The sequence below is a fragment of the Salmo salar genome, chromosome 22 (assembly GCF_965601325.2).
Source record: "Salmo salar chromosome 22, fSalSal1, whole genome shotgun sequence".
Classification (NCBI taxonomy): Eukaryota; Metazoa; Chordata; class Actinopteri; order Salmoniformes; family Salmonidae; genus Salmo; species Salmo salar.
Genome location: NC_138312.1, coordinates 28,775,083 through 28,899,429, shown reverse-complemented (window position 1 = coordinate 28,899,429; position 124,347 = coordinate 28,775,083). Strand labels below are relative to the sequence as shown.

The window sequence follows — 124,347 nt, the reverse complement described above, 5'->3', positions numbered from 1 at the left end:
CTCAGAGCAAGAATAGACTGACGAGTTTCAGAAGAAAGTGCCTTGTTTCTGGCCTTTTTGAGCCTGTAATCGAATCCACAAATGTTGATGCTCCAGACACTCAACTAGTCTAAAGAAGGCCAGTTTTATTGCTTCTTTAATCGTAACAACAGTTTTCAGCTGTGCTAACATAATTGCAAAAGGGTTTTCTAATGATCAATTAGCATTTTAAAATAATAAACTTGGATAAGCTAACACAATGTGCCATTGGAACACAGGAGTGATGGTTGCTGATAATGGGCCTATGTACGCCTATGTAGATATTCCATAAAAAATCTGCCGTTTCCAGCTACAATAGTCATTTACAACATTAACAATGTCTACACTGTATTTCTGATCAATTTGATATTTTAATGGACAAAAAATTTTGTTTTTCTTTAAAACACAAGGACATTTCTAAGTGACCCCAAACTTTTGATTGGTAGTGTACATACAGATTTGGTTAAAATAAAGTGAACTTCTCCTTTAAAGCGGATTTCAGGCCTTTAGGCTAAATCGCATCCTGCTCAGCCCCCCGCCATACATATACACACACACCTCGTTACCCTGAGCAGATGACAAATTTGTGACAGGCAGTTGCTAACTGTATAACACTGTTTTAAATGTAATTTAATTGTGTTTAAAACCCTATTCTGTCACACATTCTATTCTACATATTTTATTGTTCTGTGAATCTGCTTCATGAGTTACTCTCTCTTCAAAACAGTTTTAGAGGACAATGCACCGTAAATAACCCAGCACATTCTAGCCTGTAATCTGTGCTATTAGCCCAGATGAAAGTACTGTGTTGATATGTGAGTTTAGAGATTCTCTCAGAGAACAGGTGATGAGTCTAAATCTCTTACATATCCCCTCTTGCTCCCCACGGTGCTAAACCTCTGTCCCAATCACATCCCTACCTGACCCTACAAGGGCCAATACAGTACTTTTACCACCGCTTCCATGACCTCGTGCCTCCTCCCACTCCACAAAAGACCTCGGGGCTGCAGACTGGTGTCTGTTGGTTTTCACCATGGTACTTCACTGTTCCATTATGTAATAACTGGTTTGTTAAGAGTCCACTCGCACCCACCTGGTTTCCCAGGTTTGCATCAGATGCTGATTGAAGGGTAAGAGTGACTGAGTGAAAACCAGCAGAAATCACAGCCCTCCTGGTCCATGCTCTTAAATGACTGGAATGAGTTTAAAAATATATATTGCCAAACCATAAGTCCTATTTGACTTTTCAGTCACCTTTTTGTGCTAACTGCTCACACATTGTATGATGTAGAACCTATAAGCTATTTTACTTTATTTCTATGTCTTTAAAATCAATGTTGAAATGACAAAAGTGACTCGGCGAAAGCTAGTTGTGTATACTGTATTTGTACATTGGCTTTACAATGCAAAGTAACCAATTTTGTAAGGAACTGCTTAGTCATTTACAGTAGTAGAGGTTAGTATGTTAGGCCAGCAAGCAAAGCTAATCACTTACAGTATAGTAGCCTACTGTACCTGAAAAGAGCAGCTGATCTTTGTCCAATCTGTATCCGTCAAATATCACATTTACATGTACAGAACATGTAGGATCCTCCTATCCTGAGACAACCCCCCCCCAGTCAGTATATTAAGCTATCCAGGGGTGTCTGTGCTTGATTCTCTCATGTAGCGTATCTTGGTGAACCTGTAGAATGTTATTGAGGGGTTATCAGGTCAGCCAGACAATAATTAATTATGAGACCCACTAACATTAATGCGTTATCACATCCCATCAAGATGAGCCCTTTGTTCTCAAGTGCACTTACTGTATGTTAGCAGGAGGTGCAGCAAGAGGGGGTTTAGCGTGGAGAAATGCTATGCCAAGCACTGGAGGGCTCTGTTATGGGTATGTAAGCTGTATCTATGGGTTTGAGTTTAAAATTGTAAAAGGTGCTTTTTCAACAGGCTACTGCATTTAGGAAATCATATAGAGAACTATGGACTTTTCAGGGTGGCAGTCTTGGCCAACATCCCTTGAGTGAACTGTACTCACATTTGCCACCCATCACAGTGGTTCAGAACTTCTGGTTAAAACGCACGTTGTGTTGCCTGTGTTGCCTTTGGATGGGTCAACTCAGAATTGAGCACTCCGACATACCACCGCCCTTCATCAACAGCATCACTGGTAATCATCACCATCACATGGCCTCTTAAACAGTTTGTTGTTCTTTGAGTATGACTAGTTCAAATAGATCACAACCACACAATCCCACTCAGAAGTCTGACCCAACTGTGTGTCCATGGCTGGTCTAGTCCCTCTGATTCAGTCCTGTTGTGTGTTCCCCTTCCTGCCTTACCTTTAACCATGGGTTTCTCTCTCCCAATAACTATATCATCCAAAGTATACACACACTCAACTGTACTGTGTGTTTGCTGAAATACAGGTTCTATTTTTTCAAATACCAGAAAAGCTATTTTCCTATGTATGATAATAAAGGATAAGAAAATTGAAGCATCATCCTCGTCGTTATTTGAGTCATCATGGCTTATGTTTTGTGGATTTCAAGACACAAAATGATCCATGCTTTCGTTGGAAAGATCCAAAGATTGTAAAAGTGTTTATTTTTCTTTTCTCCAAACAATGGTGAGGATTGTGGCAGTGGGTAGGTGGTGGCACAGCAACCACAGCGGTAGGCCGTTCCTACAAGACTCTGCCTGGGAAGAGAATGCCGTAGGCTCCAGTACTGTGAATGATGGCATATTTCTACCATTGATTCCGCTGTTACAGGGTGAAGGAATGTGATGTGTTCAATGCTAGAGAGAGAGAGAGGAATTCTCCCTGGGCGCTTCAGAAGCCAGCCTGCCTGTAAAACTGGAATGTCTGGCTCTGTGTGGAGCTGAGTTGTTCTGGGAATGTCTAGAAGAAGTCTGGGTTGCATTTCATTTTTTAAATTTAAATAGCATCCCCTGCCCTTTTTCATTCCCCTTTACAAACCTGAGATATCTGGGTAGCTGTAAGCCTCCATCACTCACCCTAGGGCTTTTCTCAATTGGTTTTACTTAACTCATGCGTCCTCTCTCCATCCTCTCTGGCCTCTTTTTGGAAAAAGGTCAAAAAGTCAAGGAGAGGGAAAGTATGTGAAAATGCGCTTGAATGAAATGAGACTCCTCCAACCGCATGTCATTAGCCAAATGATGTTTACAGGGTGGAATCCCAAATTGATGGTTATCAAAACAAATGCAGCTAATTGTGCAATTTTGTTTTGATATTAGGATAAGTAGCATATCATTTTTAAATGTAGCATGTTTTTCTACTTCGAGAAAACAATAGTTGATTGAAAAGTGGGTCAGAGAGGAAGAGGTGAAGCGAGAGTCCCAACTCTGCCAAAAGTCTGTATTTTCCAGCAGGTACCATTTCTTTTCTTTTGCTGACCAAGCGAGGAGTTTTTGTATAGCGGTCAATAAGTGTTGAATTTGGTCAACAAGAAATGTAATGGCTTATTTGCTCGAATATAAGTTTCGTAATGCTTAGGTTGTTAGGAGTGTACTGATATAAGTAGAACATGTGGCCAGGGGCAAAACTTTGGTTGTAAAAGTTGGGGGGGGGGCATAACCTGGCAGGGAGTTTGGGGTGTCCTCGCTCAGACTTTCCTTGGGCATCTAAAGCTAATTTCCTGCATTTCTACACAACCTAATATGACCCTTTTTGGGTAATTTTTGTTGTAACTTATACATAAATGTGGATGCTACCATGATTACAGTGCCTTCGGAAAGTATTCAGACAACTTTACTTTTTCCACATTTTGTTATGTTACAGCCTTATTCTAAAATCATTTTTTTTTAAAACATCCTCAATAATATACACACAATACCCCATAATGACAAAGCGAAAAAAGGTTGTTCGAAATTTTGGCTAATTTATGACAGCAATACCTTATTTACAAACACAACTGTTCAAAAGTTTGGGGCCACTTAGAAATGTCCTTGTTTTTGAAAGAAAAGCTATTTTTTTGTCCATTAAAATAACATGAAATTGATCAGAAATACAGTGTAGACATTGTTAATGTTGTAAATTACTGTTGTAGCTGGAAATGGCAGATTTTTAAAGGAATACCATCACACTGTGTTCCAATGGCACGTTGTGATAGCTAATCCAAGTTTATCATTTTAAAAGGCTAATTGATCATTAGAAAACCCTTTTGCAATTGTGTTAGCTAATCCAAGTTTATCATTTTAAAAGGCTAATTTATCATTAGAAAACCCTTTTGCAATTATGTTAGCACAGCTGAAAACTGTTGTTCTGATAAAAGAAGCAATAAACCTGGCCTTTAGACTAGTTGAGTATCTGGAGCATCAGCATTTGTGGGTTCGATTACAGGCTCAAAAAGGCCAGAAACAAATACCTTTCTTCTGAAACTTGTCAGTCTATTCTTGTTCTGAGAAATGAAGGCTATTCCATGTGAGAAATGGCCAAGAAACTGAAGATCTCGTACAACGCTGTGTACTACTCCCTTCACAGAACAGCGCAAACTGTATAGAAAGAGGAGTGGGATGCCCCGGTGCACAAATGAGCAAGAGGACAAGTACATTAGAGTGTCTAGTTTGAGAAACAGACCCCTCACAAGTCCTCAACTGTCAGCTTCGTTAAATTGTACCCGCAAAACACCCTCTCAACTAATCAACTAAGCTAATCCAAGTTTATAATTTTAAAAGGCTAATTGATCAACAGTGAAGAGGCGACTCCGGGATGCTGGTCTTCTAGGCAGAATTGCAAAGAAAAAGCCACATCTCAGACTGGCACAATAAAAATAAAAGATTAAGACGGGCAAAAGAGGAACTCTGCCTAGAAGGCCAGCATCCTGGAGTCGCCTATTCACTGTTGATCAGTTAGCCTTTTAAAATTATAAACTTGGATTAGCTAGCACAACATGCCATTGGAACACAGAAGTGATGGTTGCTGATAATGGGCCTCTGTACGCCTATGTAGATATTCCATCAAAAATCTGCCATTTCCAGCTACAATAGTAATTTACAACATTAACAATGTCTACACTGTATTTCTGATCAATTTGATGTCATTTTAATGGACAAGGAAAGTGCTTTTCTTTCAACAACAAGGACATTTCTAAGTGACCCCAAACTTTTGAACTGTAGTGTAAGTATGCAGATCCTTTGCTATGAGACTCGAAATTTAGCTCAGGTGCATCCTGTTTCCATTGCTCATCCTTGAGATGCTTCTACAACTTTGTTGGAGTCCACCTGTGGAAATTCAATCGATTGGACATGATTTGGAAAGGCACACACCTGTCTATATAAGGTCCCACAGTTGACAGTGTATGTCAGAGCAAAAACCAAGCCATGAGGTCGAAAGAATTGTCCGTGGAGCTCCGAGACAGGATTGTGTCGAGGCACAGGTCTGGGGAAGGGTACCAAAAAATGTCTGCAGCATTGAAGGTCCCCAAGAGCACAGTGCCTCCATCATTCTTAAATGGAAGAAGTTTGGAACCACCAAGTCTCTTCCTAGAGCTGGCTAAATCTGAGCAATCGGGGGAGAAGGGCCTCGGTCAGGGAGGTGACCAAGAACCCAATGGTCAGTCTGACAGAGCTCTGGAGTTCCTCTGTGGAGATGGAAGAACCTTCCAGAAGGACAACCATCTCTGCAGCACTCCACCAATCAGGTCTTTATGGTAGAGTGGCCAGACAGAAGCTACTGCTCAGTAAAAGGCACATGACAGCCTATTTGGAGTTTGCCAAAAAGCACCTAAAGACTCTCAGACCATGAGAAACAAGATTCTCTGGTCTGATGAAAACAAGATTTGGCCTGAATGCCAAGCGACACGTCTGGAGGAAACCTGCCATCATCCCTACGGTGAAGCATGGTGGTGGCAACATCATGCTGTGGAGATGTTTTTCAGCTGCAGGTACTAGGAGACTAGTCAGGATCGAGGCAAAGATGAACATAGCAAAGTATAGAGAGATCCTTGATGAAAACCTGCTCCAGAGCGCTCAAGACCTCAGACCTAACCCGATCTACCATCTCTGGAGAGACCTGAAAATATGTGCAGGAACGCTCCACATCCAACTTGACAGAGCTTGAGAGGATCTGCAGAGAAGAATGGAAGAAACTCCCCAAATTCAGGTGTTCAAAGCTTGTAGTGTCATACCCAAGAAGACTCTCTGTGTTCTCTAAAGACACAGGAGACAATAATACAAGAAACAACACTTCTGTAGCTTGTCAACTATGCGTCTGTCTATCCCTGTTCTCTCCTCTCTGCACAGGCCATACAAACGCTTCACACCGCGTGGCCGCTGCCACTCTAACCTGGTGGTCCCAGCGCGCACGACCCACGTGGAGTTCCAGGTCTCCGGCAGCCTCTGGAACTGCCGGTCTGCGGCCAACAAGGCTGAGTTCATCTCAGCCTATGCTACCCTCCAGTCCCTAGACTTCCTGGCGCTGACGGAAACATGGATTACCACAGATAACACTGCTACTCCTACTGCTCTCTCTTCGTCTGCCCACGTGTTCTCGCATACCCCTAGAGCATCGAGCCAGGGGGGGGGATGGCCTCATCTCTCCCAAGTGGACATTCTCTCTTTCTCCCCTGACCCATCTGTCTATCTCCTCATTTGAATTCCATGCTGTCACAGTTACCAGCCCTTTCAAGCTTAACATCCTTATCATTTATCGCCCTCCAGGTTCCCTTGGAGAGTTCATCAATGAGCTTGACGCCTTGATAAGTTCCTTTCCTGAGGATAGCTCACCTCTCACAGTTCTGGGTGACTTTAACCTCCCCACGTCTACCTTTGACTCATTCCTCTCTGCCTCCTTCTTTCCACTCCTCTCCTCTTTTGACCTCACCCTCTCACCTTCCCCCCCTACTCACAAGGCAGGCAATACGCTTGACCTCATCTTTACTAGATGCTGTTCTTCCACTAATCTCATTGCAACTCCCCTCCAAATCTCCGACCACTACCTTGTATCCTTTTCCCTCTTGCTCTCATCCAACACTTCTCACTCTGCCCCTACTCGGATGGTATTGCGCCGTCCCAACCTTCGCTCTCTCTCTCCCGCTACTCTCTCCTCTTCCATCCTATCATCTCTTCCCTCTGCTCAAACCTTCTCCAACCTATCTCCTGATTCTGCCTCCTCAACCCTCCTCTCCTCCCTTTCTGCATCCTTTGATTTTCTCTGTCCCCTATCCTCCAGGCCGGCTCGGTCCTCCCCTCCTGCTCCGTGGCTCGACGACTCACTACGAGCTCACAGAACAGGGCTCCGGGCAGCCGAGCGGAAATGGAGGAAAACTCGCCTCCCTGCGGACCTGGCATCCTTTCACTCACTCCTCTCTACATTCTCCTCTTCTGTCTCTGCTGCTAAAGCCACTTTCTACCACTCTAAATTCCAAGCATCTGCCTCTAACCCTAGGAAGGTCTTTGCTACCTTCTCCTCCCTCCTGAATCCTCCTCCCCCTCCCCCCCCCTCCTCCCTCTCTGCGGATGACTTCGTCAACCATTTTGAAAAGAAGGTTGACGATATCCGATCCTCGTTTGCTAAGTCAAACGAGCACCGCTGGTCCTGCTCACACTGCCCTACCCTGTGCTTTGACCTCTTTCTCCCCTCTCTCTCCAGATGAAATCTCGCGTCTTGTGACGGCCGGCCGCCCAACAACCTGCCCACTTGACCCTATCCCCTCCTCTCTTCTCCAGACCATTTCCGGAGACCTTCTCCCCTTCCTCACCTCGCTCATCAACTCATCCTTGACCGCTGGCTACGTCCCTTCCGTCTTCAAGAGAGCGAGAGTTGCACCCCTTCTGAAAAAACCTACACTCGATCCCTCCGATGTCAACAACTACAGACCAGTATCCCTTCTTTCTTTTCTCTCCAAAACTCTTGAACGTGCCGTCCTTGGCCAGCTCTCCTGCTATCTCTCTCAGAATGACCTTCTTGATCCTAATCAGTCAGGTTTCAAGACTGGGCATTCAACTGAAACTGCTCTTCTCTGTGTCACGGAGGCTCTCCGCACTGCTAAAGCTAAATCTCTCTCCTCTGCTCTCATCCTTCTAGACCTATCTGCTGCCTTTGATACTGTGAACCATCAGATCCTCCTCTCCACCCTCTCCGAGTTGGGCATCTTCGGCGCGGCCCACGCTTGGATTGCGTCCTACCTGACAGGTCGCTCCTACCAGGTGGCGTGGTGAGAATCTGTCTCAGCACCATGCGCTCTCACCACTGGTGTCCCCCAGGGCTCTGTTCTAGGCCCTCTCCTATTCTCGCTATACACCAAGTCACTTGGCTCTGTCATATCCTCACATGGTCTCTCCTATCATTGCTATGCAGACGACACACAATTAATCTTCTCCTTTCCCCCTTCTGATAACCAGGCGGCGAATTGCATCTCTGCATGTCTGTCAGACATATCAGTGTGGATGACGGATCACCAGCTCAAGCTGAACCTCGGCAAGACGGAGCTGCTCTTCCTCCCGGGGAAGGACTGCCCGTTCCATGATCTCACCATCACGGTTGACAACTCCCTTGTGTCCTCCTCCCAGAGTGCTAAGAACCTTGGCGTGATCCTTGACAACACCCTGTCGTTCTCCACTAACATCAAGGCGGTGACCCGATCCTGTAGGTTCATGCTCTACAACATTCGCAGAGTACGACCCTGCCTCACACAGGAAGCGGCGCAGGTCCTAATCCAGGCACTTGTCATCTCCCGTCTGGATTACTGCAACTCGCTGTTGGCTGGGCTCCCTGCCTGTGCCATTAAACCCCTACAACTCATCCAGAACGCCGCAGCCCGTCTGGTGTTCAACCTTCCCAAGTTCTCTCACGTCACCCCGCTCCTCCGCTCTCTCCACTGGCTTCCAGTTGAAGCTCGCATCCGCTACAAGACCATGGTGATTGCCTACGGAGCTGTGAAGGGAACGGCACCTCCATACCTTCAGGCTCTGATCAGGCCCTACACCTAAACAAGGGCACTGCGTTCATCCACCACTGGCCTGCTGGCCCCCCTACCTCTGAGGAAGCACAGTTCCCGCTCAGCCCAGTCAAAACTGTTCGCTGCTCTGGCACCCCAATGGTGGAACAAGCTCCCTCACGACGCCAGGACAGCGGAGTCAATCACCACCTTCCGGAGACACCTGAAACCCCACCTCTTTAAGGAATACCTAGGATAGGATAAAGTAATCCTTCTAACCCCCCCCCCCCCCCTTCAAATATTTAGATGCACTATTGTAAAGTGGTTGTTCCACTGGATATCATAAGGTGAATGCACCATTTTGTAAGTCGCTCTGGATAAGAGCGTCTGCTAAATGACTTAAATGTAAATGTAAATGTAAGACTCAATGCTCTAATCGCTGGCAAAGGTGTTTCAACAAATTACTGAGTAAAGGGTCTGAATACTTATGTTAATGTGTTAACCTGTTTTTGCTTTGTCTTTATGGGGTGTTGTGTGTAGATTGATGAGGAAAAATAATATTGAATCAATTTTAGAATAAGGCTGTAACGTAACAATATGTGGAAAAAGTCAAGGGGTCTGAATACTTTCCGAAGGCACTGTATAGACAATCCTGAATAAATCATGATGAGTGAGAAAGTTATAGACGCACAAATGTCATACCGCATCAAAAATGCTATCCTCCCCTGTTATTGTAATGGTGATAGGTTAGCATGTCTTGGGGGTATGATATTTGTGCGTGTAACTTTCTCACTGATTATCATTCTCAATTCATTCAGGATTATCCATAATCATGGTAGCATCCACATTAATGTAGAAGTGTTTAGAAAAATATGATATTCTTATTTACAATAAATGTGACTCCAAAATGACAATATATTATTTACCATTCATTTCTTCTGGGCACAAAATAATCTGAAACAACCAAAAACAAACAGCAAATGCATCCAACAAATGTGTGGAGTCACAAGCTTGATGTAGTCATTGTGTGCTATGAATGTGGGACCAAATACTTAATTTTTTACTACCTTTAATACACATACAAGTGAATTTGGCCCAATACTTTTGATCCCCTAAAATGGGCGGGGGACTATTTACAAAAGTGCTCTAATTTCTAAACGGTTCACCCAATTTGGATAAAAATACTCCCTCAAATTAAGCTGACAGTCTGCACTTAAACTTCATTGTCATTGTTTGATTTCAAATCTAAACTTGGACTATCGAGCCAAAAGAATAAAAAAAATCCTTCAGTGTCCCAATAATTATGGAGGGCACTGTAATTCATATAGGCCTAATAGGTCTGTAGAGCTGTTTTTACTTGCGCACACTATAGCTGGATTGCCCTGTCCTGCCCCTAGGGATCCACCACCCTGCAGCGCCCCAACTCAGCACACCCCACTCAGCTTTAGGATCTTAGTGAAATATTCATTACTGGATTCAGGTGTATTAGGCCAAGGCCAGAGTGACAACAAACAGTATGGCAGACTCCCAAGGCCAGGACCGAGTAGCCCAGCAGCTAGGGATTGCCTAAATAGGCATCACCCCTGATGTGGGCATGTTTTCAAAACAGACTCCTTTTGTTGTACAGTATTCCATATAAGGCATCCAGACCAGTGGAGGCTGCTGAGGGGAGAACGGCTCATAAAAATGCCTGGAATGGAGTAAATGGAATGGCATCAAGCACATGGAAACCATGTATTTAATACTGTTCCACCTATTTCACTCCAGCCATTACCAAGAGCCCGTCCTCCCCAAATAAGGTGCCACCAACCTCCTGTAAATGCTAGGTTACACAGTTTCTTCTGATAAGTCTCCAGCATCAACATTTCCAAGCAAACACAAATAGGAAGAAGGGAGAATCTGTAGACATGCTGCGATAAAATAACATATAACATGTGTAACATACTCTACCAGAATTCAGCCAGCCTTCAAAAGAGCATAACATATGCAAATATGTCCCCTTTTGTGTTTTACACCTCCTGCAGAGGAATTACATTTCTGAGTCCATAATATTCATATCTTCTACGGATGGTCTTAAACTGCAGTAATTTATGTCTGAGATTATATGAACATAACTGGGCATTCAAACATATCTGTATCCATTCATTATCATCAATAGTCTCCCAGGTCTTCATCACATTTTTGTTTTACATGTTTTGTGTCATTGGGAAAAGCCTCTATCAACCCTTGATACAGTTTGGAAATCAACTTTTGTCAGACTGCCTTAAAACAGTTTCAATCTTTGAAGCTTCTGGCTTGTCCAGTGTTTTCTGCACAGAGAGAATAAAGTGTTGCTCCTGCAAAAGTTCACCTCAGCGTCGTCACAGACTGGTCTTTCCTGGTTGCCTGGCCCTGCTGTGATCTCTATCACCATCTGATCCTGCTCAGATGAGGCATGACAAAGAATTTCCTTGGTGTACATTTATACTAGCTAACGTTATCCAACTTTTGGCTAGCTCTAATGGTACATCAACAGGCTAAAATTAGTCAAGTTCATTTACTTCTGTTGAAACAGGACAAAACATTTCCATACACACAGTTGTTAGATACTGCTACCTGACATATAGCTAGAGGCTAGAGCTAAACTGGCTGTGGTAGCTACTAGCTAGCAAACTAGTTAATTCACTTCAGACAGAACTTCAGTCGAGAGGGTGTAAAACATGTAACGCATTAGCTAATGCTACATGTCAGTTACACTACTAACTCAGCACTGGGAATATTTTTTTTTCTTCTGTTATGTCAAACAGCAGTTACCTTGCCAGCTACATCAGTCAAATAAAAGTAGCCAGTTTTTGTTCTGCTTGCTTTTGCAAGTCAGAGAAAAGCACAACACACACAGACAACAGCTGCCATCCGCATGGTCTGCACAACGCATCACCGGGGGCAAACTACCTGCCCTCCAGGACACCTACAACACCCGATGTCACAGGAAGGCCAAAAAGATCATCAAGGACAACAACCACCCGAACCACTACCTGTTCACTCCGCTACCATCCAGAAGGTGAGGTCAGTACAGGTGCATCAAAGCTGGGACCGAGAGAGCGAAAAACAGATTCTATCTCAAGGCCATCAAATCAAATCAAATTCAATTAGTCACATTTCTTGTTACTTTTATTTCTTATTCTTATCCGTATTTATTTTAACTGCTTGTTGGTTAGGTAAGGATTTCACTGTAAGGACTACACCTGTTGTATTCGGCGCATGTGACTAATACAGCAGCGCCAAATACAACCTTACAGTGAAATGCTTACTTACCAGCCCCTAACCAATAAATGCAGTTTAAAAGAATACGGATAAGAATAAGAAATAAAAGTAACAGGTAATTTAAGAGAATCAGACTGTTAAACAGCCATCACTAGTGTAACCGATGTGAAATGGCTAGTTAGTTAGCGGTGGTGCACGCTAGTAGCATTTCAATCGGTGACGTCACTCGCTCTGAGACTTGAAGTAGGGTTTCCCCTTGCATCGCAAGGGCCGTGGCTTTTGTGGCGCGATGGGTAACGATGCTTCGTGGGTGTCAGTTGTTGATGTGTGCAAGGGTCCCTGGTTCGAGCCCAGGTTGGGGCGAAGAGAGGGACGGAACCTACACCGTTACACTAGCACAGAGAGGCTGCTGTCTACATACAAACTTGAAATCATTGGCCACTTTAATACTGCCCTACCAAGCAAAAAGGCAGTAACTGCTCATTTGGTCAAAAATGAATACATGCTTGATCATGTGGACAAGTATCCTGCCTCTATTGTATTGTGTTTTGGAGAAAATGGGGGTCATGTTAGCAGTAACTGCATAAAGTTAGTGTGAAACTAAGGTAAATAAAATACATTTTTCTCAGTTCCACACTATGAGCAGTTACTGCCTTTTTGCTTGGTAGGGCAGAATAAATGGAACACTAGTCACTTTAATAATGACTCTTTAATAATGTTTACATGTATTGCATTACTCATCTCATACGTATATACTGTATTCTATACTATCTATTGCATCTTAGCTTATGCCGCTCTGTCATTGCTCATCCATATATTTATATTTATATATTCTTATTCCATTCCATTCCTTATTCCATTAGGTATTTGTTGTGGAATTGTTAGATATTACTTGTTAGATATTGCTGCACTGTCGGAACTAGAAGCACAAGCATTTCGCTACACTCGCAATAACATCTGCTAACCATGTGTATGTTACCAATAAAATTTGATTTGATTTTGATTTGAATAAATACTTTTTTTCTGTTAAATCAAACAGCAGTTATCTTGCCAGATACATCAGTCAAATAATGAGTAGCCAGTTTTTTCACTGCTTGCTTTTACAAATCAGAGAAAAGCACAACACATACAGACAATAGCTGCCTCTGACCGTGTGGTCCAAGATCCAGCCGGCTGATACCGCCAAACAGCCTACCCGACTGCTCTGAGGTGGCGCATGGTCCTAAAGCACACAGATGCCGCTTTTTTTTATCACAGTGAAGTGATAAAACTGGGTGGTGGAACAAAATACAATTTCAGAATGTGGTGGGGTCATGTCCCCCTTGTCCCCAGTGAAGTTGTGCCCCTGCACATGACAGCTTTGTGAAAAAGCACTTTATATCAGAGTTGTCTTGAGATGACTATGCATATTTATGACATGAGGCTAGTAGTAAGCATCTCTCTCCATCGAACGCAAGTGGTTGACGTCAACAACCACATCAAATATTTGAAATTGTATTACAATAATTAGAGGTAGCCTATCGACCATTCCAAAGAGAAAAATAGGTAGGAGCTTGACAGCCCACCGTGCTGCTTTGTGGACAACGGCTCCCATTGTTAGGGCGGAGAGACAAGTATCTTGTCAATATACCTATGATCTTTGAGGGGGTGTGGCAAATTTCAAAACTCTTCCCCGAAAGACCGCTTAACTGTGGAGGAGGATGAAACCAAGATTTGGAGGGGGCGGAGGATGGACTTTTGTCTAAAATTGAGAAAATGCCCTAGTTCCCGGCGTATTGCTCTCACCTATCCAGTCTTTTCAGATCTGTGAAGGGAAGTGAACAAGAGTCATTCCAGTTACCAAAAACCCGCACATCTTTAAAGGCCCAGTGCCGTCAAAAACGTGATTTTCCTGTGGTTTATATATATTTCCACTATGAGGTTGGTATAATAGTGTGAAATTGTGAAAATGATGATAATGGAGCATCTATTAGCAACATGGTGACATTCAACCATACATGTTTCAACCGGAATATAGCGAAGAGGATTCAAAACAAAGAGATTTAGCTAACATTAGAAGCTCAGCTACAGCTGCTGCCAGCACCAAGAGGGCAGATGACAAATATGTCATGAATGGAGTTGGGTAGTTAGTTAGCCTGGCACCTGCTAACTTGTTCGCAAACATGTGCAACATCAGCAACTGTAACTAATTTTACTAGCTAGCTATTCAACATAATTGACGAGGGCTGACATTGATTATGACCGTGGACGAATTTCAATCTCACTCAATTATAGGCATGACGCAAGATAGGATTCCCAACAGATGTAAACAACAAGTATGGCATACCTTTTTTTGCCATAAAGTAATCCAACAATATGTGCACCGCCATCGTGTCTATTTCAAGTCTTCTCACTCATTGATTGAGACAGGTCTCTGTCATCATGACATGCAGCACTTTGGGGTGGACACCCACCTGTCTCGATCAATGAGAGAAGACTTGAAATAGACAAGATGTCAGCAAAGATCTTTGGGTAAATCAAATGATCTGGTGTAACAATCAGTACCTACAGTTCTCTGCACTTGTGTGTCTCTACACCTGAGACACAATCGGACACACTGAACTACACTTTTCACATTACACTAAACAAAAATATAAACTCAACATGTAAAGTGTTGGTCCCATGTTTCATGAGCTGAAATAAAAGAACTCAGAAATGTTCCTTATGTTCAAAAAGCTAATTTCTCTCAAATTTGGTTTACATTACTGTTAGTGAACATTTCTCCTTTGCGATGATAATCCATCCACCGGACAGGTGTGGCATATCAAGATGCAGATTAAACAGCATGATCATTACACAGGTGCACCTTTTGGGGACAATAAAAGTCCACTCTAAAATGTGCAGTTTTGTCATACAACACAACGCCACAGATGTCTTAAGTTTTGAGGGAGTGTGCAATTTGCATGCGAACTGCAGGAATGTCCACCAGAGCTGTTGCCAGAGAATGTAACATTAATTTCTCTACCAATAGCCGCCTCCAACGTCGTTTTAGAGAATTTGGCAGTACGTCCAACTGGCCTCACAACCGCAGACCATGTGTATGGCGTTGTGTGAGCGTACGGTTTGCTTATGTCAACGTTGTGGAAAGAGTGCCCTATGTTGGCGGTGGGGTTATGGTATGGGCAGGCATACGCTACGGACAATGAACACAATTGTATTTTATCGGTGGCAATTTGAATGCACAGAAATACTGTGACGAGATCCTGAGACCCATTGCGAGGCCCATTTTTTTAAAGATATCTGTGACTAACAGATGCCTATCTGTATACTCAGTCATGTGAAATCCATAGATTAGGGCCATGTTGAATACCCAGTTCTCTTGAGTTAACATTAAATAATGTACACTTCCCTGTATTTTAGAATTTGATAAACAAACATTCCTTGGATATCAGAATGTATAGCATCTGTTTGATGCTACAGAACCCTGTACAGCTTACATAAATATATTCTGTGAATAGTGTAGACAAATGTTTAAGATTGACATAAAAGATCCATATTTATTTTATGGTGGTCCTAAATCATGGCTATCCAATCCTGTTCCTGGAGAGCTACCGTCCTGTAGGTTTTCACTCCAACCCAAAGCTAGCACACCAGATTCTAATTATTAGCAAGTTAGTTACAACTGGCGTTGGAGTGAAAACCCACAGGAGGGTAGCTCTCCGGGAACAGGATTGGAGAGCCCTGTTCTACAACAGGAGGTTGATGGCACCTTAATTGGGGAGGACGGGCTCATGGTAATGGCTGGAGCGGAATTTGTGGAATTGTATCTAATACATCAAAAACATTGTTTCCATGTGTTTGATTCCATTCCATTCGCTCCGGACATTATTATGAGCCGTTCTCCAGTTAGCCGCCTCCTGTGTGCTCTACATGGTCTTATGCTAAGCCATACTGGCTGCGTTTACACAGGCAGCCCAATTCTGATATTTTTTCAACTAATTGGTCTTAATAGTCAAATCAAATTTTATTAGTCACATGCGCCGAATACAACAGGTGTAGACCTTACAGTGAAATGCTTACTTACGAGCCTCTAACCAACTGCAGTTAAAAAAATATGGATAAGAATAAGAGATAAAAGTAACAAGTAATTAAAGAGCAGCAGTAAAAAATAATACATACAGTGGGCTGCCGGTACAGAGTCAATGTGCGGGAGCACCGGTTAGTTGAGGTAGTATGTACATGTAGGTAGACTTATTAAAGTGACTATGCATAGATGACAACATAGAGTGGCAGTGGTGTGGAGGGGAGGGGCAATGCAAATAGTCTGGGTAGCCATTTGACTAGATGTTCAAGAGTCTTATGGCTTGGTGGTAGAAGCTGTTCAGAAGCATCTTGGATCTAGACTTGGCGCTCCGGTACCGCTTGCCATGCGGCAGCAGAGAGAACAGTCTATGACTAGGGTGGCTGGAGTCTTTGACAATTTTTAGGGCCTTCCTCTGACACCGCCTGGTATAGAGGTCCTGGATGGCAGGAAGCTTGGCCCCAGTGAAGTACTGGGCTGTACGCACTACCCTCTGTAGTGCCTTGCGGTCGGAGGCCGAGCAGTTGCCATACCAGGCAGTGATGCAACCAGTCAGGATGCTCTTGATGGTGCAGCTGTAGAACTTTTTGAGGATCTGAGGACCCATGCCATATCTTTTCAGTCTCCTGAGGGGGGATAGGTTTTGTCGTGCCCGCTTCACTACTGTCTTGGTGTGCTTTGACCATGTTAGTTTGTTGGTGATGTGGACACCAAGGAATCTGAAGCTCTTAACCTGCTCCACTGCAGCCCCGTTGATGAGAATGGAGGCGTGCTTGGTCCTCTTTTTCCTGTAGTCCACAATCATCTCCTTTGTCTTGATCACGTTGAGGGAGAGGTTGTTGTCCTGGCACCACACGGCCAGGTCTCTGACCTCCTCCCTATAGGCTGTCTCGTTGTTGTCGGTGATCAGGCCTACCACTGTTGTGTCAACGGCAAATTGAATGATGGTGTTGGAGTCGTGCCTGGCCGTGCAGTCATGAGTGAACAGGGAGTACAGGAGGGGGCTGAGCACGTTCCCCTGAGGGACCCCTGTGTTGAGGATCAGCGTGGCGGATGTGTTGTTTCCTACCCTTACCACCTGGGGGTGGCCCGTCAGGAAGTCCCGGATCCAGTTGCAGAGGGAGGTGTTTAGTCCCAGGGTCCTTAGCTTATTGATAAGCTTTGAGGACACTATGGTGTTGAACTCTGAGCTGCAGTCAATTAATAGCATTCTCACATAGGTTTTTCCTTTTGTCCAGGTGGGAAAGGGCAGTATGGAGTGCAATAGAGACTGCATCAATTATGGATCTGTTTGGGCGGTATGCAAATTGGAGTGGGTCTAGGGTTTCTGGGATGATGGTGTTGATGTGAACCATGACCAGCCTTTCAAGTACTTCATGGCTACAGATGTGAGTGCTATGGGTCGCTAGTCATTTAGGCAGGTTACCTTAGTGTTCTTGGTTACAGGCACTATGGTGGTCGGCTTAAAACATGTTGGTATTACAGACTCGGACAGGGAGAGGTTGAAAATGTCAGTGAAGACACTTACTAGTTGGTCAGCGCATGCTCGCAGTACATGTCCTGGTAATCCGCCTGGTCCTGCGGCCTTGTGAATGTTGACCTGTCTAAAGGTCTTACTCAAATCGGCTGCGGAGAGCGTGATCACAGTCTTCCAGTACAGCTGGTGCTCTCATGCATGTTTCAGTGTTATTTGCCTCGGAGCGAGCATAGAAGTAGTTTAGCTCGTCTGGTAGGCTCGTGTCACTGAGCAGCTCTCGGCTGTGCTTCCCTTTGTAGTCTGTAGTGGTTTGCAAGCCCTGCCACATCCGACGAGCGTCGAGGACATCTACAGTATTAGGCAATTAGTATTAGGCAATACTGCCTTCTCCTCTTGTGCACCAGAGGCGTGGAATAGCCTACAATCCATGCTTCATCTAGATATGTTAAGTGCCACTGAATGAATTAAACATTTTGATGGGAGACTGTTACAGAGGAGTGTAAATGTTTTTTTTTATGTTGTTGTATTGTATTTGTTATGTATTTATATTCTAGTTTTGTGCCTTTAGGGCACCTGTAACCCCCCCTTGCTTACCTACGTTGAAATGCTTGGAATGTTCTTCCTGTGAAACGCATTAAACAATGCCCACATTAATTTCTACTCCCGTCTCATGTCCTGTCCTTATATTAGTTGTATAAGTAATACAGTGTGCTATACAACAGTATTGTTGTATGCTTTAATTCTGATCACTCCCAGACAGTCTTAGCTAAATTCTTGCTTGAGAAAAGGCTCTCTGCTAAGAAGCTATTTGTTTCGTTTTTACCATTTGAATCGAAAACATTCACAGTTAGGTACTTACTTAATTCTTACCCAGAAATAATTTGATATTGAGATAAAAATGGCTGCATGGACCTTTAAGCGAAGCATACCACCCTGCGTCCCACTGCTAGCTTGCCTCTGAATCTAAGTAGGTTTGGTCCTGGATGGGAGACCAGATGCTGCTGGAAGTGGTGTTGGAGGACCCGTTCTGTCTAAAAAAAATATCATAATGCCCCAGGGCAGTGATTAGGGACATTGCCATGGGTAGGGTGCCATCTTTCGGATGGTGCGTTAAATGGGTACCCTGACTCTCTGTGGTCACTAAAGAGCCCAAGGCACTTATCGTAAGAGTTTGGGTGCCCTGGCTAAATTCCCAATCTGGCCTTCATAACATTATGGACACTTAATAATCCTCAGCTTCCAATGGCTCATTCCTCTCCCCTCCTCTCTCCTGTAACTATTCCCCAGGTCGTTGCAGTAAATGTGTTCTCAGTCAACTTACCTGGTAAAATAAATAAAAAATAAATAATAAGATATTTTAAAATGTTCTATTCCTGATGAGGGAGGATAATGAAAGTTCACAGAATTAACAAGTAAAGGTAGACCTACCAATTAGTTAAAATGTTTTCACTGATATCAATTTGGTTCATGGATTATTAAGTGATTTAAACTTGTAATGCTGTTTTCAAATCTAATCTACACTATACAGTATATACAAAAGTATGTGGACACCTCTTCAAATTAGTGGATTCAGTTATTTCAGCCACACCGTTGCTGACAGGTGTATAAAATCGAGCACACCGCCATGCAATCTCCATAGACAAACATTTGCTGTAGAATGGCCTTACTGAAGAGCTCTGTGACTTTCAATGTGGCACCGTCATAGGATTCCACCTGTCCAACAAGTTTCTTCTTTGCCCTGCTAGAGCTGCCCCGGTCAACTGTAACTGCTGTTATTGTAAAGTGGAAACGTCTAGGTGCAACAACGGCTCAGCTGTGAAGTGGTAGGCCACACAAGCTCACCGAACAGGACCTCCGAGTGCTGAAGCGCGTGTCCTCGGTTGCAACACTCACTACCGAGTTCCGAACTGCCTCTGGAAGCAATGTCAGCACAATCACTGTTCGTCAGGAGCTTCATGAAATGGGTTTCGATGGCTGAAGAGCACACACAAGCATAAGATCACCATGCGCAATGCCAAGCGTCGGCTGGAGTGGTGTGAAGCTCGCCGCCATTGGACTCTGGAACAGTGGAAACGCATTCCCTGGAGTGATGAATCATGCTTCACGATCTGGCAGTTCGACGGCCGAATCTGGGTTTGGCGGATGCCAGGAGAACGCCACCTGCCACAATGCATAGTGCCAACCGTAAGGTTTGGTGGAGGACGGATAATGGTCTGGGGCTGTTGTTCATGGTTCGGGCTAGGCCCCTTAGTTCCAGTGAAGGGAAATCTTAACTCTAAAGCATACAGTGACGTTCTAGACGATTATGTGCTTCTAACATTGTGGCAACAGTTTAGGGAAAGCCCTTTCCTGTTTCAGCATGACAATGCCCCGTGCACAAAGCGAGGCCCAGACAGAAATGGTTTGGGATTAATTGGAACACCGAATGCGAGCAAGGCCTAATCACCCAACATCAGTGCCCAACCTCACTAATGCTCTTGTGGCTGAATGGAAGTAAGTCCCAGCAGCAATGGTACAACATCTAGTGGATAGACTTCCCAGAAGAGTGGAGGCTGTTATAGCAGCAAAAGGGGGACCAACTCCATATTATTGCCCATGATTTTGGAATGATATGAATGAAATGTGATGAGATGAGATGTTCGACGAGCAGTGTCCACATACACTACATGACCAAAAGTATCTGGAACAGAATTACTGCAATTGAATTGGGTACAACGGAAAAACATAGTAGTCACAAACCACAGTACTGGGTCACCTGTTACTGTCCTCCTTTCCACTGGCATACAGTACAGTTATGTTCAGTTTATAACTGTTTACTTTCTCTTTCTTCTGTGGTCTGGTGGTCAAAGTAAAAGTGTGAAAGCAGTCTGGACAACCCCTCTCTCTCTTTCCTTCTCTCTCTTTGCCCCTCTCTCACTCTCTTCTCTCTGTCCAGTTAATGTCACCTCTCCCGGCTCTTACTGACACTTCTCCATGATCCCTCTCTTCCCATGTACTATAACCAGCATCCTCACCCACTGAGCACCAACGTCCATGATTATTGAAAAGTATTTACATTTTGGTCAGTCCGCCCTGGCCGTGATTTCGACGTCCACAGACGTTCATTTTGGTCCGGTTCAGACTGGCCTTGATTTGGCCCTAACATAGATGTCCAGAACCAAATCTGAACCAATCATAGACATCTATGTTTCACAGGTTTGGACAGCACAGTACAGTGGAGGATAGTTAATTCAGAGCAAATATATAACCAAGCTTTTGGAAAACGTCACGTGGTTGGATAAAAAACGAAGGGAGATTTTACTGTAATTCTGATACCAAACTTTGCATCTGCACAGTTCTTCAAGTAAATGCGTTTTTGTTAAAATAATATATATTTGAAATTGTTGTAAGCATAATTCCTTTCCATGGAATTGCCCTGTAGTTCAAGAATAAAGATTCACAATTATTGGACCTGTGGCTGTAGGTCAGGGTGTTGCACACATTCCATTGAGAGCCATAGATGACATCGGAACAACTAGAAGTGGCTTACTCTCCTTGTCTCCTCTTCTTTTTCTGCATAAGATAGATAAAAAGCAACATGGTGGACTCTGATTGGTTAGAGACGATCCAATCGCTGATGACTTTGTTTTTTACAACACCCCTCATTTTGACGTCCCCTCAAACGACTTCAAAAGATGGCAGTCTCAGAGTGAAGTATGTAGTGAATGATACAGTGGCGAAAGTATTCACCCCCTTGGCCTTTTTCCTACTTTGTTGCCTTACAACCTGGAATTAAAATAGTTTTTTGGTGGTTTGTATTATTTGATTTACATAACATGCCTACCACTTTGAAGATGCAAAATATTTTTTATTGTGAAACAAGACAAAAAAACTGAAAACTTGAGCGTGCATAACTATTCACCCCCTCAATGTCAATACTTTGTAGAGCCACCTTTTGCAGCAATTACAGCTGCAGGTCTCTTGGGGTATGTCTCTATAAGCTTGGCACATCTAGCCACTGGAATTTTTGCCCATTCTTCTTCAAGGCAAAACTGCTCCAGCTCCTTCAAGTTGGATTGGTTCCGCTGGTGTAAAGCAATCTTCAAGTCATACCACAGATTCTCGATTGGATTGAGGTCTGGGCTTTGACTAGGCCATTCCAAGACATTTAAATGTTTCCCCTTAAACCACTCGGGTGTTGCTTTAGCAGTACGCTTAGGGTCATTGTCCTGCTGGAAAGTGAACCACCGTCCCAGTCCCAAATCTCTGGAAGACAAACAGGTTTCCCTCAAGAATTTCCCTGTATTTAGCACCATCCATCATTCCTTCAATTCTGACCAGTTTCCCAGTCCCTACTGATGAAAAACATCCCCACAGCATGATGCTGCCACCACCATGCTTCACTGTGAGGATGGTGTTCTCGGGGTGTTGAGAGGTGTTGGGTTTGCGCCAGACATAGCGCTTTCCTTGATGGCCAAAAAGCTCAATTTTAGTCTCATCTGACCAGAGTACCTTCTTCCACATGTTTGTGGAGTCTCCCACATGCCTTTTTGCGAACACCAAACGTGTTTGCTTATTTTGTTATTTAAGAAATGGCTTTTTTCTTGCCACTCTTCCGTAAAGCCCAGCTCTGTGGAGTGTATGGCTTAAGGTGGTCCTATGGACAGATACTCCAATCTCCGCTGTGGAGCTTTGCAACTCCTTCAGGGTTGTCTTTGGTCTCTTTGTTGCCTCTCTGATTAATGCCCTCCTTGGCTGGTTCGTGAGTTTTGGTGGGCAGGCCTGTCTTGGCAGGTTTGTTGTGGTGCCATATTCTTTCAATTTTTTAATAATGGATTTAATGGTGCTCCGTGGGATGTTCAAAGTTTCGGATATTGTTTTATAACCTAACACTGATCTGTACTTCTCCACAACTTTGTCCCTGACCTGTTTGGAGAGCTCCTTGGTCTTCATAGTGCCGGTTGCTTAGTGGTGCCGGTTGCTTAGTGGTGCCGGTTGCTTAGTGGTGTTGCAGACTCTGGGGCCTTTCAGAGCAGGTGTATATATACTGAGATCATGTGACAGATCATGTTACACTTAGATTGCACACAGGTGGACTTTATTTATCTAATTATGTGACTTCTGAAGGTAATTGGTTGCACCAGATCTTATTTAGGGGCTTCATAGCAAAGGGGGTGAATACATATGCACGCACCACTTTTACATTAAAAAAAAAATGTTATTATTTGAAACAAGTTTTTTTTTTTTATTTCACTTCACCAATTTGGACTATTTTGTGTATGTCCATTACATGAAATCCAAATAAAAATCTATTTAAATGACAGGTTGTAATGCAACAAAATAGGAAAAACGCCAAGGGGGATGAATACTTTTGCAAGGCACTGTAGAGCAGCGGGTGAAATAATTCAGTTTAAGTCGTCAGGCAAGCTGAATGAACGTAGTCTATGGTATCTTTTCATTTATGTTGTGGTGGTGTTCTTCAGATTGTCCTGGATTTCACATGAAGTTTGCAATGGAGAAGGGTTACTACCGGATGCTGGTCTATGAATGGTAAAATACAGTATATGTATATATAAAATATCTCATCACACTGTTGTTTGCAGCCACAGGTGACTTCATGCTTCATTTCACAGGTTAGTGTTTCCCCCTGTAATGGTTGAGGTTTAGATTGGGGAGGGAGGGTAGCCCAACTGATCCTAGATCTGTACCTAACAGCTATTTCTACTCTGTGTGAGTTCTAGACCCATCTTAGTAAAAAGATACAGTCCATCTATAGCTCTCCACAACCCTCTCAGAATTTGAAAAGGTGAATAATTTGTCAACAAATTTGATATACTCCAAACAGTGATTCAATGTTTTGACCAATCTTAGCATTTGTTCACTCTAGTCTGTGTTTTCTGTCCAGTGCCTGAACCAGTGTCATGTGTGTAGCCTGTATTTTATCTTTCATTGAAAACCTCTGTCTACTCTCCTAGTGCCCTCAATATGGTGAACTGTACCGGTAAAACACACTCGCAGACGTACACTAACCATAACATGACTACAGTATCACATTACTTACACAGGTTGGTATTACATTACTACTAGCCTGTGTGTCTCATACAAGTTTCCTTTATTTACATTATGCTTGGTATGAGCTGACAATATACTTTGTTTGGGGCTTAGATCATTGTAATCATGAAAAATATCCACTGTATGGAAATAGCTGAATTTCAGTTCACCACTGCCACTGAAGCATCTGATCAATAGAGGTATGACACTCCAATACCACACACCAGATGCCTTCACTGTACAGAAAAGGCTGTTCTTTCATAAGGATAAGGAAAGGAGATCCATAGGTTCATAAGATCCATAGGTTCCTGAGCATGATCTATAGGGGCAACCTACAATCCATCTCGACAGTAGACACTGGTTACTCTGTCTCTGGACATGCTTTGCCCTTTGAAGACCTGATCAAACAAATGTACATTTTGTGCAAGGCTGCCACAGAGTGGTCAGATGGGGTATTTGTTGAGCAGGTTGTCCCGATTTTATTTTGACCCATCTCTGCTCTGAACAGTAGTGTCAAAAGTAGAATGTGACATAACGCACATTTACACCTGGAAAAAACATATTGGCAGACAACACATTCTAGAAGCACTAAATGTGTTTCCAGTTGTTTTAGAATAGCCGTCAGCGGTGGGTGGTTGTCGCAACATTTCTCACTCCACGTCTCCCACGCACTAATGCTTCCTGCGAGACGAGCATCAGAACCATGACAATAGAGAGTCGCTTATTTCTTAGCAAACTTGCCTTTTAAATTGTAACTTGCGAAATTACATTATAGGCCTACACAATATGATTTTGGGTCAATAGCGAACTTATTTTAACTTGCAGCATCGTTTAATATATATGATTTTTGTCAAGACAGGAAGACAAATGTAACTAGCTGAAAGTAAAATTGGTTGGCGCGACGACACTTCAAACCACAGTAGCAGTCGGCGGTGACAAAAAACAATGCGCATATGGAACGCAAACAAAAAAAGGAAGTGATCTCAGCATGGTTTTAATTTCCTGTTCTTAAATATTTGCATTGTGTTTTTATCGACAAAAACGTATACGGCAATATATAGTTTTCACTTAAATGACGTAGTTACATATTTGCTTCTCGGCTTGCTGAAAATAGCAAGCTCATTTTCTGTCATGTTTTGGGACTTTTATCGACACTTCTGGACGGCTCATATTTTAAGCGAGCTATACTAGCAAGGTAAGCTACCGACGTACCGTAACTAACGCTAGCGTAGTTCGCTAGTTACAATACTGTAAACCAGCTAGCTTGGTGACAAAGGGTATGACAAATGCTAGCTAGCTAATTGCAATATGGGTAAATGCATTGTTACATCCAATCTCAGCGTTAGGCTAGCTAACAAGTGGTGGTTTTCGTGCAGCTAGCTAAATCAGCATTGGTTAACTACTAACGTTAGCGAAATGGCCATGTTGTAGCCAACAGCTAGCTGTCTGAATTAAGCTAGTTAATCTAGTAACTAAAAAAAGCTATGTCAACTATCACATTAACACCATATTTTAGTGATTTGTTATACGGTATATTGTTTTGGTGGACAAACTAAAACACCACTAACATATTGCAAGTGACATCTCACTCTTTGCTCTGTGGGTCCTAGCTGTGTCGTTACATAGTCTGATAAACCCTATTTATATATATATATATATATATATGAATCTTGGCGGCCGCACTGAGTTTTGACCCCTTTTACACGGTCAGATTGTGAGTAGGGGGTGTGTCCCAGCTGGGCTGGATGAGTCAAGGCAGATTTACTTTTCTAAGCCTCTTAGATGCACAAGCATTAGGCAGGGTTGTGTACAGAACACTGCCTATCAGGCCTTCTTGCCCCATAAACCTATTTTTCCTATGCAGAGAGCAAGCAGTCAGTACCACATCAAAAATTCGGTTTATATTTTTTTTATTTAACTAGGCAAGTCAGTTAAGAACAAATTCTTATTTTCAATGACAGCCTAAGAACTGTGGGTTAACAGTGGGTTAACTGCCTTGTTCAGGGACAGAACGACATTTTTACCTTGTCAGCTCGGGGATTTGATCTTGCAACCTTTCGGTTACTAGTCCAACGCTCTAACCACTAGGCTATGCTGCCGCTGGTAGATACTGATTTCTAATCATCAATAACTTATGCAAAGAATGCCATTATGATAATGATACAGTGCATTCGGAAAGTATTCAGACCCCATGACTTACTCCACATTGTTACGTTAGGCTTATTCTAAAATTGATTCCCCTCAATCTACAAACACAATAGCCCATAATGACAAAGCGAACACAGGTTGACATTTTTGCAAATGTATTTAAAATAAACTGAAATCACATTTACATAAGTATTCAGAACCTTTACTCAGTACTTTATTCAAGCACCTTTGGCAGTGATTACAGCCTTGAGTATGATGCTACAAGCTTGGCACACCTGTATTTGGGGAGTTTCCCCCCCCCCCATTCTTCTCTCCAGCTCCTCGAGCTCTGTCAAGTTGGATGGGGAGCGTCGGTGCACAGCTATATTCAGGTCTCTCGATGTTCTATCCACCCTCTAGCTGGGCCACTGAAGGACATTGAGACTTGTCCTGAAGCCACTCCTGCATTGTGTTGGCTGTATGCTTAGGGTTGTCATCTTGTTGGAAGGTGAACCTCGACCCAGTCTGAGGTCTTGAGCAGGTTTTCATCAGTACTCCGTTAATCTTTCCCTTGATCCTGACTAGTCTCCCAGTCACTGCCGCTGAAAAACATCCCAATAACATGTTGCTGCCACCATGCTTCACCGTAGGGATGGTGCCATGTTTCCTCCAGATGTGACGCTTGGCATTCAGGCCAAATAGTTCAATCCTGGTTTCATCAGACCAGAGAACCATGTTTCTCATGCTCTGAGAGTCCTTTAAGTGCCTTTTGGCAAACTCCAAGCTGGCTGTCGTGCCTTTTACTGAGGAGTGGCTTCCATCTGGCCACTCTAGTGTAATTGGTGGAGTGTAGCAGAGGTGGTTGTCCTTCTGGAAGATTCTCCTATCGCCACAGAGTAACTCTGTCAGAGTGACCATCGGGTTCTTGGTCCCCTCCCTTCTTCCCCGATTGCTCAGTTTGGTTGGGTGGACAGCTCTAGGAAGAGTCTTGGTGGTTCCAAAATTCATCCATTTAAGAACGATCGAGGCATTGTGTTCCTGGGGGACCTTCAATGCTGCAGACATTTTTTGGGTACCCTTCCCCAGATCTGTCTCGACACAATCCTGTCTCAGAGCTCTATGGACAATTCCTTCGACCTCATGGCTTGGTTTTTTCTTTGACATGCACTGTCAACTGTGGGACCTTATATAGACAGGTGTGTGTGCCTTTCAAAATCATGTCCAATCAATAGAATTTACCATAGGTGGACTCCAATCAGGTTGTAGAAACATGTTAAGGATGATCAATGGAAACAGGATGCACCTGAGCTCAATTTCAAGTCTCATAGCAAAGGGTCTGAATAGTTATGTAAACAAGGTATTTTTGTTATTTTTTTTTTAATACATTTGCAAACATTTCTAAAAACCTTTTTTCACTTTGTCGTTAGGGGGTATTGTTTGTAGATTGATGGAAAAATGTATATATTTAATCAATTTTAGAATAAGGCTGTAATGTACCAAAATGTGTGTAAAGGGAAGGGGTCTGAATGCACTGTATATTCTGAATTGGGGGAGGATGGACAAAAATCCACGTTTTTTTTTGCGGGGGGAATGTTTTGTTTTTTATAATTTATTTTCTACTGGCTTTCAATTTTCAGTAGCTCTTACACAAAGTGACTGAAAATGATATTTTCTGAATTGGGGGAGGATGGACAAATATCCACAGGTTTTTTTATTTGATTAATTTTCTTTTAGAATTTTTTTGAAAGCACCCAATCTTCAGTAACTCTTAGACAAAGCGTGCCATGACTATTGAAGTTCTCAATCGGGGAGGATGGACAAATATCCACAGGTTTTTTTTTGTTTATTTGTAGGATTTTGGTGCTTTCAATCTTCAATAGCTTTTACACAAAGCGTGCCATGACTACAGAATGAGCCCCAAAACATGCTTTATTTATTGATTTTTGATTATATAACTGACATTTTTACAATACATTTGTCATGCCTACTAAATGGAATTCAAGCAATTTAACCGACGTCGGTCAATTAGTTGTTTAATAATCGAGGGATAAAAAAAAATCTTCTGTGTAATTGCTCAGCTCTAACAGCAGCTCATCTCTGTAATGCACCACCCCTATTACACTCTCCTTTCATGCAAAATTTCAGCAGGTGTAGTTCACTCCACCCAAAAATTATCAATAACAATAAACCTTAAAGGGATGGTCTAGGCTACTTTCATGTTAAGGTAAGAAATGATCTTACCCAAGGTTGTCCTCATAGGCCAGTTGTGACACCTCCCATTGTCAGCTTGGAGAGATGCGTGTGCAGGTTGTTTTACGGACGTGACGTCACGCATTGATACTGACCCAAATATATTTGATTTCAGTATGGAGTGTGTTTCAGATATCCATTTAGAATGAATTAGATTTTTTAAAATTGTATTATTTAAATTATATAAACTATTGAAGATTAAAAGCCACAAAAAAAAAAAAAGGAATGTGTATTTTTGTCCATCCTCCCCTGATTCAAAATATATCATTTTCATATTCATGGCATGCTTTGTATAAGAGCTATTGAAGATTGAATGCCAGAAAATACAAAAATCTAAGGCATGCAGACAGGCAGTAGCCTTATTTAAATTGAGATTTTAAAATGGTGTCAGGCCCAATCTCAGTATAATATTCTTTAGGGGAAGGAGCACATATGTAGGGCTTAATAGCTTTGATGTTTAGGTTGTTTATGATTCATTTAGTGTAATTGTCTTGTTTAGCATTCATAATCAACCAACTGAAATCCGTTTTTAGCTTTACTAGCCTATTCACCTTTTTGTAATTTTAAAAACGAATGCTGTTCCTCAGTTTGAAAACAACCCACATCCTGTTTATGGCCCTATCCTTGTGGTATTTAAATGTCTGAAGGGACAGAATAGGTGTGGGCTCCACCTAGCCATTTAATGGGCCTGGACTGGAGTAGAATCCTCCTTATTTCCTCCATACGCCAGGCTCATACAGTAGAGCTCTCCTCTGAGCTCCTCTGTGTGTGTTCTCTCACTGCCGAGTTATACAGCACGAAGCTCCCTGCTCCTTTGTTGTTGTCCATGAAGTGGTGCGTGATGGGGTTATTCAGAGTTGTATGAAAGGCTGCTTTCCCGCTGCACCCCCTCTAGTTCCCCTTTAGAGAAGTCCAAACAACACCAATGTCCCCTGCAGCTTTACAATTCAGAAATATAATGTTTCTGTCTCTCTCAAAGCCTTATGAATGAATGTACAGCATTTCTAGAGAACAGGTGAAAAGGTGTTTAAAACATGTTTTCTTCATGACTGATTAAATTCAAAAACACTGTTTTTAGGACATTCAAGATGATATGCCTGACCAAGGAGCTGGGCTGTGCAGAATCACTGATTATCAAATCACCTTGAATTCCAAACAGTAACTCATTATTAGGTGATCAAGATTAGCAAATGCTGCAGCTGACATTAACATCTGATAGCCTTGGAGCCAGACTTTTTGTTGTTGCTTTTGCGTTGTTGAGTGCAGAAAAGGGCAGACACTCTAGGCTTGTTGACTGAGGCTGTAGATTCTGAATGGGGGACTTCACAAGGCTATGAGTAGGAGCAGTTCACCAGTTTGATGCAGGTGATTCAAGCGTTATGGACATAACAATTGCATGCAAAATCACAACTTTAATGTCTCACAGAATGAACAAACAAAATATAGGCAAAATGAAACTGACATTAACGTATGTGTGTCTATGGTATCCTGTGGGGGGAGTGTGTACCCCAAAATGCAGACTTTTTTTCAATGGTGGCATGTTGAAGAAATAAAGAAAATAAGAAGCGTTATGGATGTTTCATGACATTAACAAGCTTTTTGTGGAGATTGAACATATAAGCAAAAGTCTGAGGTGTACAGTGCATTCGGAAAATATTCAGACCCCTTGACTTGTTTCACATTTTGTTGCGTTACAGTCTTATTCTAAAATTGATTAAATTGTGTTTTCCCCTCATCAATCTACACACAATACCCCATAATAACAAAGCAAACACTGGTTTTCAGAAATGTTGTAAATATTACATTTACGTAAGCATTCAGACCCTTTACTAAGTACCTTGTGAAGCACCTTTGGCAGCGATTACGGCCTTGATTCTTCTTGGGTATGACGCTGCAAGCTTTTTAAAAACAAAATTAAAATCCATTTTAGAATAAGGCTGTAACGTAACAAAATGTGGAAAAAGTCAAGGGGTCTGAATTTTTTCGAATGCACTGTAAGTCTCTTATCAAAACATAGCTATCTATTTAGAAGGAAATGCTTGGCTAAGCACAAAAACATATCTTTTGATATTGTAATTTCCATTTTTACTTTAGAGAGGTACAACGGCTGTTATGGATGTTAGTCTGAAATAGACATTCAAATCTTAAAGATTTCTTGATCAAAATCTGTCAACACATTTGTTAGCATTTGGAATGTTTTAAAAATGTCAGCAAAAGGCATAGTGTTTTAGGATTGCGTAATTACCTGAATAGGGGTTGCAGGTAGCCTGGTGGTTAGAGCGTTGGACTCGTAACCGAAAGGTTGCAAGATCAAATCCCTGAGCTGACAAGGTAAAACTCTGTCGTTCTGCCCCTGAACAAGGCAGTTAACCCACTGTTCCTAGGCCGTCATTGAAAATAAGAATTTGTTCTTAAACTGACTTGCCTAGTTAAATAAAGGTTAAATAACAAAATTCTATACAAGGCCAGGTACCACACCCTAAAATGTATTTTTCTCTCTCGCTCTTCATAAATATCAGCCCCTACCAGTTGAATGTAGTCACAAAAATATCATATTTTGGGGTAATTACAATTTTTCTGAAATATTGTAACAAAATATGCAAATGAGACCATATGCATGTGCCTATACTGCCAATCTACTGTTCTGGACACTAGATGAAGTAAGTATATTTTGGAGGGCTTTCATTTGAAAGTATTCACATATATTATCTAAACAGTACTGCCATGTATGAGAAATGCATTTCAGCATATATTTTCCAAGATATTCTTAGCTTGAACCCAATTTTCAAGATATCAACAATTGCTTCAGTAAAAGTCTGAGGGATATATCTCGGAACAAGCACACAAAATCTGGTGAATGCACAAGTCTGTGAAGCTACGATTTGATAAATCAATATACATCACATTCACAACTTATCAATGTTACTGATATCATCATGCTGAAAAAGGGTATTGACAATGAAAAGAAAGGACCCATTTGTTGACCATATAAAATCCATATAAAATCTTAATGAAAGTTAGCTTTACAGACAAAGTTTAAATAATCCAATGTAAGGTCTTCCCTGTGGCTCAGTTGGTAGGGCATGGTGTTTGCAACGCCAGCATGGTGTGTGCAACGCCAGGGTTGTGGGTTCGATTCCCACGGGGGCCAGTACAACAAAAAAAAAATGTATGAAATGTATGTATTCACTACTGTAAGTCGCTCTGGATAAGAGCGTCTGCTTAATGTAAAAAATGTGTATGTTTTTTGTTGTTGTAAAAAACATTATGGATTATACATTGCCTGTCCCAGTCACTCCCCCTATATTTACAAGACTGTAGAACATGCAAACAAAACTCAAGACACTCAATTTGCTCTGTATTGCTTCATTAACATCTCATCTTCCTCATTAACATTGGGGGACAGATGTGAGTGGAAAAACAAGCTCTGTGAGCCCTTTCTAATAGCAATGAAATATCAATGACTAAAAGCCTTTATTTGAGAGTTGGCCTCCTACACTGTAATATATTTAAAAAAATCATGCAATTCCTGCTTTAACTGGTCGAATAAAACCTGAACTCCAACATATAGATATGAATAATAATTTGGAATGTGGTTTCATTTGGAAATGTAACTTTATTTTTACATGCTCAGGTTGACTTTTCCATGGAATCACCAATAACTGTCTTTTGGTGACACTGCATGTCTGGTCTGTCATCTTCATCCCCTTTCTCTCTCTCTGTAGCAGGGAGCATGGACAGCTCCGTGACCCTGTGGCAGTTCCTTCTCCAGCTCCTATTGGACCCCACCAATGATCAGCTGATCTGCTGGACCAATGAGGAGGGCGAGTTCAAGCTGCTGCAGGCGGAGGAGGTGGCCAAGCTGTGGGGCACCCGGAAGAACAAACCCAGCATGAACTACGACAAGCTCAGCAGAGCCCTAAGATACTACTACGACAAGGTACACACACACGCATGCATAGGCCCCTATAAGATCTCAATTTTTTTGGCCTAATTCCATTTGTTGTTTTTTTACAAATTCTGTTTTCTCCTTTTTTGTTTTTCAAGGTTTCTGGTTTGTCCAAAATGTTTTCAGGTTTTTGCTCTCAAGATCAGTTTTTAGTAGAAAAAATGTAACGTGATGTTCTAAGTCCACAACAATGCTTAAACCACATCAGCAGACCACTTTTGAGGTCTGGGAAAAATCAAAGATGCAAGTGCACAAAGTGTCCTTGGCTCACTTGGTAGAGCATGGTGCTTGCAACGCCAGGGTTGTGAGTTTGATTCCCATGGGGGACCAGTATGAAAATGTATGAACTCACTACAGTAAATTGCTCTGGATAAGAGTGTCTGCTAAATGACAAAAATGTAAGACCCTTGTTTGGTTAGCGCTGTTTTATGTAGTGCACATGTGATTGCAGAGTTTGCTAAACAAATACCCTCTGGAATGATGAAAATAATCATGATATCATTCTGCCAGGTAGGCATAGGCTACTTTGTAGTTAACATTTAGTTGCAAAGGTTTTTTGGAAAGCCTTCCCATCTACCAGAATACACAAACGAGCACACACGACGTGGATTCACACGTTGCCTCTTCAGAAAGTTGAAGGAAAATAAGTCACTGATGCATTTTGTTCATGTCCTATGATAATCTTGTTCATGTCCTATGATAATCTTGGGCAAGTCAATACATTTTCAAATAAGTTCATTTTTTTACATTGTTGAATCCTGTTTTAATGTCTGGATTCCATGATCTCGTCCGCGTTCTCCGCATCAGATTTTAGAGGGCCACACACACACACACAGAGACATACACGCAGCATGAATTACAACAAACTCAGCAGAATACTGAGATACTATGACAAGGTACACACACTCGAACTTACACTCCCACACAATGCATTAACTTTGACAAGGGGCCCCTTGATGAGACCTGTTGAAAATGAGTGCAGGGTTTAGTTTAATGCTGGGCTGGGTAGAGCTATGGGCAGGGAAGTTTCTGTTTTGCCATCCTGTGATGTCACCCAGAGTACTGCTGGGTTCATGTGTCGCTGTGTGTCTCGTCCACTCTGCCTGTGGTTTGGCCTAAAGACAGCCTGCCTCTGTCAGTGGGTGGGGTGGTGAGCTGTATTTAGCTTGGTACAGACAGGAAGAATGGAACAGTCCCACACAGCGGTTACTCTGTGGGTTGTTTTTGGGGGAGGAAAGAGAGAGTAGAGTGTCTGTCTTGTGTACATCTTTTTCCACATAGCGTAACATTTCTCGCTCTCCCCTACTCTCTCTTCTAGAACATCATTAAGAAGGTGAACGGGCAGAAGTTTGTGTACCGTTTCGTCTCCTACCCAGACATCCTGAAAGGGGATGCCTCTGCTCGGCCGGAAGGGGAGGGGTGTGCAGGTGGTATCCTGCCCCTGTCCGAGAGGGGGGACAACAACTCCCGAGATGGTGAAGGTGGGGACAGGGCTGGAGGTATGACAGCGACACAGGGGTCCAGTACTAAGCCGTCCAACCGTAATGACTACATCCACTCTGGCCTGTACACCTCCTTCACCCTCACCTCGCTGCAAAATGGACGCCAGCTCTTCAAGTCCATTAAGATGGAGAACCCTGCAGACAAGATGGCCGACAGGAAGTCCAATACCCAGGCTCAAGACCCACTCTCTCAGCAGCCAATGCTGTCGCCGTCAGTTATCAAGTTCGGGACCACCCCTCCCAAGAGAAGCCCTCCGGTTACAATAGAAACACCTAATCCGCCATTGTGCCCTTCCATGGGCGATGTCGTGATGACACACTCTGTCCTCCTGCCTCAGGCTGTGTGTGCGTTTGAGCAAGCCAAGCCCATGGAATCCTCGAGTCTTCGAATCCTGAATAGTTTCAGCCTATCAGAGTTGCCCACTCGGGGCCCCTCCCCCAGCATGGTGCCTGACTCCACCCAGGAGCTGGTGATTGACAGCGACATCGAGTCCATCTCCTCCCAGCCCACAGAGACGCAGATACAGGTAGTAAGGAAAACACACACGTGCACACAACCTACTGCGACATGGAGACCATCTCCGTCCAGTCCACAGAGTCGCAGATTACTAAACATGAAGATGGATTTAGCATTCATGTTTTTGCTTTCTGTGATTCAACTGCTTCCCCCCCATCTTTCAGGTGCAGAGTTTTGGCCAAGTGTCAGGTGGTGAGGTGTGTGTAGAGAACAGGGACAAGGGAGGGAATAGGGAGATGAGTTTGTCTCCGTTGTGTGTGAGTGGCCATATCACAGGGGGCAAGGCCCGCAAGCCTCCTAAAGTCCTGGAGCTGTCCACTCCTACACTGGTGGTCACCACCTCTGACCTCTCACCTATGAACCTCTACAGCCCCTCCCTTCCCACCGCATCTCTCACACCTGCATTGCTACAGGTGAGACACACACACACACATTCATTTTTACGCAATCTTATACACTCCACACTCACTCAGAATTATTGTTTAAGATGTGTTCTTGATTAGGAGAAGACACATTTACAATTAGGGACAAGGCTAAGTGAAATGTAAACACATTTCATTGCTAGTTTTCCCCCAGCAGATGGCAGCAATTTTGTAGTTTTATTGAACACCCATTCTACCAGTCTGAACAGAGTTACCATGACAATAAGATGTTGACCGTTCGACCACGTGTTCCTGTTGTGATCGTAAGATTAGATCAGCAAGACTTGACAATGGTCTCATTATTCTCTCAGATTCTTCCTCTATGGTTTAACATCTATGTTAATGTGGTCATGAGACAGCGCTGTTTGAGCCAGCCCCAGGCCAGCTTCTCTGGGTTGACTTTTCCTTGGGCTGCTGGGAAACCATCAAAGCCATTATGGATACAGAAGAGCACATCTTTTCTCTTCTGGTCTTTATCAAGTCTGCACAACTACTTGTACTTAAAGCTGGAATTCTAGTTTTGAGAACAATTTTGTGGCATAATTTGAGATATTCCCAAATGAATACTTATGTGTCCAAATCTATTGCTGACTAGCGCCTTGTTTTTGTGTGTGTGTGTGTGTGTGTGTGTGTGTGTGTGTGTGTGTGTGTGTGTGTGTGTGTATTTACAGACACCCACTCTGTTGCTGACCCCCAGTCCCCTTCTGTCTAACATCCACTTCTGGAGCACGCTCAGCCCGGTGGCTCCCCTCAGCCCGGCCACCCGGCGCCAGCAGGGCGCACACACCCTGTTCCAGGTCAGAACACACCCCCACTCTCATCACTCTATCCTCACTCATCCCTCTCAGGGAACCCTCCAATCTCCACTGCACTTCAGTCTTTCTCTTTTCCCTCTTTCTGTCCTTGTCCTCTCTGTCAGTTCAATATGTATACTAGTGTGCTCCGAGCATGGAACGGTAATCAGAGTACGAGTCCAAATCAAAGTATATGAAACGGAGCACGGATGGTTGTTCGCAGATGCATACTTCGTTTGTACACATTTCTCAGTATTAATCGACTCAAGCTTCAATTGAAATATTCGTAGGATTGTTGGTGTAATATGACGAGCCAAGTAAAAAAACTACTCAACATTTCTTGAAAACAATGTCTGCTGGTTTTGAGCTGAAGTGAGAGAAAATTAACTCAGACTTTGGAATGAAAAGTTGCCCAATCACATCTCGTGTTGCCTTGATACGTTAAAAATAAATACATACTGTGTTAATTATGAAATGTTTAACTGCCTAGAATAGCCACTGTGGTGTGCATAGACCGCAGGCTAACTGGTAGCTAACGTTGGCCATCTACATTACCTTTTCATTACATTCGTTTTAGGTAGATTTTTACATGTAAAACTAGCTGGCTGGCTAGATTAATACTTTTTACATATAGGTGGCTGATAATTATGAAGTTACATGCTTGCATTTACTTTATGTAGTTGTTTTGTCTGTATTGGTCAAAGGTAATGCAGTAGCAGGGGAATGCTTCTCAAAATGTACATTTTTATGCATTCTCCACACTCTAGCGTCCTCGGAGAACGAACTCTGAGCATGAGTGTGGAGCACGGTAGTATGCATATTGAGAAACACCCTGTGTTTCTACTCCTTACTGTGTCGTCTGTTTCTGTCCTCTATTCTATGGACCCAAATTCTGTTCTTTATGACCCATTTGAAGCAGTTCTGTGTTCTCATGTGTTCTCTTATGTGTTCTCTTCCAGTTCCCCTCGGTGCTCACCCCTCATTTCCATATCCCCACACACAACCTGGATGGGACCAACACCCCTGGACCCCTCACCCCAGACCCTCATAAGACATAAGAGACCTTATCATTGGAACCTGTGGAGCCCCCAGACACTGAGGCCCTACTTCAGCTCCTTCCACACCTCCCAAACAGACACAAGACACGGTGGTTCACAACTCCCCTAAAGAGGGCTTAGCCAGACTTTTTAGGAATTGCCATAGTAACGGGTGCTGCAAAGTTCACGGATTGGATGCTGAGCAGTCACAAATGTGCATCTCTACCTGGAACAGGCAATTGTGTCTCCGTTCTTGAGACCAATGGTATTACAGAGATTTTTTTTTTATATGTGAACATTCATATTATTTCCTTCTTCTATTCTGTTTGATGCTGTGTTGTCAATTCCAACTCAGTTTTTAGATGTTTTCATTGATAATGTTCCTGCTATTTGTTGTATGTTTTAAACCGGTCAATCACGAGATACCAGTAACTCGTAGACCACCTATGAGTAGCTCGCAAAACAATTCTGAAAGTACATGCAATTTTCACGTGTTTCACTGCAAACTGTCATAAACAAATCTCACAAGTATCGGACACCGCAAGCCCCCAGCTACTATCAAACCAACGCAACATTGACATTATCCCACCCCTGGTTAGCCACTATTGACTTAAAAAGCCAAACCTAACACAATATCTGCCAATGAATTTCCAGCAATATTGCCCCTTTCTGTCTGTGTAATGCGGGCGTTTGTCTTACTCCGTGTGTAGCCACTAGTGATGGGTCGTTCGCGAACCCATCACTTCATTTGGCTCCCTGATTTGCATACTTTTACTATTGCTTTTGAGCTCCAGACATCGATTATCTGAAGATAAATTATAAAAACATTCTCTGAAGATGCTAATTCTTCAGTGCAGGAACAATATAGTGAGGAGAGAGCGTCATTAAGTCCATGTAATAATTTTGTCACAGTCTGACATAATAATAGGCAACGTTTTAGGATTTAAATTAGAGATTGACTTTTCTTTCATGGTTTTAGGTCAATTTCTAAGCATTACAGAGCAAAGAGCCGTTTGGGAGCCAAATTAACGGCTATTTCTGGTGAACGGCGCTAAATGATCTGGCTCACAGAAAAGACTCGGAATGACTAGTAGGCAGTTCATGTGATAACTGTCTTGTGGGTTGACAGATACTTTCCCCAAGACCTTCTCAATTAAATGCTAACTGCAAAATGGGCTTACCTGGCAGAAGTATATCATGAGTAAGTATGTCATTTGTATCGATTATTTATTATTTGCAAACTGCGTGAAATGAGCACCATCGCTAGACCGGTACATTAGACGGCACACTGGAAGCGCATTTAAATATAAAAAATGGGAATTTCACTCAAATCTAAATGTTCGTTCTTTTTAAGTATTGACATTGATTCAGAACATCCAGTTTGGTTGTTTCTCTGTGAACAATTGTAATTTTTGAGAGCGATAAACAAAAAAATCTAAAACCAGGAAAAATAAAACGGAGAAAACAGAATTTGGGAAAATATTAAACCAAATTTGGGTATTTTTATTTTATTTTTATAGGGCCCTCCTTAGTTTTTTAAAAACCATTATTTTACATGGAATATTGACAGAAAACAGTGCACTACTTTCTCTTGTACACTAAGGATCCGTAGAGGAGAGGAGAATAATGTATATATTTGAAAGCTAGAAAATAGTTTGTAGCTCGTGACATGTTTAATTTGTTAAAAGTTGGAGACCACCTCAGATGGGAAATGCTTCAACTGGCCTCTGCTTGCCAACACCAGCTCTACCCTTACCATAACCCTCATCTGAAACTTTACCCTCACATCAATCCCAAACCTCAATCCCCTCTTCTACATGCTATTATATATGAAGCAGTGTGAGGTCTGTCAGAAACATGCCCCTGCTCTCGGAAGTGTGTAACTGTTGCCATAACAGATGAAGTCCTTACTGTAACGCCCTCACTTAGGCCAGTAGGGAGGCCACATCAGAACAAAACCAAAACACCTCACACCCACCATTTATACCAGAGACAAATGGGCATATGTGACCTATGGGTTGATAATGCTTGAATTTGTGTGAAAAAGCCCCTATCCCTCTGTGGGTCCATTTATGAGAAGCCATAACCCTTACCTTTATCCCAACCTTAAACCTAGCCTTAACCATATTCCTAACATACAAAGGAAATCTAAACCAACCTGTGGCCTCAGGTAGTACAATGGACCATTATTATCACCTCCTTTGACAAATAGCCACTAACCTTGTGGAGATTGAGCAAATAATGATCCTCACCCTAAACTAACCCTAAGGCTATGCACTTCTGTTGATATAAAGCCATAAGAAAAACATTAAATGTGTGAAGCAAAATCACATCCTGACTCCGAATATAGAATTGAAGTGAGGAGTACTTTCGCTGGTGCTAGTGTTGGATGGCATATTGTCACTCTAACCTGCAGCATTGCTCCATAAGACTCAGCCATTCTAATGTGGTGCCTTAACCCCCAAGCCAAACATGAAGAGGAGGAACAACCATCCCTCCTCTCCACCCTATCCTATTCCCTCTGCCCTGGTCTCCAGTGCCTATACGCTCTCCCTGGGAGCAAACCTCAGCTTCTACAGAGCACTAACAGTATTTGGTTTATAACGTGAATTGATAAAGTAATAGACTACATAATGTAAGTATTATAGATTTCTACTGGTCCTTTACTCGTCTGTAAAGTCGGCTCTCCTATGTGTTTTTTTTCCCAGGTGTGGGTAAAATGACCCTTGTGTGTAAAACGACCCTTGCCATGACATGGCCAGTGAATAGCCTGGGGGGTGCCAGTCTGTTTCTGCGTTGCAAACATGTCACCTTGTCAAGGCTGTTTAGAAAGGGCAATGATGTGACACGGTTGAAGGCAGAAGCAGGCTGCTGTCAGAATACCCACACAGGGTGTTCACAAAGCCTGTCACAATAGCGTTTTTTACGTATTCTCATGACGTTGTAATGTGACATTTACATTTTGCTTTGTATGGTTCATGTTTTAGAACAGGTTTGCATAGGTATTGGGATTTGAATGACAGTCATCTTAAGTATGGCATATCGTCACCCACATTTGCAAGTCCTGTGAATGAGGAACATGAGCTTTTAATGTACCACAAATCATTTTTAGGGAGATTCTGCTCAACTCGATTTTGCACGAGCTAAAACATGTACAGTACACATGTATATGATTTATCAGTACACCATCAAACCTGTCTTAATCCCTCTCTTCTTTCCCTCTCTTTGTGTCTGTTATCTGCTTATGAGGTGTCAGATACAATCATATGACAGAGAAAATAGTGATGTGAACTTCAGCTGACATGTATTTTCAATGAATTCTGTCTACCCCTCCCCATCACCCTAACAATCTGAATTGTAATCTGTGGTTTTGTTACATGACCAGATGCGAGGCTCCATGCTGTTCTATAGTCTGTTTTTAATGGTGATGTCTTTGGTTTTTACACGGTTTTCTATACTCATTGGACTAATGGCATTGACTATTTGAGCATCGAAGCCTTAAGGAGTGAAACTTAAATCCATGTCTTTGTTAAGTATTTTGATATTGTTAATATTGTCTGTGTAGGTGTGTGTCTTAATGTTGGCATTTAGAACAATGGGGTGCCTGTAGTATGAGATTTTACAGCATCGCTTTTCTGTGTTTCAAATTAGACTTTTTCCCCAGTGTTCTTTCAAAAAGCTATATTGATCTAATTATAGCTGTAAATGAATATTGTGTACATTTCTATTTCCAAATCAACAGCAAAACTATGCACAAACTACTTTATAATGCAAATCTAAGGATTAAATCTTAAATATTTATATTCTAAGGAAGTGTGTCTAAGAGGCATGACTTTAAATAAAACAGAGTCCCTATGTTTAGTTTGGCCTTATAATAGATGTGTATTTCCTCTAAACTAAAGAGTTAGATTTATTAACATGATACAGTAGTCATAAACAGAATTCTATATACATACTATAGTTCTGATAAAGACAACCTCTGAATACGAAGCCATATTAAGGATTTTGATTCATGTTGCACAAAACATTACACCTAGTACATATTTCAGAAAAATTTGTATTTTACATTAAACCCTCTAGGGTCGATTGATGCACCTGTTCGTCAATCTAAGTTACATAACAAAAAAATCCCCATCAAAATCTGTCAAGCTAGAGAGAGGTTTTTTTGTTGTTGCATTGGACACGTCTCAATCCACCGCATCCGCCAGTGTGACACTTCTACATCTGAGGTGAAAGGTGGCAGAGCTAGACCGGTGTTTGTCAGATCATGAGACATCCCAAAAATCGGTCTTCACATAAACGTCTATCGTCTGAAGGGTTTGACCTACATTGTGGAAAGGGAAGATTCTCACGAACACGATGGTGTTCTCCGTTTTGCTCTAGGACCCCCACAAGTGTTACGTCTAAACGTAACCCATACCTGTAAAAAAAAAAAATGTATGAAGGTAGTTTTGTGCCTACCCCAAAAAGGGGTTAAATAAAGAAAAATATATATTTCCTGAGTTTTTAAAATATTTTCTAGATTTAAGATGGACACTTCAAAGCCTTGTTTCTTGTAATGTATTTTTTGACTGTCCCTTTTGCCATTTATGAATGTGTTATTCAATGTGTTTCTATGGGCTTTAGTAGTAATGGCCGAAATCAATATTTAATATATTTTTTTGATACCTAAAGTGGTCCTAAAATTAAAAATCTAATAGGAAAATGATCCATAGTATGACCATTTTAAAACAATGCCATATGACAGCTTAGCACCCCCCTCCTAAAGAATTAAACCACGTTTTTCCTTGAATCACAATTCAATTATGAAACCGGTACTTTTGCAGTTTAAAATCATTGTCTATTGGCGCACCTGTAACATATTTAAAAAAATCCCCATCAAAATCTGTCAGTTTAAGCTAAAGATATATTTTTTTTGTTGCATGAGCTGCGTCTCAATCCACCTCCTCCGCCTATGTCGGGCATCTGGAAGGTGTTTGTCAGACGAAAATGTATGTTGTGTCTGAACGGTTTGGCCTACACACTGTTGACAACTCTATGGAAAGGGGAGACTCACGAATACGATTGTGTTCTGCTCTAGGACCCCCCACAAGTGTCATGAGAATCTGGAATCTGAAAACAAATGGAAGTATGGAGGTATTGTGCCAACAAAGTAAGGAGTTAAATGTGTGTAAAAATATATATATATTTCCTGACCTTATATCTCCTAGATATAGGACAGACACGTCAAAACCTTATTATCTATGACAGATTTTTTTTTTTTTCTTTTTTTGTCATTGCGTATGGGAAATGAAAAAAATAAGAGGGAGTGAAAAAGTAGTAGAGAAAAATGTTGTAACCAATACTGCGCTCATTACGTATGCACACACACACGCTCTCTTACTTTGGGCTGCCTCCTGTCCTGTGATAAATAGTGTGTGCCCTCCGCCCTGCTTGGCCACCGTTGAAATTGTTGCATGTTGAGTTTATATTTTCGTTCAGTATGGCCACCCCAGAGATGAGTAGTGCTAGGATCCGCCCCGATCCTAAAGGAGAAGCACCTGGCAGGGATACACACAGTAAACAGTATTATTGTCCCCCATGATGAAATCGGGGAAGGGACTGTGGATCGGTCTCCGTCTGTCTGTCTGTACCTCCTTGGTGGGTGACATGTTTACTGTTTCTTGTCAAATACAAAAATTAGGCTATCAACCAAATGTACCATTTTCTTGTGCTTGTGGGCTGACTGAATTAAAATGCATAACTACAGGAAGAATCTTCAAGGGGTGAAAAAACCCTAACCTACATATTACATAACTCCCACACTGCTGCCCACAAACAGGTTGGGGAGGTTTACTTAAGTTGGGTTTTACACTGAATCTTCTGAGCCAAAAAGACCAGTGGTTATACTTCCCAGACAGGTGCAATGGCTTCTGCAACAAAAATTATATTAAAACCAGTTAGTCTAATTCTTTCAGGTGGGAGGTAACAGAGCTAGCTATGGGAGCCCTGCCCTAGAAAAAAATGATTGGGGAAACAGTGCTTCTTGCAGGTGGGCCCATCTGTGAGAGTCGGCATTCTTCTTCACCAGATCCAGGACTTCCTTGGTGTTCCCCACCTCACTGTCAGTGAACAAGTAGAGCTGAGGATGACAGCGAGGGTATGTTCATCAGGGGTCAAAGTTAAATAATGTATGTGCAACCCTGAAGTATTCCTCAGTAATCTGTCCCAGTAAGCAAGGTGTGGTACTATACATACCACACACTCAAAATACACTATTTGGTTGGGTGTAATTGTAACTAAACATGCAATTGGTTGGGTGTAACTGAACGTACCATTGGTTGGGTGTAACTGTCTAAACATGCCATTGGTTGGGTGTAACTGTCTAAATATGCCATTGGTTAGGTGTAACTAAACATGCCATTGGTTGCATGTAACTGTAACTAAACATGCCATTGGTTGGGTGTAACTCTGTGTAACTAAACATGTAATTGTAGCGAACATGTTGTACATGTGATTGAAGTCATGGAATGGTCTGAGGAGTTTGAGTTGTTTCAGGTGGAACCTGTGTGAATTACAGTGTGTGTGTTTGTTTGTTTGTTTGTGTATAAGCCGTATGAGTAAGCTGTGTTAGCTACCTGTCTAGGCTGGTCGGGAAGGCAGGGATGGCTGTAGATATTCCTTAAAAGCTGAACGATCTTTGTACATCCTAGGTCAGCCCTCATTCCCTTCTGCAGTCTCATCCATTGTCTTCTGGCTGTAATCCACAACCTTACTGATGTCCAGAAAGACACAAGCACAAGGTCAATCGTCATCATCACCACAACATATTACATATTGTTTAGGGGGTAGATCAGGTTTAATATTTCAGATAGATTGTAGCTTCCATCAATGTAATCATTTCCAATCCCCCCCCCCCCCCCCCCCCGTAAATATATATATTATATATATACTGAACAAAAATATAAATTCAACATGTAACAATTTCAACGATTTTACTAAGTTACAGTTCATATAAGGAAATCAGTGAATTTAATCAAATTAATTAGTCCCTAATCTAAGGATTTCACATGACTGGGCAGGGGGGTGTTCTATTGGATTTGCCCTTTGTATTCAAGACAGAAAGTGAAATGCTTTGGCACATTTTTTGCAGTATTACTTTAGTGTCTTGTAGCAAACAGGATGCATGTTTTGGAATATTTTTATTCTGCACAGGCTTCCTTCTTTTCACTCTGTCAAATAGGCTAGTATTGTGGAATAACTACAATGTTGTTGATCCTTCCTCAGTTTTGTCCTATCACAGCCATTAAACTCTGTAACTGGTTTAAAGTCACCATTGGCCCCATGGTGAAATCCCTTAGCTGTTTCCTTTCTCTCCGGCAACTGAGTTAGTATTTTATTTTTTATTTAACCTTTATTTAACTAGGCAAGTCAGTTAAGAACAAATTCTTATTTACAATGATGGCCTATCGGGGAACAGGGGGTTAACTGCCTTGTTCAGGGGCAGAACGACACATTTTTACCTTGTCAGCCCAACGCTCTAACCCCTAGGCTACCTGCCGCCCCCTTGGCTACCTGTCACCCCCTAGTAAGGACACCTGTATCTTTGTAGTGACTGGGTGTATTGATACACCATCCAAAGTATAATTTATAACTTCACCATGCTCAAAGGGTTATTCAATGTCTGCTTCTTTTTATTTCATCTACCAATAGGTGCCCTTCTTTGCGAAACATTGGAAAACCTCCCTGGTCTTTGTGGTTGAATATGTGTTTGAAATTCACTGCTTGACTGAAAGACCTTACAGATAATTGTAAGTGTGGGGTAAAGAGATAAGGTAGTCATTCAAAAGTCATGTTAAACACAACTATTGCACACAGAGTGAGTCCATGCAACTTATAGAGTATCACAGTATGAGTCATAACCATAAAACCTAGCGGTCAAACAGGAAAATGGTTCCAATCGTTTTTCCACCTTTCATTTTTCTCATAGGGCATTTCAGAAACACTTAAAGGGCTGTGTTTCATGATGTTTCCGTGGCGTGACATTTTGATTACCATGTAAATCTCTCTAGGACAAGGTGACTTTTATGAATATATTTGCCTGTATTTACCCCCCCCCCCCCCATTGTTTTATTAATGAAATGCTAATTAGCTGCTAATGTAGCTATCATAAAGAACTAAAAATGCCATGATGATCTGGACGAGACTGCCGAATCGGGGAAAAGGTAAGAATCTCTGGATTAACTCTCTAATGTTAGTTAAATGTAGTAATTAATACATTGCATACATTTCTTTAAATGGACCATTCTGTGAACTGTCTTGTGCAAGTTTTAAATTGACACAATACCTGTTAGCAAAGATGTCAACTAGAGATGACATGTAGGAGCTTGCAGGAACTTACAGCCTTATTCTAAAATTGATTAAATTGTTGTTTTTCGTCATCTACACACAATACCTAATAACGACTAAGTAAAAACAGGTTTTTAGAAATGTTTGCAAGTTTATTAAAATAAAAACAGATCACATTTACATAACTATTCACACCCTTTACTCAGTACTTTGTTGAAGAACCTTTGGCAGCAATTACAGCCTCGAGTCTTCTTGGGTATGACGCTACAAGCTTGGCACACCTGTATTTGAGGAGTTTCTCACATTCTTCTCTGCAGATCCTCTCAAGCTTTGTCAGGTTGGATGGGGAGCGTTGCTGCACAGCTATTTTCAGGTCTCTCCAAAGCTGTTAGATAGGGTTCAAGTCTGGGCTCTGGCTGGACCTCTCAAGAACATTTAACCACTCCTGCGTTGTCTTGGCTGTGTGCTGTGTGCTTAGGGTTGTTGTTCTGTTGGAAAGTGAACCGTCACCCTAATCTGAGATCCTGAGCACTCTGGAGCAGGTTTTCATCAAGGATCTCTGTACTTTGCTCTGTTCATCTTTGCCTCGATCCTGACTAGTCTCCCAGTCCCTGCCTCTGAAAAACATCCCCACAGCATGATGCTGCCATCACCATAGTTCACCGTAGGGATGGTGCCAGGTTTCCTCCAGACATGACACTTGGCATTCAGGCCAAAGAGTTCAGTCTTGGATTCATCAGACCAGAGAATCTTGTTTCACACGGTCTGAGAATCTTTAGGTGCCTTTTGGCTAAATCCAAGCTAGTTGTCATCTGCCTTTTACTGACGAATGTCTTCCGTCTGGCCACTCTACCATAAAGGCCTGATTGGTGGAGTGCTACAGAGATGCTTGTCCTTCTGGAAGGTTCTCCCATCTCTACAGAGGAAATATAGAGCTCTGTCAGAGTGACCATTGGGTTCTTGGTCAACTCCCTGACCAAGGCCCTTCTCCCCCGATTGCTCAGTTTGGCCGGGCGGCCAGCTCTAGGAAGAGTCTTTGTAGTTCCAAACTTCTTCCATTTCAGAATGATGGAGGCTACTGTGTTCTTGGGGACCTTAAATGCTGCAGACATTTTTTGGTACCCTTCCCCAGATCTGTGCCTCGACACAATGCTGTCTTGGAGCTCTACAGACCATTCCTTCGACCTCATGGCTTGGTTTTTGCTCTGCCATGCACTGTCAACTGTAGGACCTTATATAGACAGATGTGTACCTTTCCAAATCATGTCCAATCAATTGAATTTACCACAGGTGGACTCCAATCAAATTGTAGAAACATCTCAAGGATGATCAATGGAAACAGGATGCACATGAGCTCAATTTTGAGTCTCATAGCAAAGGGTCCGTAATAAGGTATTTCTGTTCTTTATTTTTCATAAATTTGCAAACATTTTAAAAACCTATTTTCGCTTTGTCATTATGGGATATTGTGTGTAAATTGCAGAGTTTTTATTTTATTTAATCCATTTTAAAATAAGTATTGTAACAAAATGTGGAAAAGGTCAATGGGTCTGAATACTTTCCAAAGGCACTTTATATGGATATCACAACATCATGCCAGAGTAAGCCTACTTGCATGCCAGAGTAAGCCTAGTAAGCCTATTTCTGAGTTTCTAAAATCCCCTATGGGAAAAAAATTATGTTGGAACCATTTTCCTGTTTGACTGCTAGGTTTTATGGCTATTATGACACCTCTTCTGTGGGGCTCTATTATGTGACTTGTTAAGCAAATCTTTACTCCTGAACTTATTGTCAGAACAAGGGGGTTGAATACTTATTTCAGCTTTTCAGTTTTAATTCATTTGTAAATAGTTCAAAAAACAGTGTGTGTAGGCCAGTGACAACAAATCTCAGTTTAATCAATTTTAAATTCAGGCTGTAACACAACAAAATGTGGGAGAAGGGTGACGTGTCTAAGCTGGGTTATCACTAGACCAGGGGCTCTGCATGACTTGCATTAATTAATATTAAGTATATGTTTTGGAACTAGCTGGCCGGACCTATTTTGCTGGCCGGACCTACCTGGCCGGTCAGTTAGTAGGTCAGGCCGGCAAGATAGATCCAGCGAGTTGGCCAGCTAGTTCCAGCCAGCCGGCCAGGTAGGTCTGCCAGATAAGTCCGGCCAGGTAGGTCCGGCTGGCCAGCCAGCGAGCTAGGTAGGTTAGATAGGTTGGTCGGGCCAATGTTTGCATAATATAGGATACTGGCAATGTTACCAGAGCCACATTCAGTTGCAAAACGTTCTTGAATGTTGCAGATAGAAATTCATGAATAGAGCCAACTTTATTCCTTATTCAACATGTCTATGTTCCACATAGAATATTTCAATCTGAACGTTCCAAAACATTGCGTCCTGCTGAATGCACCCCAGGTTGTTAGCTGTAGCTAGCTAATGAGGTAACATGACTGAACAAGGTGGTTAACGGTGCGGTCTGCAAGTAGCCTGGTTATGCTTTGTGAATGTAAAATGCGACCCACCAATGCACGATAGAAAGAAAAAAAGTAGCACCGGTATTATGGGTCATATCTTTTGAACGGTAATGGCTAAAATCACACCGTTTCCTCAAGGGAAAAAGAGGGAGACTTGGCTGGTTCATTGGTTACAGAACCTGGCTATGACAAGCAGTGGGGAAAGTGCAAGGGTTGATAGAGACTACACATTTTTAAATGTTTCTACACTCAAGGGACAGAAGTATAGCTAGACTGTTGTTTTACTCTTAAACTTAATGCTGCTATTGTTTTTAATTTCGTAAAACAGCTTGTGTTTCTTAACCAGGCTGCTGGTGACTGGTTAGCTACAGGTGAAGCAAGAGAGTTGCCTAAGTGATGTGTATAATAGGAGGCGGAGCCTGTCTGCACACGCTCATCGCTTGCTCCCCAGCAGCTCACAAGCTGATATAGGCTAGGCTGTGTGTGCCGCGTCCTTCCCACTGCTGAACGGAACTGTGTTGCGCATCTGTGCTGCAAATAATAATTGTGCTTATCACTGGAAAGCTCTCAATCTCGCCAAAAACTATTGTCCTGTCCACTCAGTAGTTAGATTTTAGTCACAGATAATTTAGTCTCCTCCTGTTTTAGTCAAATGAAAGGTTTTTCTGGGTTTATTTAGTCAGTTATAGTCTCCTCAATTACTGCTGAAAAATAGGTGTTTGACAAATGTTTTTGTCACTATTATGTTTACAAAATGAACACTGCCCATAGACCTGGGCATAGTCATATGACACGCCATCATCCTGGGCATGGGGCTGCCACACAACACTGTGAGAAAGAAGGGAAAAAAACATTTGTTACAAAAAAAAGGTACATAACTGTCACGTCCTGACCAGCAGATGGAGCTGCTGTAGTAGTTTTGGGGTCAGGACGTGGCAGTCTTGTGTGTGTGTGTGTGTGATTGTTCTGTGTTGGTCTTGTGACTCCTGATCAGGAACAGCTGGGGATCGTTGTTCCTGATTGGGAGTCATATATGTAGGAGTATGTTTGTCACTTGGTTTTGTGGGTAGTTGTTTTTGCACTGCGTTGGTGAGCCTGCAAAACTGTTTAGTGTTGTGGGTATCATTTATTGTTTTGTCAAGTGGATGCTTTACTCTTTTTTTGTTAATTGAAATATGAGTATCCACAACTCCGCTGCATTTTGGTCTTCCCTGCAACACAACGAAGGATTTTGTGACAGAACTACCCACCACCAAAGGACCAAGCAGCGGAGAAGAGGACAGAGGCAAGTGAGGGAGGAATGTTGGAAGCAGCGCGCTCGGGAGGTGATGGATTCCTGGTCGCTGGAGGTGTTGACAGAGAGGATTGACTGGACATGGGAGCAGTTGCGGGTCCACTGTGACAACCTGCCTGGGAGGCAGGTAGAACCCGAGAGGCAGCCCCAATAATTTTTTAGGGGGGGGCACAAGGGCTATTTGGCGAGGCGAGATTACAGCCCCAGGCCAGCTCCCCGTACCCTTGTAGGGCAGACTGGACAGGTCCCGTGCTTTGGGGTTGGGGCTGTGGTGAGGCCTGGGATTTTCAGGCCGGTAGGCAAGGTACCAGCGCCCCGCATGTGCCAGGGCGAAGTAGGCATCGAGCCGGAAGGGGTGATGCCAACCCTGCGCTCAAGACCGCCAGTGCGCCCTTTCGGTCCGGTGTTTCCCGCTAGACGCACTAGCATGGAGGTGCGTGTCTCCAGGCTGGCACATCCAGTACCAGCCCCACGCATCAGGAGTCTAGTGCGTCAGCCCAGCCTCGCCAGTCAACAGTCGCCAGAGCTGACCGCCAGTCAACAGTCGCCAGAGCTGACTGCCAGTCAACAGTCGCCGGAGCTGCCCGCCAGTCAACAGTCGCCGGAGCTGCCCGCCAGTCAACAGTCGCCGGAGCTGCCCGCCAGTCAACAGTCGTCGGAGCTGCCCGCCAGTCAACAGTCGTCGGAGCTGCCCGCCAGTCAACAGTCGTCGGAGCTGCCCGCCAGTCAACAGTCGTCGGAGCTGCCCGCCAGTCAACAGTCGTCGGAGTGGCTTGACTGCCCTGAACTGCCGGAGTGGCCAGACTGCCCTCCGGCCCAGCCGGAGTGGCCCTCCTGTCCTCCGGCCCAGCCCGAGGGGCCCTCCTGTCCTCCGGCCCAGCCCGAGGGGCCTGTCTGCCTGGCGCAGCTATCGGCGCCACCGACGTGGGCGACGCCGAGGGTGGAGCAAGGTCCACGTCCTGCACCTGAGCCACCTCCAGGATAGGTGGGTTGGGGAGGGAGGGTGTAGCACAGTGCCGTCGTTGACGGCAGCCACCCTCCCTTCCCTCCCTTATTGTTTAGGGGTTATTGTTTATGGGTTTTGTTGGGGATTTTGTTTGTTGGTGTTTTTTTGTTCAATCAAATGTATTTATAAATCCCTTTTTACATCAGCTGATGTCACAAAGTGCTATACAGAAACCCAGCCTAAAACCCCAAACAGCAAGCAATGCATATGTAGAAGCACGGTGGCTAGGAAAAACTCCCTGGAAAGGCAGGAACCCAGGAAGAAACCTAGAGAGGAACCAGGCTCTAAGGGGTGGCCAGTCCTCTTCTGGCTGTGCCGGGTAGAAATTATAACAGTACATGGCCAAGATGTTCAAATGTTCATAGATGACCAGCAGGGTCAAATAATAATAATCACAGTCATTGTAGAGGGTGCAACAGGTCAGCACCTCAGGAGTAAATGTCAGTTGGCTTTTCATAGCCGATCATTCAGAGTTTGAGACTGCAGGTGCGGTAGAGAAAGGACCGGGACAAGGTAGCAGGTCCTGTGAACAGGTCAGGGATCCATAGTCGCAGGCAGAACAGTTGAAACTGGAGCAGCAGCATGACCAGGTGGACTGGGGACAGCAAGGAGTCATCAGGCCAGGTAGTCCTGAGGCATGGTCCTAGGGCTAAGATCCTCCGAGATAAGGGAAAGAGAGAGAGAGGCGCCAACCCGGACAGGAAGATCACGTCAGAGACTCAACCCACTCAAGTGACGCACCCCTCCTAGGGACGGAATGGAAGAGCAACAGTAAGCCAGTGACTCAGCCCCCGTAATAGGGTTAGAGGCAGAGAATCCCAGTGGAGAGAGGGGAACCGGCCAGGCAGAGACAGCAAGGATGGTTCGTCGCGCCAGTGCCTTTCCGTTCACCTTCACACCCCTAGGCCAGACTACACTCAATCATAGGACCTACTGAAGAGATAAGTCTTCAATAAAGACTTAAAGGTCGAGACAGAGTCTGCGTCTCTCACATGGATAGGCAGACCATTCCATAAAAATGGAGCTCTATAGGAGAAAGCCCTGCCTCCAGCTGTTTGCTTAGAAATTCTAGGGACAATAAGGAAGCCTGCGTCGTGACCATAGCGTACGTGTAGGTATGTACGGCAGGACCAAATTGGAAAGATAGATAGGAGCAAGCCCATATCATGTTTTGTAGGTTAGCAGTAAAACCTTGATATCAGCCCTAGCCTTAACAGGAAGCTAGCACTGGAGAAATATGATCACATTTTTGGGTTCTAGTCAAGATTCTAGCAGCCGTGTTTAGCACTAACTGAAGTTTATTTTGGGCTTTATCCGGGTAGTCAGAATGTAGAGCATTGCAGTAGTCTAATCTAGAAGTGACAAAAGCATGGTATTATTTTTTCTGCATCATTTTTAGACAGAAAGTTACTCATTTTTGCAATGTTATGTAGATGGAAAAAAGCTGTCCTTGAAACAGTCTTGACGTGTTCGTCAAAAGAGAGATCAGGGTCCAGAGTAACGCTATGTTCCTTTACAGTTTTATTTGAGACGACTGTACAACCATCAAGATTAATTGTCAGATCCAGATCCAACCGGTGGTTGTCTTGCAAATAGGTTAGGCCTTAATAGTGTCCTTTGGGGCACTCTTTTTAGAACATTGGGGCAGCAGCGTAGCCTGGTGGTTAGAGCGTTGGACTAGTAACCAAAAGGTTGCAAGATCGAATCCCTGAGCTGACAAGGTACAGAATCTGTCGTTCTGCCCCTGAACAAGGCAGTTAACCCACTGTTCCTAGGCTGTCATTGAAAATAAGAATTTTTTCTTAACTGACTTGCCTAGGTAAAACGGAACAAAAAACTGATGACATGCTGTATGTCAACAATATTAACGCTGGAGGGGATAGCTGTCATTTTACAGGCTCCTGACTAAGTGTGGTATTTTGTGTTTTTTCACATTGATTTTAACTCTTTTTGTACATAATGTTTTCTGCCATTGTTGCCTATGACCAAAAATATCTTCTGGACATCAGAACAGCAAGTACTCACCTCAATCTGGACAAGGATTTTTTCTTCAATGAGTCAGATGCAAAGAACATACTGCTCTTCCCGGACCAGGCCCAAATCCCCATCATTAGTAAGAAGAGGCCGGCGAGCGGGATACCTGACGAGTGGATAATCTGACTTTCTCTAATATTAGGGAAGTCTCAAGGTTTTGCTCGCTTGAGCTAGAGTACCTCATTAAAGGCAGTAGACAACACTATTTCCCAAGAGAGTTTTCATCTATATTTTTTGTAACTGTCTATTTACCAACACATACCGATGCTGGCACTAAGACTGCACACAACGAGCTGTATATGGCCATAAGCAAATAATAAAAGGGATGTTAATGCAGGAAAACTGAAATCTGTTTGACCTCATTTCTACCAGTGTGCAACTAGAGGGAAAAAAACTCTAAATCCACTTTACACAGAGACGCATTTGTAGAATAATAGTGAAGACATCAAAACTATGAAATAACACATATGGAATCATGTAGTAACCCAAAAAGTGGTAAGCAAATAAAAATATTTTATATTTAAGATTCTTCAAAGTAGCCACGCTTTGCCTTGATGACAGCTTTGCACACTCTTCGCATTCTCTCAACCAGCTTCATGAGGTAGTCACCTGGAATGCTTTTCCAACAGTCTTGAAGGATTTCCCACATATACTGAGCACTTGTTGGCTGCTTTTCTTTCACTCTACAGTCCAACTCATGCAAAACCATCTCAATTGGGTTGAGGTCGGGGGATTGTGGACGCCGGGTCATCTGATGCAGCACTCCATCACTCTCCCTCTTGGTCAAATAGCCCTTACACAGCCTGGAGGTGTGTTTTGGGTCATTGTCCCTCCCCTTCCTTTTATAGGTTAAATGACAAACTGACCGTTTGCTTCTACACTTTTGTTCTTGTTTTGTTCACTTCTGTAAATTGTTTTAGTTCAACATGCTTTTTACAGGTTTACATGCTACTTATCTTGGAGTGGTGCAGCCGTGTGTGTATGTTTGAGAAGTAGGAAGCGTTTATAATGTGAGACAATAAAATAAAACAAATATCTCTAGTCGCCTTGTCTGTGTTTCCTTAGCCCTGGAAAACTAAGCTTCTCACAAGTCAACACGGGCTGGGTCCGTGACACAAGTGTTTGAGGTAACAGGGCCTGCCCTAGCCTTTTGGGGGCCCTAAGCAAGATTTGGTTGGTTAATTGAGTGACTGACATAAGAGAAAACGCTGATGCACAACTATATTTCAAAATTGCACCTTGTGTATTCATTTTACTAATCTAACTCAACAGTAAATTGAGACCCTGACGGAGTTCAGCCAAAAAATTCACTTTTTATCTAGCGATGAGGAATAACCCCCACACCTTGCTCACAGAGCAACACCATCTGTCCTCATGTCATTGCTCCACCTGAGTCACACAGGTCATTGTCTACATTAAAGCTCTTTATAAGACACTGGGAGCAGTCAAGGATCCAGCAGGATACCAGCTGACGTGAGTTTATAGAAGCAGCATGTCAATGGAGGAGGCTTTGGTCTCAGCATGTTCATGGCTTTACACTGTGTCATGGTCAGACAGCATTTAGAAAGACAAAGACATGAACAAGCACTGATTTGTCAATACACAAACAAGCAAAGTTAACATCTACTCTCCAACTCCTAGTTTATGAATGCCACAGTCATTCAGACAGCTACTGTCAAACATTTCCCAGTTCTAACATACAAAAATAAATGTTAAATTCATAATTCCAAACAGCTGATTTCTGGGTGCATAGACTATTGTAAGTATCTAAAGCCAGCTAAATCTGAATCAACCGTCTGAGTTTGTGTTTGATCTGAGGGTGGATACTGGGTAAGAAGGGATTGTCTTTGGGTTGAACTTGACTGTCTCTGGGTGTTGACGAGAGGAGGAGAAAGTCTGGATCAATTCCAGTGGTTGCTGCCTGTCCTCCAGGCATTTTAAAAAGTTGGGTCATTGCTGTGTTTCCCTTTACTCTGTCTTTTAAAAATACAATTATCAGTCTTCATCTCTCTGTCCCTTGTTTCATCCTCACGGCCTCCATCACTCGCTTGAAGGCTTCTCTGTCATGGCGATTTCCTTACTAGCACCTTTGGCTGTAGAGAGAAATACATGAGACCGTTTTAGTTTACAAAAATAATTTCCTCATAACCTGTGTGTGTGTGTGTGTGTGTGTACCTGCTAGTAGGCCGAGGAACACAGTGAATCCGATGCAGGATGAGATCATACTAACCAACAGGAAACTATGACTGCCTTTACTGTGGATCAACTGAAGAGAGAAACACATTACAACTACAGTGTACACCAGGGTTCCCCAACTAGCGGCCCGCGGGCCAAATTTGGCCTGCATGTGGTTGTATTTGGCCCCCAAGATTTCAATTATTATTGAACATAAAAGACTAAAACCAACAGGAAATCAGCTCTGAGTGATTTTAATTTTGGAAACCTGTTCCTAAGTATTCCCACACCTAATAGAGAAACAAGTGATTGTATTCAAAATGTAAGAAACGTTTGAAAATATTGTTTTAGTAAAATATTATATCTGTTTGGGCTTCTTGCGGTCAATTTGCAATCTACAAATTATTTGTCATTATGTTCTGGCCCCCCGACCATCCGCTCAATAAAGAATCATCCCGTGACGGAATCTAGTCGATGATCCCTGGTATACACAGTCTATTCATAAAAAGCAGTCACACACACACCCTCCTGTGTTCCTTACCTGTCCTGTGAGAAGCTGCAGAACCATCTCTCCTGTACCAGCACTGGTCACCAGGACTGTATTGACACAACCTGAGGCAGGGAGAGGAGACTATCTATATAATCTCAAATACAAACATTCTTACTGTGTGTGTACCTTTATAGTTGACCATATCTTCTGTGAGGGCCACCATGCAGGGGAACACACTGCTGATGAAGAGGCCTAACACACACATCCCCATAAAGATGAACACATGGCTGGAGTACAGGATCAACAGCAGACACTGCACCACTATCACCCCCACTTGAAATAGAGGGAAGGGCAGGAGAGAGGTACGGATATTTACTTTGGTTATCATATGTTCATGCCCTTCTCTCTAAATACAGTTGTAAGGAGGACATCAGAATATTTACCATGTGTAATCTACCTCTAAATGCTTGTTTTTGCTGTAGCATACCTGGACTTTGAATAACATTCTACTGCATTTATTTATGACTTTATTTGAATTCAAACTGGGTTTCGTGCTCTTCACATTGTATGTGTGTGTGTTGTACGTGTGTGCAATAAAAACCTCTATGTAACCACCTGACTGTTTTAAAATATACACCAATCTCAAATATCTGATCATCTCTCCAATAATGTCTTTCTCAGACGCATCATATAAAGCCGTTTCACTTCTCACTTCAACACTCACACACTACTAGTTTACAAAAACAGAAGTGTGTCTGTACCAGGCTGACATTGATTAGTCATTGTTGTGTTTATCTGTATGACAGATATATAGATGCCAGTCTGCCCGCGGTGACAGATGCCCAGAACACACTGGTCAAATAGCCAGCCATCTTGTGTGGCAGAGAGAGGGGAGGAGGCTGCGTAGGTATAAATGAATCCTGTGTAGAAACCCTGGGTTAAACAAACATGAATTAGTAGTTTGACAGTGAGCAGTCGTGTGTGTGTGTGGCAAAGTTCAGTCTCACAATGATGCGGTCGGTGATGAAGAGCACGGCTCCACCCAGAATGTAGAGGAAGTAAGAGGCGGGGCAATCCTTCATATTATCATAGTTATAGCAGCCAAGCAAACCCCCGTGACCTGGATTTATAGTACAGAATGACATGTTTAGTTCAGGGTTCTTCAACCTCAGGCCTGGACAGCTACAGAGTGTTCAGGCTTTTATTCCAGCCCAGCACTAGCCATGTTTTAGTTGGTGAGACATTTGGAGTTGGGGCTGTAGTGTCTATGGGGTTCTACCCTGGTAGCTGTTGTGGATATTTAAGGGGGGGGGGGGGTCTTACATTGGGTTGGGTGAATGTGTGAGGTGTCTTACCCTGTGGTGGTGTGAGGGGAGTATTGTTAGACTTACCCCTGGGTTGGGTGAGGGAGTATTGTTAGACTTACCCCTGGGTTGGGTGAGGGGAGTATTGTTAGACTTACCCCTGGGTTGGGTGAAGGGAGTATTGTTAGACTTACCCCTGGGTTGGGTGAGGGGAGTATTGTTAGACTTACCCCTGGGTTGGGTGAGGGGAGTATTGTTAGACTTACCCCTGGGTTGGGTGAGGGGAGTATTGTTAGACTTACCCCTGGGTTGGGTGAAGGGAGTATTGTTAGACTTACCCCTGGGTTGGGTGAAGGGAGTATTGTTAGACTTACCCCTGGGTTGGGTGAGGGGAGTATTGTTAGACTTACCCCTGGGTTGGGTGAGGGAAGTATTGTTAGACTTACCCCTGGGTTGGGTGAGAGGTGTCTTACCCTGGATGTTGTGGTCCTGTTGGTTCTTCTCCTTGTCCAGCAGACGAGGGCTTTGGTTGGAGCAGGGAAACAGCCGCTCACGGTACATCAACAAATACACTGCTACAGCTACAGGCAGCTAGAGAAAGAACATACACAATTGAAAATATTAAATAAAAAAAGCTCTGTGACTCGCTGGTTATTGTCTATTTAAAAGAGCCATCTATCGCAGTGATCTATAGGAAGCTTTCCCCGCGGTACAATCTCCCTTTGTTTTGTTATTCAAATCAACCAGCCACTACTGCTAACCTGCAGCTACTGTATCAACCACAGCTACAACAACATTCTAACTGCTAACAAAGTGCTTATACACTTACATCAATAAAAAGACATGATCCAGAATGCGTAGGAGATGTTGGTGGTGATGATGATGCCCTGTGTGTGGAGATGGTAGTGGTGGGATACATTGTGCAGTGGGGTTGTCCCTTTGCCTGCCAGGGAGCTGCGAAGGTGATGGAGGTCAGTGGAGGAGTTGGCTGTCATGTTTCCCCCCCCAGAACACAACTCCCTTCAGACAGGAAAGGGTCTGCTACCAGGGGACTCACCAACACACCCAGCCCTATGAAGAATTGTAGGACCTGAGGAGGAGATAGGAGGGGAGAATCATTATGGTGCAATTTGTGATTAAAATACCCCCTCCCCCTCTCACTTTCTCCTCCCCTCCATCCCCCCTCCCCCTCTCTGACCTGTAGGAACACTGCTGAATCTTTCTGGTAGAGTTTCACCAGCTGCTGGTTGGCAATGGTGTCAATCACCCCCATCGCCATGCCAGATATTGCCATGGCAACGGCAAGCATCAGCACATGGTGGCATAGTGGGATTATGGCAAAAACCACAGAGATGACAAGACTAGAGATGAAGAGAGCAGAGAGGGCGCAGCGGAGCCTGGGAAGAGGAGGTCGAGAAGGGGAGAGAGATATTAGAGCACTCTTTTGGGTAACAGGGTAACAGTGGCTTTGGGAAAGAGAAATTAAAACAGTTAATAATTTATAGCTCCCTCTGTTTAAGTTTGTCATGACTGTCCTGTGAGGATCAGACTGGGCCAGATCAGCTTGGCAATGGCTGACAGTAACCAGACCTTCTCTTACCCACAGGAGAAGGGAGGAGGGAACTGGTGTGGGGGTTTTGACACCTCACGCCCTGTTGTAAGTTTAAGTAGAAGAGGATTCTCTTTTCCCCTCCAGTATTGGTGAAAGGAATGTCCTTTGTTAACCTGTTAGGGCTAGGGGGCAGTATTGACACGGCTGGATAAAAAACATACCCGATTTAATCTGGTTTCCACTCCTACCCAGTAACTAGAATATGCATATACTTATTACATATGGATAGAAAACACCCTAAATGTTCTAAAACTGTTTGAATGGTGTCTGTGAGTATAACAGAACTCAAATGGCAGGTCAAAACCTGAGAGATTCCTTTACAGGAAGTGGCCTGTCTGACCATTTGTTGAACTTCTTTTCCATCTCTATCATTTACTAAGGATCTCTGCTCTAACGTGACACTTCCCACGTCGTCCATAGGCGCTCAGAGCCCGGGAAAAAACAGAATGTCGTCATTCCAGCCCCAGGCTGAAACACATTATCGCCTTTCTCAAGTGGTCGATCAAGGGACACTGGCTTATGCGCGTGACCCCGACCGCCCCCGCCTTTGGGATTTTTTCCTCTGTTTGCCGAAAAGGAGATTCCCTGTCGGAATATTATCGCTTTTCTACGAGAAAAATGTCGTAAAAATTGATTTTAAACAGCGGTTGACATGCTTCGAAGTACGGTAATGGAATACTTAGAATTTTATTGTCACGAATTGCGCCATGCGCGTGACACTTCTTTACTATTTCGGATAGTGTCTGGAACGCACAAACAAAACGCCGCTATTCGGATATAACGATGGATTATTTTGGACCAAACCAACATTTGTTATTGAAGTAGCAGTCCTGGGTGTGTATTCTGACGAAGACAACAAAAGGTAATGAAACTTTTATAATAGTAAATATGATTATGGTGAGTGCTAAACTTGCCGGGTGTCTAAATAGCGAGCCCGTGATGCCTGGGCTATGTACTTAGAATATTGCAAAATGTGCTTTCACCAAAAAGCTATTTTAAAATCGGACATATCGAGTGCATAGAGGAGGTCTGTATCTATAATTCTTAAAATAATTGTTATGCTTTTTGTGAACGTTTATCGTGAGTAATTTAGTCAAATGTTAGCGAATTCCCCGGAAGTTTGCTAGTTCTGAACGTCACATGCTAATGTAAAAAGCTGGTTTTTGATATAAATATGAACTTGATTGAACAAAACATGCATGTATTGTATAACATAATGTCCTAGGGTTGTCATCTGATGAAGATCATCAAAGGTGAGTGCTGCATTTAGCTGTCTTCTGGGTTTTGGTGACATTATATGCTGGCTTGAAAAATGGGTGTCTGATTATTTCTGGCTTGGTACTCTGCTGACATAATCTAATGTTTTGCTTTCGTTGTAAAGCCTTTTTGAAATCGGACAGTGTGGTTAGATTAACGAGAGTCTTGTCTTTAAATGGCTGTAAAATAGTCATATGTTTGAGAAATTGAAGTAATAGGATTTTTAAGGTTTTGAAAATCGCGCCACAGGATAGCAGTGGCTGTTACGTAGGTGGGACGAATTCGTCCCGCCTAGCCTAGAGAGGTTAACAGACTGTTTCCCGCCAAAACTCTAACACGTTCAAAAAAGTGAATGGTCAGTGGGGAACTATTGACTGTTTTATAGCTGTTATAGGTAAAGACCTTATAGAATTTAATTCGGGAGATGGTAACTCTTTAAACAACCTCTTCCGTGGTGCCCCAAATTCCTAATGAGTTAATTGTTACATCATTAATAAAAATGTTTAAAAAATAATAATAAAAAATTAAAATTAAAAAAAGAATTGGGTAACAATTAAACATAGTTAGTGGATTAAATAAATAAACAGTCATCAGATTAATGAAAGTAAAGTTCCGACAAGGTAATTGAGCCCCCTTGCTGGCCCTCTCTCTCTCCACTTCTAGTCACATCTGGTCTCCCATCCAGGAAGTGACTGTGCCCAGGCCTGCTTAGCTCTCCCTCTCTGGCCTTAACCCAGGGCTAGAGGTAGGGTAGCTGAGTGGCTGTTTCTCCAGCTCTACTAGCGTGGGCAGTACTGTAGCAGGAATATCACCTTTACCCAATCCCCACTGATAAATGCTACGCTCGTATTTACCCTGTTTGTCAGAGTTTCAGACCCCCTGAGGCACCTAGTGTACAGCAAGCCCCGCCTTATCTCCACCTCTGCCCTGCCAACTTTCCACTCTCTCGCTCTGTGAGCTGGTTTGAGAACTAACATTCCATTAGACTGGGTCCCTAATAAACACAGCAAGTTGCAGTTAACACCAGAATATGTACATCTCTCTTTTTCCTCTCTCCCTCCCCAACACCAGAATATGTTACATCTCTTTTTCTCTCTCTCACTACCTCTCAATCGCTCTCTTCCCATCGCTCACTCTCTCTCCCTTCCTGTTTCTCTCTACTCCCCTTCTCCCTCACTCCCTCTGTTTTTATGTTTTCTCTTCAGTGCTCAGCTCTGATACAGGTGTATGTGTAATTAAACCCCAGTCATGTGGCAGTGGCACTAACTCAGAAAACGTATTAGAGCAGAACGATTGGACTGGAGATCTGTGAATGTCACACAAGGATAGACAGACAGATTTGGTTCAAACAAACTTTATTGGTATGGGAACAATATTGGCAGTTCTTAGAGTGCAGTCATTTGTTATGTTCTGGGGTGGTGACAGAAGCAAAATACTCAGCTTCCCAATTCATGAGCATCACAGAGACAAATTCACACTCAGCCTCCACAAGGCATTGTTAGCATCTTGGCAACCCCTCCCATATCCTGAACACTAAATACACCCCAATGCCATCCAGTCAGCGCTTTCCCTAATGCAAGAACCAACAGAGCACTCAATTTGTGCCAAGGACTATCACACTTTTAAACAAAAGCAAAGCACTTTAAGCCTTGGCTGGTCTATCAAGTCTGTGGTATAATTGTAAATTCTTGACTTGGGCAATTCCAAGCCAGCAGAATTTTTGGGGGCATCTCAGATTGCTCTGGTAATTCTCATATAGGAACGTCATTGGTAGGAAAGAGTTTAAACAACTTCCACTGCATTTCAGCCCTGCCACAAAAGGACCAGCTGACATCATGTCAGTGATTCTCTCGTTAACACAGGTGTGAGTGTTGACGAGGACAAGGCTGGAGATCACTCTGTCATGCTGATTGAGTTCAAATAACAGACTGGAAGCCTCAAAAGGAGGGTGGTGCTTGGAGTCTCTTTTCTCTGATGAATCCCCTTTCCGATTGTTTGGGGCATCCGGAAAAAAGCTTGTCCAGAGAAAACAAGGTGAGCGCTACCATCAGTCCTGTGTCATGCCAACAGTAAAGCATCCTGAGACCATTCATGTGTGGGGTTGCTTCTCAGCCAAGGCAGTGGGCTCACTCACAATTTTGCCTAAGAACACAGCCATGAATAAAGAATGGTACCAACACATCCTCCGAGAGCAACTTCTCCCAACCATCCAGGAACAGTTTGGTGATGAACAATGCCTTTTCCAACACCTTGCCATTAGGCAAAAGTGATAACCAAGTGGCTCGGGGAACAAAACATCGATATTTTGGGTTCATGGCCAGGAAACTCCCCAGACCTTAATTTTACATTTACATTTAAGTCATTTAGCAGACGCTCTTATCCAGAGCGACTTAATCCCATTGAGAACTTGTGGTCAATCCTCAAGAGGCGGGTGGACAAACAAAAACCCACAAATTCTGACAAACTCCACGCATTGATTATGCAAGAATGGGCTGCCATCAGTCAGGATGTGGCCCAGAAGTTAATTGACAGCATGCCAGGGTGGATTGCAGAGGTCTTGAAAAAGAAGGGTCAATACTGCAAATATTGTCTCTTTGCATCAACTTCATGTAATTGTCAATAAAAGCCTTTGACACTTATGAAATGCTTGTAATTATACTTCATTATCCATATTAACATCTGACAAAAATATCTAAAGACACTGAAGCAGCAAACTTAGTGAAAATTAATATTTGTGTCATTCTCAAAACTTTTGGCCACAACTGTACATGACATGTTGGTGTCATTATACTCCTTATAGTGTTCTCTCAAATATGGAGTATGCCTAGATTCTGAAAAATACATTTTCACAGTCATTTATTCAACATAAAACAATTCAACATATTTATATGCACATTTTTCTGTGGTGTGTTTCCACCATACTGACTTGTTGCGGATAAAAATCAGTGAGTGATGGCATAGTGGACACAAAATGTACATTTTCGCTTAAGTTGTGTTTCCATCGCATTTTTAACTCTACCGATAGTTGTCACAAATAAATAGAAAATGTGCCTTCTCTGGTCTTGGAAAGTGCGCTCTAGCCAACAGCTTGCAGATACAGTGCGGGTAGGCTAGTCAATATGATGATTATTGTGGATAAGAGCCAGAATATTTGTATTTGTCAAACGGCAGTCAGGCATCGACAATCATGTCACCAGAATAAGACCCTTGATATTTATTGGAAAGGAGCGTCAAGATCACCATCCTGTTTAGTTCATCATAACTTATTTCATCTGTAGCCTAATAAACTTCATGGTTTCCCGAGTCGTAGAGGGAGGACCACACACCATATTATGACTCCAAGTCTATTTCGATATGATGGATATTATATCAATATTTGCGCATAAAGGAGTTTTCATGATGATTTCTTGCATAATTCATAATACAGAAACAAAAAAATCCCAGGACCTTGTCTAGTGTATTTTGTTTTGTCGACATTTGGAAAGTTTACAGAAAAAGTCACTGTTTCCATCAGGCCTGTCATGACATTTCTTTTTATCAGACTTGTGGTTGGTTGCACAACCTGTTCCCCGAGCATTTCGTATTATTCGGTACTTATATCTGAGACACTCCATTTCGTATGCTGCGTATTAATTTGTGGCTGTCCATCACCCATTTCATATGATATGTTATGAATTACAATTAGTTTTATATGTTACGAATATGCGAAACATACAATATGTTACGAATTTGCAAAATGTATGATTTATTATGAATTCTAGCCAGGTGGCTAATGTTAGCTAGGCTAGCGGTTAGGAGTTAGGTTTAGGTTAGGGGAAAGGTTAGGTAAAAGGGTTGAGGTTAGCGTTAGGTGAAGGGTTAGCTAAAGGGTGAAGGTTCGGGTTAGGAAATGGGTTAGCTAACATGCTAAGTAGATGTAAAGTAGCAAGTAGTTGGAAAGTTGCGAATTAGCTAAAATGATCCGTGGTGAGATTAGAACTCGCTACCTTTGGGTTGCTAGACCTTCATGTTATACACCTACCCAACCACCCTACTTTAGATTTTACCTTAAGTAACCATCTGTTTTATGTAACGATACCAAACGTAAGATAATGTATCATACTAAATGGAGTGTCTCGATTCACGTACAGAATAACATGAAATGCTCTGAGACCAGGTAGGTACTTTACACTCATAGAAATGTTGGATGGAAACCAAGAGTTTAGCACAACTGTCTTACCCTATATCATAAACCACAATATAAAAAGTGTTGCCAATCCCTCTGCTGCACACCAAAACTAGTGGAGGGACTGCTGTTAATTGCTGTTGCTGAAAAACAAATCCCAGGTTATAGTTTCAAAATCACTTGAAACTAAATTTACTCCAACCCTGGCTGGTACACATTGGCCACACCAGTAGCCAGACATCTGACACTCACGTCTTCTTGAAGAGTCCTTCCAGGGCGCTCCCCAGCAAGAGGGAGAGCTGTTGGGCGAAGAAGACCCAGGTGATCTCCTGCAGAGTGGACTGGGTCTGACACCTCAGGTCCAGGATCGTCGGCCCCAGGAACGCAATACACAGCCCGAAACTAAAGAACACACTCCAGTAGGTCAGGGTGTGCTGCCAGTGGCGCTTGAACAAAGCCCAGACCAGATCATCTACTAACATCTCGTTGTTGCTGTGACGAGCACTGGAGCTGTTAAAGAGAGGGAAACCATCTAATTGAATTGAGACGAAGGTTATAAGGAGACCTTGACGTGCGCCATCAACAAAACCCCTGAAGTTATTTAAATTTGGCTGGCGAAGTTGGGATGCCTGCACATCATTAGTAAATTGAGTTAATAAACTGTTGTTTGTCTTCCAGTTACGTCACACTTCTAGACCTGTCAAACTCGCAGTGCCCTCCCCTGGCGACTGATGTCCATCACTGAACTCAACTGTGCTGCTCGGTAGGAGAGAAGGGCATCTTCCACGCTAGATTTGACTGTTTAGCAATAATCCATGTTATGTGAAGTGCCATTGTCGTTATTTTCCGTGTAATGCATTTTTATGGAATAGTTTTACGCTTGCTGGGTCTGTCTTTTGACTAGTGGTCTGTGTTGCGCCTCCTGTCGGTCTTCCTCAATCGCATTATTATCACGAGATTCATGATCTTACAGTTTTTCTCAATTGTTTACACACAAATACTGGTACTTGAGACACAATGACCACAACATGTAACTCATGCACCAACCCCCTGAACCAATTCTGCTAAACTACAAGCACAATTCCTGCTTTACACTGAAATTGCAGTTCTAAAACACACTTTTTTCAAAACACTACACACAATTCTTTGCATTTGGCACAATTTTCATGCAGAAAATCTCTTGTTTTCACAATGAACACACTGCCATTCAAATATGCACACTGACTCATCACATGGGCAAACACTCGTCACACAGTGTTACAATTAGCAATCAGACCTTTAGCATAAAAGGGCAACAGGTGAGCTCTTCTGTTTTGGAGCAATGGATGCCAATATTGGAAACAGAGGCAGAGCCAGAGGAATGAGAGTAAGAGGAGGACGGGGAGGACGAGGAAGGCCAAGGACTGTAATCTCTGATGAGATCCGAGCCACTTTGGTTGATCATGTGGTCAACCATGGTCTAACAATGAGGGAGGCTGGGCAAAGAGTACAGCTACATTTGAGCCGGTACACTGTAGCATCCATCATCCGGACATTCCGAAATGAGAATAGGTAAGACATCTACTCTCACTAGAAAATTGCAGTACTGCATATCAATACAGTACTCAATGAGTACAGTAGTACAGTATTGCCTGTGGACTGTTCTGTAGGACTGTAAAAATAAAGTATGTTTCAAGTATTTGGGAAATGTATTCCTACTTTGTATTTACAGTATTTGACTATTTGTTTGGCAGAACTGAAAGATTACCAACACAAGGTGGTCAGGAACGTGTTCTGTCTCCTGAACAGGAAACTGAAATCATGAACATGGTCCTAGAAAATAACGCCATAACATTACGGCAAATACAAAGAAAAACAATAGAAAACAATGAGATATTTCAAAATATTGATAGGGTAAGCTTATCAACACTGGATCGTGTCTTGCGCAGAAATAATCTCAGGATGAAGCAGGTCTACAGGGTGCCATTTGAATGCAATTCAGAGAGTCAAAGAATTGCGATATAACTATGTGCAAGTGAGTCTTATACAATCCCACAATTGATGCATACTCTCAACACTGTATAAATTATACATATTTCAGTATTGTAATCATAATGATTGTGCTTCACAATAGTGACCACTCCATGTCTATTTTTGATATTGTCATGTGTGTTTCAGAGAGTCCTTGAGTTAGAGGTGGCTGCAGTGGAGCACCAGTTCATCTTCATTGATGAGGTTGGATTCAACCTCAGAAAAAGACGAAAGAGGGGAAGGAATATCATCGGCCAGCGTGCCATTGTTCAAGTCCCTGGCCAGCGTGGAGGGAACATCACAATGTGTGCAGCGATTACCCACCACGGCGTCATCCATCACCTTGGCCCATACAACACCGCCCATCTGATCACATTCCTGGACACCCTACACAACACATTCATTCCACCAGATCTGGTAGATGGCCCAGAGGAGCTCAGGTACGTTGTCATTTGGGACAAGGTAAGTTTCCACAGGGCTGCTCTGGTTCGTAACTGGTTCACTGCCCACCCACGCTTTTGAGTTGTTTATCCTCTCTAGGGTAGGTGGCACCAAATCGTCCCACCTACGTAACAGCCAGTGTAATCCCGTGGCGCGTTATTCAAAAACCTCAAAAATGCAAAAACTTCAATTTTTCAAACATATGACTATTTTACACCATTTTAAAGACAAGACTCTCGTTAATCTAACCACACTGTCCGATTTCAAAAAGGCTTTACCACGAAAGCAAAACATTAGATTATGTCAGCAGAGTACCCAGCCAGAAATAATCAGACACCCATTTTTCAAGCTAGCATATAATGTCACATAAACCCAAACCACAGCTAAATGCAGCACTAACCTTTGATGATCTTCATCAGATGACAACCCTAGGACATTATGTTATACAATACATGCATGTTTTGTTCAATCAAGTTCATATTTATATCAAAAAACATCTTTTTACATTAGCATGTGACTAGCATGTGACTAGCATTCCCACCGAACACTGCCGGTGAATTTACTAAATTACTCACGATAAACGTTCACAAAAAGCATAACAATTATTTTAAGAATTATAGATACAGAACTCCTCTATGCACTCGATATGTCCGATTTTAAAATAGCTTTTCGGTGAAAGCACATTTTGCAATATTCTCAGTAGATAGCCCGGCATCACAGGGCTAGCTATTTAGACACCCAGCAAGTTTAGCACTCAGAAAAGTCACATTTACTATAAGAAAAATGTTATTACCTTTGCTGTTCTTTGTCAGAATGCACTCCCAGGACTTCTACTTCAATAACAAATGTTGGTTTGGTTCAAAATAATCCATAGTTATATCCAAACAGCGGCGTTTTGTTCGTGCGTTCAAGACACTATCCGAAAGGGTAAATAAGGGTGACGAGCATGGCGCAATTCGTGACAAAAAAAAATCGAAATATTCCATTACCGTACTTCGAAGCATGTCAACCGCTGTTTAAAATACATTTTTATGCCATTTTTCTCATAAAAAAGCGATAATATTCAGACCGGGAATCTGCGTTTAGGTAAACAGACGAAAGAAAATAAAGCATTCGGTCGACTCGGGCACGCGCCTAAGCCCATAGTACTCTGATCGGCCACTTGCCAAAAGCGATAAAGTGTTTCAGCCAGAGGCTGCCTCGATATCGTTCAGCTTTTTCCCAGGCTCTGAGGGCCTATGGGAGCCGTAGGAAGTGTCACGTTAGAGCAAAGATCCTCAGTCTTCAATAAAAAGAGCCAAGATAAAACACAACTTGTCAGACAGGCCACTTCCTGCATGGAATCTTCTCAGGTTTTGGCCTGCCATTTGAGTTCTGTTATACTCACAGACACCATTCAAACAGTTTTCGAAACTTTAGGGTGTTTTCTATCCAAAGCCAATAATTATATGCATATTCTAGTTACTGGGCAGGAGTAGTAACCAGATTAAATCGGGTACGTTTTTTATCCGGCCGTGTCAATACTGCCCCCTAGCCCTAACAGGTTAACTCCCTCCATATTCTCCATTCCTCAATCCTATTGAGGAATTTTTTTCTGCCTGGAGATGGAAAGTGTATGACCGAATTCCACAAACGCGTATACCTCTTCTCCAAGCTATGGAAGACGCATGTGGAGATATAGCAGCTGATGCTTTTCATGGCTGGAATCGCCATGCTAGGCGATATTTCCCCCGCTGCTTGGCCAGGGAAAACATTGCTTGTGATGTGGATGAGGTGCTGTGGCCAGACCGCAACAGAAGAGAGGATGCAGCATAGTTTATTTTTTTACTGTAACTGTATACATTAAATTCTTTTGTTTTGTATGTAGACCTCTGTATGTGCAACTTTGTGTTGGTTGGGAATGGGATGTACACTGTGTACATTGTTTTTGAGGGAAAAAGAAAATATATTTGTTACTGTGTATTTGTGTGTTCTGAGTATAAAGACAATATTCTCAAATATTTTACAACACACTTATGTATGTACTGTCTGTAGTAATGGCAACACTGAACCAAAAAAAGGCCTAAGTCATTATGATGAATGGAGAAGAAGTGTTTTCCATTCATCATAGTGTTTTACATTGAGCACATCAGTGTTCAACTGGTTCTTATAAATGTCTATTCATGTGATGGTTTGTGTGTCATTTGAAAACAAAATACCATTTTGTTAAGAAATAAGATTGTTTTGAATGTAAAGTTTCATTTTGCTGGAGAATTGAGGGGTTTTGCCCATTGTGTGTTTTTTGATTTGTGTGTAGTTCTGAGAATATGAGGCATGCTTTCAGAAAATGTGTGTAAACAATCGAGAAAAACTGTAATAAATAGGTTATGGTCAATATCATAAAGTGGATCATGAGTGACAAAATATGGATGATTAGATGTCCAAGTTAGTATGAAAGGCCAGATTTGGAATTGTGATACCTATTGAACACTACATTTTCTTGCATTCTATTTATTTTCGGTCATGATTGAAGACACTCAGCCGTAGACCGTATTATGTATAAGTACTGAATCAGAGACGGTCATTGTGCTACAGAAATATCATTTATTAATTTATCAGTTATTTATTATTTGATCACTTTTGGCTTCTTGGCAGTCACAATACATTCAGTTTCTGGTTTTAATAATAGTGCTGTAGATAAATCACACAAAATATTGAATATCACATTTTATACAAAATCTAAATATACTTTATCTTTTATAAAACATTTAGACATCATCTACAGTAATTTAATACAGTCATCACTTGTATCATCTGGCATAAAATTCACTGAGAAAAAAAACATCTCTTAAAAGTCCAATGCAGATGTTTTTATCACGACATCAAATCATTTCTGTGTTACAATTAAGTACCTTACTGTGATTGCTGTCAATTAAAGTTGTCAAAAATAAACTAATATCTAAATAACCAGATAGCAAAATTAGAAATTGCTCTTTGCTAAGAAGCTAAGACTGTATGGGAGTGGTCTGAGTGAGGGGAAAACTGAAAACTAGCTGTTATTGCCAGAGAGGTTTGGAACTCTCTTTCTTATTTGACTATTAACTAATTTACCGCCTGGCAGTAAACAGGTGGTATTTTCAAACAGCTCTTACACTAAAAGGGCATTATCATTTTCACAATTTCACAATATTAGTCAAACCTCATAGTGTGGAAATATACATAAAACACAGGAATATCACATTTTTGAATGCACTGGGCCTTTAAGGTATATATATATATATAATTTATTTTCATTACAGTACAGTATTTAAAATATCTTAATTTACCACAGCAAAACATATACAGTAGGCTAATACTTCTGCCCCAGAGGTTGCTAAAATAAACAGATGGGAAGTTTTAAAGTGTAATACACAGATCGCCATCTCTCCCAGTGGGTCCCAATGCTTTTGGCTTCCCTTCCTTACCTTATTTCCTTCATGGTCACTGATAGGACTGGATAAGTGTCCACCATATTGCTGTTACCTGTCAGTTTTTTCAGTTAGGTGGTGAGGAAGTAAAGGAGACAAGGAAAGTTAGTTCTATAAGATTATTGGCGTTGTCTCCAGTGTGGGGTAGAGAGAACTGCATCTGAGTAGTCTATAGTGGCTCCCTCTCCTTGTTCCCTTTCTTTCATCAGATGTAAATGTGCTGGACACACAGAGGTGTAAACAGATTGAATCCTAGTAGGCTTACCCCAAATTGCTTTTCAGTGACCCTGTCTTTTTTATAACAGTTTAGATGAATGAGAGGAGAAGATGAACCCCCTCAAGACTAGATGCACCCTAGGTTAGGAGAGAGGTAGGTGAGAGGAGGTTAGGCGAGAGGTAGGGGGAGACTATGTTAGAAGAGAGGCTCGGTCCAAGCATGAGATGGAGACAGATTAGACAGTGACGTTCAGATTATTCAGGAAGTATTCTATATCTGCTCTGGGAGCCAATTGGAATTCCCAAGCCCATTTCACAGGGGGAAGAAACAACTGCACACTTCAGAGAAAAGTGGGGGAGATCAGAATTTGTTCTCCAGTGAATGGAAGGGAATAAACCAATTGGAATAGTCGGTTTCCATTTGCAATTCCGGGTTCATTATGGAATGGTCTTTGTCTAATCCTTCTTCATCTTAATCTAGAGCCAGTCCAGGAACACTCTTCAGAGGTGATTTCAGGTTTGTGCAAATAGGAGACTCAGTGATACGAACACTAAACGTGTGTTATTCACTAATGCAAAGCAAATGCCCATAGGTTTCTTTATATCATATTTTGAAGAAAGAAATCTCAAGCACATTTTACTAAGGCCATTTAAAAAACTGTAATACTGATTTGAATGAAATCCCCACTAGGTGAAATCAAGGGGTGGTTATGTAGAGGCAGGTTTTCTGTAAATGGACTCTTCCCCAACCATTCAGATTTAGTTTGGATTTAGAGTTTTGGTCTCAGATGGTGGTTGTGTTGCAAGGTGCTAACTCTGTGTTATTTTATTTCAAGGGGACATGAACAGAAGGAGAGGAGGAAGGGAAAGGGAGAAGTGAAGATCATTGAAACATGCAGAGTGATTGGTTAGCTTGGGTGTCTGCAGGGGGCTGAGTAGGAAGGGGATTGGGTAGGAGAATGGGAGATACTTCCTGGTCAGTCCTAGAATCCTGACAGTTGAATGCTCATATAGAGAGACCTCGGCTCCAAGACGTTTAAGGTGCAGTGCTAGTTTATTCTCAGAAACCCTGTCTTTATCCATCCTCCGTTGTGGGGAGGGAGAGGGTTAGATGTGTGTGTTTGTGTAAATTTAACTTGAACCTTTATTTAACCAGGAAAGACCTTTGAGGTTAGACTCTGATGTGACCTGGATGTTTGTGTTTGCATTTGTATTTCTGTTTGTATGAGGGATTGGAGTGTGTTTGTCTTCAAAGCCGATTCCTCCTTGAGGGTTTCTCTCGCCCTGTCTGCACTCCACCGGTTGGTCGTCCTTTAGAATATGCTCTGCCTTCTGTTCTTCCCCCGACCTGGGTTTGGTAAAGAGAACAGGAGGATCACATGAATGAACTGAACATGTTTCATGGTTTATTTGCAGTAGTTGTTATTCGTGTTATTGTGATGGTTTATGGGAGTAGTACTGTATTTGTTGTACTGTATTGTACCTGGAGGCTGGAACACTGAGCTGCGGTGGCCTGGGTCTTTCTGCAGTTTAATTTCTCTGAGAGAAAACACAGAGGAGGCTAGAAAGGTGGGAGGGGTGAGAGAGAGAGAGAAAGAAAGTGAGAGGGAGTGAGAGAGAACAATGAGAGGGGGAGTGAAAGAGAGAGAGAGAGAGAGAGAGAGAGAGAGAGAGAGAGGAGAGAGCATGAAGCACAAAACATAAATTGCCACTTAATACATCATTCTCACCACATGATTGAAGTCAAATACATTTAATGTGTGTGTCTTACTGTCTGCAAGGCTGTGGATGTTCTCTCCCAGGCTGAGGAAGTAGGGGTGTCTAAGAGATGCTTCAGCTGAGACTCTGGTCCTAGTGTCATACTGAAATAACACAGGGAAATACACACAACACCAGAATAAAGGTTTGGAATTTAACACTAGTGGTTACAGGTTGGTGTATGTGTTTTTCTTACCAGGAGTAAAGCAGTTAGCATGTTAATCCCCTCAGTATCCAGCCTGGAGAGGACAGTAGATTCTGGTTATGTTACTGGGTTGTGGTTTGTGTTACCTGAGCTAGTGGTTGGTGAGTGGTCTTATTGCGGCAATGCTGTGGTTGTGTTACCTAGGGACGTGGTTGATGAGTGGCTGAGGTCTGTACTCGGGGAACATGTAGGATCTGAACTCATCATTATTGGAGATACCTGGCCAGCTGTCCTCTTTTGGGGTACCTGAGAGAGAGCGAGAGAAAGGTTAATGTAAATGCTTCATATTCTATGTCTGTATGGGGGGTTGTCTGTATGTCTTTGAATCTAGTTACCAGCACGATTGCCCAGTGGTATAAATGAAAGAGTAGAATTACCAATGATTCTGAAGACTAAGTGCAGCTCCTCTTTCACTGAGGAGCCGGGGAACATGGGACGACCTGTCGCCATCTCAAATAGAATACAGCCCACGCCCCTTTAACACACACACCAGGAAGCACAGACACAGAGGATTGAAATGGAAAGTGAAAGGTGGCGTTCGACATAGCAGATTATTTGTAGATCAGTCAGTCATTCACAATTGACCCATGATACATCACAGTTTTGATGTTCTGGAACATGTCCAAAGTGATCTTTGGAGACTAATGCCTGATGGGAGGTGGTAATGCTTCACAGTGTGTATGGAAATAACAAACCCCTGGAGCTGCACACACACTCACACTCTGATGGACTCACATCACATGGTCCAGACCACCATGTACACACCACACACGCACACTCTGATGGACTCACATCACATGGTCCAGACCACCATGTACACATCACACACGCACACTCTGATGGACTCACATCACATGGTCCAGACCACCATGTACACACCACACACGCACACTCTGATGGACTCACATCACATGGTCCAGACCACCATGTACACACCACACACTCACACTCTGATGGACTCACATCACATGGTCCAGACCACCATGTACACACCACACACTCACACTCTGATGGACTCACATCACATGGTCCAGACCACCATGTACACACCACACACGCACACAGACACATGAGTAAACATTTCACTGTTAGTCTACACCTGTTGTTTACAAAGTATGTGACAAATAACATTTGATTTGATTCTACATACAGTGGGAGATTCGTCAGTAGAACAGAGACACACACACAAATCTAAGAGCAGGTCTGTGTACGAGCCAAGGTGTAATAGAATATACAATGATGTCCTCTGCTCCGATGGAGACCCATCCACTGATGAAAACAATGTGTTGCAAATTAGTTGAAAGTTGCTGTATTGTGTTGCTGGATAACAGCCTTTGGAGATTCAAGGTAAATTCATGTGATGCAGAAATGATCACCATGGTGATTGCTCATATCAGGAGTGATGGCTTACATGCGAGTCAAGTGAAGGAACCGCTTTGCTATGTTGCTGTGATCATGTATAGTGTAGACAAGACATCTGATCAAAACATGGTTTCCCTCATTTAGGTTTCCATTGTTGTTAATGAAGGTTAATCAACGTGACAGACATGTGGAGGTTTGCTGAAATGCTTCTGTCTCTGTGAGTCAGAATGGAGGTCTGTGTGTGTGTGTGTGTGTGTGTGTGTGTGTGTGCGTTTGTGTGTATATGTGTAGTGTACTACTCACCACATGTCGATGGGTGTAGAGTACTCTGTGGTACCCAGAAGTACTTCAGGGGGGCGGTACCATAGAGTCACCACCTCGTTGGAGTAGGTCTTAGTGGGGACAGACTTGGCCCGTGCCAGACCTGACCAATCAAACAAACAGTCATGAGCTGGATCTCCGAGAGGGAACGTTATCTACTGATCTGGTCATCTACATGCCGAATGGGTGTTGAAAAGGTTGCTAAGTTACCAATGTCTGTGTAGCTATCTGTATGGGGAGACTATCTGTATGTGTGTGCATGTCATACCAAAGTCAGCTAGTTTGAGCTCTCCCTTGTCGTTGATGAGCAGGTTCTGAGGTTTGAGGTCTCTGTGAAGGATCTTCCTCTTATGGCAGTAGGACAGACCACGTAACAACTGGAACATAAAGATCTACAGAGAAGAAGAGAAGAAGATGAACTGTTTTCAGTAGGGGTGACAAGAGCCATATATTTAGAGTTAGGACATTGAGGTTTCTGCTTTATGATGCATTTACATGATACAGTACAATCAAATAATTCCATTCGGCAGCCCTGTTAGCTCCCCATGAGAAGTGTTGACCAATAGCAATTCATGGAATTTTTCTTAATTTTAAACAATGCTACAGAATGTTACTGAACTTCTAAAATTAGAATCCAAATTCTTGTCATGAATGGATAAATGGAATGCTCAATGGCAACTACATGGTGTCTGTTCTAAAAGGTGTCCGAACTCTATTGCTCTGGGGACTAACCTTGACGTTGTTCATGCTCATCAGGTTTCCACAGTTGTCCAGGTACTGTTTCAGATCACTGTCCTGAGAGACACACAAACAAACACAAACACACACATTATTTAAGAACGTTAATATGAACATGAAGCTATGTAAAAAAAAAAAAAAAAGATACTGATTATTAAACTGCTCAAAGTATTTGAAAGATGTTTCAACTACTCACCAGGTACTCAAAGACAAGAGTGAGGGAGCGTTCTGTGTGTATGATGTCATGCAGTGTGACAATGTTGGCGTGTTTGAGGTTCTTCAGTAGAGACACTGTAGAGAGACAGAGAAAATGGTTGGCTGTAGCTCTGACTGCATGGATGACATGGTAATTACATTTTAGCTCCACTGGGTGGCGTCACATCCATTTCTATGGGCACAAGCACTGTTCATGACAAACTGTTCACACGGTTCTTGTTGGCAGAGGGAAAATGTTGCATGTTTAAAGCTTATTTTCTGCAATTCTACACATTTTTGTCATGTCTTATGTGTGTTCATGTGATATTTGAGTGACTCAAACATTATTAAAAAAAAATCTATGGGCTAAAAAATGTCCAGCTAGTTGAGCTGGACATTTTTGACAAGTTATAAATAGATGTATCATCATGTCAGTCATAGTATGCAATGACTGACATGATGATGCACTACCCAATAACAAAATTGCACCTTGTGCATTCTACCGAGACCACTGAGCTACTGTAGTAAATCTCAGCCCTGTTGGAACACTTTTGTGGTTATGTGTGGTGTGATGAGGGGTGAGCAGAGGTTAGGAGAGGTTTGATGGTTGTATAGGGTGCTGTGTGTTACCTTCTCTGATAGCTGTACAGGGCGCTCCCTCCTCGTGCTCGAGCCTAATCTCTTTCAGCGCCACCAGGTTCTCTGTCAGTTTGCTCCGACCCTTAAAAACGGTGGCATACGTTCCCTACACGGGAACAGGAAAGAATGTCAATGCCAAATGTCTAACCCTGACCCTTTTAACTACTGAGTCTAACCCTACCCCATAACATTACCTCTAACCATAAACCAAACATTAACCTAAAAAAGAATAAGGTTAATTTGGCTACCAGGTAGCTTTATGTCATTGCTGTCTCTCACTTGAAACACTGACTTGTTTCATGGCAGGATGTAAGGTATTTAAAGAGGACCACATTGTTATGTGGAGGAGCAGTCATGGTTGACCATTCTCTGCGTCTGTTAGTTTACTGTAAACACATGTCTTAACTCCCCCCTCTGGTTTGAGATGACCTAGACTGCAATACATTCCAGAACACTGCTCCCACCCTGATGCTGCCCATGTTCACTCCACTTCACAGATCTGGCAGGACTGAATAGGTGTAAGACATATGAAGAAAACTAAGTAGGGGGATTTCTTACACCTATCCAGCTATTGTAGATTGGTGAAACCCAGTAGGTCCCCAGAGACTGTGTTGACTCACTTGTTTCGTGTTAGACTTTCTTAAGGGAGCTAGATGAGGTAAAAGGGAAGGTGAATGTCCACACACTGATAATACCCACACGCCTTTAATTTCAAGTTTCTCCTTTATTTTCACATGTTATTCTTTGTGTCTTGCACCTATTACATCAACTGAATGTGTGCCTTGAACTGCAGCTGAAAGAGCGTGACCATAGCGACACACACTTACCTCTCCAAGTTTGCCCAATTTCACGTACGTCTCCAGCTTTCCAAAGCCAATGTCAGACTGCATGGAAAAACACATAAGGTAGCCTACTATGGTTAGGGCAATAGGGTATTATTACAGTATTGGGATATTGGTTAGTTATGTGTAGGGTAACTGTGCTGTGGGGTTATGGCTGGTAAAGGGATATATTTATGGTTATGACCATATGATTTAGGGATTTATGGTATTGGGATACTGTGATATTGGGTATAGGCGGTAGCCTACTGGGTGTTGGGGTATATTAGGCTATTGGGGTATAGGGGGGTACAGGACATGCGTCTGAGTGGTTTGATTTAGTGTATTGGGGTATGGGTGTATTATGGTATATAGTGGTACAGGTATGTGATACTGAACAGTGAAGCCCGTAGGGACATGCGTTTGAGGGGTTTGATTTAGGGTATGGGTGTATTAGGGTATAGGGGTAAGAGGCATACAGTAGGGGTACGAGGTATGGGGTACTAACCAGTGAAGCCCGTCGGGACATGCGGCTGAGGGGTTTGCAGGGAGGAGAGTTGTTCTCACTGTCCATCTCTCTCTCCATCTGCAGCTTCTTGAGGAACTCCGGAGGAAGGCGGATGTCCATGGGCAGAGACATACGCTTACTCACGTCCTGCAGAGAATCAATAATCCGTCATCAATATGCAACACTCACACATAATCAATCATTATTTGTTAATATACATACATCATAAATGGGCAATATTCTCACATGATCAATGACACATTGCACCAGAATGTTCATCGCCAGACATAGGTTATCACAGGTGAGGAGGGATTGTGGCTATTTAAAGCTAGGGATGATTAGACAACTATTGGTTTGAGAATGGCATCTTCTCTCTGTGCGTCTATTCTGTAGGAATGGAGACCTGTTTGAATATAGGCCGAGATTAATTAAACCTCTGTTCAATTAAACTTTTCTCCCAGTCTCTCACCCTCTAACACAGTTTCTCCTGTGAGTGACTATCTATCTCACACTTCCCCCTGTAGTACACATCTGGAACTGTCTAAAATAAGGTTTTTGTGTGTATGTGAATTTCCCCAGGGTGTGTGTGTGCTCGTTTGTGCGTGCGTGCACAAACATATGCGTTTGTGACTGAGTCGCTCTTTGCAGTTATTTTTGTTGAAAAGTAAGACGGCTGAATTCTCTCACTAAAGGTATCTGTTACGGCTGGGTTTAGTGGAAGCAAAAATAAGAAAGAAAGAAAATTCAGATGATGGCTTGTAATTCCCTGTGGGCTGTGTAGCAGCTACTGCTGTTCTGAGGCTGAGAGGAAGTTATGGCCACTCAGCCTGAAGAGGGAGGAGAGGAACCCAGTCAGTAGTTCTTATGATATCATAATGGTGTTATGACTGGTTTCATAATGGTTTTATGAATCCCTTATGTATACCCCCTTCAAGTAATGTGTTACCTAATTTGTTCAGGAGACTATATTTACTTAGTGTCTCTCTCAGTATAGCAGTTCCTTTCAGATTGGTGTTTTGAGCTATACTATACTAATTGGTCTGTCAATATTAACTTTAACACATCTAAACTCTCTATATTTTATATACATTTTTCCTTCTTCCCAACTCTCCCTCCCTGTCTCACTTCCATAGAGAAGCGTCGGTGTGGTGCTTTGCTGCGGTACTGGAGCTGGGAGGGGGACTGTGCTCCGGGTGTGGCTGGCTCAGTGCTCACTGGACTGGGACTGGCCTCAGGGTGCAGTGACGGCAGGGTCAGGCTGTCTGGAGTCAGTGCTGCAGGTCAGACAGAGAGGGAGACATACACTTTAGTGTTAAAGAAAATGTAACACACAGATACTGATAAATACAGATTGTAGCCTCATACACACAAACACACACACAAACAGGCTTGCTTTAACAATCTATCCTCTTCAGTATTGTACACAACAGATTGAGTGGACAATTACTCTTTATGAAACAACAGCACAGCACTCTTTCAGTCTGGACACTACACAAGGCTGTATCAGCTATACTGTGTGGAAGTGTGTGCATGTGTAACTGTGTCAGGCCGTTGAACAGCTCATGGTGGAGTGTTTCAGCCTTGGTTTGACCCTGTATGTGAATGGATTGTTGGTCTCACTGCTTTTGGATGTGTTTGGAGTGGATATGTGTCTCGTCCACCACACCGACTGACACCTCTATGTATGTGTGTCTGTGCATGTGTATGTGTATGTGTGTGTGTGTGTGTGTGTGTGTGTGTGTGTGTGTGTGTGTGTGTGTGTGTGTGTGTGTGTGTGTGTGTGTTTGTGTGTGTGCGTGCGTGCGGTAGCAACGCGCATAACCCAACCACTTGAGGATCTGTCGTTTTCAGCCATTTATTTTGATGGTTGTTAATTTGTAGTGAAATTGAAAAAAGTAATGATTTAAAACAGTTGAAATGTTTACAAATTTGATGCGCTGAAATGAAAGCAAGTTCCGAAAATGAACACTTGGATTATAGTGATATTATAGTACAGTATGTCTGATCTCGCAAACAATGTAAAGTTTGTATAGGTACAGTTGAAGTCGGAAGTTTACATACACCTTAGCCAAATACATTTAAACTCAGTTTTTCACAATTCCTGACATGTAATCCAATAAAAACTTACATACACCTTAGCCAAATCCATTTAAACTCAGTTTTCACAATTCCTGACAATGTATCATATTAAAAATCAATTTTAAGAACGTGAAATATCAGAATAATAGTAGAGAGAATGATTTATCTCAGTTTTATTTCTTTCATCACATTCCCAGTGGGTCAGAAGTTTACATACACTCAATTAGTATTTGGTAGCATTGCCTTTAAATTCTTTAACTTGGGTCAAATGTTTCAGGGAGCCTTCCACAAGCTTCCCACTATAAGTTGGGTGAATTTTGGCCCATTCCTCCTGACAGAGCTGGTGTAACTGAGTCAGGTTTGTAGGCCTCCTTGCTCACACATGCTTTTTCAGTTCTGCCCACACATTTTCTATAGGATTGAGGTCAGGGCTTTGTGATGGACACTCCAATACCTTGACTTTGTTGTCCTTAAGCCATTTTGCCACAACTTTGGAAGCATGCTTGGGGTCATTGTCCATTTGGAAGATCCATTTGCGACCAAGCTTTAACTTCCTGACTGATGTCTTGACATGTTGCTTCAATATATCCACATAATTTTACTGCCTCATGATGCCATCTATTTTGTGAAGTGCACAGGTCCCTCATGTAGCCAAGCAACCCCACAACATGATGCTGCCACCCCCGTGCTTCACGGTTGGGATGTTGTTCTTTGGCTTGCAAGCCTCCCCCTTTTTCCGCCCAACCATAATGATGGCCATTATGCCAAACAGTTCTATTTCTGTTTCATCAGACCAGAGGACATTTCTCCAAAAAGTACGATCTTTGTCCCCATGTGCAAACCGTAGTCTGGCTTTTTTATGGCGGTTTTGGAGCAGTGGCTTCTTCCTTGCTGAGCGGCCTTTCAGGTTATGTCGATATAGGACTCGTTTTACTGTGGATATAGATACTTTTGTACCTGTTTCCTCCAGCATCTTCACAAGGTCCTTTGCTGTTGTTCTGGGATTTATTTGCACTTTTCACACCAAGTACATTAATATCTAGGAGACAGAACGCGTCTCCTTCCTGAGCGGTATGACGGCTGCGTGATCCCGTGGTGTTTATACTTGCATACTATTGTTTGTACAGATGAACGTGGTACCTTCTGGCATTTGGAAATTTCTCCCAAGGATGAGCCAGACTTGTGGAGTTCTACAATTTATTTTCTGAGGTCTTGGCTGATTTCTTTTGATTCTCCCATGATGTCAAGCAAAGAGGCAGTGAGTTTGAAGGTAGGCCTTGAAATACATCCACAGGTACACCTCCAATTGACTCAAATGATGTCAATTAGCCTATCAGAAGCTTCTAAAGCCATGACATCATTTTCTGGAATTTTCCAAGCTGTTTAAAGGCACAGTCAACTTTGTGTATGTAAACTTCTGACCCACTGGAATTGTAATACAGTGAAATAATCTGTCTGTAAACAACTGCTGAAAAATGTACTTGTGTCATACACAAAGTAGATGTCCTAACCGACTTGCCAAAACTATAGTTTGTCAACAAGAAAATTGTGGAGTGGTTGAAAAAGCGACTTCAACTGTATGTATGTATGTATGTATGTATGTATGTATGTATGTATGTATGTATGTATGTATGTATGTATGTATGTATGTATGTATATGTATGTATGTATGTATAATGCAAATCAATTTATAACATTTTTGACATGCGTTTTTCTGGATTTTTTTGTTGTTATTCTGTCTCTCACTGTTCAAATAAACCTACCATTAAAATTATAGACTGATCATTTCTTTGTCAGTGTGCAAACGTACAAAATCAGCAGGGGATCAAATACTTTTTTCCCTCACTGTACATGCATATATACATACATACATACATACATACATACATACATACATACATACATACATACATACATACATACATACATACATACATACATACATACATACATACATACATACATACATACATACATACATTACCAGTCCAAAAGTATGGACACACCTACTCATTCCAGGGTTTTTCTTTATTTTTACTATTTTCTACATAGTAAAAATATATTTTGATTTGTTTAGCACTTTTTTGGTTACTACATGATTCCATATGTGTTATTTCATATTTTTGATGTCTTCACTGTTATTCTACAATGTGGATTTTTTTTTTTTTTAAGAAAAACCCTTGAATGAATAGGTGTGTCCAAACTTTTGACTGGTACTATATATTTTTATTATTATCAAATAAAATAAAATGTTATTAGTCACATGCGCTGAATACAATACAAATGCTTAGTTACGAGCCCCCAACCAATATTGCAGTTTAAAAAAATATGGACAAGAATAAGAGATAAAAGTAACAAGTAATTAAAGAGCAGCAGTAAAACAACAATAGCGAGACTATATACAGGGGGGTACCAGTACAGAGTCAATGTGCGGGGGCATCGGTTAGTTGAGGTAGTATGTACATGTAGGTAGAATTATTAAAGTGACTATGCTTAGATGACTGGGCCGTTCGCACTACCCTCTGTAGTATCTTGCGGTCGGAGGCTGAGCAGTTGCCATACCAGACAGTGATGCAACATGTCAGGATGCTTTTGATGGTGCAGCTGTAGAACCTTTTGAGGATCTGAGGACCCATGCCATATCTTTTCAGTCTCCTGAGGGGGAATAGGTTTTGTCGTGTCGTGCCCTCTTCACGACTGTCTTGGTGTGCTTGGACCATGTTAGTTTGTTGGTGATGTGAAGCTCTCAACCTGCTCCATTGCAGCCCTGTCGATTAGAATAGAGGCGTGCTCGGTCCTCTTTTCCAGTAGTCCACAATCATCTCCTTTGTCTTGGTCACGTTGAGGGAGAGGCTGTTGTCCTGGCACCACACGGCCAGGTCTCTGACCTCCTCCTTATAGGCTGTCTCGTCATTGTCGGTGATCAGGCCTACCACTGTTGTGTCATCTGCAGATTGAAGGATGGTGTTGGAGTCAAATGAGTGAACATGGAGTACAGGAGGGGACTGAGCAAGCACCCCTGAGGAGCCCCTGTGTTGAGGATCAGCGTTGCGGATTGTTGTTACCTACCCAGGAAGTCCAGGATCCAGTTGCCGAGGGAGGTGTTTCGTCCCAGGATCCTTAGCTTATTGATGAGCTTTGAGGGCACAATGGTGTTGAACGCTGAGCTGTAGTCAATGAATATCATTCTCACATAGGTGTTCCTTTTGTCCAGCTGGGAAAGGGCAGTGTGGAGTGCAATAGAGATTGCATTATGTGTGGATCTGTTTGGGCGGTATGCAAATTGGAGTGAGTCTAGGGATTTCTGGGATAATGGTGTTGTGAGCCATGGCCATCCTTTCAAAGCACTTCATGGCTACAGACGTGAGTGCTACGGGTCGGTAGTCATTTAGGCAGGTTACCTTAGTGTTCTTGGGCACAGGCACTATGGTGGTCTGCTTAAATCATGTTGGTACTACAGACTCGGACAGGAACATGTTGAAAATGTCAGTGAAGACACTTGCCAGTTGGTCAGCGCATGCTCACAGTACACGTCCTGGTAATCCATCTGGCCCTGTGGCCTTGTGAATGTTGACCTGTTTAAAGGTCATACATCGGCTGCGGAGAGCATGATCACAGTCTTCCGGAACAGCTGGTGCTCTCATGCATGTTTCAGTGTCATTTGCCTCGAAGCAAGCATAGAAGTAGTTTAGCTTGTCTGGTAGGCTCGTGTCACTGGGCAGCTCTCGGCTGTGCTTCCCTTTGTAGTCTGTAATGGTTTGCAAGCCCTGCCACATCCGACGAGCATCAGAGCCCGTGTGATATGATTCGACTTAAGTCCTGTATTGACGCTTTGCCTGTTTGATGGTTCGTCGGAGGGCATAGTGGGATTTCTTATCAGCTACCGGGTTAGAGTCCTGCTCCTTGAAAGCGGCAGCTCTGGCCTTTAGCTCAGTGTTGATGCTGCCTGTAACCTATGGCTTCTGGTTGGGGTATGTATGTACGGTCACTATGGGGACAACATCATCGATGCACTTATTGATGAAGCCAATAACTGATGTGGTGTACTACTCAATGCCATCGGTGGAATCCCGGAACATATTCCAGTCTGTGCTAGCAAAACAGTCCTGTAGCTTAGCATCTGCTTCATCTGATCACTTTTTTATTGATCTAGTCACAGCAAGAACTGGCAAATCTGGTGCAGTCCATGAGGAGGAGATTCACTGCAGTACTTAATGCAGCTGGTGGCCACACCAGATACTGACTGTTACTTTTGATTTTGACCCCTCCTTTGTTCAGGGACACATTATTCCATTTCTGCTAGTCACATGTCTGTGGGACCTGTTCAGTTTATGTCTCAGTTGTTGAATCTTATGTTCATACAAATATTTACACATGTTAAGTTTGCTGAAAATAAATTCAGTTGACAGTGAGATCTCGTACAATGCTGTGTATTACTCCATTCACATAACAGCGCAAACTGGCTCTAACCAGAATAGAAAGAGAAGTGGGAAGCCCCGGTGCACAACTGAGCAAGAGGACAAGTACATTGGAGTGTCTAGTTTGAGAAACAGATGCCTCACAAATCCTCAACTGGCAGCTTCATTGAAGAGGCGACTCCGGGATGCTGGCCTTCTCGGCAGAGTTGCAAAGAAAAAGCCATATCTCAGAATGGCCAATAAATATAAAATATTCATATGGGCAAAAAAACACTGACAGAGGAACTCTGCCTAGAAGGCCAGCATCCCAGAGTCGCCTCTTCACTGTTTACATTGAGACTGGTGTTTTGCAGGTACTATTTAATGAAGCTGACAGTTGAGGACTTGTGAGGCGTCTGTTTCTCAAACTAGACATTCTAATGTACTTGTCCTCTTGCTCAGTTGTGCACCTGGGCCTCCCACTCCTCTTTCTATTCTGGTTAGAGGCAGTTTGCGCTGTTCTGTGAAGGGAGTACTACTCAGCGTTGTACGAGATCTTCAGTTTCTTGGCAATTTCTCGCATGGAATAGGCTTAATTTCTCAGAACATGAATAGACTGACGAGTTTCAGAAGAAAGTGCTTTGTTTCTAGCCATTATGAGCCTGTAATCTAACCCACAAATGCTGATGCTCCAGATACTCAACTAGTCTAAAGAAGCCCAGTTTTATTGCCTCTTTAAATCAGCATAACAGTTTTCAGCTGGGCTAACATAATTGCAAAACGTTTTTCTAATGATCAATTAGCCTTTTAAAATGATAAACTTGGATTAGCTAACACAACGTGCCATTGGAACACAGGAGTTATGGTTGCTGATAATGGGCCTCTGTACGCCTGCGTAGATAATCCATTAATTATCAGCCGTTTCCAGCTACAATAGTCATTTACAACATTAACAATGTCTACACTGTATTTCTGATCAATTTGATGTTATTTTAATGGACAGAAATGTGCTTTTCTTTCAAAAACAAGGACATTTCTAAGTGACCCCAAACGTTTGAACAGTAGTGTATATACACACACACAAGTACATACATTTTTTTTGACATTTGACAATAAATATAATGCCTGAACTCCCACCAAAATCCCTGAACTCCATTCATAAAATTTGAAAAATGTAGTGCCATGGGGCTCAGTTTGTAGAGCATGGCACTTGCAATGTCAGGGTTGTGGGTTCGATTTCCACAGAGGACCAGAACGAAAAAGGTATGAAAATGTATGCACTCAGTACTGTAAGTCACTCTTGATAAGAGTATCTCCTAAATGACTAAAATGTAAAAAAAAAAAAAAAAAGTGTTCAACCATTGTCCAACTGTTGGATTTATTAGAATAGTTTTTAAAACCTTTTAACAATTTCAATGACCGTTGCTAGTGTGTGTTTGTGCTTCTGCGCATTCGTGTGTGTGTTCAGCCGATTGCCTCCTGGGGTGTTTGATGTAGTCTGCAGTGAGCTCTTTAACTCCTTGTTTCCATGGGGACACTGATTGCTAACAAAAGCGTGTGAGGATAGGGCTAAACAGAGGGAAATATTCTCTCTCTTCGCCCCCTCCCCTCTGTCTCCTCTCCCCCCCTCTTTCTCTGTTTCCTTCTCTTGTCTCCTTCTCTCTCTGACAGATAGCTCATCCATTAATATTTATTCCTGCACCCACAGCCTTCCTTTTATTAGTAGATACACTTGTGTCTGCAAACACAGATACCATTTCTGGTGTACATGCACGCAAATGATGATGATGGAGATTTAGTTGAAATAAAAGTTAATTATTCATAGGCAGAAGGCAAGTATCTAACCAGCTCACTTAACAATGTTAGAAAAATAAGGTGAAAAAAATGTATTGGGAAAAAGAGCGATAGAGAGATGGAACAGAGATAGAGAGATCAACGAAGGCGAGAGAGAGGGAATTGGATGGAATGAAGCGGTGATAGATTAATGGTGAGAAAGATAGCTATGATGACATCTTAGTTTGATTAATACTCCTGCTATGAGTGGGCACAGAACGAGAGAGCGAGAGGGGAAGAAATAAAGGGAGCAGGCTGATCATTTAAATATCACAGTTACAGGAACCCTTTGATCTGTCTGTTTGTAATTGGGGTCAGGGCAGGTGAGACACGTGCACACACACACACACACACAAAGGTATAAGACAGCTTGTTTGGAAAAGGACAATCCAATAAGTGGACCACAATATGTCAATACCTGTCTTTATGTAAGACCATGTCCACAAAGAAGGAGAGTTAGTGAGTGTGAGTTAGTTTGTAGTTGTGTTTTTGTTGGTGTGCGGGTACAGGAGGAAGAAAAGTGTTCACAATAATATTGTTCTTTATGATGAGAGGGTACAGAGACTTCAGCCTATGTGTATATTTAAAAGACTGTGTGTTATAGTCCTATCCTATCTAAATTGGGACATAATAATATAGGACATCTGATGAAGTGAATAATGTATTAAAGGGCAGACTGAAAGGCTCTCACATGGCCAGGTAGGAAACTCAAACTTAAGACAGGAGCTGTCTGCTGACTGCTGGTTCCTCTCAGAGTTGCATTTCTAATGAAGCTTATTGTTGTAGGCTACTACGATGTTTTCTACCGATGGGGCATCCATTCTTCTCTAGCTGGCTCTGGTAAAATTTTGTATGACAGTGTTTGACGTGATGATCTGAACTAATTCAATTATTTCATTATGTTTATCTTTCCATCAGCATATAAAAGTATTATTTAATATAGTGAAACTATACCCCTTGACTTTTTCCACATTTTGTTACAGCCTTATTCTAAAATTGATTAAATAAATAAAACATCCTCAGATATCTACACACAATACCTCATAATGCCAAAGCTAAAACAGGTTTTTAGAAATGTTTGCAAATGTATATATAAAAAAAACTAACAGAAATACCTTATTTACATAAGTATTCAGACCCTTTGGTATGAGACTCGAAATTGTGCTCAGGTGCATCCTGTTTCCATTGATCATCCTTGAGATGTTTCTACAACTTGACTGGAGTCAACCTGTGGTAAATTCTATTGATTGGGCATGATTTGGAAAGGCACACAACTGCCTATATACGGTCCCACAGTTTACAGTGCATGTCAAAGCAAAAACCAAGCCATGAGGTTGAAGGAATTGTCCATAGAGCACCGAGACAGGATTGTGTCGAAACACAGATCTGGGGAAGAGTACCAAAAAATGTCTGCAGTGTTGAAGGTCCCCAAGAACAGTGGCCTCCATCATTCTTAAATGGAACAAGTTTGGAACCACCAAGACTCTTCCTAGAGCTGGCCAAACTGAGCAATCGGGGGAGAAGGGCCTTGGTCAGGGAGGTGACCAAGAACCCGATGGTCACTCTGACAGTGCTCTAGAGTTCCCCTGTGGAGATGGGAGAACCTTCCAGAAGTACAAACATCTCTGCAGCACTCCACCAATCAGGCCTTTATGTTAGAGTGGCCAGACGGAAGCCACTCCTCAGTAAAAGGCACATGACAGCCCGCTTGGAGTTTGCCAAAAGGCACCTAAAGACTCTCAGAACATGAGAAACAAGTTTCTCTGGTCTGATGAAAGCAACAATGAACTCTTTGGCCTGAATGCCAAGAATCATGTCTGGAGGAAACCTGGCACCATCCCTACAGTGAAGCATGGTGGTGGCAGCATCATGCTGTGGGGGTGTTTTTCAATGGCAGGGAGTGGGAGACTAGTCAGGATCGAGGCAAAGAAGAACGGAGCAAAGGACAGAGAGATCCTTGAGGAAAACCTGCTCCCGAGCGCTCAGGACCTCAAAGTGGGGCGAAGGTTCACCTTCCAACAGGACAACGACCCTAAGCACACAGGCAAGACACCGCAGGAGTGGCTTTGAGTTTCATTGAGGTTCCCAGCCAGAGCCCAGACCGGAACCCGATCAAACATCTCTGGAGACCTGAAAATAGCTGTGCAGCAACGCTCCCTATCCAACCTGACAGAGCTTGAGAGGATCAGCAGAGAAGAATGGAAGAGACTCCCCAAATACAGGTTTGCCAAGCTTGTATATTAGACGCTAGAAGACTCGAGGCTGTAATTGCTGCCAAAGGTGCTTCAACAAAGTACTGAGTAAAGGGTCTGAATACTTATGGAAATGTGATATCAGTTTTATTTAATTTTTTTATCTAAAAAACAGTTTTTGCTTTGTCATTATGGGGTGTGTAGACTGATGAGGGGAAAAAAATATTTAATCAATTTTAGAATAAGGCTGTAACCTAACAAAATGTGGAAAAAGTCAAGGGGTGTGAATACTTCCCGAAGGCACTGTAAACTAGGTTGCTGTATTAGATTGACAGATTAGACTGGCAGGCGGACGGGAGGCCTCCCTGGTACACACACGTTAGCCTGTAAGGTATGCTAATGAATTCATCTCCCTCACTCAGACGTGACTAATTGACTTTTTTTGCTTACCTACTGAGACAGGCGACTGAAGGAGATATGTTGATAAAACTGCCTTAAGGATATACACCTATATATAGTCATTCTGATCTGCGAGCTGATTGTGTTTCTCTTTATGTTTGCAATAAAGATCCATTAGAAACAATAAATACATGACCACTGTAAAGACAGCTGCTCTGATGCATGTGACAAGCTTTTTGTGTGTTCTGGTATTTCTGTGTCAGGGAATATGATTGAACTGTATCTTGACTTGAAAAAACATTATTTGAGAGTCTAGGAAAGGTTGTATTGCTGATGTTGTATCCCAACTTCAGTAGGAGTTGAAAGGAATGTTAGGTTATGTGGTTAATCCTAGGAAAAATGTCAGCCAAGTCCGTCACTCCAAACATGGACAGAAAGTTGAACAGCATCGCCCTAATTCACTGTTGCAGAAATCAATGATTATTTCATGAAATCTTTGTTCAGTTATTGTCTGAAAGAGGCCGTGGTGGAATAAGGGGTTGCGAAGGGTAGAATGTCTGGATTGACAGAGAGCCTAAAGAACACTATGAACACCAGAACACAATGGTTAAAAGGTTTTCTTTCACTGCTGCAGGGCAGACTAGTGCCAGATGAGAGGATGGTTGTTGCTCTGACCCAGTGGCCTACAACAAGGGAGATTGGCTTGTATAAATGTGTCTTGAACACTGCTAACCCCCATCAGCCTCGGCTCCCAGCACCCCGTCTCACTCTTCCACCCCTCTCTCTGTCTTTCTCTCTCCCTCTCACTCTCCTGTCCTCTCTTACATCTCTCTTTCTGCTTCTCCTCTCTTCTATCTCTCCACTCGGAGCTTGTGTAAATGTGTGTCCTAACCTCATCAAACTGCAGCCTTCCCTTAGCTGGAAATCAGTGATATACAGGCTGTGGGGACAGAGTGGGGCTGGTACAGAGATGACTGGGCTGGTGGTTTGATTACAAACAGATCCAAGAATGGCCTGATCCATTAATAAAAGGATGAATAAATTAATGCAGGGAGGGATGGAGGAGGAAGTAGTGTAAGATCTGGGATCAGGACTTTGAGCTTCCTGTTTCTAAATATAGTCCCAATAAGCTGTCATTCATTAGCAACGCTCATAACAGCAAGACCCACCAGATACAAGGAGGACAGATGAGATGATTTCCTGTGCGTCATTGGACAGTGTTGGACAGGCAGTATTGGGCAGTGCAAGGTAGTGTTAGAGGTCTTACCCTGAGTGTGTTGGATGTTGAGCTGGTTGATTTGCTCAGTGAACTCGTTTTCCTCGATGCGAGGGACAGACAGAGAGAAACGTCTCTTAAAGTTCTTCATCTTGTTCATGGCGCTGAGAGAGAGAGAGAGAGAGAGAGAGAGAGAGAGAGAGAGAGAGAGAGAGAGAGAGAGAGGGCATACATAACAAGGCATACATGTATGTAAATGACTGGGTATCGAACTCTGTTTTTTGCTGTGTATCACTCCAGACCATGTAAGCCCACTGAGGTAAATTTCATCCCAGTTTACAATTGGCTCATTCATCCCCCTCCTCTCCCCTGTAACAATTCCCCAGATCGTTGCTGTAAATGAGAATTGGTTCTCAGTCAAATAAGGGTTAAATAAATAACACAAGTTTTCAGTTCCAAGGCAAGTTACTCAAACAACAGCATGTCCTTAACACTTTACAGGCTACGTCCACATTATACGATTTGAACCACTAACCATAATCCCTGGGGTGAAAGAGCATAACGATCAGACTGTCTGGACAGAGGAAAGTGAATATGTAACTACCCTCTGCTGAACCAATGTTCTCTAACCTAACTGCACACCCTCCCATGGCACACAGAACAGCTCTCGTTAGTGATTGGGTTGTGGTCTTTGGTTGAGGTCAGAAACAGAGAGACAGAGAGGCAGTCTCTGTGTGTGGTGCTCCCTGGCTGTTAAAAATTCTAACATCGGATCACAGCGAAATAGCAGGAGAGCATTTAATCAATACAGTCACCTCTCTGTCATGGCCCAGACACTACTTTGTCAATACATCACATAACCATATAAAACCCTCTCCCCCCACTCATTATATCGTTGTCTCACTCTCTCTCACTGAGCAGCAGTGCAGGTTGGTTGCTATGGTCTCCTACTTTCTAATTAGATTCCTTTCAGACTGTGTGTGTGATGTCATTATTTAAAGACCTGAGAGTAGGCAGAACTATGTTCCTCAGTCGTACACGTGTCCATGCATGCTTGTGCGTGCGTGCGTGCATGTGTGTAACGGACATCATGCTGCTTGCTTAGAGTACCGCGTCCTCCTAATTTGGCTCGAATCCAGGACCTCTGCATTTCTAGCACACGTGACCACCCTCCTGAAGCATCTTACCAGTCGGTGCCACAAGATATTTTACAATTCGTCTGTGTAATTTCATATTCCATTTTTCAATCATTTTAACCTGAAGATGCACACTTCCCTTTAAAGTGACAATCAGCAGTAGAAACATTATCAGCCCCTGTTTAGGTAGAAAGCTGAGGGATGGGCCTGGAGAAATGTAACCACCATCCATGATATCAACATCATAGTTCTGACCCTGTTTTGAGGCTATATAGTGTTTGTTTACATTTACTTTCTTTACAAACATTGGAGTAAAACAAGCTTATATTTTGGGTTCTGATGGGGTACAACAGTTGAACTAAGCTCATGAGAATAAGAATTCTGTTCATTGACTACAGCTCAGCATTCAACACCATAGTACCCTCCAAGCTCATCATCAAGCTGGAGGCCCTGGGTCTTAACCCCTCCCTGTGCAACTGGGTCCAGGACTTTCTGACGGGCCACCCCAGGTGGTGAAGGTAGGAAACAACATCTCTACTTCGCTGACCCTCAACACTGGGGCCCCACAAGGGTGTGTGCTCAGCCCCCTCCTGTACTCCCTATTCACCCACGACCGCGTGGCCATGCATGCCTCCAACACAATCATCAAGTTTGCAGATGACACAACATTAGTGGGCTTGATCATCAACAATGATGAGACAGCCTACAGGAAGGAGGTGAGGGCACTTGGAATGTGGTGTCAGGAAAACAACCTGGATGTACACATCACAGACAAACTGAAATGGTCCACCTACACAGACAGTGTTGTGAAGAAGGCACAACAGTGCCTCTTCAACCTCAGAAGGCTGAAGAAATTTGGGTTATTACCCAAAACCCTGACAAACTTTTACAGATGCACAATCGAGAGCATCCTGTCGGGCTGTATCACTGCCTGGTACGGCAACTGCACCGCCCTCAACCGCAGGGCTCTCCAGAGGGTGGTGCAGTCTGCACAACGTATCACCGGGGGCAAACTACCTGGCCTCCATAACACCTACAGCACCCGATGTCACAGGAAGGCCAAAAAGATCATCAAGGACAACAACCACCCGAGCCGCTGCCTGATCACCCCGCTATCATCCAGAAGGCGAGGTCAGTACAGGTGCATCAAAGCTGGGACCGACAGATTGAAAAACAGGATCTATCTCAAGGCCATCAGACTGCTAAACAGCAATCACTAACACAGAGAGGCTGCTGCCTACATTAAGACCCAATTATTTTTTTTTATTTCACCTTTATTTAACCAGGTAGGCTAGTTGAGAACAAGTTCTCATTTACAACTGCGACCTAGCCAAGATAAAGCAAAGCAGTTCGACACATACAACAACACAGAGTTACACATGGAATAAACAAACACACAGTCAGTAATACAGTAGAAAAAGTCTATATACAGTTTGTGCAAATGAGGTAAGATAAGGGAGGTAAGGCAATAAATACGCCATGGTGGCGAAATAATTACTATACACCAATTAAACACTAGAGTGATAGATGTGCAGAAGATGAATGTGCAAGTAGAGATACTGGGGTGCAAAGGAGCAAGATAAATAAATAATTACAGTATGGGGATGAGGTAGTTGGATGGGCAATTTACAGATGGGCTATGTACAGGTGCAGTGATCTGTGAGCTGTTCTGACAGCTGGTGCTTAAAGTTAGTAAGGGAGATATGAGTTTCCAGCTTCAGTGATTTTTGCAGTTTGTTCCAGTCATTGGCAGCAGAGAACTGGAAGGAAAGGTGGCCAAAGGAGGAATTGGCTTGGGGGTGACTAGTGAGATAAACCTGCTGGAGTGAGCTGAGATAAGGCAGAGCTTTACCTAGCAAAGACTTGTAGATGACCTGGAGCCAGTGGGTTTGGCAGCGAGGGCCAGCCAACAAGAGCATACAGGTCGCAGTGGTGGGTAGTATATGGGGCTTTGGTAACAAAACAGATGGCACTGTGATAGACTGCATCCAATTTGCTGAGTAGAGTGTTGGAGGCTATTTTGTAAATGATGTCGCCGAAGTCGAGGATCAGTAGGATGGTCAGTTTTACAAGGGTATGTTTGGCAGCATGAGTGAAGTATGCTTTGTTGTGAAATAGGAAGCCAATTCTAGATTTAATTTTGGATTGGAGATGTTTAATGTTAGTCTGGAAGGAGAGTTTACAGTCTAGCCAGACACCTAGGTATTTGCAGTTGTCTACATATTCAATGTCAGAACCGTCCAGAGTAGTGATGCTGGAAGGGCGGGCAGGTGCGGGCAGCGATTGATTGAAGAGCATGCATTTAGTTTTACTTGCATTCAAGAGCAGTTGGAGGCCACGGAAGGAGAGTTGTATGGCATTAAATCTCGTCTGGAGGTTAGTTAACCTCTCTGGGCTAGGCGGGACGAATTCGTCCCACCTACGTAACAGCCACTTTAAGCCTGTGGCGCGATTTTCAAAACCTTAAAAATCCTATTACTTCAATTTCTCAAACATATGACTATTTTACAGCTATTTAAAGACAAGACTCTCGTTAATCTAACCACACTGTCCGATTTCAAAAAGGCTTTACAACGAAAGCAAAACATTAGATTATGTCAGCAGAGTACCAAGCCAGAAATAATCAGACACCCATTTTTCAAGCCAGCATATAATGTCACCAAAACCCAGAAGACAGCTAAATGCAGCACTCACCTTTGATGATCTTCATCAGATGACAACCCTAGGACATTATGTTATACAATACATGCATGTTTTGTTCAATCAAGTTCATATTTATATCAAAAACCAGCTTTTTACATTAGCATGTGACGTTCAGAACTAGCATACCCCCCGCAAACTTCTGGGGAATTCGCTAACATTTTACTAAATTACTCACGATAAACGTTCACAAAAAGCATAACAATTATTTTAAGAATTATAGATACAGACCTCTATGCACTCGATATGTCCGATTTTAAAATAGCTTTTTGGTGAAAGCACATTTTGCAATATTCTAAGTACATAGCCCAGGCATCACGGGCTAGCTATTTAGACACCCGGCAAGTTTAGCACTCACCATAATCATATTTACTATTATAAAAGTTTGATTACCTTTTGTTGTCTTCGTCAGAATGCACTCCCAGGACTGCTACTTCAATAACAAATGTTGGTTTGGTCCAAAATAATCCATCGTTATATCCGAATAGCGGCATTTTGTTCGTGCGTTCCAGACACTATCCGAAATGGTAAAGAAGGGTCGCGCGCATGGCGCAATTCGTGACAATAAAATTCTAAATATTCCATTACCGTACTTCGAAGCATGTCAACCGCTGTTTAAAATCAATTTTTACGCCATTTTTCTCGTAGAAAAGCGATAATATTCCGACAGGGAATCTCCTTTTCGGCAAACAGAGGAAAGAATCACAAAGGCGGGGGCGGTCGGGTCACGCGCATAAGCCCAGAGTCCCTTGATCGGCCACTTGAGAAAGGCGATAATGTGTTTTAGCCTGGGGCTGGGATGACGACATTCTGTTTTTTCCCGGGCTCTGAGCGCCTATGGAAGACGTGGGAAGTGTCACGTTAGAGCAGAGATCCTTAGTAAAAGATAGAGATGGAAAAGAAGTTCAAGAAATGGTCAGACAGGCCACTTCCTGTAAAGGAATCTCTCAGGTTTTGACCTGCCATTTGAGTTCTGTTATACTCACAGACACCATTCAAACAGTTTTAGAAACTTTAGGGTGTTTTCTATCCATATGTAATAAGTATATGCATATTCTAGTTACTGGGTAGGAGTGGTAACCAGATTAAATCGGGTATGTTTTTTATCCAGCCGTGTCAATACTGCCCCCTAGCCCTAACAGGTTAACACAGTGTCCAAAGAAGGGCCAGAAGTATACAGAATGGTGTCGTCTGCGTAGAGGTGGATCAAAGAATCATCAGCAGCAAGAGCGACAACATTGATGTACACAGAGAAGAGAGTCGGCCCGAGAATTGAACCCTTTGGCACCCCCATAGAGACTGCCAGAGGTCCAGACAACAGGCCCTCCGATTTGACACACTGAACTCTATCAGAGAAGTAGTTGGTGAACCAGGCGAGGCAGTCATTTGAGAAACCAAGGCGGTTGAGTCTGCCGATAAGAACGTGGTGATTGACAGAGTCGAAAGCCTTGGCCAGGTCGATGAATACGGCTGCACAGTAAAGTCTCTTATCGATGACGGTTATGATGTAATTTAGGACCTTGAGCATGGCTGAGGTGCACCCATGACCAGCTCTGAAACCAGATTGCATAGTGGAGAAGGTACGGCGGGATTCAAAATGGTCAGTAATCTGTTTGTTAACTTGGCTTTCGAAGACCTTAGAAAGGCAGGGTAGGATAGATATAGGTCGGTAGCAGTTTGGGTCTAGAATGTCTCCCCCTTTGAAGAGGGGGATGATCGCGGCAGCTTTCCAATCTTTGGGAATCTCAGACGATATGAAAGAGAGGTTGAACAGGCTAGTAATAGGGGTTGCAACAATTTCAGCAGATAATTTTAGAAAGAGGGTCCAGATTGTCTAGCCCGGCTGATTTGTAGGGGTCCAGATTTTGCAGCTCTTTCAGAACAACATTCCAATCACTGGACACTTTAATAAATGGATCACTAGTCACTTTAAACAATGCCACTTTAAATAATGCCACTTTAATAATGTTTACGTATCTTACATTACTCATATCACATGTGCAGTATATACTGTATTTTATACCATCTATGCCGCTCGGGCCATCGCTCATCCATATACTTACAGTTGAAGTCGGAAGTTTAAATGTATTTGGCTAAGGTGTATATTTAATCCTAGTAAAAATTCCCTGTTTTAGGTCAGTTAGGATCACCACTTTATTTTAAGAATGTGAAATGTCAGAATAATAGTAGAGAGAATTATTTATTTCAGCTTTTATTTATTTCATCATATTCCCAGTGGGTCTGAAGTTTACATACACTCAATTAGTATTTGGTAGCATTGCCTTTAAATTGTTTAACTTGGGTCAAATGTTTCAGGGAGCCTTCCACAAGCTTCCCACAATATGTTGGGTGTATTTTGGTCCATTCCTCCTGACAGAGCTGGTGTAACTGAGTCAGGTTTGTAGGCCTCCTTGCTCACACACACTTTTTCAGTTCTGCCCGCACATTTTCTATAGGCTTGAGGTCAAGGCTTTGTTATGGCCACTCCAATACCTTGACTTTGTTATCCTTAAGCCATTTTGCCACAACTTTGGAACTATGCTTGGAGTCATCGTCCATTTGGAAGATCCATTTGCGACCAAGCTTTAACTTACTGACTGATGTCTTGAGATGTTGCTTCAATATATCCACATAATTTTCCTGCCTCATGATGCCATCTATTTTGTGAAGCGCACCAGTCCCTCCTGCAGCCAAGCACCTCCACAACATGATGCTGCCACCCCCGTGCTTCACAGTTGGGATGGTATTCTTCGGCTTGCAAGCCTCCCCCTTTTTCCTCCAAACATAACGATGGTCATTATGGCCAAACAGTTCTATTTTTGTTTCATCAGACCAGAGGACATTTCTTTAAAAAGTATGATCTTTGTCCCATGTGCAGATGCAAACCGTAGTCTGGCTTTTTTTATGGCGGTTTTGGAGCAGTGGCTTCTTCTTTGTTGAGCGGCCTCTCAGGTTATGTCGATAAATGACTCGTTTTACTGTGGATAGATACTTCACAAGGTCCTTTGCTGCTGTTCTGGGATTGATTTGCACTTTTCGCACCAAAGTACAATCATCTCTAGGAGACAGAACACGTCTCCTTCCTGAGCGGTATGATGGCTGCATGGTCCCATGGTGTTTATACTTGCGTACTATTGTTTGTACAGATGAACGTGGTACCTTCAGGCGTTTGGACATTTCTCCCAAGGATGAACCAGACTTGTGGAGGTCTACAATTTGTTAAGCAAAGAGGCACTGAGTTTGAAGGTAGGCCTTCAAATACATCCACAGGTACACCTCCAGTTGACTCAAATTATGTCAATTAGCCTATCAGAAGCTTCTAAAGCCATGACATCATTTTCTGTCATTTTCCAAGCTGTTTAAAGGCACTGTCAACTTAGTGTATGTAAACTTCTGACCCACTGGAATTGTGATACAGTGAATTATAAGTGAAATAATCTGTCTGTAAACAATTGTTGGGAAAATTACGGCATCATGCACAAAGTAGATGTCCTAACCGACTTGCCAAAACTATAGTTTGATAACAAGAAATTTGTGGAGTGGTGTAACGGTCGTCTGGAACACAGGACCAAAACGCAGCGGGAATATGAATGCTCATCTTTTTAATTTGAAGAAAAGTGAACACTTACAAAAACAAACAAAACAACGACTACACAGTTCCATAAGGCACAGAAGCTATACGGAAAACATCTACCCACAAAACCCAAAGGAAAAACAGGCTGCCTAAGTATGACTCCCAATCAGCGACAACGATGTACAGCTGTCCCTGATTGAGAGTCATACCAGGCCAAAACAAACAAATACAAAAACATAGAAAAAAGGACATAGAATGCCCACCCAAATCACACCCTGACCAAACTTAAATAGAGACATAAAAAGGCTCTCTCAGGTCAGGGCGTGACAAGTGGTTGAAAAACGAGTTTAAACCAATAAAATTGACCAATAAAATTTGATTTTATGAGTCATTTATAAATTATAGTCTTTAAGAATTAATGGGTATATGCCATTAATTTATAAAAATAGATGTAGCAACTGGTGATTGCCCCTTTAAAAGCAACGTCTGTTAGGCAGATGACCAGCAAACCTAGTGTTGCATTAAATCTTTCCCCTCAAAGGATGGGAGAGAAGAGAATGATAGTTCTATGTCCTTTGGATTCAGCCTCTCGATTCTTTGCTCTCCTCAGAGATCTGTATATAACGATGAGATGCTCATGTCTCCGTGCCCTAACAATGGGAGTCATTGTCCCAAAGGCGGGAAGACAGGCGACAAGCTTAGATAGATCCAAAATAAGACCATCGAAACGCATTTTGCAAAGATTTGGGGAAGAGTGAAACATCTCGCTTCGCCTTTTCCTCTCTGCTCTCCTCCCTTTTTTCTCTTTTCAACTCTCCAAAGCAGCTTAATTGTGTGTGTCGTAACGTAAATATTTTGTATTTCTTACTGATCCCCATTAGTACCTGCCAAAGCAGCAGCTACTCTTCCTGGGGTCCAAAAAAGACTAAGGCAATTACATACAAAATCACACAACACATTATTACACACTACTTTACCACATCATATCTACAATACAAAATCCATAATAAAGCAATATAACAATATTATAATGTACGTGTGTGTAGTGTGTGTGTTCGCATGTGTATGCGTATGAGCCTGTATCTCTTCACAGTCCATACTGTTCCATAACGTGTAGTTTTATCTGTTTTTGAAATCTGATTTTACTGCTTGCATGAGTTACTTGATGTGGAATAGACTCTGCATCATGATGCAGTCATTCTCTCCTCTAATTTGACCCAGGAGAGATTGACATGCATGTCATTGATGTTAGCTCTCTGTGTACATTTAAAGGCCAGCCGTGCTGCTCTGCTCTGGGCCAACTGTAGTTTGCTTGTCCCTTTTTGTGGCACTTGACCATATGACTGGGCAGTAGTTCAGGTGCGACAAACCTAGGACTTTTTTTGTTGATAGCGATACGGAGAGACCTCTCCCCATCTTAGCTACCGTTGCAACAATATGTTTTGACCATGACAGTTTGCAATCCAGGGTTACATCAAGCAGTTTCGTCTCCTCAACATGCTTGATTTCCACATTAGTCATTACACGATTTAGTTGAGGTTTAGGGTTTAGTGAATGATATGTCCCAAATACAATGCTTTTAGTTTTTGAAATATTTATTTCTTGCCACACATTCTAAAACTGACTGCAGCTCTTTGTTAAGTGTTGCAGTAATTTTATTTGCTGCAGTAGCTGACGTATGTAGTCTTGAGTCATCAGCATACGAAGTGTTCCTGAGCACAGAGTAAGTGTGTTTGTGTGTTGTCAGGGAAGTGTTACCAATGATGGTGTGCTCCATGTATCTTGTTTACAGACAACATATCCCTCTGTTTGGAGCAGGGTGCATTCTGGGAGCTCTATGCTCTGAGCCAATAGGATGGCTTTAACAATGTCAAAGAACATGGCGTCAGGCTCAGTAAATGTACAGTATGACTGTATGTGTGTGTGTGTGTGTGTGTGGGGGGGGGGGGGGGTCAATGCAGGATACACAACTACAGAAGACCAGAAGATACAGAGAGCAGAGAAGATTGAGAAAAATAAGTTATGAGTGTTCTACGTTCCGTAGTCAACACATGAAGGCTCAGTGGGGTTTGGTGCATTTGATTGGGAACACGACCCCCCCCCCCCACACACAGAGAGATAATGAGACGATTAACACACACACACAGACACACACAGACACACACACACACACACACACACACACACACACACACACACACACACACACACACACACACACACACACACACACACACACACTTTCAGAGGGCATCTGGTCATGTAGGGGTGCCAGCAAGGCTCAGTCCCGCCATTCATTCCCTCTGATCAGTCCTGGACACAGATAGCCTTAATGGTGCATATTTATCCTGAGAGAGAGAACACTAATGGTCTCTCTGCTCCACTCCAGCAATAGTCTCTCCTGTAAAGTTTAGAAGGCATTAGAAGAGTTAGAAAGGGAAAGTTGAGTCTATTAGCTGCTTGTGTTTTTTATCACTTCTGTCTTAATTGAATGAATCATCATGATCCATCTAACTATTGTTCAAATAGTCTTTCTAGCAAAAAGGACTTCCATAATAAATCCTGTCACATACTGTAAATCCACAACCCAAATGTCTGTAGAAATCAACCATTGTCCTGGATTAAACTTCTCTCAAGAATACGGCCTACTGAGGTAGATGATGTGTTGCTTGTTCACTTTGGCGTCATGGGTTTATGCAGGTCAGTGCCCATCAGGAACATGACACACACACACACTCTCCAGCCCACAGAAATATCCCAAAACCACATGAAATAGGCTGAAATGTGTGTCTGGGCTCATTGGTAGGAAAATCCATTACAGTAGGAAGCAGTCTAATCTGACCAGTGTGATTTTCCAAATCAGACCTCTGAACCTGGCAGGTCACCAGAGAGGAGACAGCAGTCACAAACAAACAGATACACAGATATTTCAATGGAAAAAGAAAGGATGAGAACATTGAAAAAAACATTCAAAGTGCCATGGCAAATATGCATCACAATCCTGAATACCAATACCTTGCCTTTGACATGGTTTGATGGATTTTAAAAGGGAAGTTGTGGAAAGCAGATGAGCATGCAGTAAGAATGGCACATGATGTGAGGAGAGGGGGATGTGAGAGGAAGAGAAAGAAAGATTGAGCTGGTGTTTATTTTGTATAAATGGATTTAAGGAAGAACAATGAATGAGTGTGCCTTTGTACTGTGCAGACTGCTCAGTCGTGAGGCCAACTCTGGGCCTGTGGTCATATTACCTCTCGCCCCAACAGTTCACACGCACCGAAAGACTGCTCATTCAAGCGATGCCTGTGTAACTGGCGGTAGCTCTCCAAAACACACACAAACATACATACACACACATACACACTCTTTCATCCACACAAACTCGTTGTTTACGAATACACACAACACAACCACTCTGTCTCTACACACATCCGACAACATTCTCCTAGAGAGAATGTCCCGACAGGACTGCAGACAGAAGGCACACACAGGAACATTGAACATCTGTCCTCAATATACCAGAGTACAGAAGCACATATGCACCATTGCACACAAGCAGGTACACGCACAAGCAAACTCACATCCAAACACAGTCGTTGACCGGTCCAGTGCAAAGTTTGTTATTTCCAGGTGCAAGAGAATAAAAGACAAGCTACTCTCAAGACACAAAACAATCCACTATACACAAAGAAAACAGAATTGGAAGCACTTATGTTCTTCAGTGAAATGTTATTCATTTTAAAGGGCTGTTGTGGTAATTGTGTGTGAGTGACTGCAGATAATATAAGTACAGTACAGTGGTGAAGGACTGTTGTTTCTCCTCCGGTCATGTTCCAAAGGGACTGTTGTCATGTGGTCAACATTACAATCGCATGTCTCATGGACTCAGACACACCATGCATGGTGGGAGTTTTCCCCTGCTCTGTCCCTCCTCCATCTATCCCACTCTCCTCATCTGTGGTGAGACAATAATAAAGATAACCTTTTGTATTTTTCCTTGCCAGCAGCAGAGAGATGATTCGTAAGACAACAAATGCTCCTTTCTTTGGGCTCTCTCTTGTCCCCCCTCTTGGTCTCTCCCTCTTCGGTGTGTGTGTGCATCTCTCTCGCTCTCTCTCTGAACAGAAGGCCGACTGTACATCATGGGCCTAAGTGAAAAACAAATATCTCACTCTGCTGGGTCAACATTAGAGTGCTCCATTGTGTTCCCGGCTTGGCCTTGCAGATTTATGTAATAGGACATTTATGTTACACATTCTTATCTTGTTTGGTCATTTTCTTTTTGGTTATAGTCATAATATGACATATTGTGCTTGCAATTACAAAGTCTTTGTGTGCACTCAGTGTTTGCAAGTGTATATTGTAAAAAAAACTGTGTGTGTGTGTGTGTGTATGCTTGTTAATGTGCTTATGCAGGTGCATGTGATGTGATTGTAACTGGAACATCAGATGTCGACCTTGGCTGTGTTGAACTAAGTGTGCTGGAGAGTGTATGACTGCAGAGTGTCAATTACTATGTACTGTACTCACTCACACAGGCGTTATTGGCATATATACAGAAAACAGAGCAGGCTGGGCACTTTCCTCTGTCTGTACTTACAGTAAACACCCCTGCCCAGTTATTGAATGATAATGTCTGTTTTGTCTCTACACATAACCTTTGGAAGGTATCTCAGTGAGCTAGATATCTAAAGGAAGAGTGGAGAATCAGGACATATTTAATCTGCTGCTGAGGTCATGTTATGGTTAAGATAAATGTTATTTACAGCATGTACAGTCATAGCCGCAGGAAGTAGGGGGGGGGAATCATTAAAGTAGTGCACTGGGTCTTTAATAGTCCTGTATAAGCGGAACCACACGCCGACAAAACACGCACGCACTACCCTCTGTAGTGCCTTGCGGTCGGAGGCAGAGCAGTTGCCATACCAGGCAATGATACAACCAGTCAGGATGCTCTCGATGGTGCAGCTGTAGAACTTTTTGAGGATCTGAGGACCCATGCCAAATCTTTATAGTCTCCTGAGGGGGAATAGGCTTTGTCGTGCCCTCTTGACGGCTGTCTTGGTGTGTTTGGACCATGATAGTGTGTTGGTGATGTGGACACCAAGGAACTTGAAGCTCTCAACAAGCTCCACTACAGCCCCGTCGATGAGAATGGGGGTGTGCTCGGTCCTCCTTTTCCTGTAGTCCACAATCATCTCCTTTGTCTTGATCACGTTGAGGGAAGAGGTTATCTTGGCACCACACGGCCAGGTCTCTGACCTCCTCCCTATAGGCTGTCTCATCGTTGTCGGTAATCAGGCCTTCCACTGTTGCGTCATCGGCAAACTTAATGATGTTGGAGTCGTGCCTGGCCATGCAGTCATGAGCAAACATGGACTACAGGAGGGGACTGAGCAAGCACCCCTGGGGGGCCTCCGTGTTGAGGATCAGCATGGCGGATGTGTTGTTACCTACCCTTACCACCTGGGGGCGTCCCGTCACGAAGTCCAGGATCCACTTGTAGAGGGAAGTGTTTAGTCCCAGGGTCCTTAGCTTATTGATGAGCTTTGAGGGCACTATGGTGTTGAACGCTGAGCTGTAGTCAATGAATAGCATTCTCACATAGGTGTTCCTTCTGTCCAGGTGGGAAAGGGAAGTGTGGAGTGCAATAGAGATCGCATCATCTGTGGATCTGTTGGGGCGGTATGCAAATTGGAGTGGGTCTAGGATTTCTGGGATAATGGTGTTGATGAGAGGCATGACCAGCCCTTCAAAGCACTTCATGGCAACAGACGTGACTGCTACGGGGTTGGTAGTCATTAGGCAGGTTACCTTAGTGTTCTTGGGCACAGGGACTATGGTGGTCTGCTTGAAACATGTTAGTATTACAGACTCAGTCAGGGGCAGGTTGAAAATGTCAGTGAAGCCACTTGTCAGTTGGTCAGCGCATGCTCGGAGTACACGTCCTGGTAATCCGTCTTGCCCTGCGGCCTTGTGAATGTTGACCTGTTTAAAGGTCTTCCCTTTGTAGTCTGTAATAGTTTGCAAGCCCTGCCACATCCGACGAGCGTCTGAGCCGGTGGAGTACGATTCAATCTTAGTCATGCATTGACGCTTTGCCTGATTGATGATTCATCAGAGGGCATAGCGGAATTTCTTATAAGCTTCGGGGTTAGAGTCCTGCTCATTGAAAGCGTCAGCCTGTAATCCATGGCTTCTGGTTGGGGTATGTACGTACAGTCACTGTGGGGACAACGTCATCTTATGTATTTATTGATGAAGCCAGTGACTGATGCCATCGGAAGAATCCCGGAACATATTCCAGTCTGCACTAGCAAAACAGTCCTTTAGCTTCTGCTTCATCTGACCACCTTTTTATTGAACGAGTCACTGGTGCTTCCTGCTTTAGTTTTTGCTTGTAAGCAGGAATCAGGAGGATAGAATTATGGTTAGATTTGCCAAATGGAGGGTGAAGGAGAGCTTTGTGCGCGTCTCTGTGTGTGGAGTAAAGGTGGTCTAGAGTTTTTTCCCCTCTGGTTTCACATTTAACATGCTGGTAGAAATGAGGTAAAACGGATTCAAGTCCCCGGCCACTAGGAGCATCGCCTCTGGATGAGCGTTTTCCTGTTTGCTTATGGCCGTCTTCAGCTCATTGAGCGTGGTCTTAGTGCCAGCATCAGTTTGTGGTGGTAAATAGACAGCTACGAACAATATAGATGAAAACTCTCTTGGTAAATAGTGTGGTCTACAGCTTATCATGAGATACTCTACCTCAGGTGAGCAAAACCTTCATTAGATTTTGTGCACCAGCTGTTGTTTACAAATATACATAGACCGTCACCCCTTGTCTTACCAGAGGCGGCTGTTCTATCCTGCCGATACAGAGTAAAACCCGCCAGCTGTATGTTATTCATGTCGTTGTTCAGCCACGACTCGGTGAAACATAAGATATTACAGTTTTTTATGTCCCGTTGGTAGGATTATATGTGGTCGTAGTTTGTCTATTTTATTATCCAATGATTGTACGTTGGCTAATAGGACCAATGGTAAAGGCAGATTACCTACTCGCCGTCAGATCCTTACAAGGCACCCCGACCTACGTCCCCAATATCTCCGTCTCTTTCTCCTGCGAATGAAGGCGATGAGGGCCTTTTCGGGTGTGTGAAGAAAATACTTTGTGTCCGACTCGTAAAATAAAAAATCTTCTTCCAGTACGAGGTGAGTAATCGCTGTCCTGATATCTAGAAGCTCTTTTCGGTCATAAGAGACGGTGGCAGAAACATCATGTACAGAATAAGTTACAAATAATGTGAAAAAACACACACAATAGCACAATTGGTTAGGGGACCGTAAAACGGCAGCCATCTCCTCCGGCGCCATTAATACTAGTCCCGTGCGAATCGACATCCCTGTGTTTTGAGAAAAATGTCTGAGTTTGACAGGTGTTCGTCACAGTTTGAGCAAGAAAACAATAACTGATTCGATAAATTGAACATTCTGAGCATAGCCTATATATTGTTGTATGTCCTACGTGGAGTTGATCAGCCGTCTCCTGTTGCTTTACCACAGTTGTTGGCTAACGGTAGCTAGCTACTGTACTGTAGTTCGATCAATGATCCTGGACCCCTGTCAACTACTCGTTGTTTGGAGGCGTGGAAAGAAGGCCACAACAACATTCTCTCTTTGGGCGTTTTATTAACAACTTGTAAATAATACAATGCACTAGACCAACTAGCTCCAACACAAGAACTAACTTGGTTCCATGCTGGGGAAATACGTCAAGACACTTAAACCGGCGCACAACAAATATAACTGAATAACTCTCACATGATTGGCTGGTAAGCCATCACTCATACAATAACTATGTAGGCGGGATCTTCACTTACAACACCACCCCCCTCCAGCAGTGCCGAGTCCCTTGGGCACCCACAATAACTAACCATTTTCCCCACTATGACAAACATACTGGTAAAAGTTAAATGCATTTCAAACATTTGAGTGTCATCAGTAGTAACAGCACACAAGGTAAGTATCTCTTTTCTCTCTTTTTTTACTGAACAAATGACTACCTTGTTCAGTAAACTAAAGATGAGTGTTCATGTCCTTTTCACAACTTCACTTTTCAGGATGACAGTAACAGTTCCCTTTCACTGAAAAACGTCAGTAACTAGAGTCAATATTTGCTTATTTGCTTGTTGATAACGAGTTGGCAAGTGCACTACTCGCCCTCTTTGTGTTTTATTCTTGGCTGATGGTATTTGTGTTTTCTTCAGCACGCGGCGACGGCATGCAGCCGGTCAGAGCTTTTTTCTTTTTGAGGTTTGTCCCTCCTCACTGTCATTTTCACTCTGTTCCACAGCTGTGGTCATTGGACCTTGGTTGTCAGGGGTGTCTAGGCTTTGTGTGGGTTCAGTTGAGGTACACCAGTGTTGTATGGTGACCTGATGTCTGAGTCGTTTCATCCATCCTGGGATCACCTCCCCAGTGTATGGAGACAGGCGGTCATGTTGGAGGACCTTTTTTCCTCACAGACCACTGATTTCGTACAGGACTGGTCCAAAACATGCACTGATGACAAAGGGGCCTTTCCTATGGTGCTTTTAGTTTAGGGCTTAGTCCTTTCTTTTTGGTGCTGTCCCACATGTACACCAAGTCTCCCAGTTGGTAGGTTCTCTCCTTAGCACGTAGGTCATATGCTTTCTTTTGCCGGACCTGTGCTGCGCGAAGATGCTGCCGGGCAACTTCATGGGTCTCCTTCAGCTGTGTTTGAAGGTCATCCACAAAGGTAGGTATGTCTCTTTGTTTGTTTTGCAGTTCTGCTGTGCAAAGCCAGATGTCCTGTGGTTGATATAGCTCTGCCCAGCATCATTCTGTTGGGTGTGAACCCTGTTGTGGAGTGTGGGATGCTGCAGTAGGCAGTACTGAGTAGGGGTAAGTGCTGGTCCCAGTTCTTTTGATTCTCATCAACATAAAGGCGGTTCATCTGATAGAGCATGCGATTAAAGCGCTCTACCATTTGAGGATGGATGGTAAGGTGTGGTACTTGTTTTTGTGATCTGTAGTAGGCGGCACACTTCCTGGAACAGAAAGCTTTGGAAGTTTATTCCTTGATCTGTGTGGAGTTTGAGGGGACTACCGAAGCGAGCAATGAACTCCATGACCAGGGCTTTTGCTGTGCTCTCTCTACCTTGGTCTGGGAGTGGGTAGGCCTCAACCCAGCGTGTAAATTGATCAGCCCCATTTACTTAGACTGGGATCTGAAGGCTTGGGCCTCAGCTAGCAGCTCGCCCTATACTCTGGACTTGTTCATGGTGGTGAGATCTGGAGTTGGGTGTCTGTCTGGAGTTCTGGATGGGGTGGGGCTAGGAGACCTTGAGCATTGTCTTCTGAAATGCCCCGCCTCCCCACACTGGAAGCAGGTGGCTTTGGCACCTTTGTTTGGGCTTGGGGACTGGAATGTGACTCTGCCTTGGCCGGACCTCCTTCTCCCCCGCTCAGTAGACAGCTCAAGGTAGCTGTTGCGGCCGGACATGACAAACTTAGGGGGTGCAGGGGGTTGTTCGAGGCTTCTCAGCTCCACCCGTAACGGTTTAATTTCTTCCAGTAGAGACTCAAACTTATGTGGGCCCTTGAACCATGTATGTCACTGGTTGTTCGTCTGAGTCAGACCACGATAGGCGTCGAGCCCTGTGCCTTGATTTGCTGTCACGGCCAACAGTTGCCTTTAAGTTGTGCTCATGCACCTCCACGAGTTCCTGCGCTTGAGCCAGGGTCCCAGGGTCACAGTTTATCACCTCGTATGTCACCTTTTGTTTTTTGTCCTTTAAGGAAAGCGTCAGTGGCAAGCTGATCCTGAAGCACCATGCTAACCCCAGGATAGGAAAGAGAAACCAGGCAATTGACCTCCTCTGCAAACTCAGCAGATGTTTCCGTCCCCTGCCTAAACTCCCCCAGCTTCCTCCTCACAGTCGTGGGTGGTTCCTTCTGACCAAACTTTACCAGCTGGTCGTAGTCCTCCCTAACGTACTGTGGGAGGGAGCACACAAAACGGATGGAATGACGCCTCAGGCACTCGTGCAGCCTGTCAAGTTTCTCTGAGTTCCAGTAGTATTTCCGTGCTAGACATTCAAAAGGAATTATGAATGACCCCCAATCCTCCTTCCCCTCAAACATAGCCAACTTGGTCTTCGGACCATCACCTTCATAGAAGTGGCCTTCCCTATTAAAGTCAGTACTCATGGGGGTGCTGTGCATGGGCCTGTGCCTCTCCTCTGTGTTTCCTTCCACTACCGGATGACTGGCCACGGAATATCTGGACGTGGGCCTATTGGCACTTTCAGGGGCGTGTCCAGATATGTCATGTTCGAAGGCCATGGGAGAATTCTGTACAAGCCTATAACCAGTTTCCCTCGGTCTGACTGAGTGGTTGGGGGACCTGAGCTGTGGGCATACTGGTCAATGACATGAAGTTCGGCTGCAAAGGGTGATGTGTTTGATGGGGCCCCATCAAAGAGACCAGATGCAGAACCATGATAAGTGAGGTTAGGCGGAGCAGACTCACATGAGTTTAGGATGACATCTATCTTCCTGTCGATCCTCTTCTCCAGTTGGTCACATCCCTTCTCTGATTTGTCGCTTAGCTGCTGCTGGCCCTCGCTTAGCTACCGCTAAGTTGGAGGAGAACAGCGCATGCCTTTAAAATTACACTGTGATTATGAAAAATACTGTATATACTGAGCTAGAAAAGGAAAAACTATATCTCAATCTGTATCCTGATGCACTGGCTCCATGCACTGACAGCATCCTGCCACAGTACATCCCTTTCCAAAGATCAAATGGTTCTCCTCAAGATGCAACATCTTATCAGGTATGAAGGTAAGACCCAGATGCAGACCACATCGAATAAACAACAGTTTAATATTCCAACAGGGGCAGGCAATAGACAGGTCAAGGCAGGGGTCAGTAAACCAGAGGTGAGCAACGGTACCAGGCGGAAGGCAAGCTCAGGATCAGGATAAGGCAGAGGGTGGTAATCCAGAGGGGGGCAAAGGTACAGGTCAGCAGGCAGGCTCAGGGTCAGGCAGAGTGGTCAGGCAGGCGGGCTCGGAGTCAGGACAGGCAAGGGTCAAAACCAGGAGGGTGAGAAAAGAGAGACTGGAAAAAACAGGAGCTGAGACACAAAAAGCTGGTTGACTTGAACAAACAAGACGAACTGGCAACAGACGAACAGAGAACACAGGTATAAATACACAAGTTATAATGTGGAAAATGGGCGACACCTGGAGGGGGGTGGAGACAATCACAAAGACAGGTGAAACAGATCAGAGTGTGACATCTGGCTTCAGTTGTTTTTACAGTTTTGACATGGCAATGTGATGATCCTCAGCCATGGAGAGGTAGGGATGTTGGTTTTGTGCTAGCTAGCCTGCTAGCTACACCAATTGAGGTGAGTCTAATGTCTGTTTACTTATATAAACAGTCAATAAACTTGTAGCTGGATGGCACAATAATGTCTCTGAGTTTATAGTCTTTTCCGATTACCGTTAGTTGTCCAGAACTAGCTTGGTTCCGTGCTGGGGCAATATGTCAAGTCAAAATCCAACACTTAACCTCTATGGGCTAGGTCCCACCTACTCAACAGCCAGTGGAATCCCGTGGCGCGATATTCAAATACCTTAGAAATGCTATTACTTCAATTTCTCAAACATATGACTATTTTACACCATTTTAAAGACAAGACTCTCGTTAATCTAACCACACTGTCTGATTTCAAAAAGGCTTTACAACGAAAGCAAAACATTAGATTATGTCAGCAGAGTACCCAGCGGGAAATAATCAGACACCCATTTTTCAAGCTAGCATATAATGTCACAAAAACCAAAACCACAGCTAAATGCAGCACTAACCTTTGATGATCTTCATCAGATGACACTCCTAGGACATTATGTTATACAATAAATGCATGTTTTGTTCAATTAAGTTCATATTTATATCAAAAACCAGCTTTTTACATTAGCATGTGACTAGCATGCGACTAGCATTCCCACCGAACACTTCCGGTGAATTTACTAAATTACTCACGATAAACGTTCACAAAAAACATAACAATTATTTTAAGAATTATAGATACAGAACTCCTTTATGCAATCGCGGTGTCCGATTTTAAAATAGCTTTTCGGTGAAAGCACATTTTGCAATATTCTGAGTAGATAGCCCGGCCATCACGGGCTAGCTATTTTGACACCCACCAAGTGTGGTACTCACCAAACTCAGATTTACTATAAGAAAAATGTTATTACCTTTGGTGTTCTTCGTCAGAATGCACTCCCAGGACTTCTACTTCAATAACAAATGTTGGTTTGGTTCCAAATAATCCATAGTTATATCCAAATAGCGGCGTTTTGTTCTTGCGTTCAAGACACTATCCGAAGGGTAAAGAAGGGTGACGCGCCCGGCGCATTTCGTGACAAAAAAATTCAAAATATTCCATTACCGTACTTCGAAGCATGTCAAACGCTATTTAACCCCTGTGCGGCCTGGGACGGACATCCAGCGAAAAATCATATCGCCATTAGCATAACAAAATGTTTTTAAAAAAAATCCTTTTTTTTTTCAAATTATATCGTTTTATAGATACACCTCTCCTGAATCGAACCACGTCGTCAGATTTCAAAAAGGCTTTACAGCAAAAGCAAAACATTAGATTATGTTAGAGGAGTATATCGTAAAAGTAGCCACATAGCCGTTTTCCGACCAACCACATGCATCACAAATAACCAAAAAACAGCTAAATGCAGCACTAACCTTTGACAATCTTCATCAGATGACACACCTAGGACATCATGTTACACAATACATGCATTCTTTTGTTCGATAAAGTTCATATTTATGTATAAAAACAGCATTTTACATCGGTGCGTAATGTTGACTAACTATTTTCCCTCAAATGCATCTGATGAAACAGAGCTACAATTTACTAAATTACTATTCGAAAACATTTTTACAATGTAATATTGTCATTCTAAGATTTATAGATGAATATCTCTTGAAAACACCTGTAATGCCAGATTTAAAATTAACTTTACTGGGTAATCACACTTTGTGATGAAAGGGGATGCGATACTCTGAAAAATAGGCTAACGTTACAGGTCAGCACCATCTTGGAACAATCGCATATCACATCTAGTCTTGTATACTATTGTCAATAATCCCTTACCTTTGGTTGTCTTCATCAGAAAGCACTTCCAGGGTTCCCAGGTCCACAACAAATGTATTTTCATTCGAAAAAATTACTCCTTTATGTTCCAAGAGCTTGTTCTTGTTAGCGCGTCTGAAGGCTGATCCAAATGCTTCGTCGGCCACGGGACAGCCATTTCGAGAAAAAGCATTTTTTTCCCATTTAGGTTCGTTCAAACATGTCAAACGTTGTATAACATAAATCTTCAGGGCGTTTTTCAACAAGAGAGCCAATAAGATTCGAGGGGGACGATTGCATTGTGTTTCAAAACGTTTCGAAAGGGGAGGGTAACCAGGGGCGCCCGCGTCATAATGGTGATGGCCCTCTCCGTGTGACCACGTTCCACAGCGTCTCATTCATTCAGTTTTAACAGTAGAAGGCTCAAACCACTTTGTGAAGACTGGGGACATCTAGTGGAAGCAATGGGAAGTGCTCAATGAACCATAGCTCACGGTGTGATTAATAGGCAACGTGATGAAGTTGAGTTCGCAATTCAGAATTCCACTTCCTGTTTCCATCTGTCTCGGGGTTTTGACTGCCATATGAGTTCTGTTATACTCACAGACACCATTCAAACAGATTTAGAAACTTTAGGGTGTTTTCTATCCACAAGTATTAATTATATGCATATCCTAGATTCTGAGTTTGAGTAGGAGGCCGTTTAAAATGGGCACTAATTTTTTTCAAAAATCGCTTTAGCGCCCCCTATCCTAGGGGAACGCCAAGTTTTATGCGATTTTTCTCATAAAAATGCGATCATATTCAGCCTGGGAAACCCTGTTTTCGTTCAATGACGAAAAAATTAAAACATGGTGTCGGCTCGTGCACGCGCCCCCAGTCTCATTGTTCTCAGATCAACCACTATCCAAATGCGCTACTGTTTTTCAGCCATGGCCTGCAAAGTCACCATTCAACGTTCTGGCGCCTTCTGAGAGCCTATGGGAGCGTTAGAAAATGTCACATTATGCCAGAGATCCCCTGTTTTGGATAGAGATGATCAAGAAGGCCAAGAAATAGTCAGAGAGAGCGCTTCCTGTTTGGAGTCTTCTCAGGTTTTGGCCTGCCAAATGAGTTCTGTTATACTCACAGACACCATTCAAACAGGTTTAGAAACTTTAGGGTGTTTTCTATCCAAATCAAACAATTATATGCATATTCTAGTTACTGGGCAGGAGTAGTAACCAGATTAAATCGGGTACGTTTTTTATCCGGCCGTGCAAATACTGCCCCCTATCCCCAACAGGTTTTAAACCAACGCTCAACAAATATAACTGAATAACTCTCATGTGATTGGCTGATAAGCCATCACTCATACAATAACTATATAGGTGGGATCTCCACTTACAACAATATGAAGGGCCACAGTGAATGCTTTTGTTTATATGTTATGTGCGATTGAATTAAACATAGGCAAATGCATCATAAAAAAATATTTCTTTATTGAGCCCTTGCTGTTAATAGATCGCAAAGCAGCATAACATTTTGCTAAAAGTTTGGAAATGACAACTTCACTTTCTCATTCATAGCTTAAAAATGCATATCAAGTGCACTGTTTAGCTCACATCTGAAGGCTGAAGGGCTTTTAGGACGTCTTCTACTGCAGATTGTTAAAATATCCTAATGATTATGATACCGCTTCCTCAATTCAAATATTATGGCGACACTTTACCAAAGATGGTTTGGTATGGTTTGGGAACCAAGCTCGAGTTATCAGTGTAGGCTGTTACCGCCTAGACTAGTTGAAATATCTTCACCCCTAGAAAAGAAAACTCCAGGCTTCCCTCATAACTAGGGCTCCCAAGTGGCGTAGCGGTCTAAGTCACTACAGTCAACTAACTGTCAATTTATTGGATTTTTTTTTTTTTACTGGGGGCAGTTTGGAAAAAAACGAATCCCGTATGAATGGTCCTCTTGGCAATAATGATCCCTCGGCTACACAGCTGATGCCTGCTGGACTGTTCATTAACACAATACTTCATTTTGTTTATCTGTCGGCCCCAGCCTTGAACTCAGGACCTGTGTGTAGCTAACTGCTCTGCCTATTCGTCGCCATTTACCTGATGTTGTTGTCTTAGCTGTTTACCCGTTGTTGTCTTAGCTCTACCAATCAACACCTGTGATTGCTTTATGCCCCTCTCTAATGTCAATATGCTTTGTATACTGTTGTTTAGGGCAGCTCTCATTGTTTTATTTTACTGCGGAGGCCCTAGTTCCGCTCAACATGCCTAAGATAGCCCCTTTGTCCCACCCCCACACATGCGGAGACCGCACCTAGCTTAACTGGCGCCTCCAGAGATGCAACCTATCTCATCGTCACTCAATGCCTAGGTTTACCTCCACTGTACTCACACCCTACCATACCCTTCTGTACACTATGCCCTGAATCTATCCTACCACGCCCAGAAATCTGCTCCTTTTAGTCTCTGTTCCCAAAGCACTAAACGACCAGTTCTTTTAGCCTTTAGCCGTACCCTCATCCTATCCTCCTCTGGTGATGTAGAGGTTAACCCTGGCCCTGTGTCCCCCCAGGCTCTCTCATTTGTTGACTTCTGCAACCGTAAAAGCCTTGGGTTCATGCATGTTAATCAGAAGCCTACTCCCTAAATTTGCTTTATTCACTGCTTTAGCACACTCCGCCAACCCTGATGTCCTAGCTGTGTATGAATCCTGTCTTAGGAAGGCCACCAAAAATTCAGAAATTTCTATCAAGATAGAACCGCTAAAGGGGGCGGAATTGCAATCTACTGTAGAGATAGCCTGCAGAGGTCTGTAATACTATCCAGGTTTATGCCCAAACAGTTCGAGCTTCGACTTTTAAAGATCCATCTCTCCAGAAATAAGTCCCTCACTGTTGCCGCTTGCTATAGACCCCCCTCGGCTCCCAGCTGTGCCCTGGACACCATATGTGAATTGATTGCCCCCCATCTATCATCAGAGTTCATACTGCTAGGTGACCTAAATTGGGATATGATTAACACCCCGGCCATCCTACAATCCAAGCTTGATGCACTCAATCTCACACAAATTATCAAGGAACCTACCAGGTACAACCCCAAATCCATAAACATGGGCACCCTCATAGATATCATCCTGACCTACTTGCCCTCTAAATACACCTCTGCTGTTTTCAACCAGAATCTCAGGGATCACTGCCTCATTGCCTGCGTCCGTTATGGGTCCGCGGTCAAACGACCACCCCTCATCACTGTCAAACGCTCCCTAAAACACTTCTGCGAGCAGGCCTTTCTAATCGACCTGGCCCGGGTATCCTGGAAGGATATTGACCTCACCCCATCATTAGAGGATACCTGGTTATTCTTTAAAAGTGCCTTCCTCACCATCTTAAATAAGCATGCCCCATTCAAAAAATGTAGAACTAAGAACAGATATAGCCCTTGGTTCACTCCAGACTTGACTGCCCTTGACAAGCACAAAAACATCCTGTGGCATACTGCACTAGCATCGAATAGTCCCCGCGATATGCAACTTTTCAGGGAAGTCAGGAACCAATATACACAGTCAGTTAGGAAAGCAAAGGCTTGCTTTTTCAAACAGAAATTTGCATCCTGCAGCACTAATGCCAAAAGGTTTTGGGACACTGTAAAGTCCATGGAGAATAAGAGCACCTCCTCCCAGCTGCCCACTGCACTGAGACTAGGAAACACTGTCACCACCGATAAATCCACGATAATCGAGAATTTCAATAAGCATTTCTCTATGGCTTTCCACCTGGCTCTGTACCCCCCGCAGCAAAAAATAATAAATGACATAACCAACATTCTTTAGTAATACTTGTCCTGTGCGAATAGGGCTTAAATTAGCATTGTGCAGTGATATCACTTACTCTACCTTCCTGAGGCAGGAAATATTGTCTCCCTCCCTAGACTCATAAAATACGTGGCTTTTATGGGTCAATGGTATTGAAGGGGACTTCAGAGAAGGGAACTCCTCACAGGGGGTATTAAGAGGTGTCTAGGGGTGGGAGCTAGGTGTTGGTTTGGAATTTGGGACATTTCATGGTGAGCTTCTCTGGTCCTGTGTGATTCTTAGCTCCTGTTTCTCCTATACTTATATACACTGTGTGTACAAAACATTAAGTCCATCTACTCTTTACATGACATAGACTGATCAGGTGAACCCAGGTAAAAGCAATGATCCCTTATTGATTTCACTTGTTAAATCCACATCAAATCACTGTAGATGAAGGGGAGAAGACAGGTTAAAGAAGGATTTTTAAGCCTTAACCTCTATGGGCTAGGTGGGACGCTAGCGTGCCACCCGTGGTGCACTCCATCAACAGCAGGTGCATTTCAAGAGCGGCAAATTTGAATCCAAATAAATGTCAAAATTCAAATTTTTCAAAAATACAACTATTTTACACCATTTGAAAGATAAACATCTCCTTAATCTAACCATGTTTTACGATTTCAAAAAGGTTTTACGGCGAAAGCATAAATTTAGAGTATGTTAGGACAGTACATTTACAAGAGTTGTGTGTAATGTTTTGTCAAGTCAAAGACAGGGTCACCAAAACCATAAAACCAGCTAAAATGATGCACTAACCTTTTACAATCTCCATCAGATGACACTCCTAGGACATTATGTTAGACAATGCATGCATTTTTAGTTCTATCAAGTTCATATTTATATCCAAAAACAGCGTTTTACTATGGCATTGATGTTGAGGAAATCGTTTCCCTCCAATAACCGGCAGTCAAGTCAGCGTCACAAATTAAATAATTAAAATTAGAAAACATTGGTAAAATATTATATTGTCATTTAAAGAATTATAGATTTACATCTCTTGAACGCAATCAACTTGCCAGATTTAAAAATAACCTTACTGGGAAATCACACTTTGCAATAATCTGAGCACTGCGCCCAGAAAAATACGCGTTGCGATACAGACTAGACGTCATGTTGGGGAGATCTAAAATCGAAAATACTATGTAAATAATCCATTACCTTTGATTCTCTTCATCAGATGTCACTTCCAGGTATCACAGGTCCATAACGAATGTAGTTTTGTTCAAAAAAGCTCATCATTTATGTCCAAAAATCTCCGTCTTGTTCGCACATGATCTAAGCCAGCCGGACTTCTCGTCATGAACGAGGGGAAAAAATATATTTCCGTTCGTTCAAACATGTCAAACGTTGTATAGCATAAATCATTAGGGCCTTTTTTAACCAGAACATGAATAATATTCAAGGTGGACGAATGCATACTCTTTTATAACGTATTGGAACGAGGGTACCCAACATGAACTCGCGCGCCAGGTGTCTAATGGGACATCATCGTTCCATGGCTCTTGTTCGGTCAGATCTCCCTCCAGAAGACTCAAAACACTTTGTAAAGGCTGGTGACATCTAGTGGAAGCAATAGGAAGTGCCAAAATATTCCTCAGCCCCTGTGTTTTTCAATGGGATAGGTTTAAAGTCAATACAACACATCAGGTATCCACTTCCTGTCAGAAAATGTCTCAGGGTTTTGCCTGCCAAATGAGTTCTGTTATACTCACAGACACCATTCAAACAGTTTTAGAAACTTTAGGGTGTTTTCTATCCATATATAATAAGTATATGCATATTCTAGTTACTGGGTAGGATTAGTAACCAGATTAAATCGGGTACATTTTTTTTATCCAGACGTGCAAATGCTGCCCCCTAGCCCTAACAGGTTAAGACAATTGAGACATATATTGTGTATGTGTGCCATTCAGAGGGTGAATGGGCAAGACAAAACATTTAAGTGCCTTTGAACGGGCTATTGTAGTAGGTGCCAGGCACACCGGTTTGTGTCAAGAACTGCAACGCTGCTGGGGTTTTTTTTACGGTCAAATGTTTCCCGTTTGTATCAAGAATGGTCCACCACCCAAAGGACATCCAGCCAACTTGACACAACTGTGGGAAGCATTGGTGTCAACATGGGCCAGGATTCCTGTGGAATGCTTTCGACAACTTGTAGAGTCCATGCCCTGACGAATTGAGGCAGGCAAAAGGGGGTGTTAGGAAGGTGTTCTTAATGTTTTGTACACTCAGTGTATACTAGAGGTCGACCGATTATGATTTTTCAACGCCAATACCGATTATTGGAGGACCAAAAAACTCCGATACCGATTAATCGGCCGATTTTTATTAATATATTTATAATAACAACAATTACAACAATACTGAATGAACAATGAACACTTATTTTAACTTAATATAATACATCAATAAAATCAATTTAGTCTCAAATAAATAATGAACATGTTCAATTTGGTTTAAATAATGCAAAAACAAAGTGTTGGAGAAGAAATTAAAAGTGCAATATGTGCCATGTAAAAAAGCTTACGTTTAAGTTCCTTGCTCAAAACATGAGAACATATGAAAGCTGGTGGTTCCTTTTAACATGAGTCTTCCATATTCCAAGGTAAGAAGTTTTAGATTCTAGTTATTATAGGACTATTTCTCTCTATACAATTTGTATTTCATATGCCTTTGACTATTGGATGTTCTAATAGGTACTTTAGTATTGTCAGCCTAATCTCGGGAGTTGATAGGCTTGAAGTCATAAACAGCGCAATGCTTGAAGCATTGCGAAGAGCTGCTGGAAAACGCAGTAAAGTGCTGTTTGAATGAATGCTTACAAGCCTGCTGCTGCCTACCACTGCTCAGTCAGACTGCTCTATCAAATCATAGACTTAATTCTAATATAATAACACACAGAAATACAAGCCTTAGGTCATTAATATGGTCAAATCCAGAAACTATCATTTCGAAAACAAAACGTTTATTCTTTCAGTGAAATACGGAACCGTTCCGTATTTTATCTAACGGGTGGCATCCCTAAGTCTAAATATTCCTGTTACATTGCAGAACCTGCAATATTATGACATAATTACGTAAAATTCTGGCAAATTAGTTCGCAATGAGCCAGGCGGCCCAAACTGTTGCATATACCCTGACTCTGCGCGCAATGAACGCAAGAGAAGTGACACTATTTCCCTAGTTTAATATTGCCTGTTAACCTGGATTTCTTTTAACTAAATATGCAGGTTTAAAAATATATATACTTCTGTGTATTGATTTAAAAAAAGGCATTGATGTTTATGGTTAGGTACAGTCGTGCAGCGATTGTGCTTTTTTCGCAAATGCACTTTTGTTAAATCATCCCCCGTTTGGCGAAGTTGGCTGTCTTTGTTAGGAAGAAATAGTCTTCACACAGTTCGCAACGAGCCAGGTGGCCCAAACCGCTGCATATACCCTGACTCTGTTGCACAGAACGCAAGAGATGTGACACAATTTTCCTAGTTAAAAGAAATTCATGTTAGCAGGCAATATTAACTAAATATGCAGGTTTAAAAATATATACTTGTGTATTGATTTTAAGAAAGGCATTGATGTTTATGGTTAGGTACATTGGTGCAACGAAAGTGCTTTTTTCGCGAATGCGCTTGTTAAATCACCCGTTTGGCAAAGTAGGCTATGATTCAATGATAAATTAACAGGCACCGCATCGATTATATGCAACGCAGGACAAGCTAGATAAACTAGTAATATCATCAACCATGTGTAGTTAACTAGTGATTATGTTAACATTGTTTTTTATAAGATACGTTTAATGCGAGGTTCCTTGCTGCACTCTCCTCGTGGAGTGCAATGTAATCGGCCATGATCGGTGTCCAAAAATGCCGATTACCAATTGTTATGAAAACTTAAAAATCATCCCTAATTAAATCGTCCATTCCGATTAATCGGTCGACCTCTAGTGTATACTGTTTAAAAATTACACTTAACCCTACAGCCCTGGCATCACTAACGCACTACGCACTACGCTAACATGGAGTAAGTACACACACTAATGCAATAACAGGATAACACAGGTAAATCCAATCACTCAACACATGATCGCATTAACTAATTACATGCTATTCTACACATTTTGTCATGAGGCTGAGAGAAAGGTTTGCAGTCAGTTTCCTCCTAGGTCTGAGGTCTTCATCATATTCCGCATAATATCAGTTCTCTTCGTTCTCCTGAACTGCACAAAACTGGGTCCTACACATCAGCAAGTTCCCCCATTCAATACAAATCACTATTAGTTCAAGTGAAAGAAGCTTCACAATCGAGACTAGTTGCTTAGCCCGTCAAATACAGCAAGTTTTAATTCTAGGCAGGGTTTAAATTATAAACATTCAGGGCACCCCATAAACCTTGTAAATGGGTAATTCTTGAAATGTGGTGGCAAATAGTTGCACATAGTCATGTGAAAAAGTAAGGACACCCTTTGGAAAGTGGCCTTTTCTTTTTTTCTTTTTTACATATTTGGACACATGGATATTTGAGCAAAATTCCAACCACATTCATTGATAAAGGTAACACAATTTAACAAATTACACACAAAAATGTTTACTTTGAAAATGTTATGCACTTAACATAAACAAAAAATGCAATTTCCTTATGCAGGAAAAATGTGTACACCCCTACCATCACCTAAAATGTCTAAAATTAGGATCATGTGCACCACAACAGGTGCAAATTATTAGGAAATCATTAGAGAGTACCTTGGGATGGTCCAGCCTTCCACAAAGATGAGAAACTTGGTCTGATTTGGTCTTAACCATAATGGGTGTGTGGTAACACATCATGCCAATATCAGAAGACCTACCTGAGGCCCTCAGAAGAAAGATTATAGATGCCTGTGCGTCTGGGAGGGGTTACTGATCCATTTCCAAGCAATTCGAAGTACATTGTTCCACTCTCTCAATCTACAAATTGAGAAAATTCCAGACCACTGGCAATCTACCTAGGACAGGTCATCCCAGCAAATTCAGCCCAAGAGCTGACCGAAAGATGCTCATAGAAGTCTCTAAGGGATCTACAGGCCTCTCTTGCCACAATCAATATCAAAGTGCATGAGTCAACTGTCAGAAAGAGACTGAACAAACTTGGCCTACATGGGAGGTCAGGAAGGAAGAAGCCTCTGCTCTCAAAAAGAAATATCAAGACAAGACTGATGTTTGCCAGACAACACCTGGGTAAAGACCAAAACTACTGGAACAACGTGCTCTGGACAAATGAGTCAAAGGTGGAGTTGTTTGGCTGCAATGCCAAATGCCATCTTTGGCGAAAACGAAACACTGAATTTGTGCAGAAGAATCACATACCAACCGCTCATACCAACCGTAAAGCATGGAAGCGGTGGCATTATTGTTTGGGGCTGCTTTGCTGTGTCGGGGCTAAATTGACATTATTTAGTCAACCATGAATTCCATATTGTACCAGAGAATTCTTGAGGAGAATGTGAGGCCATCTGTCAAAAAGCTGAAGCTGAACCAAACATGGATCTTGCAACAGAAAAATGATCCAAAACACACAGGCAAAGCTACAACAGAATGGCTCAAAAAGAAGAAATGGAGGGTTATGGAATGGCCGAGTCAAAGCCAAGCTCTCAATCCTGTCGAAATGCTGTGGGGGGACTTGAAGCGGGCCGTGCATGCAAGAAAGCCCTCGAACATGACACAGTTGAAGCAGTACTCCAAAGAAGAGTGGGAAAAATTCCTCCCAGTCGATATAAGAGACTGATAGACGGTTACAAGAAATGGCTACATTAAGTTACTTCAGCCAAAGGAGGCAACACCAGCTATTGAAGCTAGGGGTGTACTTATTTTTTCCGCACTATGGAATTGCATTTCTGTTGATTTTTGATGAATAAATTATTGCAAAGTATAAGTACCTTTATCCGTCATTAGTGTTGAAGAGAAGGTTACATATCTTGGTCTTCCCTGTGGCTCAGTTGGTAGAGCATGGTGTTTGCAAGGCCAGGATGGTGTGTGCAACGCCAGGGTTGTGGGTTCAATTCCCACGGGGGGCCAGTACATAAAAAATAATAATGAAATGTATGCATTCACTACTGTAAGTCGCTCTGGATAAGAGTGTCTGCTAAATGACTAAAATGTAAATATCCATCTGTCCAAATATTTACAAAGAAATACTACTTTCCAGGGGGTTTACTTACTTTTTCACATGACTGTAATACATATTTGGTTTATATTAAACTGACTATCAATGATAAAACATAATGCAAGTCATTTATACCACAAAACTGTATGTCTATGCATTGTTTAAAGTAATTAGGGCAAGCAAATTGGCTTGACCCAGGAGTGATTAGAGTTCTTGTGACATGTTTTTGCAATTTAGAGATATATTATTTTTAATGCAAAAAAGTAAACAAAAGTATGTAATACATTATATAGATCAATTTAAACAAAGATCGCTATTAAAATACCTTGTTTTAATAAATATGCGCCCATTTAAAAATGTTCTGTTTGAACTCTATCCCAAAACTTAAAGACATGCTCTGGAAATTTTTGTGAATAGAAAAGTATTTTTTACACCTCCCGCTTTGGGCTGGATGTGTCAATGTGTAGTTCATACATGCATAATCTACATGATCAGAATTACTATTTTACCTCAATTAGCCATGATATCTCTTGTTTGAAACTAACTGGGGTTTTTTGTCCTTTTTATTGCCATTTTTCCTACATTTTCCCCATGTGGGCCTGCCCCCTAGCAATTTGATTTCTAACCAAGAGCTTCAGACCCTCGCCATTTGAGTGATAGCTAGCAAGATGCACAAACAGCAGAGCGAGAGAGAACAATGACGGGATGCACATATGACATATTATGCGATTTTCGGGGACCACATTTGGTTTGTAAGTGCTACTTTCTGAACTACTGGGTAAAAAGTATACAACAGTACCAGAGGAATTCTTTAACCCGTTCCTTAACTAGTCTGAATGCCTAAACTTCAACTTGAGTTTTGACGTTCCTCAATTACCTTAAATGTGTAATTGGTGTTACTACTTCTACTGGTGGCACAATGTTATCATAATGGTAAAAATGATTTAAAGTCATTAAGCTGCCATATTAGTTGATTTACAATGAGAAATATATATTTTTTTTAAATCAAGAAAAATTAACCATGCCCAAATGCCACTGCAATTCAAGAAGAACCAAAATATAAAAATTGGCTGGGAATGCCTTAAGTGTAACATCTGCTTCCAACTCACACTCTCAAACACATAGATCCCCTGAACGCAGCTCACTCTCCAGATCCCAATCACCTGAATTCTGATCACCTGTTCACACACCTGTATGTCATTTACACACACTATTTAGTTCAGTTCTTTGCACCCCATCATTGTGGGGGGTATTGTTTGTTTTGATACACATTCTAGTCGAAGCTCTGTTTATTTCCGTATTAGTCCTCCTGTGTATCATAGTTTTTGGCCATCCTCACTAACGACGTCTTTTTGCCTATTCCCTGCCTGTACTTTCAGATTTCCTCTTGCCTGATCTCCCGGACTACGTTATTAGCCTTTTCCCTGCCTGTGCTGTTACCTTTTTGGAGTCCCTGTGTATGACCTTCTGCCACTACTGGTCTCAGGGCTAAGACGACTAAGAGTAAGCTGGCAGAAACAAGCAGACCCCTTCTACATGAGGCACAGAGGAATGTGTCTTATCGTCTCTGTGAGGCAGTGTATCTTTACCAAGGAACAAGGGCTTTTACATTGTGTCAACTAAAGACGCAAACAGAAGCTACTGTCAAACTAAGAGTATTAAAGTCTCCTCAGCCAAAAAAAAAAGGTTTTTCTCAAGAACAGTTGCCTTCTCTTTTTCCCTTCCACGGTGTTGTATTTCTCTCCTACGTAATGAAAAACGAGTACTGAAATACTACACAAAACATATTTCGTGCAGTAGTGGCTATGTAGAGACTTGTAGGGATTGTGTAGTGAATGTGTAGTTTATGCACTACTTGATACAAAAGTAGAGTTTTGTGTTCAGTAGGAAAACATTAGTGTTTCCAGTAGTAAAGTAGTACTCAGGTAGAGATTAACTACTTGATGTTGGTTGTAAATAAGTAGTAAAAACACAGGCTTGTCAATAGTAATCAGGTAGTGATTTTACTAGTTGATGTTGGTAGTAAATAAGCAGTCACTACAGTAGAAGACAAAACAGGAAGTAGATAGTTGTTGTTAGCTAGCTAGTAAGTATGTGTTTTTGTATCCAAATGTACAGTATGTTCATATTGGTATACTTACCCATCCTACTTAGCACTTTTGACCGGTTGCCAAGGAAGCCCTCAACATAAGACTAGAGTCCATTGTTGGTAAGAATAACATTGTTTATCAAATGTTTTTCTGTGTATGTGACCTCTGTTAGCAGATGATGGATAATGGCTTATAAATGGTTGTCTCTTGTGCTTGTCTTTGTTTTCTAAAAAGTTATGTGGTGGAGAAATGTGGCTGCAACAAAAAAGAGGATCTGAATATATATTGAACAAAAATATAAACGCAACATGTAAAGTGTTGGTCCCATGTTTCATGAGCTGAAATAAAAGATCCCAAGGGTGCTGAGGAATATTTTTGTCTGTAATAAAGCCCTTTTTTGAGGAAGAACTCATTCTGATTGGGTGGGCCTGGCTCCCCAGTGCCCTCCAAGGCCCACACATGGCTGCACCCCTGCCCGGTCATGTGAAATCCATAGATTAGGGCCTAATTCATTTAAATTGACTGATTTCCTTAGAAGAACTGCAACTAAGTCATATCTTTGAAATTGTTGCATGTTGCATTTAGATTTTTATATAGTATAGTTAAGTCAAAGCTGAATGAAGACAAAGCCTCAAAGGGATTAACAAAAGTATAAATATGTAATTTATTTTATAATTAATTTCATTTTAAAAATGCAATTACATTTGTATAAGCATACTAGTTCTTGTTTGATGATATAACAACAGTTAGAAACTTAAGGAAATAACGTGCACTACTTTAGTCCCTCAGTCTTCATGGCAGTGTACACATCTTTTATTTATTTAACCTTTATTTGAATTATGGTAATGTTACGACATAATACAAACATAGTGCTGATAAAGGCTGTTTGAGTTATTAATAGTTGTCTGTCTGTTTATCTCAGTCTGTCTCCCTCTGCCCTGCTGACAGTCTGCTGCCACAGAGCTTCCACACAACACACTGATGAATGTAAACAAAACAAAAGGGAGGTTCTATGTTGATTAGGTGATGCATAATTGCGATATTCCCAGTCGGTATTAGATAGAACATCGCGGCCCCACCCACCTGTGGGGAAAACAATCTGTTGGTACCTAGGTTAACCCCATTGGCTCACAACAAATACTTTACGTTTTTCAAAAGCAATTTTCTTGTCTGCTTGTTTTAGTCAAATACAAAACTACATTTAAGAAAAGTACAATATGTCTAATCCTTAAGAGTCTATTAACGCACATGTGTGTTTGTAAATTTACTCTGGCTATCTACTCCGAATTCAGAGCACTCTAGTCTGAGCGTGCCAATAACTGGTAACACTTTCCATGACATAGACTGACCAGGTGAATTCAGGTGAATCCAGATGAAAGCTGTGATCCCTTATGGAGGTCACTTGTTAAATCCACTTCAAAATCAGTGTACATAAAGGGAAGGAGACAGGTTAAACACGGATTTTTACACCTTGAGACAATTGAGATATGGATTGTGTATGTGTGCCATTCAGAGGGTGAATGGGCAAGACAAAATATTTTAGTGCCTTTGAATAGGGTATGATAGTAGGTACAAATCAATATTAGGAAGTGTTCTGCAACAGGGTGATTAAATTAAGATCCTACATCTGTACACACACCTTTACACTGTCTGTTTCTTTCTCAGTGATTCCATCTTCACTCTCATTGTGAGACAGTGTTTTTAATTAACTCTTAAACAGCTAGCTTTAGCCTAGTGTCTCTGGAGAACCAAGCTGGCAATTATTTTAAAATAATAATAATATATATTTTTTAATCACATCAGACTGTCTAAGAACAGCCAGCCAGATCAGAATACAGAGTCTACCAGACCAGCAGGCAGAGGTCTTAAACGTTCACTTCACACCAGAACAAGACAGAGACAATTAACGGAAATAAATCCTTATTTTCAAACATTGTGATTGTGCAAGAGTGCCAGAGATTAATAATGTGCCACTGCAAAGGACACAGGGCAAGGCCATACTGAGCAAGGGTTGGCAGATCTGTAGAAACCTCAAGCTAAAACGTTTAATTTAACTCTAGCATTTTGGATTTGAGATCAAATGTAGCGACACTACAGAATGTCACTTTTTATTTGAGGGTATTCTCATATTTGATCATATAGCCAAAACATGCTACGTTAATGTGTGTGTTACCATGATTACTTGTTAGATATTGCTGCACTGTCAGAACCAGAAGAACAAGCATTTCGCTACACCTGCAATAACATCTGCTAAACACGTGTATGTGACCAATACAATTTGATTATGGATCAATCAATATTCATCAATATTCACGATTTATTCCTGATTATCCATAATCATGGAGGCATTTCACATTAACATAGAGGTGTTCAGAAACATCTTTCTTATTAACAATTTACCATTCCCTTCTAATGGACACAACATAATCTGAAACACAACCAAAACAAATTGAAAATGCATCCAACAAGTTTTTAGATTCGCAAGCTTGATGTAGTCATTGCGTGCTAGGAATATGGGAACAAATACAACAAAACATTTGATTACTTTAATACACTGTCCAAATACCTATGAGACCTTCAAATGGGGGGACTAGATACATAAAGTGCTTCCATTTGCAAACGGTAAAACAGATATGTATGAAAGATACAGAGAGAAAGAGGTACAGACAACAATGCAGAGAGGGAGAGAGAGAGCAGCTGCAGTTGTACTTACTGTGGAGAAGAGGTCGCCCACGAAGGGAAACAGAAGCCTCTCTCCTTCTGTTTACGGTATCCAGAGATTTCCCAGGTGTGTGTGTAAACGTGTAATTCTGTGTTTTAGGCAGATAATCCAGAGCTGCAGGAATGTTATTCTGATGGTAGCAGGCAGAACACAGGCAAGAGAGAGAAATAGAGAGAGAAATAGAGCGTAGTAGCGAGAGACAACCACTCCAGTCTTCCCCTCTGATAGCGCAGGACTCAGCCGCTCCGACCGCCTGCCTGCATGCAATGTTCTGCTGCCTGAAAAAGAATAAACAGAAAAAAACAGAAGCTAACTCGAGATTAGCAGAAAAGAGGGAACGCTACAGAAGGGTGTTACAGTCAACCTCTCTCTCCGCCCCCCTACCGCATTCACCCCGCCCTCATTGTTATAGCAACGGCCAATCACAGCTCAGCATCGCACAAGCGTTCCACAGCCAGCCCTGCAGTGTTGACATGATTCTCACTTTAACCAGCTAATGCAGGACAGCCATTTTTTGGAAACAGGTTGTAGCAACTGAGCAAATAAAGTCAAATCAATTTTTATGTCTCACATGGCGGCAGGGTAGCCTAGTGGTTAGCGCGTTGGGCTAGTAACCCAAAAGTTGCAAGTTCGAATCCCCGAACTGACAAGGTACTAGTCTGTCGTTCTGCCTCTCATTGCTGTCATAGAAAATAAGAATTTGTTCTTAAATGCACTGAATAAAACAGGTGTGTGAAATGCAGTATTTAAGAAAATACACAAAAAAGTAAGAGATAAGAATAACAAATAATTAAAGAGCAGCAGTAAATAACAGTAGCAGGTTTCTATACAAACTGGGAACATTCCCAGAACATTAGCTAAGATTCCCATTAAGTTCTAGTTAGGGTTTTATCTTTAGAGAATGTTTTTGACAAAATCTATTTGTTTATCAAAAATGTTTGAGATTAAATATCCGTTCTCCTAACGTTCACTAAAATGTTGTCCACAACATCTGTAACAACCACCAAAGAACATTCCTGAAAAGTCTGTATGTTTGCATAAAACATGTGTCTGATGTTGCAAGAACGTTCCCGTAACACATTTAATCCGTTATTTTAAGTCCCCGGAATGTTTCATTAGGTTGTGGGAACAGTCTGGTGGGAACATTGTGGGGACATCACAAAAGATATGTTCCCAAAACACAAAAGCTGTCCAGTTGTGCAGAAGATTCTACAATGTTTCTTTTAGAGTGCAAAAAAAACATTCATCTGATGTTAGAAAAATGTCTCCATAACACATTTTGTCTGTTCTTTAAAGGTTCCCAGAATGTTTCATTAGGTTGTGGGAACATAGGGTTAACATGACAAGAAATACGTTCCCAAAACGCTAAAACTGTTCAGTTGTGCTGACATTCAGAAAATGTTTGTATCAAGGAGCACATAAGTAAGGCTTTCACGGTAAGGTTGTTGTATTCAGTGCATGTGACAAATACAATTTGATTGGATTCCTTTGATGTTGCAAGAATGTTGACATAACAGCCTTTATCAGTTCTTTAAAGGTTCCCAGAACAGGTAATTACAGTGCATTCGGAAAGCATTCAGACCCCTTGACAAATTTTTGTTACATTACAGCCTTATTCTAAAATGTTTTTTTTTTTTTAAAGAATCCTCATCAATCTACACACAATACCCCGTAATGACAAAGTAAAAACAGGTTTTTAGAAATGTGTGCAAATGTATATAAAACAACAACAAC

General features: G+C 42.4%; 2 protein-coding genes and 1 pseudogene across 3 annotated transcripts; 1 reads left to right on the top strand and 2 right to left on the bottom strand.

Moving 5' to 3' along the window:
• Positions 1-24,411: 24,411 nt before the first annotated feature.
• Positions 24,412-40,822, top strand: LOC106583110 (ETS domain-containing protein Elk-4). 2 transcript variants are annotated; one of them, XM_014166937.3, is made up of 6 exons: positions 24,412-24,917; positions 31,825-32,039; positions 33,367-34,080; positions 34,232-34,480; positions 35,161-35,286; positions 36,243-40,822. In XM_014166937.3, exons 2-6 carry the CDS (start codon positions 31,833-31,835, stop codon positions 36,339-36,341), a joined length of 1,395 nt encoding a protein of 464 aa, XP_014022412.1. In that variant the 5' UTR covers positions 24,412-24,917; positions 31,825-31,832; the 3' UTR covers positions 36,342-40,822. The 2 variants fall into 2 exon arrangements, with proteins under 2 accessions (XP_014022412.1, XP_014022413.1); XM_014166938.3 differs by having other exon boundaries at positions 24,413-24,917; positions 33,367-34,077.
• Positions 40,823-53,491: 12,669 nt separating this feature from the next.
• LOC106583059 (solute carrier family 60 member 1-like) lies at positions 53,492-62,936 on the bottom strand (annotated as a pseudogene).
• Positions 62,937-67,468: 4,532 nt separating this feature from the next.
• Positions 67,469-122,951, bottom strand: cdk18 (cyclin dependent kinase 18). The gene is made up of 16 exons (XM_014166939.3): positions 122,605-122,951; positions 87,279-87,391; positions 76,237-76,385; positions 75,112-75,258; positions 74,613-74,669; positions 73,777-73,891; positions 73,148-73,242; positions 72,946-73,008; positions 72,482-72,605; positions 72,196-72,316; positions 70,908-71,005; positions 70,671-70,776; positions 70,522-70,564; positions 70,339-70,429; positions 70,051-70,128; positions 67,469-69,915 (listed from the first exon to the last, which is right to left on the bottom strand). Exons 2-16 carry the CDS (start codon positions 87,385-87,387, stop codon positions 69,881-69,883), a joined length of 1,431 nt encoding a protein of 476 aa, XP_014022414.2. The 5' UTR covers positions 87,388-87,391; positions 122,605-122,951; the 3' UTR covers positions 67,469-69,880.
• Positions 122,952-124,347: the final 1,396 nt, after the last annotated feature.

Coding starts and splice junctions, on each gene's coding strand:
- LOC106583110 (XM_014166937.3), top strand. CDS start 31,833: ATGGACAGCTCCGTGACCCTGTGGCAGTTCCTTCTCCAGCTCCTATTG. Junction 34,081..34,231: donor CAGAGACGCAGATACAGGTA/GTAAGGAAAACA, acceptor CCCATCTTTCAG/GTGCAGAGTTTTGGCCAAGT. Junction 34,481..35,160: donor TCACACCTGCATTGCTACAG/GTGAGACACACA, acceptor GTGTATTTACAG/ACACCCACTCTGTTGCTGAC.
- cdk18 (XM_014166939.3), bottom strand. CDS start 87,387: ATGAACAAGATGAAGAACTTTAAGAGACGTTTCTCTCTGTCTGTCCCT. Junction 72,606..72,945: donor TGAGCATGAACAACGTCAAG/GTTAGTCCCCAG, acceptor TCTTCTCTGTAG/ATCTTTATGTTCCAGTTGTT. Junction 71,006..72,195: donor TCTACACCCATCGACATGTG/GTGAGTAGTACA, acceptor TGTGTGTTAAAG/GGGCGTGGGCTGTATTCTAT.